The sequence below is a fragment of the Sylvia atricapilla genome, chromosome 3, assembly GCF_009819655.1.
Source record: "Sylvia atricapilla isolate bSylAtr1 chromosome 3, bSylAtr1.pri, whole genome shotgun sequence".
Taxonomy (NCBI): Eukaryota; Metazoa; Chordata; class Aves; order Passeriformes; family Sylviidae; genus Sylvia; species Sylvia atricapilla.
Window position 1 is genome coordinate 1,679,186 of NC_089142.1, and position 119,602 is coordinate 1,798,787.

The 119,602-nt window shown below is 49.4% G+C and overlaps 1 protein-coding gene across 4 annotated transcripts; it reads left to right on the plus strand.

The window, feature by feature from the left end:
- Nucleotides 1-835: 835 nt before the first annotated feature.
- Nucleotides 836-114,938, plus strand: EXTL3 (exostosin like glycosyltransferase 3). Of its 4 annotated transcripts, XM_066314585.1 has the most exons (8): nucleotides 836-1,070; nucleotides 24,152-24,226; nucleotides 66,666-66,768; nucleotides 88,000-90,631; nucleotides 108,596-108,723; nucleotides 112,767-112,911; nucleotides 113,361-113,489; nucleotides 114,091-114,938. In XM_066314585.1, exons 4-8 carry the CDS (start codon nucleotides 88,484-88,486, stop codon nucleotides 114,298-114,300), a joined length of 2,760 nt encoding a protein of 919 aa, XP_066170682.1. In that variant the 5' UTR covers nucleotides 836-1,070; nucleotides 24,152-24,226; nucleotides 66,666-66,768; nucleotides 88,000-88,483; the 3' UTR covers nucleotides 114,301-114,938. The 4 variants fall into 4 exon arrangements, with proteins under 4 accessions (XP_066170682.1, XP_066170683.1, XP_066170684.1 ...); XM_066314586.1 differs by lacking the exon at nucleotides 66,666-66,768; XM_066314587.1 differs by lacking the exons at nucleotides 836-1,070; nucleotides 24,152-24,226 and adding an exon at nucleotides 50,749-50,839.
- The last annotated feature ends 4,664 nt before the right edge of the window (nucleotides 114,939-119,602 follow it).

The window sequence follows — 119,602 nt, forward strand, 5'->3', positions numbered from 1 at the left end:
GATGATCACAGGGTCTTTTTATGTACAAAAGTGTTGAATACCCAAAACACAAATGCATATTCATGACTCTGGTCCATCCCATTCCCCGCTTCGTATGGTAATTAGCCAAAAAGCAATTAAGCATGCGTAGTTTCTTCTTTGAAATGGGTCGGTGGTCCTTTTTAGGGGGTGGGGTCTCAAAATGATGAAGTAAGATGCGTCTTCCTCGCTTTGACTTTTTCACCATTTAGTGTTGGTGACACCAGGATCCTGTTTTCTCAAGACTATCTGATTTATGATCACATTGTGTCCTTGGAGTCTGTTGATTAAGTTGACAGGTCTCCTGATTTATCGGTTCCTTACATCTGGCTTATGTTAAAAAAAAGGGAGTTTACCTCAGCAACGTCTAGTTAGTAAAAGGGGAGTCTACGTGCTAAAGTCTTTTATTCTTCAAAATGTAAAGGGAAGTCTACGTCAGCAAGTCCACGTCTACTTTAACTAAAGTCCTTAATTCCTTAAAATTAATATCTCACTTTATAACACCCACACAGCCGGGCTGCGGCTGCCCCTTCGAGGCACCATCGGACACCGGCAAGATGGCGGCCCCTCCGTGAGGGGAGCGGAGGGCGCGAGGCACGGCGGGCGCGCGCCTTCCTTTTAGGCGGGAAAACGCGGCCGCGCGCGTGCGCAGTGGCGAGACCCGAGCTGGGAGCAGCTTCGGCTGTTCCCGGCAGGTTCCGGAGGCGAGAGTCTCGCTGCTCCCCGCCCTTAACCCTTCGGGTATCTCCGCCCCCGCTTCGCCTATCTCCGACCCCGCTTCGGCTATCTCCGCCTCTCTTCGTTAAGTTCCGCCGCCACTTCGGTAACTTCCGCCGGTTCGGTCGGAAATGGCCGAAGACGTGCGAGACCCAGCGGTTTAAGGGGAGAGGATCGGCCGGCTTCTCGGAATAAACCAACTGTGTCCGGCCCGTGGGGGGGCGCGGGGGGGGAGCAGGGGAAGGCGGACGGAGCGGGAAGACGAGGCAGCGGCTATGGCTCCCCCCCCAGCCACTCGCGGCTCCGCCGGGAGGGCGAAGTGAGGGCGCCGAGAGGTAGGAGCGGAGCGTACCATGCACGGGGAGAGGGGGAGGAAGGTGGGAGAGCGGTAACACACCCCCCCGCAGGAACCCCCCCCCGCGGCAGGCTGTGGGGCTGGGTAAGACGGGAATGGTACAGTCCGGGGGAAGCCCCCTGCAGCGGCGGTGTGGGGGGAGCTCGGCTGGGGCGTCCCTGAGGGGCAGGAGGGGGGCGCGGGTTTCCTGAGGGCCGGCGGAGCTCTAAGAGGGGTCCCTCAGGGCTGGGGGGCTGCCATAGAGGTCCCTCAGGGTTGGGGGGATCTGATGGAGGTCCCTCAGGGCTGGGAGAGCTGTGAGTGGGGGTCCCTCAGGGATGGCGGCACGGTGGGGAGAGGTTCCTGAGGGCTCTGTGAGTGGGGGTCCCTCAGGGATGGCGGCACGGTGGGGAGAGGTTCCTGAGGGGTCTCTGTGAGTGGGGGTCCCTCAGGGATGGCGGCACGGTGGGGAGAGGTTCCTGAGGGCTCTGTGAGTGGGGGTCCCTCAGGGATGGCGGCACGGTGGGGAGAGGTTCCTGAGGGGTCTCTGTGAGGGGTCTCTGTGAGTGGGGGTCCCTCAGGGATGGCGGCACGGTGGGGAAAGGATCCTGAGGGGTCTCTGTGAGTGGGGGTCCCTCAGGGATGGCGGCACGGTGAGGAGAGGTTCCTGAGGGGTCTCTGTGAGTGGGGGTCCCTCAGGGATGGCGGCACGGTGAGGAGAGGTTCCTCAGGGCTCTGTGAGTGGGGGTCCCTCAGGGATGGCGGCACGGTGGGGAGAGGTTCCTGAGGGCTCTCTGTGAGTGGGGGTCCCTCAGGGATGGCGGCACGGTGGGGAGAGGTTCCTGAGGGGTCTCTGTGAGTGGGGGTCCCTCAGGGATGGCGGCATGGTGGGGAGAGGTTCCTGAGGGGTCTCTGTGAGTGGGGGTCCCTCAGGGATGGCGGCACGGTGGGGAGAGGTTCCTGAGGGGTCTCTGTGAGTGGGGCTCCCTCAGGGATGGCGGCACGGTGGGGAGAGGTTCCTGAGGGGTCTCTGTGAGGGGTCTCTGTGAGTGGGGGTCCCTCAGGGATGGCGGCACGGTGGGGAGAGGTCGCTGAGGGCTCTGTGAGGGGTCTCTGTGAGTGGGGGTCCCTCAGGGATGGCGGCACGGTGGGGAGAGGTTCCTGAGGGGTCTCTGTGAGGGGTCTCTGTGAGTGGGGGTCCCTCAGGGATGGCGGCACGGTGGGGAGACGTTCCTGAGGGGTCTCTGTGAGTGGGGGTCCCTCAGGGATGGCGGCACGGTGGGGAGAGGTCGCTGAGGGCTCTGTGAGGGGTCTCTGTGAGTGGGGGTCCCTCAGGGATGGCGGCACGGTGGGGAGAGGTTCCTGAGGGGTCTCTGTGAGTGGGGGTCCCTCAGGGATGGCGGCACGGTGGGGAGAGGTTCCTGAGGGGTCTCTGTGAGTGGGGGTCCCTCAGGGATGGCGGCACGGTGGGGAGAGGTTCCTGAAGGGTCTCTGTGAGTGGGGGTCCCTCAGCGATGGCGGCACGGTGGGGAGAGGTTCCTGAGGGGTCTCTGAGGGGTCTCTGTGAGTGGGGGTCCCTCAGCGATGGCGGCACGGTGGGGAGAGGTTCCTGAGGGGTCTCTGAGGGGTCTCTGTGAGTGGGGGTCCCTCAGGGATGGCGGCACGGTGGGGAGAGGTTCCTGAGGGCTCTGTGAGTGGGGGTCCCTCAGGGATGGCGGCACGGTGGGGAAAGGATCCTGAGGGGTCTCTGTGAGTGGGGGTCCCTCAGGGATGGCGGCACGGTGGGGAGAGGTTCCTGAGGGCTCTGTGAGTGGGGGTCCCTCAGGGATGGCGGCACGGTGGGGAGAGGTCGCTGAGGGCTCTGTGAGGGGTCTCTGTGAGTGGGGGTCCCTCAGGGATGGCGGCACGGTGGGGAGAGGTTCCTGAGGGGTCTCTGTGAGTGGGGGTCCCTCAGGGATGGCGGCACGGTGGGGAGAGGTTCCTGAGGGGTCTCTGTGAGTGGGGGTCCCTCAGGGATGGCAGCACGGTGGGGAGAGGTTCCTGAGGGCTCTGTGAGGGGTTCGCTCAGGGCTGGGGACACAGTGAGGGAGCTCCTTCAGGGCTGGTTGTTCCCTCAGGGCTGGTGAGGCTGTAAAGGGAGTCCCTCACCTCACAGCCTGGGAGGCACTGTGGGGATGTCACACTGCAAAGCGGGACCCCCACAAGGCTGCGAGAGCCCCTCAGGGCTGTGAGAGAATCCCTGACAGCATGAGGGGAGTTGTGGGGGTCTCACAGAGCGAGGGGCACCGTGGAGGGGTCCCCACAAACCTAGGGACCCTGGTGGCAGATGGTGCCCAGGTGCTGCTGGCAGGCTCCAGCCTTGTTGCCTGTCCTCCCTCCTGCATCCAGCAAGGATCCTTGTCCTGCCTGTGGATCCTCAGCGTTTAAGAGATCGTCGCATCCACCCTCACCAGTGCAGCCCCATTTCTCCCGCTTTGAGGCAGAGCCTGACTCGTAGTCCTTGTGGTTCTTGCTGGGGTTCTGCCTTGTGAAGTGGTGAGGACAGCAAGGACGAGGCTGCCTTGCTCTGGGCTTCTTATTGCTGGTGTTGCGCTCCTGTGAGTTAATTGCTAAAGTTGAGATCTGTGTTGTTCTTTTTTTCCCAGCTGTTTTCCCCACATGAGGTCTCTTCCTGCTCAAGGACAGAGGTGTCTTTACCAAAAATTTTACCTGTGTGGTGATAATAATAACTTAATGCCAACAGGCTAATGCCCCGTTACGCTGGTCCAAACCCAAACGATTTGGAGCGTGAAGGGGCTGGAAATGCTTCAAGTGGTATTAAGGATTCATAGGGATGCTGAGAAGCACTTTAGATAAGCTGTTCTGTTGCTGTGTGTGTGTTTTAAAATCCAAACATTGACCAGTTTCTGACCTCTTGTTGCTTTTCCTTGAGTCCGATAGAACGTGTGTGTTGATACCATAATATGATAACTTCCCTTTAAAGTCCCTGGTGGTTTTTTTTTTTTTTTTTTTTTGTGCTGCGAGTCTCGTGTGTGTGTGTGAAGAAGATTAAGTAACTTTGTTTCCTGAGAGGAGTGTCACATGCAGGTGATTATCTTAGATATTTCTGTTCTCCTGGAGAAATCTATAATATCCGAGATAGTAACATCTTGGAACGTGGGTTGGCGGGTTTTATCAAGTACTGAGTAATCTTGAACTCGTTTCTATGCAGAAATAGCATCAGGAATGAAGCACAGTCTGATTATGTGATGATGGGGAGAGAGATTCATCTCCCCCTGACAAATCCCTTAACTTCACCTACCATCAGTTGTTATCATGCAGTGTTATCTGTTCCCACTCAGGCCTTTGGGATGCCTCTGCTTTTCCATTTCTCCTTCCAGAAATGGGAGTTTGCATGGGTTCAGCTCGGTGTTCAGGGATTCTGGAGCCTGCCTTCATTGAGCAAAATTTTCCAGCAGCTCAGCTGTGGTACAGACAGTTCTTGAACTTCTTGAATGTCGTGTTGCAGAGGGGAAGTCCAGAGCAGTTTTCTGGAATTCTCTGATTTTTCAAGTGGGGGCCGTTAGCTCTCGTGTTTGTTTACACGTGACGATGGGTTTTTGGCAGATGTCAAGTCAGAGCAAAAGCAGCAAATGCTGGGAACAAGGAAAAGATGATTGTTGAGTTGCCTTCACTGAGGCTGGGTCTCAGTATGTGGTAAAATCGGAGGGTTGTTTGTGTGCTGTTCAGATGGGCTGGGAAAGATCATCATCATCTTCTTCTTCTTCTTCCCTTGAATATCTGTGGATCTCTGGGGCTGTTTAGCCGATGAGTTGGATGATGTTGATGCATTCCCAAGTTTTGTTTGCTTATGGGAAGCCAGAGCCCTTCCTGGGCTTGCTTCCCATGACATTAATTCCCATTAATCCTTGAAATGCCGTGACACCTTCAGCTTAAGTTTTTAGTTTGTCTCTCTCCTTCTGGCTGTGTATATTTTGTGTGTATTTGTTTTTTTGTTTTTCTCCTTACCCTTTGACTGCAATCACCTCTCCCAGCTGCCTTGCCTGTTTTCCCAGGGCATTCCTCGTGCTGCCCACAGTAATGTTTTCACCAGGCTGGGAATTGCAGCTAACCACAGATGTTACCTGTTTGATGCCAAGATCACGGCAGCCCTTTGTGAATTGCTTCGTGTCCAGAGACGATTTTTCTGCTTTGGAGATCTCAGAGAAACAGTGAACTGGAAAGGGACCTCGTGCTCATTGGCTCCTGTCTCATCACCAGAGATTTTTCCTGTGATCTGCCCTAAATACCTTTATTTTTTTTTTTTTTTTTGAGAAGGAGCAGACTGTGAACATTTTGCAGCAGCTCCTGACTCTGGGATTTTAACTCGGGGTAGAATATTTGGTGTTACTCCTAATGAAGGAAACCCAGAGCGGGATTCCTGTGTCTTAACCTCCCAACAAGCAAAATATTGGGGTTTTTTTTTTTTTTTTTTGTTTTTTTTTTTTTTTTTTTTTTTTTTTTTTTTTTTTTTTTTCACGTGAAAAAGACAAATGTAACTCATGGGCTTGTTTAGATACGCCACTGAAAAGACAAAAAAATCTGTCTGCTGCTGCATGGCTTGGCAGTGGGGAGAGCATTCCCATGGGATTTGGGGGGATGCAGCTGAGACCTCCAGTTGTCTCCCACAACCCGTGCTGGCCGGGCTAAAGCTAGCACGGGTTTGAGCTGGACTCGTGGGGCTGCAATCCCCAAAAGCAGAGTTTTTGGTCTCTAAGAACCTTTGAAAGTGCTGTTCGCTGGGGCTTGTCGTGGTTGGGTTTGTCTCTTGCAGCTGCTGGGCACAATGCAAATCGTGGTGCTGCTTGAGGAGAGGTGCAAAGCCAGCTTGAGGTTTTGGGGTTTGTTGGGGAAGGATAAAGACACAGGCATTTGCAGCTCATCGATCCCCGGGGCCCCACCAGGTAAATCGATGTTATTATAGGGCCAGTTTTGAAGTGCAAATTGAAACCCCGTTCCTGTGGAGTCATTGCTGTTTGTTAATTGATGCCTGTTACCGGTCTGACTAAGCCGTCTGCGATGAAAGAGGGCAGGTTTAGGTTAGGTTTTAGGAATTCTTTGCTGGGAGGGTGGTGAGGCCCTGGCACAGGGTGCACAGAGAAGCTGTGGCTGCTCCTGGATCCCTGAAGGTGTCCAAGACCAGGCTGGAGCAACCTGGGAGAGTGGAAGGTGTCCCCTGCTCATGTCAGGGATGGAATGGGATGAGCTTCAAGGCTCCTCCTAACCCAAACCATTCTGGGATTTGACGATCTGTCCCTGCTAATTGGTGGTAAATGGATAATGGTTTCTCAGGGCTGTGTTGACATAACCAATAACGCTACAGAGTGATCTGTTGCTCAAGGGTAAAATCGAGTGAAATACAGAAAATTGAGAGTTAGAAATCAATCAAATCAATCCTGTAGGTTGTTTTTTTGGGGGGGGACAGAACCCTGAACCTCCAAACCAGCATCTGCTACTGATCTGTAGCCACTAATAGACATAAGGACTATTTTAAAGCACATATTCTTAACGAGTCTCAGAATTTCTGCTCTTACACTCAGCTTCTTAAATGATTGGAATCTTGTTGCCTGGAGTCCGGGTGTGTTTTCTCTCTACTATCCTCTGCCCTCCCCTTTATCTGAGTTTTGGTGCCTTAAGAAAATGTACCACTTTTCTAATGCAAACGCCTGCCTGAGAGCGGTATCAGAACGTGGGATTAACCCACAGATTCTGAGAAACACTTTCAAGTTTCTTCGAATAGAAAACGTTCAGAGCATTTCCCAGTGCGGAAGTAACGTTTTAATTCCCCTACTTTGCACGGTGCCCAGCTGCTTGGGTTTTTACCTGTCTGGTCTCATAAAATGCTTTCTTTTATGGTTCAAAGTACTTCCGAGGTGTCTTCTCATCTGACTTAAATCTTAGGGACAGTGACAGTGCAGGTAGCCTGAGGTTTGTTTTCCTTCCTGTTGTGTTTTTGCCTGAAGTGTGGGTTCCGACATCTGCCTCTGGATGAGCTGTTTTCCTGTTCAGTGTAACAAAGTCATCTCCAGTCTGTGCCGGGGTATTTGGCATCGATGGATTCATCTGGGAGCGAGTTCTGTTTGTTAAAGGCACACAGTGCCACGGAGCAGGAAGTGCACTGCTCTGCCCATGCATTGCCTTCCTCAGGGAACTCTTCTTGACAGGCTGGGTGCTTTGTAAATGCAGGCAAAGAGAGGATGAAGTCGTGGGCACTTAATTTGTGCACACTTAATTAATTGTGGGGACAATTCGTGGAAATTGTCTTCTCTGCTTGTAAAAACAACACAATTAAAACCACCCAACATCCTCCATTACGACACACCTCCACTCCCAATGTGAGGAGAAACTTTCCTTTCCTCTATCCCATACACACCCCACCTTCTGAGGCTGGGATTGATGGAATTGAGCACATCACTGAAGGTGGGGAAAGGCTTCTTCTTTTCCACACGTGATCCACGCCGGAGCACGTCGGGCTGGGACACTTGGACACGCCTTTCAGCGCTTCTGTTACGGGCACGAGGAAGTCATTACGCTGCAGGTCTGCTCTGTGTGGGCTCTCAGTGGGAAGTGATGTGTTCTGGATTGTGTTGGAGTGGAGGATCTGCTGGGGAGTTGCTGCTGACACGCAGATGATGCCTGGAAAAGGTTGGCGTGGAAGCGTTGGAGCTTGTGACAAGGAGAAGCTGCCAAACGAGCGGGGAGCCTCGGAGGTGAGAGCAGAGCCTGGATATTTAGAGCAGTGCTGTGAGCCTCTTCCTAAGGCTCAGACTTTCTCAGACTCTGCTTAGACTTTCCTAAGGGGTCTGGAAAGTCTAAGCAGAGCACTCCTGGATTCCCTACCAGAGCCTTTCTGTCTGCAGGGAAACTTGTGAGGGTCTGAAAGTAAAACAGGTCAGAAACTTTTGGTATAAGTGCAGTAGTGACATCAGAGCTGTGATGTGTGGCCAGCAGGTGGACAGAAGTCAGGACAGTATGATCTTGTCTTCCTCATTTAGAGGTAATTTGCTGGCCATGTGATACAGGAGCCCACAGACTCCCAGAAATGCATTGTACATCAAATAATAAATGTCGCAGAATAGGTTTAGCATCCTTCTCAGATAATTAATAAAGATAGCACTTCCATAGCAAATAGGAAGGAAAAAAAACCAACAACCAATGCATTGTTTAGCTAGGATATTTCTTTCCTTAGGCATCTCTCCTGGGAAGACCTTGGTGCTTGTCAATGAATCTGCCACCTACCTAGTGTACCTTCATTTTAATGTGGGCATTGAGGAGGAGCCAGCAATCGGAAAAGCAGCCAGAGATGGATGCCTTGGAAAGGTGCCACTAATTGGCGTCTGACAATTAGCTGTTAAGCCTTTCCTCGCAAAGTTCTCAGCGGTGCATCCCAGAAGGAAAACAAGGACGTGGAGAAAGGGGAGAGCAGTTCTTGTAGTGATGTTGTAGGGTGGTTGTTAAAAGCAGAAGGTGGAGCTGATCCTCAGGTGGTGAGATTTGATGGACTCAGAAGCATTTGGGTGTTTTTGCTGCTGGGTTCTGTTGTAGTCTGCAAACTCCTTACACTCCTTTACCTTTAAAACACGTTTGAGGCTGCCGTTCTTCACGGGGGAAAGCTGTAAATCAGTAACGTCTGCAAAGTGTCGTCGTTGATGTCAATCTGAGCATTTTTAACAAAAACCAAAACGTCATAAAAAAAAGAGCCAAAGAAATCTTGCAGTTGGATTCTTGCGTTTACCCCGGGGTCTCCTGACTCTGTTTTCACTTTGTGGCAATGATGAATAGCACCAAGGCTTTTCCCAGCGTCTCAAGGGTGTAGTTAGTTAGGAGTAAGGATTGAGCTGGAGCTGCCAGGTGTCTGAGGTTTTTGTACACAAGCTGATCTCCCTACACCCCTCAGGGATCAGACCTGCTTTTTCTCTGGAAGTGACTTTTACGTTGTGGGGACAGTGCTGATTTTGATTAGAAAGGCCAAGCTGCGGGATTGTTTCTCCCTCGTCAAACGAGATGTTGGAGAAGATGTTTCTTGCGCGCACCGAGCGTTTCGCTGAGTTTGTGTTTCGGGTGACATTGCTCAGGCAGCAGAGCCGGGAGCATCTCCGTGGGTAGTTTACACCAGCACGACCCAGGCTTTGCTCTGACTTGTGTCTCTGTGTAATTCCACTGCCTTGGGAGGAGTGACCTGGAATCTGCAGGCGGATCTGGCGCCCGTTTCCCGGTGCGTCTCTGATCTCCGCTGCGTGCGCCGACACGCGAGCCTCGGGTTCCAGCAGCTCTCCCCGGGACACGGAGTGGCAGCCGTTTGACAAATGCACTGCAGCAAGTGTTACAAAAAGAGCCGAAGTGAGTTTCCTCTCCTCGAAGCTGCTTAAAGCAGGAGCAGTATTGGGAATGTTTCTTGTGAGCAGGGGAGTCTCACTTGGACACTTTGCTGTCCTTGTACCTATTCTTAGCCTGTTTACCAGAAGCTGTTGTATGTGCATCGAGAGATCTCCCTTTTCAGGCTGTTTGTGTGTTTATGTGGAGTCTTTTGAGGAGAGAGGCGACTATATCCAAGCTTTTCTCTCACCTCCTCCTGCTTCTGTGCTTTTTAACTGCTCAGGAAATACAGGTTAACGTTTCCATAGTATCTGAGTGTATTGCAGTGTCTGTGAGGCAGGGAAGTACTGCCTGCTACTTGTTGACACTGACCCTCGAATTTGAGATTGGTGACATGGTTGAACTGATTTCACAGCCTGCTGCTGGAAGGGGTGGCCTTGGTCCCTCTCCCTCTCTCAGCTCTGCAGTCCCTGTCTTTCAGATGATGCCTCAGTGAAGTGATTCAGTTTGAAAATCCAAGAGCAAACTGCTGGAGGGATTTTTAGTTGGAGATGTGGAATCCCCTTAGTGGCAGGAAGCACCAAGGGAAGGGCTGGTGCCCTGGGAGGTTTCATGCTGGAGTGTCCTTGGAGGCAGATCAGAGAATAGTTTAGGCTGGAAAAGCACTTGGAGATCATGGAGTCCAACCATCCCTCAGCACTGCCAAGGCCACCACTGCCCCGTGTCCCCAAGTGCCACATCCACACTGCTTTTAAATCCCTCCAGGGATGGAGACTCCACCACTGCCCTGGGCAGCTGTGCCAGGGATGGACTACCCTTGAAGGGAAGAAATTCCTCCTGTTATCCAGCCTGAACCTCCCCTGGCACAGCTCGAGGCTGTTCCTCTCATCCTGTGCCTGTTCCCTGGGAGCACAGCCTGATCCCACCTGGCTGCCCTCTCCTGTCAGCAAATTCCAGAGAGGAAAAATTCTCCCTTGAAACTCCTTTTCTGCAGGCTGGGCTCCTTTCCCAGTTCCCTCCCAGTTCCCTCAGTGCTCCAGACTTCTCCCCAGCTCCCTTCCCTGGACACACTCCAGCCCCTCAGTGCACTTCTTGTCCCAGAAGTGTCCCCAGCACTGGGGGTGTCCCAGCAGAGGCAGCACAGGGGACAGGCACTGCCCTGGCCCTGCTGCCACCCCAGAGAGGGAAAAGTTCTCCCTTGAAACCTCTTGAGCCCCTTTCCCAGCTCCCTGAGCCTCTCCTGGTGCTCCAGCCCCTTCCCCAGCTCTGTTCCCTTCCCTGGATTCACTCCAGCCCCTCAATGTCATCCTTGTCCCAGAAGCGTCCCCAGCACTGGGGGTGTCCCCAGCAGATCCAGCACAGGGGACAGGCACTGCCCTGGCCCTGCTGTCACCCCAGAGAGGGAAAAGTTCTCCCTTGAAGCCTCTTTTCCCCAGGCTGAGCTCCTTTCCCAGCTCCCTGAGCCTCTCCTGGTGCTCCAGCCCCTTCCCCAGCTCCATTCCTTTCCCTGGATTCACTCCAGCCCCTCAATGTCATCCTTGTCCCAGAAGTGTCCCCAGCACAGGGGACAGGCACTGCCCTGGCCCTGCTGCCACCCCAGAGCTGTGACAACCCAGGTGCCACCAGCCTCTCTGGAGCAGCTGGCCTTGGGCAGGTGAGCAGTGTGACAGTGGCACAGCCGCTTTGCCGTGTCAGGGAGCTGCCCCAGCACCTTTTTCTCCTCCCTGCAGCCCCAGAGCGTGCTCAGGAGCCAGGAGGGTGATTTAATGAAGGGACTCGTGCTGCACGAACACGCTGAATGGACAGGAATGGTTGGCTGTTGTATGTGGCTATGAAGGTCACCAGAATCAGATGCTCATTTTTCAGCTCCTCGTTGCTGCTGGGTGCAGCAGAGCTTTTGTGCTGACACAGGCAGTTCCTGTCAGGAGTGGCGCTGAGAGAAGAAAATGCCACGTTTTGGAGGGTTCTTGGTAGCGGGCCGACTGGAAAAATGCGTGTTGGGTACAAAATTTTCAGATTTTTGGGCTTCTTTTTATTGCCTGACTTTTTATTCTGACGTCTCCTTGCTATGAATTCTGCTTTTCTGTTTTGAGAAGTGAAATTAATAATCTCCCTTACTTCCTGTCCAGTGGGAAGGAATGTCTTCATCCTGGCCCAAGCTGAGCTGCAGATGAGACCTGTTTTGGGGAACTGTTACGCAAAAGCAGAGGAAAAAGAAACAAACAGTTCTCAATTCTCTTTGAAATGCAGTTTTTAAGGGTTCCTTGGTAATTCATGCAATTATTTTATCAGCTGCACAATCCCTGGGATTATTATTCTTTCCAGGTAATAACTGGAGCAATAAAGGTACCTTGTAAATTGGAAAAAAAAAATAAAAATAAAAGAATTGGCATATGTTGTTTGCAGTGCTGCCTTTTAGTAATTGTTTGAAATGACCTTTTGCAATCTCGGAGAGAAAATTTGTTTGCTTGACTTTCTCCCAGATCAGCTTCTGGCAATCTTGATATAGAGTGAAATTGAGTTGTTTTGGGTTTTTTAATTACATCCTGACAGCAAAACCCATTTTTCTCTGTGCATTACTGGGTTTTGCTTTTTTAAAGGTTAAGCTCTATTTGACGAGACTTCCACAGATGAAGTTTTTGAAACTTTTTGCTGTGGTTGTTTGCTTAGAATTTTTTTTTTTTTAAGCCAGAATTGCTTATCCTGGGTATTAGTACAAAATAAACATTTATTTATTTAAGGAGAAAATTCTCCCTGTATTTTTGAATGTCTAGAGGTGGGATGATGAAAGGTCTGTGGGTTTTTTTTGTTGGTTTTATTTGTAGCTTTGCTTTGGTTTTGTGTTATTTCATTTTGGGTTTTTTTTATTTGCTTTTTTATCTTTTTTAGCTTTAGAGGTTGTAATGTGATGAGATCATAGAACCTTGCCAGGTTTAGGTAAAGGAAAAAAAAAAAGAACTCTTTTTTTTTTTTTTTTTTTTTTTTTTAAAAAAATTTTTAGCAGAGCTCTTGTGAAATCTGGTTCCTCAGTGTCATTGGGTTGTGGTCAGAGCCCACTGTGGGTTTGGTTTTGATACTGGAAAATGTCCAATATCTGAGGGCCTTTCTCCAGCCCAGCACTGTGTGAAACCTGCTCTTCTCAGGGATGAGACCAATGGCCCTTCCTTTTTCCCTTTTGAAAATTCTGGCGTTTCTCCACTGCAAAATCTGACAACCCTGGAGAGCGAAGGGTCAGAAAAACACGTCGTGTGAAGAGGTCTCTCAGCATTCCAGTTTCCACGTGAGAGCCCCATTGCTCTGGGTGTTTTCTGGAGCTGCACTTGTTGAGGCTGTGAGAGCCTGGCCCAAAAACAGGGCAGAGAAAACTCGGTGAGAGCCGTGCCAAGGGGCAGGTGCTGCAAAATTCAGCTCCTGCCAGCTTGGGAGAAAATTGTCCTGATGGAGATCAGCGTCTCTCAAAGGAGACACTCCAAAACGAGTGTCCAAGCTGTAACAGGACAACAGATGCCAGAAATACGTCTCCAGTAGCTCAGTTTGGAGTTTCCCCTCCTCTCAGGCTGATCCCTCAAGGCAGTGTGGTGTCCCTGGAGTTGTTTCCACAGGGGACAGAAATAACCAGAAGAATGAAATGGGACTCTGCCACAATGATCTGGAGCTGAGTGAGCAGCAGCCTGTGTGATTTCAGCCTCCTCATCAGGCTGGTTTTGCACATCCCGACTTGAAAAAGTAGGTTTTTCATCCTTGGATGTGAATAGACAAACCTGAGGGGCTCCATATTTCCTGCTAAACTCCAGATAAAAATCTTTCACTGTTTGAACTTGCAAAGCAGATTAGGTGTGTGCTTCCCTGCTCGCAGGGTTCCTGCAAAAGGCTTGATCCACCCCTTCATTTAGTCGAGTCTGTTTGGAATGAACAATGTTCCTCAAGCTGTGAATGCAAGAATGGTTTAGCTTTAAAAAAAAAAACCCCAACAAACCAAAAACAGATGATGTAATGCCCGAGCTCCATGTTTAAACAGTAGCTAATTTGCCAGGGGATAAACCAGGGTGAAATCTGTCAGGCTTTCTAATTTCCCACATTCACCAGAGCTTTGTTCTTTTTGCTTTCAAACGCAGGGTACGTTTGTGTGTCCACGCTGTGTGGTTTCCTTCAGCTCCTGCAGCCAAAGAGTTTGTCCAGGGGCAAGAGAAAATGTTGCTGGAAACCTTTCTCGTTGCTATAAACCTTGATATGCATCTTTTTGGTTTCAAGTTTTACTTTGTGACTGAATTAAACTGCTGAGCCATGCCTTTGATGAGCTGCAGCACGAGGTTTGTTCTGAGTTTGGATCTCGTCTCGATGCTTTGGCCAAGCAAGATTCACTCCCTGGGGTGCTGCTGGGTGGGAGACTCCTTGTTCTGCAGCTGGTTTGGGCTGCCTGTGGATTGTTTACTTGGTTGTTTGGACTCTCCTCTCCCAGCCAGTTTTGTACAAAACAAGAGACACTTAGTTTTCGCACGTTAAAAAAATAATAAAAAAAGAAAAATTACATGAGCAGCTTTCTCTGCTGGTGGCAGCTCTGGTCTGTGTAGTGCTTTGTGTCTGCTGACAGGAGGGGACTTTGGATCAACACTCCCCTCCTCCTCCTCCTCCTCCCTGGCATGGTCTGTTTATTGGAAATTTTTACTGACCTATTCCTTTAATCCTCAGTTTTGGCACCGTTTCCCAGGGCTCGTGTAAGCACAGGACTTTGCCAGCCAGCAGGAGGAACCAGGCACACAACAGGGTTAGAGACATCCAGGAGCTGCAGAAGCTGCCTGTGCTGATGGAGGAGGGAAGAGGAGACACGAGAAATTGAAGTGGCAGTTAAAGGAATTGCTTCCGTCTTCTACGGAAAAGCCAAAAAATGCCCGTCTTTGAACTCGGAGCAGCTTCATCTTAAAATGTGCCCCAGCCTTGGGGTGAGCCTGTTTCTTGGGGGTGTCATTAATTCCCCCTGAGTGCCTACACAGAGCATTCTTGGGGCTGTCATTCCCCAGCCTGGGGTGGCCTCAGCAGTTTTTTCTTCCCCTGAGCAGCGCTGGCACAAAGCTCTGAGGGTACCTCATTCTGACACTGCGCTGGGGCTGTTGTCTGGAAAACAGCACTTGGGGAGAGATGACATCTGTGAGAGCTGACTCACAGCATCGAGATCTGCTGGGGTGTGCTGCTTTCCAGCAGCTGGATTTCAGGATTTCACAGAAAAATCGTGTGAGGGGTGGGAAGCTGAGGGGCTGTCCTGCAGCTGATGGTTTATTTTTTTCCGTGGTTGAAAACTCAAGAGTAGTGAGCCACTTGCAGTTTATGGTGGATCTCTTCTGTTTATTATGATTTTATTCCCCACGCTCTGCTCTTGCTGGTTTGACTCCTTCCTCTTTGGCATTGTTCTCACATGAATCCTTCCCCTCAGAATTTCCCTGCTCCCTGCCAGCTGTGGAGCAGCTGGGAAGGTACAGGAAAACACGACCTGCTCTGAAGGGCTGCTCACAAGGGCACGGCTTGGATTTCGCTGGATTTAGCTGGAGCTCCTTGGATGGGCTGCACCACCCCATCTCCAGCAGTGGTGGGGATGTGTTGAGGAGCTGTGGGCTGCAGACAAGGAGCCTTTTGTTTGCTTGCCTTAGCAACCCTGCCTCTCTGAAAGCTGAGATGTTCTCACTCCCGCAGTTCCCGGGAATGCTGGTTGTTTCTCGGGAAGCAGGCCTCCTTTGGAGGGCAGGAAACTGGGTCTTTGTATCCCTAAACCCCATTTTTCTATCCCTCAACCCCTGGTCTTTCTACCCCTAAACCTCCAGCCAGAAGAAGTCTGGTTATCTGGTGTTTTTTCCCCCAAGAAGCAAGTCCTGCTGACTCTGATCTCTGCTGTATCCGTTCTGGTGGGCACCATGTGCTGAATTTCAATAAATTGTAGTCTTTGCTAAATATCTGTCAAATATTGACTTAGTCTGTAGGGTGAGCTGACTAAGCTGAAATTAATGGTGTAATTCCAGCTTGTTTGGCACGGGTGTGGAGGCAGTTTCATTGCAGATGGTAGAGGAAATTAAGATCTTACCTTGACTACAGCTCAAGGGGAGGAAAGAGAAGCCTTGGGCTTATATGGCAGTAAGGAAAGACTTGGTGGAGACAGACAGGGAAGTGTTTGTAAAGATATTGAGGGTGATAAAAACTCTTCCCAATGAGTGAGGTCATAAGACAAAAATTGAGGTGGCGGTGTTAACTGTGTGCTCTTAGAGATGTCACGAAATGATCTTCTGCATTCTGGTCCCTTGCCATACCCCTGGGATAATTTTCCTAAATCTACTGAAAATGAGATCCAAGAAAAAAAAGAAGAGACAATCTGGCTGCTTGAGGTTTTGGCACAGATCAGCAGCCTCGATATCTGGTGCTGGTATCTGCTGGCTTTGTGTGTTCACCTCTTCAGGTGAGCAACTCCACGTGTTCCTGAGGTGCTGCTGCACGATGACAAAGCCCTGACACCTCCAAGCAGGCAAAGAAAAGGAGATGCAGGGAGGTGTCTGAAGGGATCCAAGTGATCCAAACAGGCTGATGGCAGAACTGGAGCTAAACCACGCAGCTTCCCTCATGTTTCAGAGCCTGTCCTTCAAACTGCTGGGAAGCTTGTGGGTTTTTAAAGGTTATTTTTGAAAAGTTTGTTGCTGGCACAAATGAATCTTGGAATTCAGAGCGATAAAGATGAAGCTTCAGGGCCAGTCCTGCCTGAGTGGCTGGAGGGATCTCAGGGCTGGTGCAGTGAATCTGATGGAAGTTTACCTAAATGGAGAGCTCATGAGTTGGTTTGGGGTTTTTTTTAATCACCTTTTTTCTCTTCACCTCTTAACTCTTTGCTGCAGGTAGTAAGACTTCCATTGTAACATTGTAACTTCGGTTTTATGGGACCTTTGTGCCCTCAATCGATTGGTTCCTGGCTGATCTTCAAGACCCCAGAGAGCAAATGTAATGCAGAAAATTCATTATATGCTAAAATATTTATTGTGTTACTGCAAAGGTCACTGATGGCAGTGGAGGCTCGGTGAGACACACTCCTGAATCTTTCCAAAGATGGGATCTGTCACCACTCTCTTGTGAGAGAAATGTCATAAAAAGTACCTGGAATAACTTATCCTCAGCCCATGCTTTTGGAGGTACGTGTTTGGACCTTGTGTAGGTTAATAAATGACTGGTGCTGCATCTGAAAGTGAACAGCTGTATTTAATTTTGTCGTGTGTACTCTCACAGCCGGATGTGGAGGGCAGAGCAAGAAAGGAATCTTAGTTTAACCTTGCCTCTTTTTGCTTGATTTAAATAATTTGCAGAGCTGTATAATAAAATCTCCCTGATCTGATTTCTATTCCGGTTGTAGCGATCTGGAATTGTCGGTAATGCCCAAGGGCATTTTTGCTCCTGCCTGTGTAGGAGTGAATTACTTGTTGCCTGACATCACCTGCAAAGGTGGCAATGAAAAGGCTTCCTGGCAATGAGGTGGGCTGTGACTTCCCCCAAACCACAGAATGAAGTATTTAGCAAATGGATTTGGGGCTGGGAGGAACCTCTCAAACCCTTTCCACAGGCGCAGGAGTGGTGGTGTGTGACTCTTCCCCACCGCAGGGCCCTGCATGGTGTGGGGACACATTACTGACCTATTTGCTGGTAGTTTTAGCGTCTGGCTGGGATCGGTTCAGCCAGCTGATCCCCAGCTCCATGCTGTGATGGTGTGTCTTTAAGCACAGGTTAGATGATTGGATGCCGAGGAGCATTTTGGGGTCTGGCCTTGCCAATACAGCTTGTTAATTGGAGCTGTGCTCGCTTGGCAAAGCTGCCTTTTAAAGTTCTGCTGTGTGTTTCTATCCTCCCCACGATCCTCCAGCCCCTCTCTGGTTTCTCATTGACTGCAGCCTGCCTGATCCTCCCTCTCTGCCTGCAGCTCCTCTGCCAAGCAGTGGCTGCTGGCTGCACATTTGTCACCTGTGGCCACTCCTGTGGCCCTGAGGGGCTCTTTCCTCATCACTCCGAGAGTTTTCCTAATTGGGAGCGAGCTCTGAAGGGGCTGTGTCCCTCGTTCGAGCTCTTTGCCTCAGTGTGCGTTTCAGGCAGCTGCAGTGAGCTTCAACAGCTCCGTCTGTCGTGATCAGACAGCTCTGGATAATCCAGCAAATCTCTTGATTGCGAGGGTGGAAGATAATGTGCTGTGATTTACAGATGTTGCTGCCACAGATGTGCTCCTGTGAGTTCTCTGAATGGCAGTATCTGGCTACCTTTGGCATCCTCAGCCTTCGAGTGCATCCATTTCCCAAACATATCCTGGATTCCTGCACACTTGTCTGCACACAGACATGGACAGCTGTTTGACACACAAGCAGACAATTATTTATTTTTTCAGTAGCATTTTGAGCCAAGTTCAGGGATTCCATTGGGTTAAGGGGCCTTGAAGTTTACAGTAAAAATACAAAAGGTGGTGGAGGCTTTGGTTGCCTTATGGCCCATTATAGCCAGCTTGAAAACAGCAACGGGGACAAAGCGTATTTTTCATTAATCCTCAAAACATCTTTTTCTTTCCTCCAGGAAGCTGCAGACAAACTTGAAAGCGTTTTCTAGTGTCTGTACCGTTCTGAGCAGGATCTCTGATGCAGCAGATCTCACTGGCCTCTGGTGCCAGAGGTGTGGAGCTGCACCAACAGGAGCACTGCAGGTGTTTATGGAGGGGTTTGAAGTATTTTCTCCTTTTGGGCACAGGAGCTCTCTTGGTTGTGGACTGGCTGACAGATCTGCAGAAGATTAGGAAGTGTTTTCACGGCCCCTGGAGGTTGTGGTAAGCTGGAAGAAAGAGCTCCTGTGGTCTCTCCTGGCTGTGGGGCAGAGCACTTTGGGAAGTGCTGAGGTTGAATCTAAGCTCAGTTCTTGTTTGGAGGTTTAGTTGTAATCTTGGTTTTCTCTGCAGCCGCGCTGTGCTTTCAGCGGGACAGGGAAGAGGGGAGATGGTGGGAGGACAGAAATGCGCTTGTTTTGGGTGGAAGAGCTCCTGAATTTATGGTGTTAGCTGCTTTTCTGCTGAAGGTGAGGACAGCATTCGTGTGGGAGACATTTAGGTTGGGACATTTTTCTACAGATCTGGTTGTTTATCAAGTTATTTCTGTTTTTGGGTTTGTTTTGTTTTTTTTTTTTTTTTTTGTTGTCCTCTTTTCTCAAGATCTGCTTTATAACCAGCAGAGAAAACCACCCCTTTCCGTAGCACAGTTCATCCTGTCCTGAGCAGACACCTTGAACCAACGTGATTTTCTGTGCTCCAGCAGTGCCTGCTGCTCACACTGGCTCAGGTGTGCTGGGAGTCGCTCGTGGCCAGCATTACTGAGTGAAAATGGGCATTGGCAAGGCCAAACCTTGGCTGCTGGCTGGGTTTGGAGACTGCACCAGCTCCTCGTAGTTGTAACTTCCTCCTGCTTGGAAGGAAAGAAGAGCTGATCTTCTGGATCTGATTGTACCCCGTGGTAGCAGGTCTGAGGTTAGAAGGGTAAATCTCTGGCCGTTTTAGTGAGAGGCATTTTGAAGTGGTTCAGGTATCAGTGAGGAAAAGCTGAAAGGTTTTGTTTCACTCTCCTGACCCTGGGAATGTTGGCCGGTTTGAGCTGGGATCCATCCACAAGGGAAAGATCCAGCTGGCTGAGGTGATGTCCTGGTAGCAAAGGAGGGAATGAGGCAGTGCACGGCTCCTTTTCACGGTGATTTTTGTACCTCTGATCGTCTGATCAGACGCATTGGTGGAGGAAATCACACTGAAAACCGAGCTTTCTGTTTTAACTCCCTAACTTGAGCCTGGATCGTACAAAGCAAAACCCTCCCGAGCCTGTGAAGGGGGTTTTGTGCAGGAATAAAGCTCATTGTCAGCTGCCGTGTTCAGACCCTTGGGAAATTGTGACCATTGTCTGGGCTATTATTGCTTAATAAAAGCTTTGCATTTCCTCATTCAGGGCCTTGAAAATCTGGTTCTGTGCTTTTAAAAATAACTCGGCGAGCCACAATTGGGAGCATTCACAGAGGAAATTCTTCAGCCATTTAAAACAAAGTGAAGGGAGGGGGCAAAAAAAAAAAAAGTGCTTTTACTTATGCTCGAAGAGTGAGTCCTCTATCCGGATGGAGCACAGAGACTCTGCTCCTGTTTGCTTCCAGGATTTTGGGTCCACTGCTCTCCCAGCTGGGGAACCCGGGCTGGGCATCCTCTTGGGATGTTGTACTTCTTGTGGATGAGCACCTCTGGGCAGGTGGGACCAGCAGTCACCCGTGGGGTTGATTCTCTTTGTGCTCGATGCAAAAAAAAGGCAAGAAAATGGTTTTCTTTCTGTCTGTACCAAAGGCCACACCAGAGAGGGTCATTTCAGGCAAAATGAAACGTGAAGGGTGGTTTTTGGGCACCCACTCTGCAGGCAGAGGAGGGGATGCTGTGGGATCTGAGGTGTTCCTCACCGCAAAGTTGGCTTCCCTGTACTTTTCACTCTCCTGATTTGTGCTGGGAAATTACAGCCCGGCACAGGAGCCCTGAACTGTTTTGCAGATCTGCTTTGGAGGCTTGTTTCTTTCCCTCTGTGTGTTCTTGGGTTTATTTTCCTTGCGGTGTGGAAATAATTATGTTGCTTGTTTCTTATGTTCTGGCTCCGACTAAGAGGAGGAATGTACTCGGGTTTTTTTTATGTTGTGGTGATGTGTTTTTGTTGGGTTTTTCTTTTTTTCCAGTGCAGTTTTCTGCTGTTGAAGTATTCCGGACAGCCGTTGCTGCCCACGTAGAGCACAGAAATGTGTGTTTAGTGGTTACAAGACGTGCTTGCTCTGGGTGTGCCTCGTTGTTTTCTTCAGTGCCACTCTCTGCCCATATGATTTGCCATCGTTTATCATTGCCATCAAGCTGGGGAGAGATCATTTGCATCAGTAATTAGTGCTTTGTGCAGGCCAGAATTAGCTGTGCTGGCTCTTGGTTTGGAAATAAGTTTTCTCTTGGAGCTGTGTTTTGTCAGAATAGAGACCAGGGTGTGAGGGAGGAGGGCTACAGCAGTGCTGCCAAAGACACTTGGTGGTGAAGAAGCCGATGGCTGGGAAGTTGTCCGGGTTTTATTTGTGATAGGAAATGAATTATAGCAGAAAATGCCTCTTCCATGCCTCAGTTTCTCCACTGAATGCAGCATGGCTTGGCTGAGTGTGTCCATGAGCAGGAATTACTCTCCTCCCTGTCTCCTGGAGCAGCTGTGCTGTGCTCAGGGATGTGTGGTGATGCAGGGACAAGACACAGCTCTGCAGGAGCTCAGTTCTGTCACACCACTGTGCAGGTGGGTGTTACCTAAAATTTTATAGGTCATGTGCACCATTAAAGTGATTTCTATGCCTATGTTTGGAGAATCTGCTGTGCCTACTTTCCACGTGACTGATCCATCCACGTGTTAACAATATAACTGCTTTTAATTTAATTTTTTTTAAGCCGTTAGTGTCTAAATATATCTAACAAAAATGCAGACTGGAGCTCTTTAATGAGGCGAAAGTCAGTCCTGGCTGTCTTTTTTTTTTTTATAAGACAAAACCACCTCACACACACTGGCTTCTTTTTGTACGGACTTCTGCTTTGCATTTAGACACATTCATCATAGCATGAAGCCTCTGACAAAAGGAAATAAGAAAAGACTGTTTAAAGAGACTGTTTTGCTGTGCACAAACCTGAACCTTGCAAAGGGAAAACCCCGGGCTTCAGCAAGTGAAGCCATGGGCTGTGTGATGACAAGAAAGGAGAAGTGAAAATTACAGTGCTGAGTAAGTTTAGTGTCGTTTGTGAATTGCACAGCAAAGAACAGGAGCTCCTAGGATGGGAAATATTTCCGGTTTTGTTCCTCACCTTTGCAAAATCTCGATGTTCAAGTGATGGTGGGAAGTTTTTTGCCACCAGGAATCTTCATTTTGCTGGCACCCAACTTGCTGGCTGAGCCCAGTGGTCGAGGCTGTGAGCAGCAGCATTTGTTTGGAGGCTGGGGACGTGTGGCTTTCTCTGATTTTGGGGCCTTTGGGAGGAAGTGGCTGCAGGAGCAGCTCAGCTCTGCAGGCACGTTGCTGCTCACGACGGTCCCGTGGCTGTGGTTTGACAGCTGAACTCAGAGCACGACTGTGAAATCAGACTCTGCTCACACGTGGCTGTGGCTGGATGTGAAATCCTGAGTGGTTCTGGCAGCGACAGCGCTGGGCCTCGCACAGCAGGTCCAGGGGGGAGAGAAAAAAAGGAGATCTGCTTGTTTTGGAAAGGCCTGATCCATTTCTCATTGCTCAGGGGTTGATCCTGTGTGGTCAGTGTGGTGACAAGACTCAGGCTGGGGTCTCAGTCTCCTTTTGCTAGAGGGGAGCCAAAACTTCCCTCACCAGGTTTATGGAGGAAGGGAAGGAGGAGAAGGGAGCCTTGGCAACTCTGAGTTGTCTTCCAGGACTGAAAACCAGAGGTTTTGTGTATAGAACAACACATCTGTGAGACAGAGCAGATGAAGTTGGTGAGTTTTCTGAAATGCTGGCCCACAAGAAAAGTTTCTGAGGGAAGGTAGTCAGGGCTGTGGTTTTTAATTTGCCGACCTCTTTGCACAGGCAATCAAACTTTCAGATTCAGCAAGGCTCTGCGTGACAGGAGGGGCTTTGTTCGCAGGCTGCACATTCACTTAGTAGACACGGGAGCACAATGATAAATTATTTAATTATAGACACCCAAAGAAGCGAACCAGGCGCCTGCTGCGCTGTGTTGTCCCTCTGGTTTCCCACTCTGCACGGTTTCTTGCTGGCTGATTCCCAAAATCCAGCCCTTTGCAGCAGTGGTCTCGCAGTTATTAATGCTAATTAGCAAGGTTCTGCTCTGTGAGTGTTCCTGCAGCACACACACACACAGTGCTCAGCTCCTCACCCCTGTAACGAGGTGTACTCAGCCCCATGGTTAATTAGCAGCATCCCTCCGAGGATTTGTGCTCCTCTTGGGGAGGGGAAGTTTGGTGTGGTAGTCAGTCCTCACCGAGACTCCTGTGCAGACTCTGCCCAAGTTGGGTTGTCAGCTTTTTGCCTTTTTTTTTCAATCTCAGTTTCTCTGTGCGTTCTCCTCGCTAAGCAGCACCTCGTTTCAGTCAGTGCTGACAAAGTCCTGGCTGGATCTGTGCTCCAGGTAGGGGTGGGATTTAAGTGCTCTTCAAAAAGAGCACTTTTTGAGCACTTTCATGCTGCAGGAACGTGGTGCTCCTTGTAGTGACAGCAGTTCTGTGTCTCTGCCTCTTAATAACCATCCTGTAGTAACACCTTCTTCCTTGATTTGCAAAACAACTCCATTCCGGGAAGAACATTTCCTCCTGAAAAGGTGGAAGTGCAGTTTGTTCTTGGTAAATCCGACTGGGGTTTTATTATGGCTCTGATTTAATATTCTTGCTGATGGAATGCTTCTGTTGGAGGGAAACATCTCCGAGAGGTGATTCTCTCTACAGAAGAACATTCCCCCTTTTTTTTTTTTCTAACACTGAAGGCAATAGAAGGGAAGAAGCTGGTAAATAATATAACTGTAAATGAGAACCAAATTATACTTATAATTTTTATGTATGTGAGCAATGTGAGATCAGGAGGTCTTCCCAGAAGAGGAGGGTTGGTATTAAATATCTCTGCTTTGTCCCTAGTTTTATGTGTTCAGTATCATCCAGAAAACTCTTGGTTTTGCTTTTGATTGTAATTTGCATTTAGATTGGCTGCCTGAAGGGAGTCTCTTGCAAAGGGAGATGGGGCTATGTGGCTCCAGTCTCTTGCAGATCTGGCTGAAAGTAATGGCATTTACATAAAAACCATTAGCTCTGTTATTGATAAACATGAAAGGCATCCATTTCATTTAATTTTTTGATGAAGAGCTTTTAATATAAGCACACAATAGCACTGAGGTAGTAGCATTCCTGCCCCGCATCCCTCCTTACTGACCTCTTGTTTTTAAGGGCAGGCTTTGATTGGGATTTTGTTGCTGCAGAGATGGGAAGTTATTTCTATTCCAATTTACTGGAGTAGCCAGTTGTCTTGCTACGTTGTGGGGAATTATTTAATGCTCATTTTAAGAGGTGCCTCTATTAATTGAAGGGGGATTTAATGTCTCCCTGAAGCACAGTTGGTCTGTGTGTGATGTACACCAACACGTACGGCTGGCAATTCTATGGATAATCTTTTCCTTAATCAAAATGGGTTTAAGCAGAACTTCAGTGGCGCCTCATTAAGGGGATAAAGTGTGTAGAAACAACAAATGTGTTAAAGGGAAACTTCTTTGGTGCACTCCAGATCAGAGCCCGTGCATAAACATTTGTTCCCCCGCGTGTGTAATGGTGCTCTGGGGATCAGGACGTGTCACAAAGAGCTGTGAGTCACCGTCTCTGGAGTACACTGGCTCTGGGAAGCTGTTGCTGCTGCTCTCCTGTATAAATACCTTGCTTTTCTCTCCTGGGCTGCATCAGGTCTGACCTCAACAGCCTCCAGAGGCAGCCAGTGCTGTAGTTGTTTTCAAGCATCACAGAATTTACTTGAGAGACCTTGTTGAGAGCTTTGCAGGTGCTTTGAGTTCTTGACCTCAGAGCTGGGGAGGTGAGCGTGTGTTTTGCATTGATTACCTGGCCTGCTTCTTGATATTAAAAAATGGTTGAAATTGTTTTGGTCACTTTATGTATATTTACAGCTCTTTTCCCTCTCTTACAGGCTCCAGACAGATGAGTAGAGAGCTGGCTGCAGGAGAGGGACAGATCCCAGCCTGCCAGCTGATCACTGTGTGCAGTGAGTACCTTCATATTTCAGGAGTAAAACTTTCTTTAGTGCCTGATGTCAGCCTCAAATTGCCTCCACTGGGGCACAGCATTAAGTCTGCAAGCTTGGACAGTGTTTTCCCTAAAAGTACAAGCTTCCTTGGCTTAACTCTTGTTTTGGGAGAAGTGTGCTCCAGCTGCTTTTATCTGAAGTGGTAAATTGTGTCCTCACCACGCTTCCAGTAGTGGCAGAGCAGGGGCCTGCTCAGGGCTGTGGGGAATCAACACTAAAGCTCTAAAGGTGTCACCTGAGGCTTCCTGTGCTGCAGGGTCAGCAGGGGAAATGCTCCCCAGAGCTGTTCCAGCCTTGTTGGAGGTGTTGGAACCCAGTGAGGAGGGTGGATGAGAGACCTGCACGGGGTTACTCATAAAGGAGTGCTGTGAAATCAGCCAAATGAGGCTTGACTTGACTGGTGGGCGGAAAAGAGCAGGATAAAAAAAACACTGGAAAGCGTTGTCCAGTTCATGGTAAAGGATGGCAGGTCTGCCCTGAAAGTGGAGGAGAAAATCTTTATTTCATGGGGAATTTTTACACATTAAAATTTCTTGCACGCGTGTTAATGGGCTGTAATAACAAGCCCGTGCTTTATGAGGTGTCTGCAAACATCTTAGAACTCGCTACTGTGAGGGAGTAAATTTATTTACTCAGCTAGTAAATCAGTATTTACTCCAGCTAGTAAATTCTGATTAATTGGAATGTCTTGGCCCATGTGGTGCAGTGGTGTGGCCAGACTGAAAAAAGGGAATTGCCTGATACAGGCGTCTGAAAGCCAGGAGGATGCTGTAGGATGAGCTGTAAAACTCAGGGGAGTGTGAGAGCTGCAGCAATTGAGTTTATTGTGGCAGCCCTAGCAGGTGATTCCTAAGGATAATGTGTGATGATGAATCTTGAAAGTGTTCATTAACAAAAGTCAAGGATGAAATAATGAATTTAGAGACTGAGTGGTGTCATCAGGTTGGTGTGGCTGCATCCAGGGAGCAGGGCAGAGAATTCCTGTGCTTCTGGGAAAGAAGGGGAAGAGAGGCAAACTCACTTGTGCTGTAGGATGGGCTGTAAAACTCAGGGGAGTGTGGGAGCTGCAGCAATTGAGTTTATTGTGGCAGCCCTAGCAGGTGATTCGGAAGGATAATGTGGGATGATGAATCTTGAAACTGAAAGTGTTCATTAACAAAAGTCAAGGATGAAATAACGAATTTAGAGACTGAGTGGTGTCATCAGGTTGGTGTGGCTGCATCCAGGGAGCAGGGCAGAGAATTCCTGTGCTTCTGGGAAAGAAGGGAAAGAGAGGCAAGCTCACTTGTGGCTTCCTCATTCCTAACTTCTGGTGAAAACCTCCTCAGTTGTGCCATCTCTCTTTGGAGCAGCGAGGGTTTTGTTGTTTAATTTTTTTTTTTTCATTCCTCATACTGGTACGCATTTTGTTTGTTAAATAAATAGTTTTTCCCACTTTTCTCTGAAAATTCTTTTCCCAGGCCGGCTGGGGGTGGAGCCGTTTGAGTTTACTCCCCCAAAAAAAACCCATTCAGAAGTTTCCTCCCAGGTGGAGCAGAGCTCCGGTGAAAAACTCAGCAGTGAATAACAAAACTGGGAGTGGCAGCTTGGGGCGGGTGAAGGACAAACGCTGCTGGTCAATGCCAAGGCTCTCATCGACAGCTCTAATCCCACTGTGTGCTCTGAGCCAGATCTGCTGACTTCAGGAGCTGGGATCGCTCAATACCATTGAATTCTCCTCCTCTCTGCATATCTTAAGGAGGAGGAAGTCTCAGGCTGACAGCTGTGCAGCCTGCACAAGGCCAAGGGCTGCACAGGCTTCCCCCAGGACATCATTTGGACTGAACAATGTTTTTTACACTGCCGTGGTGTGCAGCAGCTTCAGCATTGACCTTCAGGAGCCCTTCTGTGTTCGTGGACCTGGAGGGATGAATGTAGGAGACAAGGATTTCAGGTCTGGAGTCCTTTTTAGGCTGGAAGGCTGTGATTAAAGCGAGGAGTGTGAATTTAGGTCAGTAGGAGATGGCTGAGGGAAGAGTTGTTCTTGGCAGGGAGCTGGAATAGAGGAGATGCTGGAAAACAGTCTGTGATTGCCACGGAGCAGAATGGGAAAATAACCTGTTCCAAGGGACTCCTTAACAAGTCATTCTTATGCAAGACTCCCTCCCTGACACTAAATATCTAAATAACTGGGTTGGGCCTGGAATCTAAAAAAAAAATACTTTCAGGAGGCTCATCTTTGAACACCTCCTGAGGCTTCCTGGCTCGGCAGCAAAGCCAGGCTCTGCAGGAGTTTTGTGGCAGGTCCCTTCCTGTGAGGATGTGGCACCATCCACACGATCACGAGCGTGGGTCTGGTGCTTCCTGTGCTTCACACGGGCTGCCGTGGTCTTTGCTGACAGCTGCGAGGAGGAAGGAAGGGCTGGGGGAGAGCACTCGGGTATGGCAGGGAGGGTTTGTGCTGCCTGTGCCTCCTGCGGTTCTCCCGAGGAACGCTGGGATGGGAGGGACTGGAATTCCTGCTTCTTGCTGCTGTTCCCCTCAGAAGATGCTGGAGGCTTTTGTCTGCTTCTGAAAAACTCGGAGCAAACACCTGAGCTGTAGGAGGCTGGGTCTGTCCTGTCTCCAGCCATGGCCAGTAGCAATGTCCTTCATCTCCCATCAGTTTATTCATTTCTTAGTTGAAGCCCTGCGTGCTTTCAGCCTCTGTCCAGGCATTTCAAAGTTTGGCTGTGTGTGATGGACCACTTCCTTTTGGTAACTGCACCTACTGCCAGCTCTGTGTGCTGTAATAAGCTCATCTTTGGGGAACTGTCATTTGCATAAAATTCTGTAAATCCCTACTGTGTCCCCTGTCAGAGGCCTCTCTTCCAGACTAAAATGTTCTAATTGATTCAGTGGTCCTTACAGAGATGCTTCATGTTTTTAACCATCTTCATTATTTAAAATTTCTGGTCATTTTTTTCTCCTCCTCAGTGTTCTTACTAGAAGATGGAAAGAACCTTTGAGTTTCTGAGGCCCTGTCCTTTTGCTGCAGTTCTCTGTATGTTTAGCCATAGAAAAGAAACGAGGAATTTCGATGCTCCATGTAATAACAAGCCTTAGCATTTTATTATTTTTTTTTCTAAAAACCAGAGATTTGTGTGTCTAATCTAAAAACTCTATCAGAAAAGCTATGAATAAACCCAATAGCATTCCGGTGCACTGAGTCACTAGAACAATGCATTGTTAACAAGGAGCCCTGGCAGAGTTGTGTGGCTTTGTGCTAAAGGATGTATCTTTGTATCCTGCGGCAATTTGGTGAAACTAAAATTACTGCATCTTCTGAATGAGGACAAGAAATAACTCTGGGTGATAAACCCTCTTCCCCTCTGCGTTGGTTAAGAAATGATATCAAAATAGAGAATTGGCCTTATTTAGATAAATATAAATCAGAGTCATCAAACAGGTTCTGGTTCTGCAAGGGCAGGGCCTGGCTCTGCATCTCCTCTGCTTTGCCTAAACGATATTTATGTTATTAGTGGCTTCCAAAAAGTAGAACTGGAATATGATGTGATTGAAGTGTTAACTCCAGGGTTGCAGTCCCGGGGGTGCAGACTGCCGGTGCCTGAGGCTGACAAGTCTGTGGTTTTGTCTCTCTGCCCTGCCTCAGATCTGTGGCTTTTGTGCTGCCCTAAGGTGAGTCAGGGCTCCCCCAGGGGCGATTAAAGCCCTGCCCTGTGGGCAGCCCGGGAAACTTGGGCCTCTCTTCAGCTAAGGACTCTTGGATGTTTTCCTCAGCGCTGAATCACAGCTCCGTGGACCATCCAGAGCAGTTTTTTCAGGCGTTGAGGTTTATCTTCCACGCCTCCGCTGCTATTTCCACCAGTGTGCTTTTGTTCTTTCCTCTCTGCTGCCTTCCCCAGTGCTTCCTTCCTGCCTTTAACCTCCCGGTGCTCCTCTGGTGGCTTGTGTCCTGCACAGGGACCAAATCCTTGTGGCAGTCCTCTCCCAAAGCAGCCAATTCGTGCAGCACAATCAGTTCATTGCACAGATTTGTCCAAAGGCTCCCCAAAGCTTCACCTGGCCTGCCCAGGTGTGTCACCTGTGCCTCAGCCAGTCCTGACCTCACCTGGGGAGTCCTGGACAGGGGACACCACAAGGAGGAGAGAGGGAAAGAAATACATCCAGAAACTAAAAGTTGATTTTTCTATCAGCTCCTCAGGGTGTCCCAGCTCATTGGTGAAGAATGAAGGTTTTTTAGTATTCCTTCCCTTCATATATATATATATAAATAAAATACATAAATTAATATTTATGGTTCTTTCTCATTTCTTCTTTTACTCTCGTGTATGTGAAGTTGCACACAGCCAGGCTGCCAGCCCAAAGCCAGCCTACTATAATAATTTCAGCTGCAGTTTAGGAAGGTAGTAAATTGAGAGTAATTTTTAATCTGCCTGGGAGAAAAAACAGCTTAATTGGCTGTTTCTCCTGGTGGTTCCAGCATTATTTTTGGCCTTGGAGGGTGTAAATGCAGCAGACATTGATCTCCCTGAATGAGGGGTCAGCTCCTCCTGGACAGCACTGGAACACTGCATCCATTTATTTAGATTTTACCTTTTTATAGTACGTTGCCTGAATAATACAGGCAGTGTGGAAAGGGCTTGTAAACTGCTGAGCTGCGTGCTGGAATTTTGCTCTGCCCAAGTCAATCTCTTGGGATGAGAACCTCCATGGAGGGGAGATCTCCTGGGTTAGCTGGGAGGGAGGAAAGGTTTGGAGACTTCCCTGGGATCCCTGCGGTGATCCAGCCGCGCTGGGGAGATGGAACTGGGAGAATCCAGCTCGTGCCATCACCCAGGGGACTTTTCCATTTAATGCAGCCATTGAAACTGGGAGCAGAGGCAGTGTGGGACAATGTGTGACGAGGGAGCTGGAACAGGCTGCCTTTGTGGCACACCACAAAGCCAGCAGTATGTGCTGGAGTGCTCCTGCTTGCTGAGCCTGGGATGTCAGCCTGGGTTCTGTTCTCCCCCCTTCCAGCCAGGAGCTGCTTTGGGGAGAATAAGTCACTGTTGGTGTGTTTATTTCTGCTCACAGATCTTCTTGGATCCCACGGAGGGTTAGAGGGAAAGAGCTCGAGTGAGGTGAAGGTGAGATCCTCTGTGTGTGTTAGTGCAGGGCTGCAGTTCTCATCCTGCTCCACAGAACTCCCTGACAGGAGGTTTTGGGGAGGTGGAGGTCAGGCCTTCTCCCTGGTGAGCGACAGGATAAGAGGAAACAGCCTCAAGGTGTGCCAGGGGAGGTTAAGGTTGGATATCAGGAAAAATTGCTTCATGGAAAGGGTTGTCAAACACTGGAATGGGCTGCCCAGGGCAGTGGTGGGATCACCATCCCTGGAAGTGTTCAAAAAAATGTGTGTACGTGGCAGCTGAGGGCCTGGTGTGGTGGTGAACGTGGTGGTGCTGGGCTGATGGTTGGATTTTTGTGATTTTCCAATTCCCTGATTCTTCCCTTGGTCTCGCTGGGTTTTTTCATTGTTAAATAACAAAGCTCAGCCACTCCTGGAACAGGATGAGCTTTGAGGTCCTTTCCGACCCAACCCACTCTATGAATTTGAACTTCATTTATCCACAGCAGGTACTGACAGCCCTCTCTGGAACTAATTTCAGTTTATCTGAGCTCAGACACCTGGGGAGGGAACAATGCTGGGACAAGAACCCTGCAAGGAACAAATTCTGGGAGCAGATAAAAACTTCTGTGTCACATGAAAATTGTTTAGTATAATGAAACTATTTCAACGTGGTGAAAAATGATTAAAAGGACCCTCCAGGAGGTTTGCATTACTGTAGCAGTGATGGGGAAGTGAGAAACAATGGCAGTAGCACGAGTTTGATTCTGTGAGTGAACTCTAGAGCTGGGTGTAAATAATGTTCTAGATCTCCTCAGGCTTGATAAAAACTTGGGAACTTCTGCTGTGGATAAAAGTGCATTAGCTCACCTTGTCAGGTGAAGCTTTTCCTACACTGAAGGTTCACCTGGCAGCTCAGAGGGAGCCCCTTGGGAATAATTGTGGGAGGCACAAGTGAAATCCTCCTTCCTTTTGTGGGAGTGAGGAAGTTCCCAGCACAACTCCGTCACAGAGGGCCCCGATATGAGAAGGATTTGCTTTGTGAATTGTTCTGTCATCACTCAGCAGGATAATTGACTTCTGATTAGGGAGAAAAACCTAGCTGCAGGTCGGTGTTTGAGGTTCTGAAGTCCTCTTGAAAAGACAGAACTCTTCCTCAAACACAGTGATGGCTCTCCCGAGAGCAGGATGCTGGAGACTCCATTATACCAGCATTGATGGAACAGCTGTTCCTGTTTGAACAACTTTATTTCTTCCTCCTTCTGTTGCAAATCAAAGGAAGAGTGGGAATCGGTGTTGTTGTTTGTTCAGAATTGATGACAAGGTTATTAAATTTTTCGCTGCTGGAGATGTTTTTGTCACGTGCTTCCTGCACTCGGCGGCTCTCAGACCTGCTGCTCTCTGGGTGTTTTTAGCTGGTGATGCTGATGACTGAAGGATTCTTACTCCTTCTGTTCCCAGCTCCCAAGTGACTCAGGAGCTAAAAGCAAGCCAAGATCTGTGCCTCCCACAGGCAGCAGAAAGGCTGATGTGGAAGTCACAGGCATCTTGCTGTGAAGACGATGCTTAAAATTGTAGAAGAGGAATTTTTCTTGGTCCAGAGTAGTGAGCAAGGGGGGGCAGCTTTCATTTCTGGTTTCATTTCTGCCTCTGAGGCAAGCTTCAGCCTGGACCTCCACTAGGTAGTGCTGCTAAAAAAAAATCTACCAGGAATTTAAGAATATCCTGAGTTGGAAGGAACTCACAAGGATCTTCCAGTCCAACTCCTGGCCCTGCAGACACCCCAGCAATGCCACCCTGTGCCTGAGAGCTCTGTCCAAATGCTCCCAGAGCTCTGGCAGCCCTGGGGCCGTGGCCGTTCCCTAGAAAAGTGAGATTTAAACCTCTGTTATTAATTTGTGAAGAGTCAGATTAATGTTTTGTGTGTTAGTATTTACACCGTTGAAAAGAGAGGGGGAAGGTTTTGGGTGCTGAGTGGGGCTGGGTCTGTAATGAGGTCAGAGATCAGCCCTCTGTACCAGTGGCCGGCAAAAGCATTTTAGAGGAGAGATTTAACCCGAGAGGAGTGGAAGGGGATTGCAGTGCACTGAAACTGCCTCTAAGGAAAGGAGGATTCACTTCTTCCCTTTTCCCTTCCCTTCTCCTGTGTGGAGCTGCCTGAACTCCCAGCTTCATCCTGCTGATCCAGCTGCTGCCTTTCCCTGTGGACAGATTTAGAGTCCTTTGAATTCCGCCTGGAGTGCTCACCGTGAGGCACGGCAGAGCTGCTGCCTTTGAGGAGGGAAGGGAGCCTTTGTCAGCTCTCCGGGGAGCTAATTTACACAGATCCTCTTGGCTTCACTGGCCGAGTGTGTCTTTGTTTCCATGTGCTTTTGCCTCTGAGATGGAATCCTAAAGAGCAAGGCCAAGTGTCAGGCTGCTGCTGGTGATCGGGCTGCAGCTGCACAGCTCATCCTTTAAGGAGGGAAAACTGCCAAAAATCTTTGGGCTGAATTGGCTGTCTCAGCTTTTCTGGTCAAAGTTGGCTTTTGTTGTTCCGAAGTTGTGGATTTTGTCAACCTTTGACCTTTAGAACTAAAGCGCTTTTTAATAATGAGTTTGTTTTAGCAGAGATATAAGCGGGAGATTAGAAGGTGTGTGGGAAAAGAATGATCTTGCCCTTGCCAGCTCTGATTGGTATCATTGGTATATTACTGTCTGGTGGATTTTATTTCTGTACAGTAAAAAACCCATGAATGTTTAAAGAAGCTGTATTTTTTTCAAGCCACGATTACAAAAGATTAGAAAATTGAGGCAGAAATTGACTGCTTGCTGTTGAACAGTGAGCTTTGCCTAATAACCAAAATTTAAAAAAAAGTTTTATAGATGTCTGCCTTGAACAATCTCTCCAGAACCTTCTTAAGAGTGGAGTGAGTGGGAAAGCTTTTAAAAAAAATCTGTTGGAAATCCCAAATCAGCAGGGGGTAGATGGAAATATCAACAGGAGAAAACATCTTCTGCACAGCCCGAGTTTGTTTTCGGAGCCGTTTTCCCTTCTGTGGGGAAAAGGAGGAAATGCAGAGTGACAGAGAAGTGACTGGTGAAACCCAGTGCCACTGCTGGGTCTCCCGATGGTTTTTCCTGCCCAAATGAAGGCCTCTGGTTTCTTTTTTTTTTTTTTTTCCCTTTGCCTCTGTTGGTTTTATTCAGAGTAAGTGTTCCCATTATCCGGTGCGTGTGAAAGGCTCCTGGCCGCTGCCTGAGCTGGATAATAAGGGAGTAAGCCAAGAGCAGCCTAATTTATAACTTGTGAAGTGATTCTCTTCCCAGCACTAATGAGCAGTGACCCAAGCACAGGTAAATTATCTGTAGGGGTTTCTTTTCCCCCCTTTCCTCTTAAATCTCTGATCATTTCCCTCCCCAGGCAACCTGTCTTTCACCACCATTAGCGTTGTCTCAGTTTTTGTCTACATTCCAAAGCTGAACCACTTTATCCACAATTGATGTGTGCTCCTGTAGGGTGAAGAGCACAGTGCTGGTATAAAAGCATTTATAATAGTACGGCTCATTCTTGTGTTGGAGAGGAATAATGGATGTGGGATACAGCTTTAGAGTTAGAAAGCTCTCTAAATTTAGAGTGTGGCTGTGCATTGTAGCTGAACTGATCTCACGGCAAGCTGGTGCTGCAAGGAAAGGTTTTGCTCTCAGCCTTGTGCTCTTTTTGCAGTGATACACATCCAGTTCCTTCCCTCTCAGTCCAGAAACTTCCCTTCCATCCTAACTCCCTGACTCAGGCTTGGAGACTGGGGAGGAGATCCCTCTTTTCAGCAGGCCACGAGATCAGCTGAGCATCACTGCAAACCCACGCCCTGAACAAAGCCTCTCACGGCAGGGAGCTTGTGTCGCTGTCTGAAAGGTGTTCCCAGTCTCTCTGCCCTCTCCCTGTTGGCACTGTGGGGCAAAAGGCAGGGTTTTCCTACTGCTTGGTTATCCCGAGTGAAGTTACTCCTCCTGGGAGTAGCTGTCCTTGCTGTCAGTGCCCAAAAAAATGCAGAGAATTGGGGGCAAGGCCATTCATATGGCACATGCTCTGTGATGTTCTGTGTGCTACAGCCAGCTTGGAAAATAATTAAAACCCCAATTTTAAATTTTTTTTTTTTCTGTGTGTTTTTGGATACTTAATGAAACTCGCTGGCAGTGAACCCTCCTTCCCTGGGGATCTTTCCAGAGTCACTAAATCTGCTGAGGGATGATCTGGAATAGTCTGCTGTTTGTCTGGAGCCTTTGGTGGACATGGGAGCTGCTGAAAGAGGCCCTGAGCAGCTGCAGGGTGGTAACAGAGGTGAAGGGCCAGCAGAGGGGTTCCTGAAAACATTAATTACAGATGGTGTCTGATTGTGTAAATAAGAAATACAGATGGTGCCATGGTGGGGAAAAAACCCCCAACCTTTAAGGACAGCGTTGATCCCCCAAAGGAAAATTATAAAAGGCCACAAGCAGCGACTGAGAGTTTTGTAACTCAGTGGCTTCTAGGCAGAGATGTGCAGATTCCAAAGCATTAGTTTGGGTGGGAAAAAACAGGAATTAGTTCAACAGCTGCTGGGCTCTTTCTGAGCCATTTCAGAGGGGGCTTTGAGCTGGTGACTGCAGCAGGTTGTACTTGATGTAGGAGGTTTTTGAGCTTGTTTAGACCCAGTGTCAAATTCCAGGCTACCCGGAGATGCTTGTTTTGTGTGGTGTTTGCTCTCCCAGGAGAGGGTGAGCACAGGTGGGGACATTGATCTCCAGAAGGTCATGACAAACAGCTGCAAGGTGGCCTTTGCAAAATGGTTCACATGCAAAGGGATGTGCTGCAAAAATTCTCTGCTTTCTGCTCAGTTGGGGCTTTCTTTTGCAAGGCATTCACTTTCAAGGGGGATTTAAATGCGATTTCCAGATGTTAATGTGATAGTGGGTTTAATGCTGTATTTTGAGGGAGCAGCCTTTGCTGAATGTAACCTTGGGCAAAGTTTAAAGCAAGCAACCAAAAAAGCCAAAAGGGAAGTGATAAAGAGCTGGCAGCCATACAAATATGGATTTGTGTGGGAAGGCCAAAAAAAATGTGCTGGGTCTCTTACTGGAAAGGGTGGAATAACAAGGCCTGGCCCCTGCCCCTTGCTTGGAGATCCCTGCTCCTCCTGCAGCCCCGAGTGCTGAGCCTCACACCTCTCCTTGGAGTTTGCTCACCTGGCAGAGTGGCAGCAGATCCAGAACCAGTCCAAACCCTTCAAATGTTTGTGGGAAAATCCCCAGACCAGCAGCCAGGAAAAGGTCAGTGCAGCGTGTGTTAAATAAAGCACAGGAATAGTTCCCAGCTGGAATTGCCCTAATTCCAGCCTTGTCATCAAGATGAAGTGGGCTGCAAATACATTTTTGGTGGGAATTGCTCACCTTTAATAATGTCTCAATATCTACCTCTGTGTGTGCAGTTTTAATATAACCAGAAGCCAAGGGCACGGATGGAATTATGAGCCAAAATACTTTGACTTGGTCGTTAAAAATGACACTGAAACATTATTTAAATGCCTGTAGTACCGTGGTCTTGAGTGAGCACGTTGGAGAGGAAACTCTGAGGTGGATGGCAAAGAATCACAGAATATGCTGAGTTGGAAGGGATTCATAAGGATCATGGAGTTCAGCCCCTGGTGAACAATCCCACCCTGAGCACCCCTGAGAGCGTTGTCCAAACTCTCCTGGAGCTCTGGCAGCTTTGGGAACCTCACCAATCCCTGGGGAGCTCTTCCAGTGCCTGACACCCTCTGGGGAAGAACCTTTTCCTGCTGTCTCTTCATGGGAAGAGCAGGAGCTGGATCTGGCTGGAGTGAGCCTGGAAAGGGTCGCAGACGGGGAAACTGTGAACACAGCAGCAAACATCTGCTGCCTCTGGCCCGAGTTTGTCTCCTGGCTGTGGCTCCCTGGGGAGGTTTCCAGGTTTTCCCTGGAGCTTCCTGTGGATTAAACCTTGGATTAGCAGTGAGAAAATGGTGGCACCTGTGTGGGGCAGTGACAAAGCTGACTTAGTGGTGGTGGCTCCTTGTCCTGTGGCACGGATCAGCTTGGTTTTGCAAGCCAGACCCTTGCAGCTCCTAAAGTTCCTGTGATCATGCAAGCTCCCAAAAAAAAACCAGCTGAGGCACTGGATTAGCCCAGGAAAAGCTTTTCAGCTCCTGTGCTTGCTCTGAATGCAGCCTGCAGCTCTTGACAGTCTCCTGAGCTGATGGGTGGTGGATTGTGTGCTGTGCCCTGTGGGTTACACTGTGAATAAATGGAATAAAAGGCACAGATCTATAAAAACATTGTCACACTGTGTGTGTAATCAGTGTTTGCCTTTGGGTGTGAGCTCTGCGAGGGACCCTGTCCCACAGAGTTTCTGCAGCATGGGGATGTGCCACAGTCTTTGAAAGTGCTCCACTTTCTTTTAGGTTTCCTTTCCAACTGCATCCTTAAATGTATTTCCAACTGAAATATATCCTAAATCAGCTGCTTCAGGGTTAGTTAGTGTTTTTAGTTGTTCTAATTTTTTTTTGAACAGGAAGGAACTCCAAATCTGCTTATTTTCATGGTGGGATCACAGACATCGGCCACCACTGTGTGTTCTGATGTTTTAGTTCACATGTGTGTTTATGCATTTTTCTCCTGACCTTGCAGATGTTCTCAGCTCTACTCCTTTATAGATCCAACAAACTGCCCCTTCCCCTCTTAAATACCAAATGTTCCGTGTCAATTTAGCAAATAATGGAGTGGTTTTCTTCTGAGGAAAAACTCTTTTTTTTCCAGGACACAGCGGTACACCTGCCCTGCCAGTGTAGGGGCCTCAAATACTTTGTGCCTCTTTTGTCTTTTTTTGGGAATGATTTTGCTGCTCCTTTTCATTTTCACTGGTTCTGCCTGCTTTGAACTCACTGCTTTGGCTTAAATTGGCACTACTGCTGTTCCATCCTGTTGGAGGATGGTGATTTATGGATTAGGAAGCTTGTTTGGAATGGTAGGAATAGCTACAAGGAGGGGCTGAGGTCGCTGGATTTGTCCAGCCTGGAGAAGAGGAGGCTGAAGGGAGCCTCACTGGGGGCTGCAGCTTCTTCCTGAGGTTCAGCTCCAGTTTCTGCTCCCTGTGAGCAGGGACAGGGCCCAGGGAATGGCTGGAGCTGTGTCAGGTTTAGGCTGGACATCAGGAAAAGGCTCTTCCCCAGAGGATGCTGGGACACCTCCCCAGGGAGTGGTGACATTCCCAAAGGTGCCAGAGCTCCAGGAGCATTGGGACAACACTCTCAGGGGGGATTATTGGGGTGTCTGTGCAGGGCCAGGGACTGGATCAATGATCCTTATGAATCTCTTCCAGCTCAGGATATTCCATGATTTTAAGCCCTGGAAAAGCTCTCACCTTTGAAGGGCAAAACCAAAGGAGAAGCAGTTGAATTAGTTTGGGTTTTTATTTCTTTTCCAGCTCACCAAGGGTCAGTATTATTTTAAAGCTGATTTGTGGTGCCCATATTCATGTCAGAGTTTGGTTTTTCTGCAGAGTAAAGGCTTCTGTTGGGGCAGGAGTCAGAGAGAAGTGAGAGGGATCAGCTCCATCCTGGCTGTGCTGGACTGGGAAGGTTAATTTGTGTTTTTAATGATTTATCTGTGGGGCACTTCCTAAGTACAAAGAGCAGATTTAACCTTAAGTTAAAAGTGCCTGAGATATTCATTCCCCTCTCTGCAAAATACGGATAAATACTTCTTGATCTGCCAGAAAGGGGCTGTGTGGGTTTAATTAACATTTGCAAAGTGCTTGTGGATAACATCTTTCATCTGAGTCTCTGAAGCAAAATATTCTCGGCATCCTCGCTCAGCATCGCAATTATTCCTCCAGCTGTCGTGAGCTGTGCCAACAAAAACTACTCTGCTGTCATCAAGGGATCGTTGATGCCTTGTGACTTGTTTTGATTTTGATACTCTCTTCCCCCTACTCCTTCTCCCCATACAATTGCTGTAAAAAATACAGTGTATTTTATGCATTTTTTACTCCGGATTTGGGGGAGAGAATAAACCTGTTCCTTTGCTTCACAAACTTATTTGTATCTCGTGTTATGTTCTTGTTTGTGGCTCCTTTTTTTTCGTCTATGCCCTTGGAGTAAAACTGTCTTTTTTCGGGGTTTTGTGGGTTTTTTTTGGTATCTATTCTTAAAATACTTTTGGTCTTTTTGTTGTTGTTGTTTGTCTTGGGTTTTTTTTTTTTTTTTTTTTTTTTAATCTCTTTTTAAAACACTGCCATAATTTATTAAATACCAGTCACTCCAGAGAGGCCTGCCAGCCCATGCATTGTCATGTCTTATTTCCAGGTGGATGTGAAATATCAGATTAATTCCTTCAATTGCCTGGACTCGGGCTCTCCCAAGTTCCCACTCACAGCATTTGGGGAGTTAAAACTTCCAGCTTTGTTCTCCCGAGTGCTGCATTTATTGCTAACAGCGCTTTGTGAAATCCTCTTAAAAATCAATATTTCTCAAATCTACTTTTAAAGGAAGGCTTGGATGTGTCTAGTCTCCAAGGCAATAATGCTACTCCTAAGAATTTATAAATTAAACAGTTCCAGGTCCTAGCCAGGTTGAGGTTTAACCTTTCTGCAAAACCAGGAGCACATCTGAGCCTTCCCCAAGTTCATCACTCAGGCAACTGTGGCCATTACTGTTACCTCTGTGAGGATTCATTTATCTTAAAAAGCGTACGAGATTTAAAACTTTATTTTTTAATACATATACTTGAAGGAAGCAGAAACCATAATTTGAAGTCTTGGAACCTCTCAGCTCATAATTATCTGCGGGGATGGAGACTACAAAGAGAAGACTTCAAGAGCAGCTGCGTACAGCCTCTTTCATCAACCTGTGTGTTAAAGCTGGCTCTGTTTGCTTTAGCACTTAAACCCTTGCTCCTGTTTGCCCTTCACATGGAATAATGCTGTGGGAGAAGGAGCTGGGCTCTGTCCCACCATGTGCTGCTCCTTTGGGAAGGGAGCTGGTCCTTAGTGACATTCTGTTCTTATTGGCAGGGGGTTTTAGAGGGTTTTAGGACTCCTCTTCCCCTCTTGAAATTCCAGGTCGTAAATCGCAGAGCGCACAGCAAAATGCGGGTTTTTCTCTGCCCTGGTGATTTTGGCTTGAGGGGTTTGATGCTCCAAAGTGAAATTCATAGCCCTGGCTCCCACTGAGGGTGGGGAGAGCTGTGACTTCCCAAAGATTTGTGTCTGGCGGTGTGAACTCCATTATGGGAGAAGGGATGTCTGACTCCCACGTCAAATGTAGCGAGTTTCATCTTCCCAGATGAGAGCCCTGAATTCTGCCAAGTGTGTCAATGACGGTTTTAAAAATAATAAATCTGACCACGGTGCATGCAGTTCCCTCCTTCCCAGGGACTGGGATGTGGTGGGTGAGTACAGCAGGAGCTGGGATGAGATCCACCACTGCCTCCCTGTGCTTTGGGCTTGAGGGGGAATGGAAAATCATCCCAAAATCTCTGAGTGAGTGACGACTTAATCAACAGCTTTGGGTAAAAACTGAGATGAGCCCATCTGAGCACCTTGATAAACATCTGCTCTTTATGGGGCTGCTGAGGTGTGAGCTTATGGCAGCAGCTTTCCTGCTGTGTCCTTTGGGAATGGTGTCCAAGAGGGGCATTCCCAGGGCTGCCCTCAGCTGGGGGAGGTTTCCTAGTTACCTTTTTGGCTAAAAAAAGCTTGAGAAATGCCAGGAAATGTTGCCTGACATTTGGAAATCAGTTTTGCTGCCCTGTCTGTTTTGGAAGGGTTGGGTTTTCCATTCTCTTTCCTATCTGATGCCTGGGGCCCTGCAGGTTTCTCCTGAGGCAACTTGGTTTTTCATACCCAGCAACTCTGGGTGGGGGAATCAGAGAAAGATGGAATAGTTTGGGTTGGAAGGTCTTGGGTTTGTTTTTTTTATTTCTTCCATGCCCAAGCAGTGCCCACCCAGGGATGAAATTCTCAGGATTTTTTTTCCTTTGCTCACCCCAGATTAAGGTGGTTTACAGTCTTTTGCCTCTGAAGACCCTGAGCCAGATGCAAGAATGAAACAGAGTCTTCAAGGTGTTGTTTTTTCTTGGTTTCTTGTTGTTTATTAATTCTTATCTTACAATGTTCTCTGTGCTGGGCTGAGGTGTTCTGCTGCTCAGACACAGGACAACTCCCCTTCGATGGGAGGTCACAGCCTCTTTATACAGATAATTACAGGTCTCTTATTTACATTTATGTGCCAATACCTGTCACCTGTCCTAACAGGGTCACCTCTACTCTGACCCAGTCCCCTTAAACTGCTTTGTGCCACCATCACAGCAGGGGAGAAGAAGAAGAACCCAGGGCACCACCCTAAATCCTCCATCTTGTCCCCCCTCCCTGTACCTATATTCTAAAAACCCAAAACGACAAAATTTTCCACCCTGTGATAAACTACAGTACTATTTTCACACCTTTGTGGCTTGTAATTCTTCTCTCAGTGTTGGAAGTTTTTTCCATGGGCTGAAGTCAAAGACTGTGGCTCTGTGCCAGGAAACCCCCCTGGCCAGGATTCACACCCTCCTGTTCGGGTCCCAGTCCTCTCTGCTGAGGTCTGTGACCTTCCAGAGGAATGCCCTGGACTCCCACAGGAAGGGACCTTAAAGCCCATCCAGTGCCACCTCCTGCCACGGGCAGGGACACCTCCAGCTATCCCAGGCTGCTCCAAGCCTCATCCAGCCTGGCCTTGGACACTTCCAGGGATCCAGGGGCTTCTCTGAAGACAAGTGAGGCTGTGAGGAGAGACCTAGAAAACAAAGCAAATAGAACAAGGTTGTTGCTGTAACCCTGAGCTCTGGTTAAGAGCAGCTCTGTGCCCTGAGGACCCTCGTGGCTACGGAGGAGTGGAGCAGGATGAGCAGCATCCAGGGAAGTCAGAATTGTGCCCCTGGACTGGGAGCCAAGCTGCTTCTCCAGCGAGTGTCATCCTGTGGTTTTATTGCTGAAAGATGGGGCTCCTACTCCCTCTCTTAAGGGACTTTTTGGTGTTCCAGTAGTGCCTCATCACCTGAAGAAAGTTCAGAATTACACCCGTGAAATCGTAATGGTGTCACAGAAGCACAGCCTTGTGTGTCATTGTCAGATATTTCCTCTCTCTCCAAATACCGGGAGCCATCAGCACACCTTCCTTTTTTAGCTGCTCTTCACTCTGGGGCTCTTCTGTTCCTGCAGCAGAGGTGATCAACTAAGTGAGTTTGTTATTGTTTTTTCCTTACATATTCCTTAATTACAGCACTTGAGAGGAGGGATTTTTTTCCTCTCTCTCCCTCTCCTTCAGCTTGTCTCATCCTAAGCCTTTTTCGGGGCTGGATTGAACTGGTGTCAGGAAGTTCAGCTGGTGTTCAGCCATCCCTCACTTTAAAAATCAGGTGGAAATCCATTCCTAAGATTCCAGGTTTAAGAACCTTAAACCTCTTTACTGTCTGCCTGCCCCAGTGGCCTTTTCTCCCCCCCTTTTTTTTTTTTTTTTGAGCAAACTGGCATTTCTGAATGAGTTATTCCCCCCCTCACCTCTGGGCCGTGTTTTCCCTAAGCTGCTGTGATTGATTCCATCCACTCCCTTTAAGCAGCCCTTTTCACTTAGCAGAGTCAACACAGTTAAACGAACTTGGAAAACAGATTTGTTATCCCTTAATATTTCAAACTCCCCAGCCTCCCATTTTTACTTTATTTTAACAGAAGCCTCCTGTGGAAACCTTTTGTTGGAGGTTTTTTATCTCCACGTTTGATGGCTGGCTCTGGGCTCCAGCACTCAACACGCATTTAATGGCCTTAAGCATCGTGTAATGCTTCCCATTCCCAGGATCTGTGAGCCTTAGACACCTCAGCATTCACAGCTCTGGAAATTCAGCCATTTGAGAGGTGGAAAAATGATTATTGAAAGGAAGAGCAGAGTCACACTTTGGTCTGGAAGCAGAAATTTGGGCCGAGGGTGCTGGGAGGTTCATGGCTCATCTGCATTTGGATACACAGGCAAATTAATCCCAATTCAGCTTCTCAGCTTCCGTTGTTTGAAGTTTATGAAATTTCAGTTCTTGCTCTGAATGAAACTTGCCTGAAGGTTTGTCTTATTTTACTTCCAGAGTTAAAATTAAGGTAATTGGAAAGAAGGTCACTTCTGCAAAGAGAGGTTTCGTACGGTTGGACTAATTGACTTGGATTAATACCCTTTTAGTTAAAAATACAGTCATTTTTACTAAGCGAAGTCAGGGCTGGGGTAGGACCAAAGGATTCTTGCTGTTTTCAAAGGGCTTCTGATATACTTTGATTTATTCCCTCTTTCTGTGGTGGCTGGACCCTGAGTGTTTGTGTCACTGACTGTGGGCTCGTGTGTGTTGTGCACAGCAAATCCACCTCCCCACCGAGGAAAATCTGTGAAATAAAATGCCTTGAGTCTTGCAGAGCAGTTTTAATTGAAGATGTATTTTAAAGCACACAGTGGTTTTTTTTCTGGCACAGTTAAGTAGTAAAGAGGAAAAAAAAATCTCTGGATGCTTGTAGGAAATTTCAGTTTTTTTGTTTTTAATTTTCTTCTTTCTGAAATCCACAATGAAAACAACATTTCTGTGCAATTTAAAGGTTTTAAAGACGGTCCAAATGAAAGCTTGGGCAGCTCATGGATCAGTTTTCCTATGGAGAATGCTTCTTCCCTGTGGATGTAGTAAAGGCTGAAAAATCCTGCTTACAGCCTGATTCTCAGATTCCAGTGCAAGTCTGCTTTAAACCTCTTGAATCTACACACATAATTCATCCTTCCTGGCAAAAGCTCCGGTGCTGATTTTCCTTGTAAAATCAATAAACAGGGATAAAGAAGGAAAACCAAGTGCTGGGATCTTTAAATGAAGGGGTGTGCTGCTGCTTTTGCAGGTACTTGGGAGGAATGAAATTTCAGGCAATTTCCTCATCTCAAGCTGCTGTTCTTTTTGTGGTGACTTTTAAATCTTGTTCCTTCTCCAGTTGCTGCGAGGAGAGGAACACTTTGCACTGAGCTGAACTCGAGCAGATGGTGTTGGAAAAGTGTGAGCAGGAGAGAGGGACCTGCCACTGCTCTCAAGCACAGATTAAACACAATTTCTCTCTGTAGAAGCCACTCTTGACATTAGACCTTGGCTATTTTACCTGGAGTATCATCCTTTCCACTTGAATTACAGTACTGCAGCTTAATTGTAATAAATTACCGAGTTGAAATGCGGTGACTGTTTCAAAAGCTCGGATCTTGCCTGCCTGATGTTTGGATATGGATAGCTCTGATTGGCATCAGGAATTACTGTCTTGGCATTGGATTCTGCACGGTGGATAATCATAAAATCCCAGACTGGATGGGACTGGAAGGAATCTTAAAGTCCATCCCAGTCCACCTTCCACTATCCCAGGGTGATCCAAGCCCCATTCACCCTGGCCTTGGACCCTTCCAGGGATCCAGGGGCAGCCACAGCTTCTCTGGTGCCAGGGCCTCAGCACCCTCACAGGGAACAATTCCTTCCCAATATCCCATTGAGATTTCCCCCTTGTCCTGTCACTCCATGCCTTTTCCAGCTCTCCTGGAAGGGCCCCTTGGTTATCTGTACTGAGAAGGGATGGACATGGTGCTGGTTCTCAGCACTTCTTCAGTCTTGTGTTGGTTTCAGAGAGGTTTGGGGAAAAGGAAAAGCATTTGCTTTCTCTCTCTCTTTCTCTCTTTCTCTCTTTCTCTCTTTCTCCCTTTCTCCCTTTCTCCCTTTCTCCCTTTCTCCCTTTCTCCCTTTCTCCCTTTCTCCCTTTTTCCCTTTTTCCCTTTCTCCCTTTCTCCCTTTCTCCCTTTCTCCCTTTCTCCCTTTCTCCCTTTCTCCCTTTCTCCCTTTCTCTCTTTCTTCCTCTCTTCCTCTCTTTCCTCTCTTTCCTCTCTTTCCTTCTTTCTTCTCTTTTTCTCTTTCTTTCTTTCCTTCCTCTCTTTCTCTCATTCTGCCTGGAGGTTTTTTTTTCCCTCGCTAGAAGCCCAGAGCTGCTTCCCTTGGAGCTGAGGTGTCTCAGGGTGATGCAGTGCAGAGGGAGCCTGGAGTGTCTCCAGAAGTGCTCAAAGGAAGAGATCTCTCAGATCTTTTCCTGTACGAAGTGTTTTAGTCACTGATGGTGGCTCTTGGCAGGACCTTTGCCGTGGGGGCTCTTCTCTTCTTGTGGTGGGATCAGAGTGTGACAGGCAGTGCCTGGAGTCAGTCTGATCCCGTGGAGAGCAAGTGCTGCTCTCAGGGGAGGATGTGAAGCCACTTTGTGTCCTCTCTTCTGCAGGGTTGGTGTGTTCCTGTTCAGAATTCCATGAGCAAGGGCACTGGAGCGTTTTCCCTACAGAAACACTGACCTGCTCATTGTCTCCTCCACATCCACCCCCAGGCCCTTCCCTGGAGTCTGTCTGGGAGCAGCTCTGGCTCTGGGATGTCGCTGGTGACCACTGTCAGTCAAGCTGTGACATTCCTGCCCTGTCCCCTGGCCTCAGCTCACCTGGCCCAGCCTGGAGAGGATCCCACGGTTAAACTTCCAAAATCAGGACAGCTTGGTCCCAGCCCCCTTCCAGAACATTCCCCAGCCTGTGCCATTTCCTGATCCTTATCTTGGACTGTTTGGGTCCACCCTGGCTTGGTTTAACTCACTGTTATAGGTTCAGCCACTTGTCTCTGTCATTTGACATCTGTTTTTTCCTTGTGTCACCTCTCTCTGTGTGGGGACTGCGCCCTTCCAGGTGAGGGACACTTTTTCCAGGAAAAGTTTCCTGGACTGTGTTCTTGGGGCCATCTCTGTTCACACTAATATTGGCATTAAATTTCCTGAAAATAATTGGTCTTCCCATGGCAGGGTTGTCCCTTTTCTAATTTTTCTTGTCTGACTTGACTATAAAAGTGTTAAAGTCTGAGGCTCTGTAGTCCTGTCTGGAGCCTCAAAACTTTAATTTTGTCACAACACAGAACCTTTCTCTATTTGGTCTTTATCCTAACATTGGTGTCATCGTGCCAAATTCCTTCCTCTGCCAATGTGCCCAGGCCTTAATATGAAATTAAACCATGGAAAATCCAAACTACTTCAGCAAAAATCTCCCAGCTTCTGGTCACGAGGTGGCTCAGGGTGGCTGGGGAAGCAGTGCTGATGGAAATCTGCACCGTCCAAGGGCTCCCTCAGCACAGAATGCTAAAATCAGCACCAAAAGAGAGATAATTTGCCGTATATTTCTCAGTTCACGTGGTTTTAATCCATTAAATCATTTACAAAATGCAATCCCGCATGATTTAAGGTTTATGGGGAGAAGAGAGAATGAGGCTGTTTTCTCTTGGTGAGCAAAGAGTTCAAAAGCAATAGATTGCCTTAGGTGATGCCTCACTAACTCCATTTCTTCATCCCGTGGCTGCAGCTTTAGGCTTTACAAAAACTGGATTTGTTGTTGTGTTTGTTTTTGGGGAACACAAGACAAATATTGAAACTTCTGAGGTATTCATACTTGGGGCATATCAAACATCTCATTGTTGGCAGAACTAGGCACAGTTGAGGCTAATACATAAAAAAAGTGTAATAAAATATTTTCCTCATGTGGCTGTTACTATAAAATTCCCATTTCAGTTTCCTTTTCTGAACAAAATGTTATTTTTTTTAATGAATCCAGATCTGTAAGGGATGCTGAGCTTTCAAGTTCATGCGCACCTTTCCTGGGTGGGATGTCTCGTTCTGTCGATGTGGGACTCTGTGGACTGTGACAAGTGGAAGCAAGGAACTGGTTTTGTTCTCTTCACAGTTTCTGCAGGCTGGAAGTGCCTCCTTCTAGAAGGGACATAAAATCAAAAGGAGATCTGAGGTTTTTTTCGGTGTTGTGGATCTTCTCTTTGCACAGCTGCTGCTTCTCGGAGATGCCTCAGATGGGAAGTGAAACCCCCCAGCTTTATCTGTGGAGCACTGTGTGTTGATTGCTTGAAGTATTGCAGACTCCTAAGCAGTTAAGTGAAATTTCCAGGAAATTACCATTATTTAGGTCAGCTAAGTGCCTTTGAGTTGCCTTCTGTGTGTGTCTGTTTCTTGTTGCAGCCATAGTTCAGAAAAAAAAAAAAAAAAGCAGCTGAAAGAGCAAACTGCTTTGTTTGTGACAGAATCACGGGATGGTTTGGGTGGGAAGGGACCTCAAAGATCTCATTTCAGCCCCTCTGCCATGGGCAGGGACACCTCCCACTGTCCCAGGTTGATCCAAGCCCTGTCCAACCTGGCCTTGGACACTTCCAAGGATCCAGGGGCAGCCACAGCTTCTCTGGGAATTCTATTCCAGGGCCTCACCACCTTCACAGGAACAATTCCTTCCCTGCCCTCTGGCAGTGGGAAGCCATTCCCTGTGTCCTGTCCCTCCATCCCTTGTCCCAGGTCCCCTCTCCAGCTCTCCTGGAGCCCCTTTAGGCTCTGGAAGGAGCTCTGAGGTCTCTCTGGAGCCTTCTCCAGGTGAGCACCTCCAGCCAATCCAATTCCCACCATCCTCAAAACAACTGCCTCTTTTATGTGAAGTTTCCCGGGTTATGTTTTAATGCAAGGGCAGTGGCCTCAAGTTGCACCAGGGGCTCTTTAGGTTAGATTTGGTGGAGGGGGGAAAAAAAAAAATCACGAGAAGGGTCATAAAACCCTGGAACAGCTGCTCAGGGCGGTGCTGGAGTCACTAAAAACGTGTGGATGTGACATGGATTAGTGGTGACCACGGTGATGGTTGGACTTGATGATCTCGGAGAACTTTTCCAACCTTAACGATCCTGGGAGTGTGTGGGGATCCAGCAGAGCCTTTGGAGAAGCTGTGTGAAGTGCGAGGCACGAGATGAAAGCAGACAGAGGAGCTCCCCCCGTGTCGCCGGCGATGGAGCAGTTTAATTGAAGGCAGCGGGGCGCGGCGTTAATGACACGCAGCCGCCTGTCCCTGCCCGCCTTGGTGGCACCTCGGAGCACTTCCCTGCCAGACATCATCAGAGTGTCACATCTTCAGGAGACCTTCAGGGAGGGAGGCTCTGGCAGCTCCGAGGGGTTTATTCCATGAGCGCTGTCTGTAGTGCTGCTGGGGTAAGGGACAAGGGTTTGGAAGAGTCCAGGATTTGATGCCTTGGGAAGGCTGACCTGGAGCAGAGACTGGACACAGCTAAGAGAATAAAGTAGATTTTTATTAAACGGCCTTAAAGGTTACACCTTGGGCAGCACAAGAGCCTGGCCAGGGCTACACCCAGGGTGGACACAAAATGGTCTTAAAATTGATGACCAATCACAAAATCTCACCCTTTTTTAAGTTTTGGTCCATTTGCATCTGGGATTTAATTATCCAATTACATCTCCAGGTTATGAAGTCCCATCCTTCTTGTTTTCTCTCTTCAGTCCACTGTTGGTTTTGCTTTTGGGCTTCAAAACTTGTAACCCTCGCTCTCTGTCTCCAGCAGGAAAAGGATTTGTTTTGTCTCCCTGCTCTGTGAAGAGAGCTCACTAACACTGAAGGTGAGGCTCAGAACCACACACCTGGGCAGCACAGAACCTGAAAAACACGAAAGATAAAACTTCAGGCATCAAACTGAGTGAAGCTCTCAGGGTTCCAGTTCTGCCTCCTTGGCTTGGAGTGTCCCCCAGGAGCCACCAAGGCCTGGCTCGGTGTCCCCCAGGAGCCACCAAGGCCTGGCTCAGTGTCCCCCAGGAGCCACCAAGGCCTGGCCTCGCTGCCGAGTGGCAGATCCATGCAGGATCAAGGAACCAGGCTTATGTGGCTGCTGTGTGTGTGAAGGCTGAACAAATGGCTGATTTGCATGGTGGGTTCACGTGTTTGCAGAGCCTGTTTCGGGCCATAAAGCGCTCGGCTTCACTTTGTGACGAGCAGGTGTTTGGCAAGGGAAGAGCCATCACACCATCAGCTGGGAGAGAGGAGGAATCTGCTCCCGGAGTGTTGATTCAGAAGTCGTGGCTGCTGTTCAGGAAACTTTTATTGGAAGAGTTTTCTGAAGTTCTTTCCTTGGAAATGAAACTAGAGACCTGCTGGGCTTCCACTCCTGTGCTTGTAACTCCGTTGTTCCCTGGGAGAAATCCTGACCCCCCCTGGCTGTCCCCTCCTGTCAGGGAGTTGTGCAGAGCCACAAGGTCCCTCCTGAGCCTCCTTTTCTCCAGGCTGAGCCCCTTTCCCAGCTCCCTGAGCCTCTCCTGGTGCTCCAGCCCCTTCCCCAGCTCTGTTCCCTTCCCTGGACACACTCCAACCCCTCAGTGTCCTCCTTGTCCCAGAAGTGTCCCCAGCACTGGAGGTGTCTCAGCAGTGCCAGGCACAGAGGGCCCATCAGTGCTCTGTCCTGCTGGCTGCTCTATTCAATTAATTAATTTAATTTGTCAGTGTTTGTCTCTGTTACTGTGGCGTTCTCATTTATCTTTTTGCTGTTTGCAAGGTTTCCTTTAGGACTGAACTTCTGAACATGACCCGAAATAAAGCCACAGCTCCAGATTTGGTTCAGACCTCACCACGTGCCCCGAAGGGATTGCTGGGCTCTGTGGTGACTTTTGCTCATCCTGGTATCCTGTGTCTGGTGTGTTCCTGAGTTGCCAAATAGATGAGCTTAGGCTCTTTTGCTCTTTTTTTTTCCTGACTCCTGGATCCCTGAGGTGATGGCTCTGGCTGGAGCTGTGGGAGCTGTGTGGGCTTTTCCTCCTCGGCATTCCCACATCCTTGTCTGTGGCTTTGTGTTCCGATTGAATGATCATTTCTTGAAACACTCCTGCAGCTCTGCGAGCTTTCAATCCTGAAAAAATGCAGCCTGTCTGCGCTTCCCTCCTGGAATGATTACAGAAGGGTTTTAGCTTTAGGGAGATTATTGGACAGAAGTTGCTGTTGGAAGGCAGAGGTGCAAATGGGATTTCCTAAACACAGCCTTGCTCCGGCTCTGCCCTTGTGTAACACAGTGGCAAAAATAGCAGCTCTTTCTGGGAAAACTGGAGCAGTCTTGGAAGGTCCCACCTGTTCTATGTTCCTTTTAGTGCATTTTCCAGAGATTTCAGCACCGTGGGAGCCGGGCACAGCAGCAGCCATGGAGCTGGGGCTGTTGCCCGTTTCTGTGGCCCTTTTGTGGGGATAAGTAGGTCAGTGGCACCAGTGCTGCTCTTGACACTTCCCCTGAAAGCAGAGCAGAGCTCTGGGGCTGTTTCCTGGCCTCTTGCTTTATTCAGGGTGACGTGTTTGGCCTTCAAACTGGCACAGGGTGACTTCAGTCTGCTGCCTGTCTTCTGAGGCTCTGAGCCACTCACCCCACAGCACAAACTGAGGGACTCGTGGGATCCCTGTGCTGCTGCTGGGTCTGGATATGGAAAGGTGATGGGAGAAAATGCTGCCAAGGGGTTCCCATTTTTGCCACAACCTTTTATTCCAGATTAGCCCCGCGTTGTTTCTCTGGTGTTGAAGCCCCTGTGAGGGGTTAAAACGTTGTCTCAGCAATTCAGAGGTGATGTGAAGTGAGAGTTTTGGACTGGACGTTTCTGTCATTAATTTGTTTTGGCCTTTGTTTGGAGGACCTCAGAGCATTTTACAAAGAGCTACCTTTGCCCCGGAAAACCATTCCTGGGTAATGGAATATGTTTTCTTCTAAAAAACCCCCAAACTTCAGAGCTGCAGCACTGAAGGGTCAGCAATAAGCATCTTTTCCTCCTTCCTTTCATTCTTTTATTATGTTTAACTTGTGAGTGGTTCAATCCCATTTTAAATTTTTTTTTTTAAGCTTCAAGTTCGAGTTTTTGTATGTTCCTGGCAATTCTTGCTCCCATGCTCAGATTTTATTCCAGAATCAGAGCTATGAAGTAGTTGAAGCCAGACCAGCACAAGATGATTAATTTTTCCTGTCTCCCAAGATCATCTTTTGAGACTATCAAGACATATGTCCTCAAATAGATTCCGTGGCAGCATGGGGGTTATGGGAATGGCTCAGCAAGGCTGTGCCCTTTCCTTCCTGTACAACTGATGGATGGATGGGAAGATGCCAATCAGTCAGTTTTGGGTCGTATTTACATCTTCTGGTCGCCTTACAAATTTGTATGACACTTGACATCCTGCAAAAGAACAGGAAGTAGCTTTTGATTTTATTTCTCCTCTCGGCTGCTATTTGTGACCCACGAGCTCCCTGGTGAATTCCCAAGGAATGCTGCGAGCCGGGGAAGCGGAGCAGAATTCCCTGAGGTTGCTCAGAAGGGTCTGAGGGCACCAGCTGGGAATCAAACCCCAGTCACCCAGCCTTAACTTGCCTTAACTACTGTACAAAAATTTCCTCCTACTGTGCCTCTTAATAGAAACTCGCAGGGCCAAATGAAGTGGGCAGATTGTAATCACTGCTGCTGAGTTATCCCAGCCGTGGAATTACTGCAGCCCTCTGCTTCTCCCTGCTGATTCGGAAAGTTTGCTGCCTCTTCTTCCCCCCTCTTTCCCAGAGCTCCACCTTGCCACATTCCAGGCTCTGCCTTGTGGGAAAAGGAGCCCGAATGACCATAAAGAGCCCAGATGTTGTGGCTGGGGGCAGGAAGCACGAGTCAGCTCTCTCTCCCTGATTTGTGAAGCTAAAAATAGTGAGAGCATTAATAGGAATCTCTGCCTTCAGCTGGGCAGGGCAGCCCGGCCTCTCCAGAGGCATCTTCCTTGTGGGAGATGTGTGACACAGGGAGCAGGCAGCCAGCTCCTTAGATTAATTCCTCAGTGGTTTGGTTCCCTGTTTTATTGGGATTACAGGAGTGCCTGCAGGCCTGAGTGCAGCTTAGACCCCCAGACAGGCATGGCACAGAGCCCTGCCTGAGCCTAAGGATGCTCTGGATGGATTTCAGAGTGAGGAGATGCAGTGAGTGACAGGGAGGGGACAGAACCTGCAGCAATAAACCTGCGGTGAGTTGTTTGTTTTGTGATACCAGCTACAGTGAATGTCTTCAGCTCTTCCCCAGCCCAGTCTGCTGTCTCAGGCTCCTCACTGGGAGCTGTGGGAATGGCTCGGGTGGATCACCGGGAAAACCAGGCACTGTCCCCTTCCTGAAGCAGCACAGCAGCCTGCTGGTTGCTTGGGATGGTCTGTCTGCACGGTGAATGTCTTGCACAGCCTTCCAGAGTCACTCTAAATCCTCTTCTCAGTCATTTCATGTCAGGGGCAGCCAGTGGGAGAGCACCTTTGGGCGACTGGGGAGTGTCTGGACAGCATTTTCCAGCCTTATGGGTGGGGTGGGGAGGGTGGGAACGACGTGATCAGATTTTGTTCCCTGCAAGCATAGATTATAGTAATGTTGCTATGGCCACAAATCTCCCTCAAATTGCTGCAGACAATTCATGAATTTCCTTTTTTTCTGTTGCATCCTAACACTGAAAACCAGCGAGGCTGCCAGAAACCTCTCCCAGGGAAATCTGTAACCACTGGAGATGTCAGGAGCTGCAGGAGGGGTTGGAATGCAGGTACTGAGTGTGAGTATTGTTGTGCTGGGGGATGCTCTAAAGGGAATCTCTTGTTGCTGGAACTTTGAGATGCTTTTGAGGTGAAAGAATTAAATTAACCCAAAATATCTAGCTGCTCGCTCTGATCCCATGACTCCTGATTAATTAGTTATTCCCATCTCCAGCGTAATTGGAGTATCAGGATATGCCTGAGTCATAGGCAGTGGAGCCCTGGAAGCTTTATCCTGTTTTCCTTTCCCAAGGAAACTGCGTGGTCAGGAGAGCCTCACCTGGCACAGCAGTGGGCTTCCTGAGGTCGGGCTGGGAGATCCCTGCCTGGGAGATCCTGGGCAGTGCTTCCTGCTGCTGAAGCACGTGGAAAATTGTGGTTTTTCCCTCCTATTTGTAGCTTTACTCGTTCACAAAGGAGCATGGAACCTTCAGCAGCGTTTCAGGTGCCCTGAGCATTGGGGGTGAGGGATTTGTGATTGGTTTCTTTCTGGTTTAAGTCAGGCTGTACATCTTGTGTGAAATCACTCATCAAAAAGTCTTGTCTTTGTGGGCAGAGAGGGAGAGAGGGAGAGGCTGCAGTGCAGCTTTCTCATCCCACAGCCCTCTGTGAATTTGTCTTGTGGGGGTTCTCTTAGGGCTTGGGGAGCAGGGCTGTGAACAAGACTCCTAAACACCTTGGTCACTGCATTCTGTGGCCCTGGGCAAGTCATTTTGTCTTGTCTTAATTGGCCTAATTACTGCCTTCAAGGCATCTCAAAAGTTCTGGTAGTTGGTGCTTCTGGTTGTACACTAAGGCAGTGACCAAGAGCCCTGGGCATGGTTCCTTGTTAGTCTGTAGCCAAATAAACATCAAAATTCCTGTTTGCTGTTTGATGTGGCAGCTTGGGGGTGATGATTGAGCTTAAAATCCCAGATGGTTTGGGTTGGAAGGACCTTCAAGCTCATCTCATTCCAGCCCCTGCCATGAGCAGGGGACACCTTCCACTGTCCCAGGTTGCTCCAACCTGGCCTGGGACACTTCCAGCTTAACCTAAAGTGTAGCTGTGGCCATTTTAAAATTTAAAATTATTTAAAAGTACACCCAGATTGTACTGCTGTGACCTCGCTGTCTGAAAATCAAACCTCACGTTATTTTCATCAGTTTGTTAATTTGATCCTCATTGCAACCCATCCTTGGTCCTTGTCCTCTTCTGGATCACGGGATAGATTTTTTTGGTTCCATGGGACAGAGCACGAGCTTTAAACTCTTCGTTTCACAAGCTTAGACTCACATTTTGTGTGTCTGCAGTTTGTATGATTTGAGGAACTGCGAGATTGATGGTTATTTAATGTGATGGAACCTTTCTGCCCAAGAGTATAAATCACAGAAACACAAGATTTGGGTTTTCAGGAACTCTAAAAATGTAGTTTCAACCCCCTCCCATGGGTGGGTTGTGCCCTTCTGGGTAAAACCCAGCCAGTGTTTTGGATCTTTCATGTTTATGGTTTGTTCTTCTTGGGGTTTTGTGGGTATTGTGGGTGTCTTGTGTAGTGCTTCAGCAAGGATCAGCATTTTGGGGTGCCTCTACACAAAGTTTAGTAAGAAATCCTGATGCATTTACTGGAGCCTCCTGGGGCACTTCTGTGATGAGACAGGGAAGGACAAATGTGTAGGAGCTGAGAAATGGAGTGAGGATTGTGGTGGAGTTGGAAGCAAAGGAGGGAAGTGTCCTGGATGAGGAATGGGGGATGAGGAGACACGTTCAGTTTGTAGGCAGAGGCCATACACCCTGATTTCATTCTTTGTTTTTTCTCCTACGGTTTTGTCGTTTGCACTCACCATACCCACACTTTTAGTTAATTTCTAAGAAGAGGGGGAAAAAAAATAATACTGAAACCGTTTGGGCAGCTTCAAAAGCAGGAAATTCCCGTTACTGTGGTGTGGCTTTATCAGGGCTGATAAATCATAAATTCTCATGCTGATGGCCTCAGCTTTGCCACCCTCAAGACCCCTCAAGTCATAAATAAGCTCTTTCCCCAGCACTTAGTGTGCTAAATGCTAGTGTGATGTTTTTCTTCCTCCAGAACTGGAATGCTTGGCCCAGGAAGGATGTGGATCTGTCAGAGTGGGTCCAGAGGAGACTGTCTCCAAGAATTGGAGCCCCTCTGCTCTGGAGCCAGGCTGGGAGAGCTGGGAGTGCTCACCTGGAGAAGAGAAGGCTCCAGGGAGAGCACAGAGCCCCTTCCAGAGCCTAAAGGGGCTCCAGGAGAGCTGGAGAGGGACTGGGGACAAGGGATGGAGGGACAGGACACAGGGAATGGCTTCCCACTGCCAAAGGGTGGGGTATAGATGGGATATTGGGAAGGAATTGTCCCTGTAAGGGTGATGAGGCCCTGGAATAGAATTCCCAGAGAAGCTGTGGCTGCCCCTGGATCCTTGGAAGTGTTGGACAGAGCTTGGAACAACCTGGGATAGTAGAAGGTGGCAGGAAATCGATTTTTAAGAGTCTTTGACAGATGGTCTTTCAGGTGCCTTCAGCCCAGACCATTCTGTGATGATTGGAAGTGTCACAAATGTCTGGAGTGTGGATCCTTTGTAGTCTCTGCGGCCACATTTTGCATGGAGCAAACAGCACACGTGTGCTCCCTGTGAGAGGGATGGATCTGTTCCTCTGCAGGGAGTTCTCTGTCATGCAGCAGGTGGAATGTGCTGCTTCTCAGCCAGAACTTGCTGATTTTTTTCCTTTCCTTGTTTTCCTCTGAATTCTCGGCTGCCAAGCTTGGGTGGGCTCAGGAGCTTTGTCATCAAAAGCTTCCTGCTCTAATCCCTCAGTGTGCCATCAAAATACAGATTAAAAAATACTACAGGTCCTCCTTGATGTGTGTGTGTGTGTGTGTGGAGACAGGGAAGGGCTGGGAGGTGGATTTTTGGAGGAAGGACTGTGTGGAAATCTTTCCCAATTCTGCTCCTGTAATCAGTGCTTAACGTTCTTGTTCTGCGCTTCAGCCCCTCACCTTTAACTGGAGTGCTCTGAGATTGCTTATCTGAAAGAGACAGAGGTTCGTTATGTTAATTGGCTCCGAAATGACTGCATCAAATCTCAGTAATTGGCATTATTATTCTGCTCTTGTTGCGTCCTCGGGTTTTCAGGGAGCAGAAATTAATATGGGAACCTGCACTTTGTGGCTGGCGAAGGAACCTCAGGTGAGGTTGGGGCTTCAAGAGTGATTCTGGTAGCAAAGGGTGGGACTGGTGACAGGCAGAGGGGAGAGATCCCTGCTCAGAGATGTCTGTGTTTAATCCCAGCTCCAGGGAGAGCTCCCTCTGAGGGGAGTCAGAACTGTGAGCACAGCACAGACACGGCCACTTGGCAGATGAACTATGGGTGTGCGGCTGGAAAATTGATTTTAGGAGGGAGCAAGCGTGGAATTGAGCTGGTGTTGCCACTCCTGACTGCGCTGCCTGAAACTGTTTGGAGAAGGGATAACTCCTTCTGGCATGGTGTGTCTGGCTGCTGCTGACAGCACTATTTCTACCCAGTTATGAGATCGTTTTTCAATCAAAACTCTTCCCTCCCAGCCCTTCAGTTTGTCCAGAATGGTTTTGTCCCTCATGAGGCAGAGTGGAGCTTTCCTGACGGCACTGGCAGGAGTGAGCTGGGCCATAACTCGATCCTCTCTAAGCTGCAAAGCAGAGCAACGTTCTGCTAATTTGCTGTAACGGGATCTCTGTGCTCAGCAGAATTTGTAGTGTAGGCTGGGATTTGATGTGGATGGGAGGACGTCAGAAAGAAGGGATGGAGGCTGGATAATTCCTCCTGAGGGGCAACAGTGGGGCAGCTCTGATCTCTCTGTAAGCAGGAACAGCACCCAGGCAGCTGTGTCAGGAAGGTTTAGGTTGGATCTCAGGAAAAGATTCCTCCCCCAGAAGGTGTCAGGCACTGGAACAGCTCCCCAGGGAATGGGCACACACCCCAAGGCTGCCAAACCTCCAGGAGAGTTTGGACAACGCTCTCAGGGATGCACAGGGTGGGATTGTTGGGGTGTCTGTGCAGGACCAGGGGCTGGATTGAGATCCTCGTGGGTCCAGCTCTGGATATTCCATGATTCTACAATGGATGGGGAGTTGGAAAAGGTTGGGGTAGAAGCCAGAAGCTGGAATAAGGACAGCATTAGCAGGTGGGAGATTGGGTCCACAGAGAGGAAATGCCAGTAAAGGAAATGTGAATCTGCTTTTAGTTCCTCCCAAGCATTTTTTTCTCAGCACATCTATTTGTTCCTGCCCTGTTCCCTGGTGATCCCTAGGGGTCTGGCTGTGGCAGGGGGCTGGAGGGTGACATGCTGAGGAGTGCTGGGCTGCTGTTGATCCATGGATAGCCATGGTTTCTGGACTGGGATAAGGCCAGGACACCCAGGAGGTGTTTGGGAGAGGCGTGTGGCCGTCCTGATTGAGGGGAGAGTAAGACCAAGCTCAGTGTGTAGGGCACAGGAGTTATTCCTTCTGCACTGTGGAAGAGCAGATGTTTGTAATGATTTCCCCTCCTATCCCTTCTGTCCTGTAGCAGCCAGGCTGGAAGTTGCCAAGGGAGTTGCTTTTTCCATCCCTGGGGTGCTGTAATCAAACCCCTCCTACGTCTGTCCATCCAGACCAAATCACAAATCCGTGGGAGTTGTAAATCAGGCCAGGGGCTGATTGCACTTTTACCCTCATCTCCAGCTCCAATCATGCTGGTTTCATCTGCTGCTCCCTGCTTTTCCAAGTATTAGTTTGCTTGGCAAAACCAGAGGGATCTGCATCACCTGTCCAGCGCTGGAATCAGAGGTGAGCTGGACCATCGTTGCTGATGCTCATGAAAAGCTGAGTTCCAGCTTTTAGGTGCTGTGAGTTGGGAAGAGTGTTAAAGCCATGGTACAGCTATATGGGATTATTAAAAATAATGGAATAGATTGATTTGCAGAAAGCTGCTTGGAGGCAGTGGGTGACAACACAGTGGGCAAGGGAATCCTTCCTTTTCTCCAGCTGCCTCGTGGGTGCCTGGGGCTTTCTAAAGAAATTTGCCACAGTCTGATGCACTCATTGTGGAATTAAGGACAAACCTTGATGATAGTGTTTTAGGACTGTTTCCTTATTATTTGAATCTTTGCTCAGAAAAAAAGTCTCAAGGTTTTGTTTTTTTTTTTCACCATGTGCCTGAGTCCTCTCTGAGCAGCACAAGACACTGTTGGCCTTTCAGCAGACTCAGATTTTCACCTCTTTTTTTTTTTTTTTTAATTTTTTTATTTTTTAAAATAAAGTATTCCTGAGATTGAAGTTGGAATGACACAGCTTCCATCTGGGAACTATTTTAGATTTAATTTGAAAAAACAGACTGTAAAACACACACTCGTAAAAGCAGTTTGTCCTTTCCAATGTACTAGAAAATGATTCTCTGCAGCCTCTTAATGCCCTCTGCCCGCCTGTATTTAAGCTCCATGACATGCTCAGAGACACAGTTACAGTGGATTTTAATACTGAGTCGTACATAAATTCCCAGGATGGATCATTTGGGGAAGATTAATATGGAGAATATGTTAATAGCAAAGAATTTGAAGTCGCTGCAGATTTTGCAGCACTGAGTGTGCACGAGGAACTCGGTGACTGTAAAGTTGCTGTCCGGTTTGGCTTGAAAATGAGATTACTCCAAAAAAAAAAAGTGCTTTTAACTTTGGAAATGATGTGCCTGTGCACAGATACTCCTGCCTTAGAACCATGGAGTCCCAGAATGGTTTGGGTTGGAAGGAACTTCAGGGATCATCTCATCCCACCCCCTGCCACGAGCAGGGACACGTTTCACTATCCCAGGGTGCTCCAAACCCCATCCAACCTGACCTTGGACACTTCCAGGGATCCAGGAGCATCCACAGCTTCTCTGTGCCAGGGCCTCCCACCCTCCCAGCCAAGAGTTCCTTCGCAGTATCCCATCTAACCCTGCCCTGTGTCCATGGGGAGCCTTTCCCCCTTGTCCTGTCCCTCATGGCACTATCCAGAACTGTGGAACAGTTTTCTGCAGACTTCTGCAACCCAGCTCCCCCACTTTTGGCTTTTTAGCATTCCTCGTGCCTCCAGCTCTAGTCAGGGCAAATTTTTTTTTTTTTGGTATGAGGCAGAAGCGAGGCATCACTTAATGGCTTAAGGATTAACCAGCTGATCCCATCAGTTTTCCATAGGGTGCCACTGATTTCCCAGGCTTTGATTTGATGCTGGTATTCATGAGCATCTCCCTCAGCCCCAGGGAGGTCCCTTGATTAAGTCATTAGTGCTCCGTGGGACCTCATGGGGAGCCCAGGCTGCCTCAAATAATGAGCTGACAAGAGTGGCAGCATCAGATGTGTCAGCATCCTGCCCCATCCCGTCCCCTTCTGATTCCTTATTATTCATGGCGGGCTTCCTTAGGGTGCCATCTGATTTTTGGGACAGGGAATTTTTTTGTTGTTGCTCGGCTGTGGAGAGATAGAATTGGGCAAGGATCGTGTAAAAACAAGTGTGTGGCCATGTTTGACCTGCCCTTCCTTTTTCCTTCATCCCCAGCTTCAGGGTTTGCTGGAGACTTTAAAAAAAAAAAAAATAAAAAGAACCTAAACCAAACATCCAATTGTTTTTGAGTAACGTGAAATCCTGATTATGGAAATGTGAACTGTGTGTATCACAACACACACATTCACGTTCTGCCTGCTCAGAAATCCTGCTGGTGGCCTGTGCGTGGGCATCTAAAGGGAATTTTTAGAAACTTGTTGGGGCAGCTGTGTGAAACCAACACCTTCGTGGCTAAAATGGATGGGTTTGGGTGCAAAGCAGCACTGATGTGCATTTTATGGACAAATAAACTGTCGAGGTCTTTTCCAAAAGACCAGGCAGCCTAAATTGGGTATTGCAGCAAAGCAAACCAGCAGAGAGGAGTGGGTGAAGAGCCCTGAGAGGGGATTGATGGATGTTCTTCATCTGGGAGAGGGCAATGGTGGCGTTCCTAAGCTCTTTCTGTGTTTAAAAATCCTGTTTTCAGTTGTTCATATCATGCCAAACTTCAGGCAAAAACATTCCAACCAGTTGCTTGCTGGTGCTTTTTGGGGAGACTGTAATGAAACCTGTTCAGCTGTTTTGGAGGATGAGACTGAGAAAATACATTTAAAATTAAATGCACAATTAAAAAGAAACACAAATAAAGGCGGGGTGACCAATTCAAGCCTCTGCACTTGGGAGCAGTGATTGGATGGTTGGCAAATACCTCCTTTGCAATTCCCATAAAAACCCACCAAAGCTGGGCCAGTTTGGATAAAGGCAGGGAATTAAGAGGGAGAGGAGGGAGAAAAGCTGTGTTTCTTAATCATCACTGAATACCACCCTCGAGCTGGATGCTCTTTCCCATGGGCTGGGCCATTTTGGGCAAGCTGCTGGAAACAATCTCTTCAGAAACTCCTCTCAGAGCACTGGTTTTGAACACCCTGGGATTTAGTTTTGCAGGGATGATGGAATTCAGTGGAATTCACTCTTCTCTGTGTGTGCCTGTATGTGAAAAGATGTGTGTATATATAGGTGTATGTGGTGAGGATGATAAAATATACCTGTGTGTAAATATGGAAGTGTTTAAGGCTGGGCTGGATGGGGTTTGGGACAACCTGGGATAGTGGGAAAAGTGGGAAATGTCTCTGCCTGTGGCAAGGGGATGTGTTGGATGAGCTTTTGGGTCCCTTTCAACCCAAATCATTCTGTGATATTTTGGAATCTGATGCGTCCCCTCATGGGCAGAAGCTGCTGGTCCTTGCCCATCCTCTGAAGCTGCTGTCCTTGTGGAAGGACAATGTTGGTGCCTTAAGAGCTTCATCCTGGGCCAAATTTGGGTTGGCACAAAAGATTTTAGGTGTAGGAAAGCAAATTGTATTTCTGTACAAACGGTATTTCTGTAACAATCCGAGCTGGAGGTGAGATGGTGCACTGGGCTCTTGGCTTGGAGTTGGGGGACAGAGGGGATAAAAGTCCTTTTCCTTTTGGTGGAGGTGGTGACCTGCATGAAAAACAAATACGGTGAGGCATTACAGAGTATTTCCTGATACAGGAATTTTTCCTCGCACAGTGGCTGAGGTGACCACACATCTCCCCCACGCTCAGCTAACCCAGCAGGAATCAGTGCAGGAGATGTTCCTGTGCAGCAAACCAAACCAGCAAACAGCCTGCTGGACTTTGGGATGGATGGAGCCTGGGACAAAATGCAGCAGAGCTCTGCACTTCACAGCCTTCTAATACAGCTTTTGCACCTCTTGAGATCAGAGAATTAAATTAATTGTGCTGGTGGCACCAGCCATCGTTCCTGTGGTGACAAAGGCCTGCAGGAGTTCCAGGCAGCAGGAGGAAAAAGTGAGGATCACTGCAGGATGATTTGTCCTATTTGCTGGGCAAACACTTAGATTTGCCACTTTTCCAGGTTATTTTTGTTTGGTAGAGAGCAGATGAGCAGATTCACTTTTTTTTAAGGACCGCTTCTGGTGCTTAATCAGTTTTCTCTTGTCCACAGTGAAAAGAAGTTGAGTGTAAAATTAGTGCTTTTTGGGGAGGAGTGGGTTCTCTGTGAGCTGCTCTGAACAAATCCATCTTTGTGTGACCAGGCAGCATCAGAGCTGTCTAGAAGATCGTGTGAGCCCCCTGTTTCTGCTCTTTTTTCATCAGCATAGGATATAAAAGTCATGGAAAGGCCGTGACAAAGCTGTAAGTGTGATCATGGGAGTTCTTAGGAATAGCTGCATCCTGGCCTTCGTGATTTCCATCCAGTACAGAGAACAAGGAAATCTGTGGAGTTCACAACACCAGTGGGGTAAGAAATTGTTCCAAGAGTATGATAAACGACTTGGAGCAGTGCAGATGATTTTTAAACTGGAGGATGGAGTGAGCAGAGTGAGCTGTGCCTGGGGCAGAGGGCTCAGCCCCTCCAGGGGCAGCTGCTGTGCAAAGGTACTTGTGCTTGGACTGAGAAGCCAAATCTGCTTCAGTTCCCAGAATAAGAACTGTTTAATGCCATCTATGGACGTGTGAGCTGGGAAATAGGAACAAAGGATGTTTTTACTGCAGAAACTGAATTCCTGAAAGTGCTGTTCAAGTAGCTTATTTAGCTCCGACATCCGTATGTTAAAATAGATGTGGGAAAAGCTGGAGCTGGGCAGCTTTTGGGTCAGGGTGAAAATATCCAGAGTGGAACTTTATAAACTCTCCCACTGTATTTTTTGGGTCAGGAGAGAGACCCAAACTTGAGTCCCTTCTCTGGGGAGAGGGTGCTGGGTGCTGCCCAGTCCCAGAGAGGGTGGGGAGAAGCTTGAAAGGTAGACGTGAACTGGGATTAATCACTGGAGCAAACTCCCAGGAAGGGATGGATTTGATTCCTCTGAATTTATCTTTGGAGGTTGAACTTGCTTTTTCTTTACCTGTAGGAATGCTGAGATGCAGAGAGGGTGGCACCAGTTTGGAAGCAGTGAGCAAAGGAAGTTTCCACTGCCTTTCTTGAAGACAAAATCTCAAGGCACCTTTTCTGCTGTGAAAGCAAAAATGCAGTCGTGGAACAGAGGGTGGCTTTGCACCATAAAATCCTGGAAGTTCTTTCTTGGACCAGTTCCTCTAGAACAAATCTTGGCAGTGGGCTGGGAGCTTAGGACAATTTTCTGGAAGGGGATTGTTGCCACTTCTATGTGTTCTTCCTGCTGGAGAAGGGAGAACTGTGCCAAGACAGATTCTGATGTGCCTGGAGTTATTCTTTGCAGCAGTTCATTTGCCCCTGCTGAGCATCCCTCACTTCCATGCTAATTCTCTGTGCCACTCAGCTGGTTTGAGGTGAAAAGGATTTGTAATATCCCCAGCTGCTGGTTCAGGTGAAGAGGAACCTTAATTGGAAGGTCCAGTTTTTATCCCTGAAAGTCTTGAGCCTCTGAAGTGTGTGCCAAGTGATTTCTTTAATAAATTTTTTCTGAGTGAAATAAGGGGAGGGGGAAAAATCCTTTCCTCTCAAAAATAACTCCTAATCTTGGAATCATTTAGGTTGGAAACTCCTCTAAGATTATTGAGTCCAACTGTTCGCCCAGCACTGCCCCATGCCCCCAAATGCCACATGAATTCAGCTTCTAAATCCCTCCAGGGATGGGAAACCACCACTGCCCTGGGCTGGACAACTCTTTTGGGGAAGAAACCAAATTTTTGATTGGCAGTGGCACCTCTGGCAGTGGGGGAAAATAATGGTGGTGCAGGCAGGTGAGGGAAAGAAAAATCTCTGGATAAGAGCCGTAAAAGAAGAGAAAATAGGGAAGCAAGTGGAGATAATTGTCAGGGAAGAGTGAGATGGAAGCAAATTGGGATGTTTTTGTGACCAGGAGGAAAGGAAAAAGCTTTTTGGTGAGCGCTGTGAGGATGAACAGTGAGGAAAATGGACAAATTTCTCTGGCTGGCGAAGAGATGAGGTCAGAAAAGAAAAGTTAAATATAAAAGAGAGCCTTAAATATCCCAAGATGCCATTTAGTGCTGTGTGTTCCTTGCCCAGCCCCCACGAACAGGGATTGCTCTGGACCACCTGGGGCTGCAGATTCTTCATCCCTGTTTCCTGTGGGGCAGGAGGAGATCTGTGTACATATCTGAGGGGCTGGCTTTCATTTCCAGGAGGATGTAGGTCCAATTTGTTTATGTTGGAGCAGGAGAGGCCAGGAGGAGGCCATGTGTGTAAGAGCAGGGCTGGATTTCCCCATGGAATCCAGAGGAGCCTTCCTGGGCATCTCTGCACAGCTGCTCTCTGCATCAGGCATGGAAAAAAAAAAAAAAAAAAACCCACCAAAAAGCAATTTAAAAATTCTTTTAAAAAAGATAACAACAGCAAAGTTCTGTTTCAGAGGATGGAAGGCTCCTTATCCACTAAATACATGCCATCACACAGATTCCTGTGATCTCCAGAGATGTTTAGGAGCTGTAGATCAACACATCAAAGGAGAGTCCGTGGGGCTTGGAGTACAAACTGGAATATTCAGGTGCCATAGGGGGTTCACAAGGCTCTGGGTCCGTGCCCAGGGAACTGATATTCCCAGACACCATCTGACAGCCTTCCCCCTTCCAGACAACTCTGCATCAAAGGTGACCTGAAAAACTTTTTTTAATGCATTAAAACTTGTCCCAAACTTTAAAAAAAAAAAAAATTACTATACTGCCAAAGTCCGGGTTTAAGAACTTTGCCTCTGCTTAAAAAGATGTCTCTTTGCAAAGTAGTTGCTTGTCCTCAAAGCAAAGTTTTGCATGTCCTCACTGATTTTAAGGTCTGGGGACCATGGACCTCTCCTGGCACAGCATCTGCATGTGCTGAAGGGGACATGAAGGGACCCACAGCAAGGGACAGCTGGGAATGATCCCCACTCCCATAATGGTGTGGCATGATCTGATAATCTGCTGGCTTCCTTTGGGGTTGGGGTTTTGCCCTTGAGATTTGGGTGGTTTAGAGTTTTTTGCTTTTGGAAGGCTTTGAGCTCCTCCCACAGTGGGATGTCTCTGCTTTTTCATACAGATAATTGTGTGTATATTATTTAGTTATGTGCCAATACTTATTACTTACACTAACAGGGTCATCTCCACTCTGACTCAATCTCCTTAAACTACTTTGTGCCACTATCAGAAGATGGATGCCAGGGGGAAAGAAGAAGAACCCAAGGCACTGCTCTAAATCCTCTATTTTGTTTCCTGTTCACCTCCATACTAAGAACTTAAAACTACAAAATTTTCCTACCCCGTGATACACTACACTACTGTCTTCACACTTTTGTGACTTGTAATTCTTCTCTTAGTGTTAGAAGCTTTTTTTTAGAAGCTGTTTAAAATCGAAGGCTGTGTCTCTGTGCCAAGGTCTACAATCCCCCTGTGGAAATGCAAACCCACTGTACAGATCTCAAACTCTTGCTCGGGTCTCAGACCTCTCTGCCGAGGTCTGTGACCTTCCAAGTGTCCAGAGGAATTCCCTGGACTCCCAACAGCTTCCCACTGCCAGAGGGCAGGGCTGGATGGGATATTGGGAAGGAATTGTTCCCTGTGAGGGCAGTGAGGAGCTGGCACGGGTTTCCCAGAGAAGCTGTGGAGATCCTGGCAGCGTCCAAGGAGTGAGGATGGGGATTTCTCTCCTCTGCCCATGGCACAGAGTGACAGGGTCCAGCAGTGTCCCCTCTGTGCTGAGTCAGGATCAGTGCAGGTGACCCCACGGCCCTGGGAGCCCTTCTGTTGCCCTGAACGAAGTTAAAACACAAACTAACAAGGAGTCAGTTTATGTCGTGCTTTATTCGGGGCCCGGGGTCCTGGGGACCAACGTCCCAAATCAGGATTCCCAAAGACCCTCATCAAGACTCAGGTTTTTATACCTTTTTACAAAGATTACTTCATCATACTACGTGACAAACAGAAAAATTCTTTGATAAAGCAATGACGTTCATCTACTAGGTAACAGACTTCTAAAGTAATAAATTCTACATGCTTGTCTTATTTAAAACTATAGGTTAATTACCAAAATTTACTTTTCCCCGTCACTAGACCCCCCTCCTAGTAATATTTCAAACTTTATCTTTAAGACGGTTTTCCCTTTCGGCATGTTCTTCATGCTTTGCTAATCCCTTTGATTATTGTTTCCACAGACCCAGCATATTCCCAGGCTACCTTCCCAAGGCCTAGTGCCCTAATGCTAGCCAAGAAGCCTTAGCATAACTACTGCTGTACGATTTTCTGGTATTTTGGTAACACTTCCAGGGTTGTCAGCCTTGGATCTCCCTCTCTGCAATCACCCCAGGAGGTGGGATGAGGTGACCCACCTCATGTGTGTGTTCTGTGACTTGCTGTTTGAGGGTGGGAGATGGGGACCTGAGGAAAGCTCAGCTCCCTGGGGACACCTCAGTCACACCCTTTGCCTGCTGCCCAGAGTACCGCAGGGCTTTGACCAGGAATGGTTCCACCCTCCCACAAAGTAACCTTTCCCTGTTTTTCTGGGATAGTTTCCCTAATGGCATCTGGAATGGGCCAGGCAAGCAGCCAGCAGACATCTCAGCAGCGGGATGTTCTTCCCCTCCAGCCCTGCAGTGGCCAGCTGGATGGGGATGAAAACCAACATCTCCCACCAGCTTGGCGTGGTGAGGAGAAGGGGCTGGTCCCTGAGCTCGAGGAATTACTCTGCTTTTTGATCGTCCGTCAGGAAGAATCCAGCAGAACCCCGGGGTGCTGCTGGGATGGAAAAGCAGGCGCCCGCTGTCTCAGAAATCTTCAAAACATTTCTCCTCTGGCCAGCACTGCTGGAGGTTTTCCTGGGTTGGGTCTGTGCCAGCCTCGTTGTGCTCCTGTCCCCCAGCTCGTCACCTGCCTTGCTGTGTCCCCGCAGATGTGACAGAGCCCTGCTGGCTCCTGTGGTTTGGCAGAAATCAGCATTTCCCCCCGTTGGATGGATCCCCCTCCCCTCCTGCCAAATGGGAATAGCGCTGCACAAAGTGCCTGTCCCCGTGAGGGAACAATTTGGTGGCATTCAGGAGTTGCTGAGTCTTGAACAGCTTCTGCTGGTCCAGCCAGTTCTTTCAAAGTTGGAGTTTCTGGGTACTTTTTTTTTTTTTTTTTGTTCAAATAGCAGCTTGCGGCGGACCAGAAACTGTTGTGACAGTGCCTCTAAAATCCTTAAGCTGCTTGAATCACTCCGAGGAGCCAGGCAATAAAAGAGCTGGAATAAAATGTATCCCACAATGTCCTTCACTTCTGCTGACAACTGCAGTTTAAATTACTGGTGCAACCTTTTAGCATAGCTGGCTTGTAAAAGCTAATAAAATATAAAATGAAGTTGGAGCAGCGACTTGCCACCTCTTCTGTGGTGGAGAGTAGGGAGAAAACACCCTTTTTTTGGGGTGAGCCTGTGCTGGGATGCTGTTACTGCTTTAATGACAGTGATCAGAATGAGATATTAATATATGCTGGAATTTTTACATTATTTTAATTATATAGTGTTTATTAGACATGGGCTTTCACCTTAATCATAAAGTGGCATTTATTCTATGAAGAACCTGATGCTTTCCAGAGCTTACATTAATATTAGGCTTTAAAAAAAAACCTCTTAAGCTCTCTTCTAGTCGAAGGTGTCCCTGCCCATGGCAGGGAGATGAAATGAGATGATTTGAGGTTCCTTCTAACCCAGACAATTCTGTGACTCTCAGGAGAGTGATTTGTTTGACTGATAAGATTTGGGCATCCCATTGCAGGATGCTCTCGATTCCTTGGCTCCTTTGCCCCAAGTGGCCGGAGTTTCAGGGACTCAAAATAATTGGTGGCTTTGAAGGGAAAAAAAAAAAAAAAATTAAAAATGCAGTTTTTAATTTCATAAACTGTCAGCATTCCAGGCTTGCCATGAAACATCTCCAGACCTGGGAAGAGGCAGCGAGGGCTGTGCAGATGCCGGGCTCCTGCAGCTCGTGGGTGAGGTTCCAAGCGGATATTTCACAGGTCACGTTGAAATGAAACCCTCAGCCCTGGCTCTTGAGTAACATCTTCACTGGTGATTTCTGGAGAACTCCGGGAAGAACTTTGCAATCAGGGAAGGAAGGAGAGGGCAGAAGGGTCGTGGAGTGTCCTTGTTTCTGCAAACATTTCGTGGCTGTGTGGGGATGGGAGCGTGCCAGGACCCGCAGCCTGCCAGGAGAATGAGCTCCCATCGCGATGTGTTTCCTTCTTTGTATCCCCAAGATGTGGGCACCGGGGAAGTGTTTTGCCAGCTGAAGTGGAAGGGATGGCAGCAGCCTTTATAAGCAGCACCAGCCTCCAAGGACCAGCCCTGACTCCCTGCCGGGAGCTGGGACTGGGCAGAGGCTGCGAGTGTGGAACACATTAGTGAGAGTCAGCGTGGGGAGAGCGAGGTTGAGAGGCTCTGCTGTCCCAGAGGCTGTGTAGGAGGATGAAGGCAGGATGTCGATGGTCCTATTTTGTTTTAAAACAAAGGGAAATACCACTGACAGCCAAGGCGTCGCCTGCCTGCTGAAGGATAATCCTGGAGCCTCGGGCTTTTCTTAACAAAAGGTATTTTATTTTTCTTTTAATTTTTTTATCTGTTTGTCTGCTGAGATCAGACGGGTTGTTTGCAGCAGAGGCGTGGCTGAGAGAGGATTTGAGCTAGGGAAAAAGCTGGATGAAGAATCGGTGGGAATTGCTGGGCTTGAGGCTGGACTTGGGTGGTGTGTCCCAGAGCAGGTTGGGCAGGGTGGCTGGCAGTGATCCTCTTGGACTGGACTTTGGCACTTATGGAACAACAGAGGTAATGATTTTATTGAATATTATTGTGGGAAACGATCTCATGGATGTAACCTGAGAGCTGTCAATTACCAGGTGTTGTACAGGAAGAATTTTGTGTGGAGTGAGCTGAGAAAGCTGAGAATGCCTGGAAGCGAGCTCAGAGCTGATGGAGCACGGAGCTGAGGACCCACATCTGATCCCTTTTAGATTTGCAGTATCCCTTCTCCAGGTGCTCTCATTTGTGCCTGATTCCCTCTTTAGTGTCCTTCAACTTCCCTTACCCCCCAGCAGCTCAAATTGTCAGACCTGGGGGAGCCTCCAGGCTTAAGACCATGTCATAAATCACAAAATCCCAGGATGGTTTGGGAGGGAAGAGACCTTAAAGCTCACCTCATTCCATGCCCTGCTATGGGCACAGCCACCTTCCACTCTCCCAAGTTGCTCAGTCCCTGTTTGGAGAGGTCCAGAGGGACCTTTGTGTCAGTCCCTCTCTTGCACCATGCCTCGAGGCCATGCATAACTTGTTTCTTGAGTCCATGTGGTTTTGCCTGTGTTTTTTGTGTTAAACAGGAGGGAAACCCTTGAGATCAGCGCCGGGAGAAAGAAGAGAGGTGGTGAAGGAATCGATGTGAGATGTGGGACAGGTCTGAGCCAAGGAGCTGAGGGACAACAGGTAAAGCACAAAGGAGCACTGCAGTGCCAGGCTGCCCCGTGCATGGGGTTAAACTACTTCTTCTCTGGCTGGATTTTACCATAATTTACCAAAACATCTCACACCCTTCTAACAACACTCTCCTCCTCCCCATGGTCCAGCTGAAATAATGGCAAGATGAGGAAAGCTTGTAAAAATAGGGCAGGGCCAGCACAGTGTCACCCCCAGAGCTTTAATCAAGCCCCTTATATATTTTTTGGCCATCAGCTCTTTCATTTAATCATCCTTTAATTGCTGAAAGTTTTAGCCAAGTTCATTTGGCAGAACTGCAGGCGAAGAAGCAGCATTTCACAATCTTCTGGTTTCAGCAGTTTTCCGTTCTGATTTTGAATGTCACTAATGGTCTGAGCTCAGTGTCTGGGTGCCTCGGGATCCAAATCCCTGCACACAGCTCAGGGGGAAGCTGGGCTCTGAACATTCCTCTTCTTTAGCATCATTCTCTGGGCAGATCCTTGTCCCCAAACTCTTTGTGATCGAGGTGTGAGGATTAGTCCATGGGTGCTGCTCGCAGCTCTTGTGGGAGTGTGTGGCTGCCTGGGAGCCTTCCAATCTCACTGCAGAGGCTGGAATTGCTGCCAGCAGCACATTTCTCCTTCCTCAGTTTTCTTCTCACCCCTGCAAGGAAGCCAGAGGATGAGATTTTGTGCCCTGTGCTGAGCTCCTTCAGGCAAACTCGTGGCCTGGAGTATTGTCAAGACTGCTGATGAGTTTGGGCTCCAGCAAAGGTGTCAGGAGTGAAGCAAAGGAGTCACTCCTGCCTATTCCAGGGAATGGCACATCCTGGCACGGGGACACAAGGACACCACGAGGCAGTAGCATCCTGCACAAAGCTACTCTGTCAGCCCAGCTTTTGGAGTGGAAGCAGCACGTGGATTGTGACTGGGAGCCACCAGAGTTGCTCAAGTCTGGTTGCTAAATCCAGCTCCTGCTGTGAGGAAAGCTTGGGTGGAGTGTGAGGGGCTGTGGTACAGCTCAAAGCACATTCGGTGCTCTCAGGGTCCCTTTTGGCCATGAGCTCTGCTCCTCTGTGACGAGATCACAGCTGCACCTCCAGTGACACAGGGCCACTTCAAGGCCCTGTTCTGACTCCCTGTCACAGGATTTCTCCAGGAGCATCTGCTCCGTGTCTTCTTGGGCTGAACTGCTTCCAGCAGCCTTAGTGACTGTGCTTTCCTGCAGGAAATCCAACCATGCAGGATGGTGTTTAGCTTATGGGACTGTGGCTATCCAACCATCATGGCATTCTGAAGTTGCCTTTTTTTATTATTTTCTTTAAACCTGTTAGCTGTTTCCCCAACCCCATATCTGTGTATCTGTGGAACTGGTTTTTTTTTGTTGTTTTTTTTTTTTCCACCTGCTTTATTCAAGTGAAAGAGTAAATCCTTTTTGATTTATTCCAGAGCAGCCCTCGAGCTCAGCTCTTGTGAGAGCCTGCTGACTTGGAGTTCAAAAGATCTCACATCTTTGAGGCCAGGCTGTGGTCTTCCATCTTGCCTCAAAGTTAAACTGAAGGAGAAAATTCCTTTTCTTCTTACAGAGAAAAATCATCATGCTGTGTAAGGGAATCAGACTTACCTGGAGCAGCAGAGAATTCTGCCAACATGCACAATTCCAGGTTAAAATCTGGTTGTTCAGCAAGGCTTTATTTTCAAGCACTGAGCACGTTGTTTAGGAAGTGTTTTGTGGAGATAAATACTCCTTTAAAAGCAGTGCTGTTGTCTGGCTGGGATCCAGCCTGTGATCCTACATTAAAGCATTTTTGGGGTGTTTAAACCACTACATTACCACAGTGGCTAGAAGTGGTAGTTCTTATCCTTAACTTCCTGTGGATCTGCAGGGTTAGACGAGACATTAGGAAGAAATTCTTTACTGTAAGGGTGGTGGTGAGGCCCTGGAATGGAATTCCCAGAGAAGCTGTCTTGGATCCCTGGAAGTGTCCAAGGCCAGGTGAAACAAGGTTTGGAGCACCCTGGGAGAGTGGAAGGTGTCCCTGCCCATGGCAGGGGGTGGAATGGGACAATCTTTAAAGTCCTCTCCAGCCCAAATCATTCCATGATTCAATGAGGCGCAGACATATCTGGCATATACATGTGTGTGTGTGATTTATACACGTACACAGAGCAAAATAAACCTGGGAGAACTATTTATATCCTATTTCACTTCCACAGGGCCCTGCTTAGTCCAGATTTATGCAGTTGTGGCTGCAGCTGTGAGCTTGGAAGGGCAGAGGTAATGGATGGAAGACTTTTAATAACTGTAGGGACCCTCCTTTTAAAATCCAGCTCCTCTGAGCAAGGTGACCTTGGTTCTGATTTGGGAATCCTTGGGAAGGATATGCTGATCCATGGAGCAAAGGCTTGAGCTGGTGGAGTTTTCAGCACTCCTGAGGTTGTCAGGCTTGCAGCTGAAACACTGGGTGCTCTCCCAGATTGGAATTTACACCTGGGAATGGTGTATCTCTGTTTTTTAAAGAGCTCCTGCTATGGCATGCTGGGGAGAGAACCAGCTTTTTTACCTGCCTCCGAGCAGCACAAAGGACTGGCAGCATAAGTGAGAGCTCAGGTAGACCTCAAAGGTGTGAGGAAAACCCCAGGTGGTGTTTTGCCAGCCCTTCTCAGCAGAAGTCTTCCAGAAATCCTTTCTTTCGAGGTTTTTGGGCCTGTGGAGAACGTGCATGGGAACACCTTGGTGTTTTATCCCACTTCCAGGGGAAAAAAAAATGCGTGGAAAGCTGAAACTGCAATAATTCTGTGGCATGTGTTGGGTACAATAAAGCCACACAGCTCAGGTGACAGTAAAGGACAGGTAGGAGACTGCTCTTCTGCTGTTCTGTCCCCACTCTTCCTGCTCTTTCCTGTGCAGGGAAAACCCACATCCCAACCTTCTCCCGTGTTCTGAGCCAGCAGTAAAGTAGGAAAATGTTTTTTCCCCAAATCTAATTTGAAACATGATGACTGGACCGTTCTTAAACAGCTTCCAACTTAACAATAAAGAAGCAGAGTGCTTGGCAGGAGCCTCTGTACATAATTTAGATCATAATCAGATGCATTAACACATTTTATATGGATCTCATGGGGGCCAGGAAGACGAGGTGTGCTGGGTAATTTCTTTCCAGATTTCTTTACCTGATTGTTTATTACTCTTGGGGACTTCATTCGTGGTCCAAATGTCACCAGCAGAATCCTGCTGCTTCATGTGCCTGCATTCAGAGTAGCTGAATTCCTTAATCTTTGTGTTCCCCTCAGTCTTTCCATCTGTGGTTGTCAAAGGGAGGATGGGGAGGGAGAGAGGGAAAGGGGACAAAAGCAAAGAACCCAAAATCGTGCAAATTACTGAGCCTGGAGCTCGATGGGAGGGAAGGTGCTGAGATTGCTCCGTGTTCCCCACTGAGTACAATCAGGAGCTGCTGCTGCTGGAGAGCTGTGTGGGGGAAAGACTTCCTCTGCCTCCCCTTCCCTTCGAGATGTTCAACATGAGCAGCTCTAATTTTATAAATCTGAAAGCTTTTCAGCGCTCAGAGAAGAGAAATGATCGCGTGTCTCTCGCGTCGCTTGATTGTTTTGCCATGAATCCACCCATTCCCAAGACATCCTTGTGAAATCTCTCCTTTGACAGAAAAATCCGTTGCTGCTTTGAAAAGTGGTGTTTTGGATGTCTTTCTGCTCTGCTGGTTTGTATTATCATCCCCACAGAAGGTGGGAAGTTCCCTGTCACTTCCACATCTCCTTTACACATGCAGGAGTAATAACCCTCCCCAGGTTCATGGGATTTATTTGTTACTGAACTCCGTGGAGTAGTGTTAAATTGAGATTCCCAATCCTTCCCCAGCCAGGGGCCAGGCTCTGCTCCCAGATGCGTGCACAGCTCAGGTTTGGGACATGAGGGGCTGCTCTCTTCACTCATCCAGGCTGGAACCACCCAGTGGTGGCCTCAGCCAGCTGCCACTGATCCAGAATTTGGCACAACCAGGAATCAAACCTCCGAGGCAGGTCAGATGTGGCAGGTGAGAAAGCTCAAGAGCCTGAAAGTGGCTGGCTTACACCTCTGGATTTGGGCTACAGAACAGGCCTTGGGACCACAGCAGCCCAGACCAAAACCACAGAGCTCCTTCTTCCTGTTTTTCACTGATAATGGCGCTGAAAACCACCCCAGGCCAGAGGAGAGGCATGGGTTTCTTTGCCTCTTTTTTTTTTTTTTTTTTCCTCTTTAATAATTGTTTATCAACATCAAGTAGTGATGCAACAGCATCCCAGATGAGCTGAGCTTGTAAAGTGGCTTTTACCACAGAGCATAATGATGATGGAGAAATGAGTATCCTTAAAAATCAGCGTTGATGGGGTTGATGAACTTCCATTTCCTGTACTGAGCGAATCCCTGTGTCTCACCCTCCAGTGCCTTGTGCTGCTGAAATGTCCACAGGGAGAGGGTGAAGAGCTGAGCTGGGGCCTCTCCCCCAAACTCCTGCCTTTCCCTGGGTTTTCCAGCTGAGTACTGAGGAATGGTGTTACTTGCAGGATATTCTCCCTCAAGATATAATAAAAGTTAAGGTTGTTTTGCTCTCCTGAGCAAACCCTTCCGTGTCCATCTCGTGACTCAAAATTGTCAGGAGAGCATCAGAGCAGCCTGATCCAGGCTCTGAAGGGTTTGTGTGAGCAGGACAGGCAGGAGTACACGAGAAGGAGAAAATATCCCCCGTCCCTTTGGTATTTATATATATTTTCCTTGCTCCCAGTGCCCAAGTTTCCAGCTGGGACTGATGAATTCTCCTTTGGTCAGTGGCACACACAGTTTGGACAAGCTCTGTGGCTTCTGGGCCTGGCTGCCAGAACTGCTGCTGAACAGGAGAGATGAGGAATTCAGGTTCTCTTTAGCATGGGAATCTACTGTGCTACTTTAAACTGACACAGAGCAGAGTTAGATTGGATTTTAGAGAGAAATTCTTCACTCAGAAAGTGGTGAGACCCTGGCACAGGTTTTCCAGAGAAGCTGTGGCTACCCCTGGATCCCTGGAAGTGTCCAAGGCCAGGCTGGATGAGACTTGAAGCAACCTGGGATAGTGGAAGGTGTCCCTGCCCATGGCAGGGGGTAGAACTGGATGATTTTTAAGGTCCTTTCCAAGCCAAACCATTCCATAATTCCGTGATTCTGCATGGGGGATGCTCTTTACATATCACAAGGAAGGGAATAGATGTAAATAAGGCAGAATGGGAAAGATGGAACGACTCTTCTGGTGGTTGGGAATGGGAATAAAGTGCTTTTTTCTGTACCAGGCAGAAGGATGCTGCCTGTTGAGAATATGTGTGGTTGCCCTCCTCTGGTTGAAAATAGAACAACCTCCCAAGCCCAGGGGCTTTTTTTGGGGGGCAGGATTGTTGTGTTTCCTCAGAGTGACTTGGAAAAGAGTCAGGAGCACTTTAGATGCTGGGAATTGGATCAGTGCAACGTCTCACCCTTCATCTGCCCCACTGGGGCAAAGGGGCAGAGCCAAGGGATGCACCAAAGCAAAAACGTGTCACTGAACCATGGAGAAACTCTGGGTGCAGGGTGGGCAGGGCTTGGAGAGGCTGCCAAAACGCAGCTTGGCTGCAAGATGTGGCTCTGAGGAATCTGTCACCGAGGCCTGGTGACCCCAAGAGCCCTGTCACACCTGAGAACAGGCAGCTGAGCCCTGCCTGCCATTCCTCTCAGTGGAGCTGGCTTGAGTTATGCATCAGCCTGAGATTTACGTGACAGATTTAATTAGCAAATCATTTGCTGCTGACCTTCCCTTTTATGAAAATAGGCTGAAAGTGAGTTTATCAGCAGTTAGCTGTTCCAGCAGAGAAGCAGAGGCTTAGAGGATTTAAGGGAAGCTGCATCCAGCACTGGTGATTTCCACTCGGGTGTGTTAGACCATGTCCTTGAAGGCTGCTGATACTAAGTCAGGTAATCCTGGTCAGCAGAAAAACTGGCTTGTGCTTTGGGTTGTTTTTTTTTTTTTTTCCATCTGGATCAGGACTAGCAAAGTCAGGGAGATAGCTGTGTGCCTTGGAAGAGCGCCTTAAAGGTGAAACCTCTGTTCTGCATTTGGAGCCGTTTCAAAATGTGAATCCTAGGAACTATAGATTTTGTCTTCGATGGATTTTGGCAAGACAGTTGTTGGAGCAGCTGGAAGGGAGATGAACCTGAGAGGACCTTTTGACTTTGGTGTGAAACTCAATAGTTACTTTCCAGTAACAGGGAGACATTTAAAAAATGCTGAACCTGGTGACATCTGCAATTCACAGAGTGTCTAATCCATGCTTTTTTTTTTCTCCCACTACGGCAACCAGACAGGACCCAGGGTGGGATGTGCACACCTTGTGTGTCTCTCTGCATGTTGGATACGTGGAAGGATTTGGGGAAAGGATTGTGTAGGGGTTGAGCAGAGCTGGTCCTTAACAGGCTGTCCCTTAAACACCAGCCCAACCCATTTAATCTCACAGCATTGCACTCATGAATGTTTTATCACCTCCTACAAGCATTGAGTCCTACAACGCCACTAAAACACCTTGAATTTCAGTGTGAAAGTGGTGAAAGTGTCTGAACCGACGAGATTCCCATGTCCAGAGGTAAATATTGGAGAGAGGGAAGCACAGTGTGCTGGGAGTCTCCTCGCTGCCACCACCTCATACATCCAATGAGAAGCTTACAGAGAGTTATTTTTATTATCCATTACAGCTTTATCCAGTTCAGATACCTCCAGGAAAGGCTTCCACCTTCTCTCTGGCATTTCTTTGCACTGTAGAACTGACAAGTTTGGAAGGGACCATTGGAAGTCTTTAATTCAATGTCCTGCTTAGGGCAAAGGTAAATGAGATTGCTGGAGGCTTTGTCCAGCTGAGGTTTTGCTGTGCTGGGCTGGAGGGTTCAGCAGCTCTCCAGGCTCCTGTTCCAGTCATTGGTTTTCCTACTGAATATCCACACACAAACCTTGCTGCTGTCAAGGTAATCAACATCTGCCAAGGATGGTTTCAGAAGATAAATCCGTGAGGTTCCGTTTGCTCACAGCACATCTTCTTACCCTTCGTGGCCATGGGATTGGATTCCAGGAGGATTTGCTCCGTCCATCCCTGCCCACAGACTTCAGCTGGCAGCGAGGTGTTGCTGTCCCCTTTATTCCAGGGACAAACCCTCTGCAGAGTGAGTTTGTGCTGTCAGAAAGTTAATACTCAGAAAGTGAAGTGCAGGTAACCTTGGCTTCCTCTCGACTTGGCTGCTCACAAGCTTTTCATTGCCTTCTCTAATAAAGCCTTTACAATTGCTCGGAGACACTTAAAGTTGTTAATGTTTAAATAAAGGGATTAATTTCAGGCCTCCTGCTGCTAAACTTGTACGTTTGGATTTTGAGGAAGTGCCTTTTCCCTGCGAGGTGTGAACGGGCTCGGCAAAGTGGCTCCCTTTGATCAGCTAAATGGAGTGGAACTCGTCATGAGGAGCCACTGAACTCCTCAGCATCGATCTGCACTTGCCAGGCAATGGGAAAAATTCAAATGGCTCCGTGAGGAGTAAACAGAGGGATCTTAGGGCGTGGATAGAGGCAGGTGCCTCAGGAACTCCTGCCTTTTAAACCTGTTCCTGCCCTCGATTTTATTGATGATTGAATTGGTTTTTTGACATTTCTGTGCCTTGGCTTCCCCACCTATAAATTACTTGTGCCTTCCTTTTGGGTTATTGAGCTTGGCTGACACATATAAAAATTGTCAAGGTAGGGTGCCAAGCGCACACAAACAGTTTTATTTTTAGTGTCTTTTGAAATCTTGGACTTTTTGTTCTCGCTTTTATCTGTCTCTTCCTTTTTAATCACACCAAATGGAAATAAATTCAATCACAGCTGGTGCTGGAGAAGAATCATTAGGCCCATCCAGCTGGCTGTCTTGGGGCCAGAGTGGGATTGTTCCCTATGCTGCATTTCCAAAGTATTTTATCTCCTTTAGTCCTGTGTTTGTGGAGTGATGAGCTCCTTTCACTTCTGTCGGCTCCCGCCATCGATCCCAACGGGAAGGGCTATTTTTAGGTGGCTGTAAGTAAATGGACATCAGGCACTGTGGAAAGGGGACTGGGTTATTTTTGGAAACCCATCAGCCGCCGTTCTGGCAGGTCCTGCTGAGGGATTTGTCTTCGGCTGGGTTGTCTCAGGCTGTGGTATCGCAAAGGAGGTTGTGAACCTGGTTTCGTGGATGTGATCTACACTCCGAATGTGGAATTAGCAGCTGCTGGGGATTATGTTGGTGGCATCGGTTTCTGGGATTGAATTCCCCCTTGGCCAGGTTGGATGGGGCCCTGAGAAACCTGATCTAGTGAGTGGCATCCCCACCCGTGGCAGGGGCTGGAACGAGATGAGCCTTAAGGTCCTTTCCAACCCAAACCAGTCTGGGATTCTGGGATTCTAAACCAGCCTGGCTGGGAGGGATGCAAGGCAGGGGTTGAGCTGAAGATTTTGGGGCAGAAGATGAGGTTGACTCACGGGAAACGTGGAAAAGGCCCCTGAAGTGGAACCAAACCATGGAGATGATGTCGCAGTTGGAGCCCCTGATGAATGTGCAGATTTGGCATCTGTCAGCAGCCACACAGCAGGTTTTGGGGTGCACACTTGGGAGTTTGGGATTGTTCTGCTTCAGTGGACTGCAGGAGGATGATGTTTTCTTGGTTTTGCTTAGTCCTTGTAAAGAATTTTTTCGTGTGGGGACATGGCTTAAGGGTGGGCTTGGCAGCACTGGGTTGTTAGTTGGACTCAGTGATCCCAGAGGGCTTTTCCAGCCTGAATGATTCTGCCATTCCAGGATTCCATCAGCATTCTGGGACAGCTGTGCCACAGTTTTTGCGTGGAGCTGATGTTGCTTGGAGCCCCTGGGCTCTCCAGAATGTGAATGTGCAGGTTGGAATCTGGGGACAGTGACCAAATCAACGCCATCACCTCGGAGAGCTCGGGGAGCCTGAGCAGAAAACCTCCTGTGGGGGATTTAGCTGCGCATTATCTTCTCTTTCTGCCTCAGCAAAGACCCAAATCTAATTTCAAAGGTCAGAGCATGCTCTCACCTGGGTGTTCCCAGCCTTTTATAGAGTGGTTGAAGGCCATTTCCTAAAATTAGCTGCTGCAGGGGAAAGCTGATACTGGCTGCATATCAGACCCTTTCCAAAGCTCTGGGTGACCATTTACTTGATGGGCTCCTATTGAAACTCATGGCTAAAAGGTAGAGAATGGAAGAAAACCAGAACCCGATGCCGCTTCCTAGCTGAGAATTAAAATCATGTGGGTTTTGGGGCAGAATTCCTCTTCTTGGTTGTTTTTGGAGGCGTTCTTTTGTTTTCCTGATGCCTGCCTTTTTACAATGAGACTTATTTTTGTTTTCCTCCAAACTTCCTGGTGATCCAAACATGCTGGGGAGCTCTGGGAAAGGGGAACATGTGACTCTGAAGGAGGCTGAAATGGTAAAGCACAGATCTGCTAAGCAACAGCATTGACACGTTTAAATAAATCTGCTGTTGACTAATATAGAGTGACATATTGAGAGCAATTAAAAAAAAAAAAAAAAACACAACAAGGAAACTAGGCACAAATTTGGGAAATGAGTGGAATGGGAACAGAACAAAGATGTTAGAGAGGACGCTGGATAAAAGAGAGGGAGGGCTGCTCCACAAAAGGAGTTTGCTGGAGGACCAGGGTGTCCATCAGGACAGGGGGAGACAATAGCAGAAGTGCAGATTTGTGCTGAAATTATCCCTTGGCAGAAGGATCTTTTTATTTCTGCTTCCCTGCCAGCTCTGCTGGCTGCCAGGATTGAAAGGATTTGTACTGCCTGGCGCAGAGAGGAGCACGTGGTGGGATGTCAGCTTAGAGAAGGTAAGGTGGCACTTCTTGTTCCCGTGGTGGCTTTGGGACTATTGTTCCTTTGGATCTGCTGTCATCTGGGTGTGAGTCCTGTCATTCCCATCCCTCTGGATGTGTGTAATGCTGGAGAAGGGAGCAGGGACTGAATCAGGAGGGGTTGGGTTTGAAGAGCTGGTGAAAGGAAATACCTTAAAATCACAGAATGGTTTGTGTGGGAAAGAACCTTAAAGCTCATCCCATTCCACTTCCTGCCATGGGCAGGGACACTTCCCACTATCCCAGGCTGCTCCAAGCCCTGTCCAGCCTGGCCTTGGACACTTCCAGGGATCCAGGGGCAGCCACAGCTTCTCTGGGAAACTTGCAGAGCTCATCTGTGGAACTTGCTGCTGCAGGAAGCTGTGAAACTGAGTGCTTGGTGTGTTTTTCCTTTCCTTTTTCCCTCTCCTTTTTTTGAACTGTTCTGTAGACTCTGTACTATTGAGAATGTCTGTGACTGATTGCTGCAAAAAAAGGTATTTTGGTGGACAGCTACTGTTCTTCAAGGGCTCCTATAATTCCTGTTTGTTAATGGATCAGGGCGATAAATTGTCTTGAATAAACTGTTCCATGACTGTGAAGTATGGTTATTTTACACCGAAAATTACTGGAAGTTAGTGAGGGGCTGAAGTGAACAGATCATTGGCTTGATCTAACACAACCATCCTAGTGCTTCCTTAATTTATTTTTTTTTTTTTTGGATTCTCTACTGAGGCCAAATTGAGTTGTGAATTTTGTGCCCATCTCAATGACTTTGTTCCAGGCCGGTGCCCTCGTGCCCATCCATGTGGCACGTTCACAGTGGAGCTGTGTTTGCCAGCAGCTTTCCCAGCCTCTGGGAATGGCTTCCCTTTTCCTGGCTGGCCATCAGGTGATTCCTCAGAACAGAAAACTCACACACTGTCCAGCCTGGGGTGGTGTGAGGCTGAAAGGGAGAGAGCTCTGCTGTCCCTCAGGGAAATTTTGTGCAATCAGAACCATCCGTGGCTCCAGCCACTGAGATGAGAGTGAGATGGCACAGCTCGAGATGCTGGGGCTGGCTCTTGTGTCCATAATAACTGCTGTGAGTGGCCAGAAGAGGCGTTTGTGGATTGCTCATCCATTAGCACCTCTCAGCATCTATTTTCCAAACAGTCCCTGAAGTGAGCTGGAACAGGTTCCGAGAGTTGGAGCCAGTCTGATCTTTGGGACGATGGCTGGGAGGCAGCAGCTTGTGTTGGAAGCAGTTCCTTCATCTGCATGAGCCTTGTGCTGGCACTGTGGCCCATTTTTCGAGCTGCTCCGAGGACATTTGGCCCCTCATCCCTACAGAAATAGGCTGCTGTGTGTCAGAGATTCCTGCCTGGAGGATTTGGGAGCCAGAGGAGCTCCAGCCTTCCCAAACGTGTCCTCTCTGCTGGCATTTGGATTCCCTCCACGCTGTGCCGTGGGCAGGCGAGGAGGGATTGCCTGCTGAGGGTTATTGGGGTGATCCCTGGAGTGCAGGCTGTACCCACAACATCCACGGTTTCTCTGGGGATTTTCCCTCCTGGCCATTTGTGATGTGAACGATTCAAAGCCCTACGAACAAGCTCTGTCCTGAACATCCTGCTGCCAGTCCAGGGAAGCTGTTAAACCATTAACTCCGCAGAAACTTGGCTGCTTTGAGGTGCTCAGTGACAGCACCAGTCTCACCCCTCATGGCTGAAGCGTTTGGACTCGGTGTGATTGCAGCAGACGGATTGTCTCAAAGCCACAAGGTGTTCGTTGGCTTTCATGTTTGATGACAGTTAATAAAAATTTCCTTTAAAAGACACATTGCTTAGCATTAGAGGCTCTTTAATAGTTGTCAGAGGGTTCTGATAAAACAGGGCTTTTGGCATCTGCTCTTACCTCTTAGTCCTCCAATAACTGTTGAATCCATCAGCTGTTTGCACTCAGATTTGAGAGATGGAGCTCACCAGAGCAGTAGCTGTATAAATGATCTGAAAATAGGGAACTGAGGCTCTCCATGGGGTGCTGGAGAACCCCATGGAAAACTGAAGGAATCAAACAGTAAGAATTCAGCTTCATTTGTGCTGCTGTTCCCAGAACTCATGGGGGCACGTTGGCACCACAGATACTTTTCTCAAAACATCGTGCTGAGCATTGCAGGGCCACTACAAGCACTTGACTAAATTAATAATCATTCCAGCTCTTTCTCCAGCTAAGAGGACACCATTAGTTTTGGGAGAGCAGCTGGGAAGTGCATTTGGACCAGGCTTTAAGTTGGGCAGGTTTTGGGTTTCAAAGGCATTTTAAAAACGCTCCCCCAGCTCTCACATGGAGTCATGCTTTGCTGCCTTGGCCTGGAAGGCAGCGTGGAAGCTAAAAAATCTATTAGCAAGTTTCAATTTACTCAGGATAAATCCTTCCCTGAGGATTGCTCTTGTTCTCTGGAATTACAGGGTTTGGCATGATAACTTTTTTTTTTTTTCTCCTTAATTTGTCCCTTTTGCACTTCCTTGGTGCGAGCAGGGAAAGCAGCAGCAAAACTCAGGCAGGAGAGAGCTCGAGGGTTCTTTTGGACTAGGAGATGTGTGGAGGGTGCAGAGGGAACAGTGAGGCAGCAGAGCTGTGGGAGAGGGAGGACAGGAGAGACCCAAACGGGTGGAAATGGGATTTGGACAGCAGGGAAAAGCTGGTGAGAAGAGCGGGGCAAAGAAAACGATCTCAGCAGCTGCGTTTTGTGCGGCCACTCCTGTATCCTGCAGCTGTTCATTAGAAATTCTGTTTATGCCATAGGGAGTTTTGGAGTTTCTGAAGCTGACACAGTTTTAATAGACAAAGACATTTTGAGTGCAGCACATCTGCTCTGGGATGCTAAGGAAGAGGCTCCATGCAGTAGTGCCATTGGTTGAAGCATTTCATCCTGCTTTTTTTTTTTTTTTTTTTTTTTTTAAATTTTAAGGCCTCTCTTTTATCCTAAAAAGTAATTTTTGAGGTCAAAAGAAGTGCTGTGTTTGCTCATTAAGTCTGCAGCCCTTAAACTGAGAGTCCTGCTGTATTCTCCATAATATCCCTGAGTTCCCAGCCCTGGGAGCAGGCAGAATCACCTCTGACTTGGAAGGATCCTAAAGCATTTCCCAGAAGTGGCCATCACAGAGGTGTGAAGCACAGGTACAGGCCTGGGGCAGGAGGATGCTGCTCCAGAGCAGAGACCTCCTTTGGTCAATGCTGCATTACTGACTATTTGGTGAGTGGGTCTTAAATTGATCAATTTATTTCTCAGCAGGCTCAGTCTAACCCCGAGCTTAACTTTTATAACCCGTGGTTTTCCAAAACTCGCTCGGTGATCGAATCCACCTTGTGCAGCTGGAAAGTTAATTCCTTCCTTCGCCTCCAGCTCTGGTCAAGTTCCTTGGATCCCTCCTTGCCTGACCTCTCTCTTATCCCTCCAATAAACAGGACAGTGTCACTTTGCCCTTCCTAACTGCTGTTATTGCTGTACGTGCCCTGCAGCATCTTCTGGATATTTTCTACCTTCCCGTTTTGGCAGGAGCATTCTCCACGCTGGATGCATGTGCTGGGTGGAGTTTACCCATGTCCCCTCCTGCCTTTTCCAAGGACTGGCTGTTTCTGGACCAGCCAGAAACAGCTTGACAAGAGCTCTGTTGGTTGTGTTTCTGATCTCTTGGAAGGGAAGCACTGGGCACCATGGAATTACCGTGGAATTGTGCTGCTGCTTGTCTCCTGTCATCCGCTCTGCTGCTGGTTCAGGACTTCATTAGGCACACACACAGACCTCATGCTCAGTGTTCTCGGTGTGTTTGGAAGTGTTTGGCCACATCTGCAAGTCCTGGGGAGTGGAGTGTCCTGCAGGGACCTTTGTTGGGTTTTATAGAATCCCAGAGTGGTTTGGGTGGGAAGGACCTTAAAGCCCATCTCGTCCCGCTCCCTGCCATGGAATTCCACTGTCCCAGGCTGCTCCAAGGTCTGATTCACCTTTGCTCAGGAGGGAGAAATGGAGATACACAGAGGTACTCCAAGGGCTGGAGCCCCTGGAGCCAGGCTGGGAGAGCTGGGAGTGCTCACCTGGAGAAGAGAAGGATCCAGGGAGAGCTCAGAGCCTTTTCCAGAGCCTAAAGGGGCTCCAGGAGAGCTGGAGAGGGACTGGGGACAAGGGATGGAGGGACAGGACACAGGGAATGGCTTCCCACTGCCAGAGGGCAGGGATAGATGGGATATTGGGAAGGAATTCCTGGCTGGGAGGGTGGTGAGGCCCTGGCAGAGGTTTCCCAGAGAAGCTGTGGCTGCCCCTGGATCCTTGGAAGTGTCCAAGGCCAGGCTGGACAGAGCCTGGATCAACCTGGGATAGTGGAAGGTGTCCCTGCCCATGGCAGGAAGTGGAATGGGATGAGCTTTCAGGTCCCTTCCAGCCCAAACCATTCTGGGATTTGAATTTCCAGCTGGCTTTGCAATAAACTCTATGGGATAAAAAACCCACCTGCTGTATAAATATAAATACTATATACTATACTATCCTTTTATATCCTTATACTATACACTATACTGTATAAATATAATATAAATACTATCCTTATACTATTCTAACACGTCAGGTAATTGAATTTTTTTGGTGTGATCGATCAGGCAGTCTGGAACAGAACTGCTCCCGTTTAAGTGGTGATGAAGCATCTCCAAAAAGTGCAGGAGGACCTCAGCTTGAGGCTGTGGGTAGATGCCCACCCCGTGCATCCAAGAGAGGAGGGAGGAGCTGGAGTTGGACACAGCAGCAGGGATAACACGGGAGCAGGTGAAGGAGGGAGCTTCATTTGGAGTCGGTTCATTTGGCCATGTGGCACTGAGGGATGTCACTGAACCTTGCTCAGATGCAGCAGCCCTGGGCTCCCAGGTTTCTGCTGAAATTCCTGGTGTCCCTGGGTTGTGAGGACTCAGGGCTGAGCTGCTTCCTTGCCCCCTGAGGTGCACCAGAAGCCATCTGTGTGATTTTGTGTTTGTTAGAGGCCTCTCAGTGGACGTGCTCAGTCTCCAGAACTGGTTTATTCCCTGTGAGCAAGAAAGGGGCAAACTTTCCATAAACCCCACACAGATGGATTATTTTCCACACCCTGCTGAGGGAGATGCTGTTAAACACTCTCTGTGTTTCTGTGCTTTTCAAGCAGTATTTCCTTCTCCTTATAACTTACCCAGGACAATGAAACTTTTACATTTGTGCTTAATTACGACCTGAAGCTTCTGTCAGAGAGCAGGAGCCTGAACTTGCCACGTGGTTATTTCCTGCTGTGGAAGCAGCAACGAGAGGTTTTTAGGGAGGTGAGAGAGGCTTGTGGTTTTGCCTTGGGGAAAATAACGTGCCTGAGCTATGTGGAAACCACAAAGAATACCAGGGATTTGAGCTGTCTCATGGAGTCAGTGTTTGGGAAACGAGCCTGGAGTTGACCTCCTCATGCTTCTCTCGTGTGACGGGGAGCGCCCGGCTCTTGGCTGTGGTTTAACCTCAGGAGAGTTCTTGCTCATTAATTACTTCAGGGTAAAAGCAGAGAGAGGCTTTGCTTCCTCCCACACCTAATTTATCCCTTTTAGAAGCGAGCAAAAGCTTGTGCCACTGCATCCTGGAGCATCCTTGGTTTGCTTCCCACATCCCGAAATATCTTCAGCACTTTGTACCGGGGAATGTGGTGAGCACTACAACATCAGCCACGGTGGTTGTAGGGATTTTCCAGCTTTCTTGGAAAACTCTGCCCTGTGGTCCGTTGCTCTGAGCTAAGAGGAGAGGGGTGAACTTTGCATCCAGGATTTTCTGCCGCTCCATCCCACAGGACACAGAAGGATTTGCTCCTAAGCCGCAATGTTCCTTTGAGCAGAGAAGTGCTTGTGTACGGCCTGGAAGAATAAATAAAACACTCTGACTGGTTTATTACCAGAAAACAACACTAAATAATAAATTCGAGAGCTAAAAGCTCTATATGTAAAGTAGATTTCACAATGCATTATGCAAAAAGAAGAAAGGCGCTGGAGAAGGAAACCACTGGAAGAAGGCAAGATGGATGATCTTGCGGACAGGACGAGGAGATGTGGACTGAATCCCAAGCTGGCACGGCTTCTCAAGTGACCTTGAGCGAGTTGTTTCTCCACACCTCCATTACCTGCTCTCTAAAGAACAGGATGTGGTTTTCCCGTCTCCGGGATTTCATCAGAATAAATGAGTGTTTGTGAAGCACTGGGCTGAGCTCGGCCGAGGAGCGGGGACAGCCCGTGAGCCTTTGGCAGAGGGCAGAGCTCAGGGCAGAGCTCAGGTTTCTGTGTTTACCTGTGAGCACCTGAGGGAGAGGTTTCTGTGTTTTCTCAGCACTGAGCATCTCCTGGAGCACAGCCTTGTCTCGGTGCCCAGGTGAGAACACAAAGCTGAGAGCCAGACTCAGTGTTTCACTCATCTGCCTTGAAGCTTTTGAGGTCACTTTTGCTTTGTGGAGAGAGAGATGGAGGCCTGGGGGGTGCCGGATTTCCCCTGGCTGCTGGAGAGAGGCAGTGCTGGAGCTGAGGGCAGGCCCAGAACATCTTAACTCCAGGTTTCTCCTCAATTGCTGAGTTGCTCCCACCTGGGAGCCTGGACACTGAGCATAGGGAGCTCAGGATGTCTCTGAACCTGGGCATTGTCCAGCAAGTTTTAGGTATCTGTTGGCCTCTTATATCCTCCTTCAAATCCTATCTAAAGCTCTTTCCCTGAGCCCTCTTATCAGCAGGATGATCCTTTTCTCCCTCTGAAACAGCCGAACCCTGTCTGTTGCCACCAGACCTGGTGGGGTGTAAACCAATCCATGACCCAAAGCTCCAAAATTCTACCTGCTCAGAGCCAGGTGTTGATCTGTTGGCTCTTCCTGCTTTTCCCCTCATCATTCCCTGCAGCTGGGAGGACAGAGGAGATCATCACTTGTGTGCTGTGGTGACAAGAGCGAGCACCCTTCTCCCCCAAGAACTTGGGGTGGGAAACTCAAAGTTCCTCAAATGCCACTTCGGAAGTCACTGCCTTCTTCAGCACTTGTGGTTTCCTGCTTTTCCAGAGTGGGCACATGGAGGGGCTCTTGGAGTATTTTTTCCAGGATCCCTTTATCCCACACACACCCACATGGATGAGGAACGGGGCTGGCAGCAGGTTTGGCTTTGCATGGAGCTGCAAACGCACAAAATGTTCCTTGGTTTGGATAAAGCTCCCTAAAGCCAGGGATGCAGTTTATCCCTGGAATTTCCAGATTACAGGACCTTTTTACCTGTGCATATAGCAGCATTGATCTCAGCCTGGGAGAATTGCTCCTCTGAGCTCTGGAGATGGTACAAATCCCTCGGGATGATCCCGAAGGCTGCTGCATGCCAAGCGTTTCAGAGTGAATTTTCCATCTGCTCCTTTGAAGGATCTGCTCCCAACCAAGTGTACCTTAAAGCACACACCTGATAGATTTATTCTCCTTGTTCAACTGTTCCTGTTCCCAAAGTGATGGGGAGATTTGGGATGTAATCCTTCCCTTTGAGAGCATTAGGAAGCAGAAAGCTGTCATTGCTGAAGGGTTGTTTGGAGTTCATTTTCTTTCACTACAGCCTGTTCTGAAGGGGAGAACACCCTGTATTTTTATTTTTTTCTCTCTGATTTCACTCCTAGTGCTGATAAAAGAGATAATTGGCAATAGAAGGTGTCTCTCCAAGCCCAGATAAAGCACGGGAGCCACTTTCACACTCCCTGAGGTCCATTTGCCAGGAGGGAGCTGGTGTGGCAGAGGTGGGCTTGTTCTCCATGGAGAGCAGCACAATAGAACTTGGTGGATAATAACACTGTAGTATTTAATAAGGAAGGAGAGTAAGGACGAGGATGGATGCATTCAGGGAGAGTTTGGGAACTCTGATTTAGCAGGTGCAGGAGGATCCCTGTGGATTTTCCTCCCCACAGTGCAGTCTGTGCCACCAGAGTTGTGCTCTGCTGAGCTCTGAAAGACCCTAAGTTTAAACTTTCCAGGCTCTGTTCACAAATATGCTGAGAAAGGAGCAGTATTTCCCTAATTTTATAGGGAGATGGATAACAGAGGTGTAAGCAGGGAGGAGTAGGTGTGCTCAAGTCTTTGAACATTTGCAGAATAACGAGTCCACAAACACTCACAGATCAGAGCAGCCAGGTTATTTCTAGAAAAATGAGGGAGAACCTCAGGTATTCCCATAGCTTCACTGGCACAGGGAGTGCCTGCTGTGGAGCTGAGGAAAGCTGGGAATGCAGCCCGAGCTTTGACAATGTGCTCTGAGTTTCGTGTGCAAACTGAGAATTCAGTCAGCTTGGCATTTGGGAAGAGGCTCTGGTGATTATTGATCTCCTGATCTCCTCAGAGCTCTTCCTGCCTCTTTCTGTGTGTGTGTAATTAGCTCCATCAGGCAGCAACGTTGTGCTATAACATCAACAAGAGTTTTCAGCGTGGAGCTTGGTAAGTTTAAAGAGCTGAATAGTCCTTGGGAGTGAGAGGGATGAGTTGGCTGGAAAGCCCAGCAGCTATCCTGCTTCTCCTCCTCCCAAATTTCTTTTTGGGAGCGATGAGAGTCAGCAGCCGTTTTCCTCAGGGCTGATAAACACAGCTCTGAAGTCTCTCTCGATAAAACCACCGATTGGGTTTTTTACTTTGTCTTTTTTATTTTATAAGTCCTAATGGCAATGTGTGACAACCTCAGGCTCTATTGAGTTGATGAGGAATAAAGTCTTAATAGTGAAGAAGAGTCCAGGAGTGTGTCTAAAGTGCTCGTTTTATCACCAGCACATATTTCATACTGACAGTCCATACTTTTAACTAATCCCAAGCCACGTGTGGTGCATTTTAAATCCCTCCTCAGCCTCCTCTGGTCTTTCCCATGTGGTGTTTTCCAGGAGAGCAACGGAGCTACATTGGCAACCTCAGACTTCTGAGCATACGGATATTTTTAATTCACAACCCACAATTTTGGGGTGAGGAGGATGGATTTGGTTCTGTGTCAAGGAAGGGAAGGAGCAGAGGAGCCACTGGAAGCTTTAGGTGGCAGAACAGCTGCTGAGGATGAAGTGTGGCGTGATTTGGCTTTTCAAGGACCCCAGTTGCCATTTTAGGGAGTCCAGTTTGCCATTTCATTACCATTTATGGTTCATAAATGGGCGAGGTAACCACAAAGCAATAAAATTTTGGTGCAGTCTGCAGTTTTTTCTGACCAGCCCAAAGCAACGTGTCCACGTGTGCACATTTATGATCCCTCATTTCTGTGTTGCCCCAACACCCTGCAGCATTTGACCCTACTTACTCCCAAACAAAACAAAACAAAAAAAAACCAGCAAAGTTTGTTTTCCCTATGTGTGTCTTGCCTGGAAGTTTAGCTGATTTTTAGATTCTGTGGTGTTCAAGTGAGTGTGTGCTTTGGCATTTCCCTCAGGAAAAGCATTATTAGGGCAGCTCATCTCCTGGCCAGCTGTTTGCAGAAAACTGGTGGCAACTGGAGGATCTTTGCAGCCCCCGTGGGACCAGGTTGAAATAGCAGGGACTGATACACACAGAGCATGAACTTCACTTCCTGCAGAGTCCGAAAGGGGAGGGCAGAAAGGAAGAAAAATAAAAAACTTTTTAAAAATTAATACTATTAGTATTTTTGCCTTCAGTTGCGTGTTGGTGCCTGCTAAAATCCTGCTGCTGGGCAGAGCAATCCCAGAGGCTGGAGCCTCCCATCTGCCCACAGCCGTGTGCTGCCAAGATCCAAGAAAGCTGATTTAGCCTTTTGCTGACTTTTCAGCCCCTTTATCCTGCTGGCTTCCCGAGATTTACGCCACTGCTGTTTGCCAGTGTCATGAATTTAAAATCTGCCTTAGTATTAAGTGTTCATTCTGCTGTGCCACTGCGTTGTGGGGCACATTTGTGGGGGGGATGGAAATCCCATTTAATCATGGGGTGTTAAGTTGGCGACAACAAATGACTGTGTAACAATAGGCCTGGGGATTGTGCTTTATTACCCCACATATTTCCCCTCTTCGTGATGAGTTTTCATGGTTAGAATCAAATTTCCCCTTTATTTTCTCTGACGTGCACTTGAGTGCAACACTGAAAATTCCTCTTGGCTTCTCTTTCCTGCTTTAAGGTGAACTTTTTTTTGCTTTGGCCCATTTCCAGATCTCTGTTTCAGCTGAGATTTGCTTCCTCGCCTTCTTTCTGGGAATTCTTGATGAGTAGATGAGAAGGGCATTAAATAGATTAAGTGAAAAATGACCGTCACCAGCGTGGATGACTTTTTTCTAATTAAAAATTGAAACGGAAATGAATGAGCTTCTCTTGAGGCTGTGCAGGAGCTGTTGCTAAGCCCAGCTCTATATTCATCAGTGATGTGGGAAGTCCAGTGTATGAAAAAATATCCCAGAAACTTCAGTACCTTGGAGGATGCCAATAAAAGAGGAGATTTTCTAGTGACAGCATATTGATGTGGCCTGGATTTAAATCTGTTGGCCTAGAGCTGAGCGAGAGCTGAATTTAATAAAATCTCAGAATGGTTTGGGTGGAAGGAGACCTTAAAACTCATCCAGTTCCACCTGCCATGGACAGGGACACCTTCCACTGTCCCAGGTTGTTCCAAGCCCCATCCAGCCTGGCCTGGGACACTCGCAGGGATCTGGGGACAGCCACAGCTTCTCTGGGCATCCTGTGCCAGGGCTTCCCCACCCTCCCAGGGAATTTCTCCCAGCAGATCCTAACCTTCAGCATCTTCGCTTTGATGTACGGTGTAGACTTTTCCAGTGTTGCCCAGAAAATCCCTCATACGCAGCGAGCCAGTTAATCGTAACCAACACAAGTGCGTCCCCTTTAAACTTTCTCATGCAGTGAATCAAAATTTTCCAGCAGGAAATGAAAGCAAAACACTTCATCTAAAAATTCCTCATCAGCTCTAGTCACCAGAGCAGAACAATGGCGATTACACTCGGTTATGCAGTCCAAATTCCCAGCGCTGCTGTGTCCTGGGATCACAGCAGGGCGGGCAGGGAGAGCAGGTGTATGTCAGCACCTCTGGTTTGGATGTGAGGAGAAACAGGGTGGGAAAAACAGGGATCCAGGTCCAGGGGTGAGGAGCTTGTGTGGTCTGGAGCAACCCTACACAACCCTAAAGGAGAGCAGAGTGCCTGGAGAAAGCTGTGTGTCCACATCTCTTGGATCCCATCGCTTTCTCAGGTGACACCCGGGAGGTTGTTCTTTTGAGAGAGGACAATTGCTGTTAAATCTAACCATGTCTTAGGTCACTGATGGGTCGTTTCGGTTGTGTTTCCTGACTCTGTGATCGTTCTCTTGCAGGAATGGCAGAGCTTCACCTTCCCAGCAGCGATGAGAGAGACTGACAGTGCTACGAGTCCCTTCTGGCTCCTTCCGCACCACGGCTGCTGCCTCTGCATATTCATGGGATGGTAATGCAGGATGTCGGCAGCAGCGGTAGGGTTTGGCTCGGTCCCACCGCGTTTTCCTTCTGCCGGTTGCGACTCCGCATCGCCATGACAACGCTGTGACACTTCCAGCAGAGGTTCCAGCCTGCGGACCAAGGGTGGGCCGGGGGTGGGCGAGGAGGTCAATGATCGAGCCTCACGGGATCAGAAGTTGCGCCTGCAGCGAAACGACCGTGGAAGAGCTGCTGGCGCGGCGAGAAGATGAAATTCCCCTTCCGCTGGCTTCTCGTTGAGCAGGCACAATAACATTTCCCTTCTTGAGGCTCGCTGTAAAAAACTCCTTTGGTTATGGCTACTGATCCGACGTGACTGCGCGCGCGGCGGCGGCTTTGGAACTCATGACTGGCTATACGATGTTGCGCAATGGGGGAGTGGGGAACGGAGGCCAGCCCTGGGTGCTGAGGTGGTCCAGTCGGATCCGGCTCACCTGGCTTAGCTTCACCCTCTTCGTCATCCTCGTTTTCTTCCCCCTCATTGCCCACTATTACCTGACCACCATCGACGACGCGGACGATGCTGGCAAACGCATCTTCGGGCCCCGCACCGGCAACGAGCTGTGCGAGGTGAAGCACGTGCAGGACCTGTGCCGCATCCGTGAGTCGGTCAGCGAGGAGCTGCTCCAGCTGGAGGCCAAGCGGCAGGAGCTCAACAGCGAGATCGCCAAGCTCAACTTGAAGATCGAGGCCTGCAAGAAGAGCATTGAGAATGCCAAGCAGGACCTGCTGCAGCTGAAGAACGTCATCAGTCAGACTGAGCATTCCTACAAGGAGCTGATGGCTCAGAACCAGCCCAAGCTCTCCTTGCCCATCCGGCTGCTGCCAGACAAGGACGATGCGACCTTCCCCCTGCCGAAATCCAACAGGAACTGCAGGCTGCACAACTGCTTTGACTACTCGCGCTGCCCGCTGACGTCTGGCTTTCCAGTCTACGTCTACAACAGTGACGATTACCCTTTTGGTAGTTCCTTAGACCCTTTGATTAAACAGGCCTTTGAGGCGACTGTCAGAACTAATGTTTATGTTACTGAAAATGCAAATATTGCTTGTGTGTATATAATTTTAGTGGGGGAAATGCAAGAGCCCGTAATGCCAAAACCTACTGAACTAGAGCAACAGTTGCACTCTTTGCCGTATTGGAGGACTGATGGACACAACCATCTCATCATCAACCTGTCGAGGAAGTCGGAAACTCAGAACTTCGTTTACAACATCAGCACGGGGCGCGCCATGATCGCCCAGTCCACCTTCTACGACGCCCAGTATCGACCGGGGTTTGACATCGTGGTATCGCCTCTGGTCCACGCCATGTCCGAGCCCAACTTCCTAGAAATCCCGCCCCAGGTGCCGGTCAAGCGTAAGTACCTGTTCAGTTTCCAGGGGGAGAAGATCGAGTCTCTCCGCTCCAGCTTGCAGGAGGTTCGCTCCTTCGAAGAGGAGATCGAAGGCAACGCCCCGGCCGACTACGACGACCGGATCATCACCACCTTGAAGGCTGTTCAGGACAGCAAGCTGGACTTTGTTCTGGTGGAGTTCACGTGTAAGAACCAGCCTAAGGCGAGTCTGCCCACTGAGTGGGCTCTGTGTGGAGAAAGGGACGACAGACTAGAGCTACTGAAGCTTTCTACTTTTGCACTGATCATCACCCCCGGGGACACCCGTTTAGTGATCTCCGCAGGGTGTACCATGAGACTGTTTGAGGCTCTGGAAGTTGGGGCCATCCCGGTGGTTCTCGGAGAGCAAGTTCAGCTACCCTACAACGATGTGATCCGGTGGAACGAGGCAGCCTTAATCATACCAAAGCCACGTATCACAGAAGTGCACTTTCTTCTGAGAAGCATTTCTGACAACGATCTCCTTGCCATGAGGAGGCAGGGCCGCTTCTTGTGGGAGACCTACTTCTCCACCTCCGACAACGTCTTCAGCACAGTCTTAGCTATCATAAGGACTCGAATCCAAATCCCGGCGGCTCCTATCCGAGAAGAACCCGCCGTGGAGATCCCCCACCGCTCTGGCAAAGCTGCTGGCACGGACCCCAATATGGCAGACAATGGTGACCTGGACTTGGGGCCTGTGGAAACAGAACCACCCTACGCCTCTCCCAAATATCTCCGCAATTTCACCCTCACCGCGATGGATATCTACAGGAATTGGAATTCTGCCCCGGGGCCTTTCCACCTCTTCCCCTACACGCCCTTTGACCCCGTTTTACCATCAGAAGCAAAATTTTTGGGGTCTGGGACTGGATTTCGACCGATTGGCGGAGGAGCAGGTGGCTCTGGGAAGGAGTTCCAGGCTGCTTTGGGTGGCAACGTCCCACGGGAGCAGTTCACGGTGGTCATGTTGACTTACGAGCGGGAGGAAGTGTTGATGAACTCCCTAGAGAGGCTCAATGGTCTCCCCTACTTAAATAAAGTGGTGGTGGTGTGGAACTCTCCCAAGCTTCCCTCCGAGGATCTCTTGTGGCCAGACATTGGCGTCCCAATCATGGTAAGACAGATGTAGCTGCAATAGGCTTCTTCCTGGTGGGGTTTGCATGTTGGAGTCATCGGTGTCAGCTCAGCTTCAGTCCTGGGGGATGGTTGGAGGTGTCTGTACCTCATTTGGAGACTTCTTTCAGTGGAGAAAAAACAAGAGGTGCCGGGTATTTAACGCTCATAGAACGCGAATTGCTTTTGAGGGGCCTAATGTGAGTTTTGGTGCTTAAAGCTAAAGATCGTTGCTCCTTGGAAATCTTTGCTGAGGCTCTTTAAGTGCCTCAGCAGTTGAGGACAGTTGACACCTTATAAATACCTAAGCAGTAACTGTTTCTGCACTCTGCCAGATGAATTTTTTATTAAGACAAAAGAGGGACCCGCTGAATTAGTGTCGACTGCAAAGACCTCAAAACTCATCTCTCACTTTATATTACAAGCCAAGGCTGATGTGACCGTGAGAGCTTCCATGTTCCCAAGGTCGTAGCTGACTTTTCCGTGTATTTGGGTTGATTTTTTTTTTTTTAACCCAGCCAAACTGAAGAAGTGACACCTTCAAAAGCCAACATTCATTTTCAGACCCGTGAAAATGTACTCACTTGGACATTGACTTGTAAGGAGTGAATTCGACCCAGTTTTTTGCTTATTTTAGGACTTCCTTGTCATCCCAGCATAACTTTCTTCACTGGCCATTGTTAACGATCTAAATTAAATATAAATCTCCCCTCATAAAGAGAGCAGGGGCACAGAGCCACTAACAAGAACTAACACTGAGTGCTCTGAATCTGGTTGTGTTTAGAGGACAAATGGAAGGATAATGCCTTACAAATTAGGGAAGGGAAAAATAAAAGAGGGAGATGGTACTTAAGTACACAAACTGCGTGTGGTTTATGTGACAGGACGCTACTGAGCTTAATAGCAATGCGAGCTTTATGCTGCATGCAAAGAGATTCATTGATTTAATATTTCGTTTTATTATTATTGTGATGAATAAATCCTTCTGCTCACATTTAAAAACCCTTATGGTCCGGGAACAATGAGGAGAGAAAATTGCTCGGATAATTGCGAAATAATCTTTCACATTAGTCCTTTTGAACCTGCGAATTCTACCAAAAAAAAAAAAAAAAAAAATCTTTGCATTGTGTGTGCCAAAAAACGGCGTCCTCCTTCGGAGCGGGGATTGTTCTCCTTGGAGCTGCTAATGGGTGTTATTTGTGAAAGAAAAAATGCGTTTCTGTTGATGGAAGATAATGGCTTTTTTGTACCTGGCTCTCATCTGCACATCTGTTGTGTTGGAGCCGTGCTGGTTTTTTGGAGACTTGACACACAGGAGTTGGTTTGTGTCACCCTCGAGCCGCGCGCCGCGAGGGGATGTGCTGGGGGGAATGTTGGGAACCGTGTGGTTCCAGAGGAGGGAATTGTCCTGTGCCTGCTCTGGGATGGTGGATGGTGACACTGTGGGGTGGTCGGATCGCAGAGAGCTTCTGCCAGCTCCTTTCTGAAGGGACATCTTGGTCTGATAATAGCTCTGCTTTCTTCCCGTTTTTCCAAATCCCGGTTGTTAAAAGAACCCAAGCCTGAGATTTCTCCCAGGAGGGTTAACCCTGAGCAGCCTCCAGGCATCCCTGACGTGCCTGTTGCTAAGCCCATCCACAGACTGGGTGTTCAATCCTGTTGGGAGTTTGTTCCGTTCATCTGCAAGGATGGTTTGGTGTGGCAGTGATGGAAAACTTCCCTGGGCTTCATCAGGCAGTGAGAAGTCCCAAGGTTTGCTCTGGAAAAGGGTCACAGGAACACTGGGAGCAGAGGTGAAGCTCTGAGCTGAGATATGGGATGTGCTGGCCGGGGGAAGAGGGAAGTGAAGGTGTGGGATTGGTAGGAGAAGACACAAGCCAGTGTGTGTGCCAGTGTCAAAAACAAACTGAGGAGCTGTGATTCTGATTCCCTTATGAGGAAAAAAAAGAACTCTTTTGATGGGGAATATCCAATTCTCTCAGATCTGGCAGTGCTGCTGCATCTCTGTGTAACAAATACGTTCCCAGTAACTTTGGGATGCAAGGAATTGCTCCACGTTCAGGTCCCAAAGCACAGAGCTTTGTGGGGAAACTCGAGGGCAGAAGAGAAGGGGATGAGGGTGGATTTGGGCTGTGATTGAAGTGGGTCCAGGCACCCAAGGAGCAGCACAGCAGCAGCACGTGTGTGCCAGCATGATCCAGGATCAAAGCACCTGAAGCCAGAAGGTTTTGGAAGAGAATCCAGCATCAGAAGGATGAGGACCTGTTGCAGTGAGCCCAGAGGAGGCCACAGAGCTGCTCCAAGGGCTGGAGCCAGGCTGGGAGAGCTGGGGGTGTTCACCTGGAGAAGAGAAGACTCCAGGGAGTCTTCCAGAGCCCAAAGGGGCTCCAGGAGAGCTGGAGAGGGACTGGGGACAAGGGATGGAGGGACAGGACACAGGGAATGGCTTCCCACTGCCAGAGGACAGGGATAGATGGGACATTGGGAAGAAATTATTGCTGTCAGGGTGGTGAGGCCCTGGAATAGAATTCCCAGAGAAGCTGTGGTTGCCCCTGGATCCCTGCAAGTGTCCAAGGCTGGACAGAGCTTGGAGCACCCTGGGACAGTGGAAAGTGTCCCTGCCCATGGCAGGGGTTGGCATGAGATGATGTTTCAGGTCCCTTCCCACCCAAACCATTTTATCATTTTATGTAAATCACAAGCTAAAGAGACAAAGCAACGTGTGTAGCCTGTCAAAGAGCCTTTGGAAGCAAAATAGAGTCCTGAATCCCACCAGGGCCTGCTGGTGGTGAGAGATGTGTGGCTCTGTGCTGGCAGAATTCCCCAGAGGAGAGTTGGACTTCTCCTTGCTCCGTGTGTTGACCCTATTTATTGATGAGTTCCCTGCAAACTGCGCTGCTTGGCTGTGATTTGGGGCTTGTCCTCCCAAGCAGATTTCTTTTCCCTGGTGGGCTGGGAATTAATCAAGAGCCAAGCTCAAAGCTGCATTGGAACTTCGAATATTTCACGGGTAACGAGATAAACAGGGCTACAGAATATATTTGGATTTAAAAAAACCCTTCCTTTGACTTAAATATAGATGGCATAATTTACTAAAACATCAGTAAGATTCGTAAGCGTCACAGGAGCCTGATCAAATATTCTGTCCCTGTCCCCAGCCTGAAGGGAGTAGGTGGGAATCCAACGTAATGTGAAGTTGTTTGTAGTCACTCAGGGCTGCCCCTGGAACAGATGTAGGCACTTTCCCCTCGCATTTAAAGCTCTAAAAACTCTTCCCACCTCACGTTAGTCAGTATTGCAGCAAAACCCAAAGGCTGTGAATGAGAAACCTTGTTTGTGCAAGCTCAAAACGTCACTTTTTCCTAAGCGTTTGTATCTCCAGCACTTAGGAGAACTCCCCAGGATAGGAGTGTGTGACTGTTCCAGCTCCAGCAGCCACATCACAGCCACTGCTGAACTTCTTTATTATCCAGAGAAGCTGTGGCTGCCCCATCCCTGGAAATGCTCCAGGCCAGGCTGGACAGGGTTTGGAGCAGCCTGGGATAGTGGAAGGTGTCCTTGCCCATGGATTGGGTGAGCTTTAAGGTCTTTTCTCACCCAAACCGTTCTGGGATTTTGTGATTTTGGGCTAAACATCATTCAACCCAAAGCATTATTTTCACAACCTCTGCTCACATTCTAAGAAGTGACAGCCAGAACTTGCAGCTCCTCTCCCTCTGCTGCATTTGTGAGGGCCCTCAGTGGCTGGAACAGCCCTGCAGCGATTTGGTTTCTCCTCCTGCTCGGGGCTGAGGTGGGCTGGGAATGCTGGAGGTGTCTCTGAGCACTTAGGCTGGGTTCAGTGCCAGCTCCTGTGGCTGCCAGCAGTGACTAATCCCTTCCTCCAGCTTTGTTCCAGAATAAGTCTCTGCCTTTGATCCCTGCAGCCACTTCCAGTGGCGTAAGGTCCTTTACTGCTGGCCTGGTGGCTGCCTGAGAGGGCTCATTCCATTCAGCTGCTTGTTTAAAAAGGAATAATCTGTGGGAAATGGCAAATCCGGAAGCGCTGCCGGGTCTGCAGACCCCTTTGGCTGCACACAGGCCCCTTGACCTGGCGTTTATTAATCAGGAGGTGGCTGGGCAGGGAATGCTGTCCCGACTTTGCCTTCTCTTTGCGCTGTGTGGATGTGCTGTGCTGAGCTGGCTCTGAAGCTCGGATGCCTGAGGTTTGCACGTCCTTTCCAGCAGAAGGACTCAAAGGGGGTTTTGTGTCTCCGTTTTAAGGAGCAGAGCAGGATCTGTAGGTGAAGCTTCTGGCTAAGAGGAGGAGGAGGAGGAGGACAGAACCTGGTGGCCGTGGTGGCAGAATGAGCTTCTCTGCTTGTCCTTCAGCAGCACCAACCTTCCAAACTAACCAGCAGCTCCAGAGATAAGCTGCAGTGGTGTGTGTGATCCAGAGATCATCACGCTGCCCATGCTGATCAGCACCACCATTTCCATCGGTCCTTTTCCTTCCTGGGAGCTTTCCCTAAATCCCAGCTCAGGGTCTGGTTCGGCTTGGTAATTCAGCATTTACCAAATTCTCGCTTGGTGATGTGACTTGTGCTTTTCTGGGCCAGCTCACCTGCAGAAACTCTTTGGTGAGTCTCAGCTTTATCCTGCCTTTCCCTGTGAGTCAAAGTAATTTGACTCACAGCTCTTGTGTTCCAAATCAGGAAAAACCCAACTGTGCTCTGAGGTCCTGGATGGCATATGGGAGTGGGGAGCTCCAGGTTTACTTCCAGAAGGAACAATTCTCACAAAACCAGCTGAGAAAAATCCCCGTTTCTTATCACTGACTCACTTCCCACGGGAGATTTGCCCCATCCCTGGGTCGAACAGCCCGTTTTCAGTGCACCAGCGTTACCAGCAGTGTACCCCAGCTTTGTGAGCTCAGTTTCTCCACCAGAGCAGTTGCAGAAGGCAGGGAGATGTTCCCCACGAGTGCCTGGGTGCTGCTGTCGGGTTTGCAGCACCACCTGCTGCCCGCGGAGCCTGTGCGGCAGCCGAGTCCTGAAATCCCCGGGAGTTTTGCCACCTCCATATGTGTTTCTTCTGTTGTGTAGCAGCGGAGGAAGGAACAAATTTGCTGCTTAGTTTACCTGCGAATCCTGAAACCCAGATGCTTGTCACTGCGGGGCCCGAGCAAAGGGGCAGCGATGCGTGAACAGCGGGCTGATAATGGAACAAGCAGCGCCGACTCCTCGGAATTTGCGCTCGGAATATTAACTCCAACACGCTCTTATTCCTCACTGCCTAGACCCAGCTTTTCATTCTCCCCTGCGCCACGTGCTGGTTTGTGGTGCCTTTTCCACAGACAAAACTTTCCTGTAGCCCCAGCTCTCCGAATCCCCTTGGCTCGGGATGCAGCGAATGGGGTCGGTGAGCAGAAGGAATTGTGTTTGGGGCGTTGGAAAGGAAAATCAAGGGAGGGAAGCGTCCTTGCTTGCTGCTGGGCACGTAACTGGGTGGGTTTTGTCACATGTGAAAGCCTGAAGGTGTCCCAGGGGCCAGTCCCCTGTGCTGAAGCCTTTAAACATCACCAGGAAAGCTGCCTGTGCATCTCAAACACTCCCTGTTTGGAGCAGGCTCTGTCACGGCTGCTGGGGGACAAAAGCAGCACGAGAGGACTTGGCACCAGGGGCAGGGCAGCAGCGAAACCCACACTGATGCTCCAGGGCTGCATTCCTGCTACCTTTAGGGTTAATATTGTGACTTTTTTAAATACCAGATGTCCCCAAATTATTCCATGCACTGGAACGAGCATGGGGGGAGTGGAGTGTGTGGGTGCGTTTTTCTCTCTTTTTCCCTTTTGTTTTCACCCACTTTTCATCCTCTGCAACTTTGTTATGATGGAACTGAGTGCTGACATCCACTTCACTGCCAGCTACTCCCTTCTTCCCATCGAGTCCCAGAGCCTGGATATCTGCATTCCCTTTCTTCCCAGGCTTTTATCTGTCCTGGTGGAGCAGTTGTGCTGTGCAAAGCCCTTTGATTGTGCATTCTGCGCAGGCTGCCTTTATTTGTGGAGACAGCCTTGTCTCCCAGAGTGGCCATAACTTGATGCTGTGCCACAAGACACGGATGGATCCCCTGGCACAGGTGGGCAGGAGTGAGCAGGACTGGCCGAGGTCAGGGATTTGGGTGTTAAATAGATGGGGAAAACAAGAAAAATCTGTTTGCCAGAACAGGAGGGACCTCGTGGGGCGTTGGGACATCAAAGAGGCAGCTCCCAGGGACATGAGGAGGTTACAAAGAGGAAGGTTCCTCTTGGATATGAGGTTAGAGCAAGAGATGAGAAGCAGGAGAGAGGTTTTAATCACTGCTCGTTGCTGCGTGTCTGGTGCAGCTCCCAGGTGCCTCCCCAAGCTCCGTGGATCGATCAGCAAAGACCTTGCAGCTCTCAAGGAGAAGGTGACGATTTACTCCCAAGTTTTGGGGTGGGCTGGCAGCAGCAGCCACCCCCTGGACAGTCTCCTTTCCCTTTTTCCCCTTTCCCTTCCCCTTTCCTCACCTCTGTCTGGTGAGGAAGCAGATGCTGCTCTCTTATCAAACTCATGGATGCCTTTTTTTCCCATTTTCATAAAATCCAGCTGTGGTTGGTGATAAAGCCTGATGGATCTCCCTGCCCTGCTGGGCATATGGAGCTCTCCCCTCTCCAAAAAACAGCTTTTCCTGGGCTTTTGGGAAAGGTTCATCTCCTGTGAAAAGCCACTGACCACAGGTGATGGAGCGGCTGGATTCAGAACCAAGGGCTGCAGTGTGTTTTCCCCTTGTCCTGTCTCCAGAATCCCTGGAATCAGTTATTTCACTGATTCCCAGAAAAAAGCTCCCAGAAAGGATGGAGCTTTTTCTCCTGATGACAGTGGAGGGGATGTCATTTTAGAGCCTGTGAGAAAATCAGGGGAAAAATCAGTACTTTCCAGACACTTCCATTTATTTAAAGCCTTTGTTGATGAATGAAAATGAAAGTTGATGAATGAAAATCTATGTTAGTCCTGTTAAGAAAAGTGAGGATCTTTTTCCTTCTCCTGAAATTGGCCAAAGGACCATCAGCAAGGAGCTGAGGGCACTAGAGGGAAATAGAGGCACTGAGAAAGCCACACTGGTCACCGAAACATCCACTTTTATGTTTCCTTATAAGTTCACAGAAATGCTGTTTTCACCTATTCCCAGATTTTCCTAACAGCAGAAAGATGGGAAATCTGCTGAAGCTTCTGCCTTCCCAGATAACAAATTCAGATCCAAATAGTTCAGCAAAGTCTTCAGCTTTCCTGGATGCTCTTTTGCACTGAACTCTGAGGGGTTTGAGCTTCGTGGAGGGAAGAGGAATGGGTTTTGTTCTCGACATTGAAAGCTCCATTTCCAGCCTGATCATGGCTTGGAGCTGCCCAGAGCCTGGCTTGTCTCTGTGACAAGGGACAGCCCCACCTTGGGCTGTGACAGGAGGGAGCTGAGAGGGAATAAGCTTCAGAACAGCCATAAACTGGATAATTCTTTCCAACAGGGCTCACCTTCCTCTTGCTCTGAATGAAGGTGACAACGCAAATTGGTTTCAAAACACCGATATTAATTAGGTTTATTTTATTTTATTTTATTCCTTTTCTGAAAGGAATTGTTTTGAATTGTGGGACTCGTTGATGTGATCTCCGTAATTTCTAACACATGCTGGTCCTTAATTCCCAGCCCATACTGGGGCTTGTGGGAGGTGGTTCTGGGAGTCTGGATTCATCCCAGCCACGAGTTGGGCAGTAATTATTAACTGCCTCTTGAAGGAAGCGTTTATTCCTCCTGGATTTCGTTGAACCAAGTGTGAAAAGCCTTGGGATAAATCAAGCTTTGAAGGACACAGCTTGAGTTTTCTGCAGGTAAAATAGGATTTAGCCAAGGATTCCAGCAATGAGGACCCAGAAACTGAAGTCTATGAGCAAAGGGAAATTCCTTAGAAACCCTCGTATCCAGGTTTGTCACTGGCTGGCTCTGCCACCTGGAGGGGAAATTTTGGGGAAGATGTCTCTCCCTTTATTTTAAATACCACATTCAGGAGGACATCCCAGCCCCGTCCTCTGCTCTTGGAGCTGATGGAAACTGCAGTTCTCAATGAATTGTGCTCCTGGAACAACAGGAGCAACGAGGGATAAAATGCCAATTTTAGGATCTTGGGGTGGGTACTGGGACAGTTCTTTTCTTCTAACGTTCCATAAAGGAGCTCTCATCCCTCCGTGATGGATTTGAGGGCAGCAAGCTGTCTTCATTTCCCCCAGGACTTCCCCAGTGAGATCTCAGCCTCCTCATCTCAGAGGAAGGCTTCTGGTCTGGAATCAACCTGGAAGCCAAAAGTGAGTTTATGTGCCTGAGTGCTTTATGGTTGCTGCTCCCAGCCACATAAACATTAATAAATCCACTGTCCTCTTCCCATCAAAACAATAACCTGCCTGCAAACTTGATGGCTCCTTGGCTCTGCTTGTATCAGAGTTTATATCCGAGGTTTTTTAGTAGCTGCTCAGTGAGTTATAGTCTGACTCCAATTCCTTCCTCCCTTGGCTGGGCTGTGGTGTTCATCTGGATGCCCTCAGACACAAATGTTTGCACTGAAGCTCTTGTAGGATGGGTCAGAGCAGCTTTTAAACGCTGGTACCATCTCTGAGCAGCATCCTTGAGTGTGATGCGTTCCAAAGAGTGAGATGCACCAATGTGAACAAACTCACAAATAATGGCACCTGCTCTGCCAGGTGTTTTGTTTTCCTGCTGTGGTGGAAATCCTGTCTGACAGATCCCGAGGAGGAACCTGCTGAAGAAGTAATTGCACAACAATACAGAGGATTTGCACTGACAAAAGCCTCTGGTAATTAAAGCAGCCGGGCTATCAGCCAAAGAGCAAAGTGTGGAAAGATAAGCTCTGCTTCACTTAGTGAGCAGAAAGGAGGTATTTCCAATAATCCCCTGGGATCACAGCCCTTGGATTTCCAGCACTCTGCTCCTCTCTGCCTCTCTGCTGTGCATTTCTGTGTCCCCAGGATGGAAGCTGCTGCGTTTCCTCCCGTGCCATGACCTGGAGCTGCACGGCTGCAGGCTTGGCAAAGGGAGGAGACCTCAGGGGTTCTCCTGAGCCCCCTCCTGACTCTTCCATCTCCTGTCTCACAGATGAGATGTGACAGCCCCTCTCAGATCCACCCCTGAGCTCCCAGTCCATTTGCTGCCAGACTTCTCAGCACGGGTCAGAGGACTGGCAATGTGCCTTTTCCAGGGAAATCAGAAGCGCAGGAATTAGCTGGTGATGGGCTGAGGGAGATCTGGGCTTTCATACTTCAGAAGTTTTGGAGTTTTGCTTGTTTATTGAAATCAGGGAGTTGCAGTCTGTGAGTGGTTCTTGGGCTCTTGTGTGGCTGTTCTGGGCTCTCGTTTGGCTCTTCCAGGGATAACAAGGAGCTTGTATCTGGCCTGACAGCTCGGAGTGCTCCACTGGGAGCACAGCTGGGAAGGTGAAGGAGGCAGGCAAACTGAGGATTTTTGCCAAAACCAGGCCAGGATTTCCCGGTCAGTTCCTTGTGCAGCTCTGCCCGGTGCCTGGTGCAGTGACAGCTTCCCTGCAATTCCCAGAACAGATCCAGGAGATGGGAGCCAGTTCAGAGCCGTGGTCACTCCAACCTGATGTGCTCCTCAGGCTCTCTGTGCTCCAGGGATCTGCCAGCCAAACTCCTGCTGGATCCCAGGGGAGGGTGGGATCTGTTCACTGACTGCACCCATCCATTCCTGAGCTGTTGGTGTTTACCAGTCTGGGAAGTTTTTTGTGTTTTACCTGATATTACAAAGTGGGTTTGGTACAGGCAGTGTGAGCAAGGTGTCCCCATTTCATCAGAACAACCTTTGTGATTGTCGAAATGGCCACTAAAGCAGCCAAGGGGTGTTTGGAGAGGAAGAAGACGGGCAGAAGATGAAGTTCAGAGTTGACAAATAACAGTGTAATCCATGCTGGGGACACTCCTGCTGCCATCCACTGTCTCCATGGGGTGTTTCAGCTCTGGCACCTGGGACTGTGTCTAGGCTGGGCAGAATTCCACTGGGATTTTCAGGCCTTGAATACCCAGACAAGGTTTTCCAAGTGGAAAACAGGTTCACCCAGCTGCACCTTGAGAGAGCATTGATAAAAAACCGTGACATCTGTCAGGACACCACATGTGGCACTGCTGAGGCACCTCCAATTCCGGGTTCAGTTTGGGGCTCCTTGTGGCAAGAGGGACATTGAGGGGCTGGAGCATGTCCAGGGAAGGGAACAGAGCTGGGGAAGGGGCTGGAGCACCAGGAGAGGCTGAGGGAGCTGGGAAAGGGGCTCATCCTGGAGAAAACGAGGCTCAGGGGGGACCTTGTGGCTCTGCACAACTCCCTGACAGGAGGGGACAGCCAGGGGATGTTGGGCTCTGCTCCCAGGGAACAGGGACAGGAGGAGAGGGAACAGCCTCAAACTGTGCCAGGGTTGGTTCAGGTTGGACATCAGGAGGGATTTCTCCATGGAAAGGGTGGTCAGGCATTGATTGGAACTGCCCAGGGCAGTGCTGGAGTCCCCATCCCTGGAGGTGTTTTTAAAACATGGATGTGCCGGGTGTGGATCGTGGGTTAATGATTGGATTTGATCACCTTTGATCTCTCCAGCCTTAACGATTCTGCGGTTCCATGATCACACCTTGGGAATTGCCTGCTCTACTGCAAAAAAACCCCCCATCAAACTAAAAATCTGGGCTATCAGTATCAAAACTCTCAAAAGAGCGAGCTCTTTCTTCTTGAAATGACTTTTCTTGGCTTCACAGCAAACAGCAGCTCATAAATCTGGCTCGTGATCCCAGCCCTGCCAGTGGAAGTTGGATCATGAGCTTTGCACTCCGCAGTTTTTCCCCGCGAGCTTTCATGGAAAGCACACACAGGAATTTCAGGGAGTTGAGAAGGGAATGAGCTGCAGCAGTGGAAGTATTGGAACATGACAGCGTGTTATCTCAGGGACCTTCTCTGAGCCAAATAATTACAACTAATTGTAAAATAAATCTAATTGGACAACCAGCTCCGTGTGCATCTCTAATTGCACAGCCACTAACACAACAACACACAGAGAATAAAAATAAGTCTCTGCATCCCTTTAATGTTAAAACGAGCATCCTTCTCCTTTCGTTTCTCCGGGACGATGCGACAGCTGCTCCTGTATGAAAATGAATAAATAATCAGTTTTATTTGTATCTCAAGCTGTTTTCTCCTCTCAGAGACGAGCCATCCACTGATCTCAGCTGAGGAGTTTAAAGGGAGACCAAGTGTTTGCACGTTTTCTGTGCGTGGACACAGCATCAGTTTAAAAAAAGCTTTTCCGTGGTGTCTTCCTGTGTGGTTTTGTTCTCAGCAGGGGATAATTTATGCCCGGGTTTTATGTTGCATTATTTAATTACACGTATTTTTAAAATGCATCTGTTTTGCCAATTTATATTCAGCGTGCGCTGCCTTTTGGATGGCTTTGGAGCTAAATACCCTTCTCATACCTCTGGAGATGAGTCTTAAAATAGTCTATAAATCCTTTTAATTCAGATTTTGAAAATGCTTCAAGTTGGACGTAGCAAAGCTGGAGGTTCAGGGCATAAAGGAGGGGCTGTGGCTGTTTCAAGGTGAAGAGAGAGGAGCAGGGAATAATTAATACACCAGAAAGGGAATAACAGCAACTTCCTGATCCATCTTTACAAGGGAGGATTAAAGGGAAAACAAGAAGGTGAAGAATTGCCAGGGGAAACCACTGTGCAAACCAGGGACAGCTCCTCAGGCAATGCATGACAGAGGAAACATCCTGCTAAAAGTGTCAGGTTTGGGGTGGGTGCTCAGATAAATTGGATATTTTTGGTGCCGTCAAATCAAACAAGGGAAGCAGATTCCTGAGGATTTCTATGGGATGGGTGAGGACTGATCCATCCCAGCACATCCTGGGACTCATCCAGCCCTGGATCAAAGCGGGGAGCCAGCTGTGAATGCTGAGGATGGTTGGTGGGGAGAGACCAGTCATGAGAGGAGCACATCCCCTGGATGCAGGAGGATCCAGGCATCTCCCTCAGGATGGCCCTGGATGTGGTAACAGGGCTGCTTTGGAAGCTGAGGTCCCAGCCATTCCCATTTATGGAGATACCAGGATCCGAGGGTGTTAACCCCAGGGAAACACCCAAATATCACTGTCCTAACAAACACTTGGAAGCTGAGGTCGCAGCCATTCCCATTTATGGATATATCAGGATCCGAGGGTGTTAACCCCAGGGAAACACCCAAATATCACTGTCCTAATAACCACCTCAAAGCTGCTTTTTGTGCGTCTGCCGTTTCGCCTCTGCGTCCCGAGTTTTGTTAAACATCCGTTATCACAAACACGGCCAAAAGAACATCTTATTTTTTAATTTTTTTTTTTTTAACAAGCTGCCAGCCTGCTCAGATCTGGCAGCGTGTCTGGGAGGAGCTTTGACACCCTGCTCACACACAGTGTCAAAGTGCAGGGCAGCAATTCCTGCTGGATTTGCGGCTCATCGGGAGCTGCCACAAACGCCCCGGAGTCCCGCCTTGTGCCAGACTCATTTCCTTGAGTTTTTGGGTCCGTGTTGGGAAAAAGAGCATGGTTTTGGGGAGGAAAGGCATCCTCCCTGGGGCTTGGCTCTGGTGGAAATGCCATGCTGGCATCCCATCCCCTCCCTCCCCATGCAGCTCTGGCAACGCGTCGTATCGAGTGAGGCCAGATTATTTCAGTTCCCATGCAGTGAAGAACTCCTGGCTGAGCCAAAGGCCTGCATCTGTGCTCTTGGCTTTGGAAAGCAGGATGCTGGCCAGTAGGAGCTGGATGGATTTGTGTCCTCCTGAGGGTTTTCTCGTGGTGGGAGTTCAGGTTGGCAGGAGGGAAAAGGTTCTGCGTGGGCAGGGCGGAACACCAGCGCCGCTGGGTGTGAGGCTGCTCTTGGAAATCTTCAATAAGCACCACCGTGGTTGTCCTTGGTAGGGGCAGCCAAGCAGTTTTGAGGTCTGGGCTGAGAGCCACGGTGATCCTGCCAGATTTTGTGGAGCAGCTCAGCTTGCCCAGAACAGGTAGTGATAAAACACTGAGAAAATCGAGTTTAAAATGTGGTCGTGGTTAGACTCGTGGGATTTACTCCAATGTCATCTCGCTGGGAATGTGCTGCAGAGATTTTGGGTGATGACAGCAGCTCCTTCGGCTTCTCCTTGGCACCTGTCCTGGCAGAGAGCTTGGCTGCTTGTCACAGCCCAGGATCGGCCTCTTCTCTCCTTCCGTGAAAATGAGGCAGAGCTCAGAGACATCAGGATCAAAGTCATCTTTAGCAAAGGGAACCTCAGGTCTGAAGTCTCCATATGGAGCCTTACCCAGTGCCAGAATTCCTGCTGTAGCCAGGATGTTGAGAGAATCACAGAACCCATTCAGGCTGGAAAAGTCCTTCAGGGCCGTCGAGTCCAACCTGTGACCGATCCCCACCTTGTCACCAGCCCAGGGCTCTGAGTGCCACATCCAGTCATTCCTTGGACACCTCCAGGGATGGGGGGATCCAAACCTCCCTGGGCAGCCCCTTCCAGTGCCCAGCCACCCTTTCCATGAAGAAATTCCTCCTCTTTGCCCAGCCGGAGGCTGTGTGGTTTGTCTCTGTCTGACAGCCCACATTCATTGTTCAGCTCGGTGCAAACTCCTTCTGACAGCTTCACTTCCAAAAAATCACCCAGCTCCCAGGAGGATGCTGTTTGGTGGGACCAGGCAGAGTTGGTGTCTTCCTCGTGCCCATCTCTGGGTGCTTCTGCAGAGCAGCGAGTGCCAGTCTGATCTCACACCTTGGAGCGGCAATGGAGTCGGCCGTGGTAATAAAGGATGGGATTTATTCTGTTTATGGATCTTTCCTCCTTCCGGGGTGTCTTGTAAATAATCCCAGCACTTGTGCACGATGTGTAGAGGGAAGGGACCCTCAGTGGAAGGTGGTTCTCAGTCTGGGGGTCTCAAGTGCTGATCCGGGCAACTTTCCTAATCAAAAGATGTCTGGATTTGGCCAAACCAGGAGTTGAAATTAAATGTGTTGTGACAGGGAGGCTTCAGGGATACTTGGAACTCATTGTTCCCTTTTCCTAGAGTTTGCCATCTCCCAGAGTCCTCCAACAGAGCCCTCCCTGACCTCTATTAAGCCTAGATAGGTTAGTTTTTAATTGATTCCTTTCCCGCACGTGCACTTGGGAGAGCTGGAGAGGCCCTGGGTTCCTGTGTGCTGCAGAAAGGAGGATGGGAGGTGCTCAGCTGGGAACGAGGATGTGGGCAGGGTGGACATCATCACCTCCCAGATGTGGCAGTCCTGGAGGGCTGGGGACAATGGTGGCACCTCTGCAGCCAAGTTCCAAGGCTGGGCTGGTCAGACTGGTCCCTCCCATGATCTGGGAGATGCGTTTTCCCTTTCCTGCAGGGAGAGGATCTGAGTCCTGCCTGTTCATCAGCAAAGCAAAAGGAACATGCGGTGTCTCCACCCCACCCTGCTCTCCTCCCCCAGCACATTTGGGTAGAATTTCTCATCTTTGGCAACGGTGGAAACAGATCCTTTTCCTGAGAGCTCCTTCTGTGCCCCCAGATTATCCAGCTCTCCTAAGGGCATCCTTCAGCCTTTTTTCCCCTCACTGATGTGAGCAGTGAGGCACCCGGGTTCTTGCAGAGTTTGCTCTTTGCCCAGGAATCAATCCAGTTCACTTAAGTTGAGCTGTCAAAACTTCTCCAAGGGCACAGGCATTCCTCATGTTCTCACCATCAAAATTACACGTGACACTTCATTTAAAGCTTAAGCGTGAAGCCTCACTAGCGAGGAGATTGCTGGAAGGTATTGATTTCGCTGTGGGGTTTTTTTGTGTTTATGTATAAAAACGCATTTTAAAGTATTGGTAAAAGGAGGTTATTTCTGGGCAGGCTCTGGATTTATGCCCTGGTTTAGTTTTCTCTCGGGTTTTTTAAGATCCATTTGTCCAGTGAGTGACAAAACGCTGGGAGGAAATGGACATTGTGGAGTTGTGGGGTTTTATGTTCCTTGAGTCAAACAAATCCCATGTTGTGGCACTGAATCACCTGGAACTGATTTTCCAAAAGGAGAAGAAGCTTCTGCTGTGGTCTGTTGGGTGCTTGGAGGCGTTTTAGGCGGCTCCAAACTTTGCAAACTCCCAGGACGTTCACGGTTTTGAGCTCTGGGCCATTCAGCTCATGGCAAAGGGTTTTAAAGAGAATTACTCCCAACCAAAAGTCAAAAATAACCATAATAAGGCAAGCGGGGCACAGTCTGGGCTGATTTTGAGTCTGGACCCACCACTGGTGCTCTGCTGGGTCTTTGGAGCCCTCATTGTGAGGGGTGGTGGGTTTTTGGTGAGGGGCTGGGGTCTCTCTTGTTCTCTGGCTGATTTTGTGTCCTCCTCACTGTTTGAATCTCCTCGGGATGGAGAACTGCTGGCTCCTCATTCTGCCAGAGCCTTTCAGCTTTGCTGAGGGGGCAACACCTTTCCTTGGGTTTTGACAGGGACTCCTCCTGGCTGGAGACCATTAAGGAGCAAAGCTATGGCAGAAATGGTCATTAAAGTGATGGAAGGGTGGGAGAGACATTGAGACCTCAGTGTCTGAGAAAGGACAGAGAGAGGGCTGTCCTCTGGTTGTGGCACCTCTGGGCTCCTCTGAGGGGTGAGACCCACCCAGGGCAGGGCGTGGGAGATGAAGGGAGATGATTCCTGAGGAGTTGATGATTCCTGAGTCCAGGGCTGATGTTGGAGAGGGAACATGGCAGAGGAAAGGGGGATTCTCCCAGGTGGAGACAGGATCTCCTGCCACAGATCTCCCAGTGACAGCTCCACTGCCCTGCAGCACACAGGAGGCTCATGCTGAGGATTCCAGAATGGTTTGGGTGGGAAGGAACCTTAAAGCCCATCCTGTTCCACCTCCTGCCATGGGCAGGGACATCTCCATCTGTCCCAGGCTGCTCCCAGCCCTGTCCAGCCTGGCCTTGGACACTTCCAGGGATCCAGGAGCAGCCACAGCTTCTCTGGGAATTCTATTCCAGAGCCTCACCACCCTGACAGCAATAATTTCTTCCCAATATCCCATCTATCTCTGCCCTCTGGCAGTGGGAAGCCATTCCCTGTGTCCTGTCCCTCCATCCCTTGTCCCCAGTCCCTCTCCAGCTCTCCTGGAGCCCCTTTAGGCTCTGGAAGGGGCTCTGGGCTCTCCCTGGAGCCTTCCCTTCTCCAGGCTGGACTCACTCCAGCAGATCCATGTCCCTCCTGTGCCGAGGACCCCAGAGCTGAACACAGAGTGTGGAGTCGCCTCCTCCTGCTTCCCTCCTCACCCCATTCCCACCCCCATTCCTGCATCCTCTTTTCCAGCACTTCCCAGGCAGAGAAGAACGCCCTGGGAGCATCTGCTGGCTCTGGACAACCCTTCAGCCAGGCCAAACACTCAGCTGAGTTTTGTGATGCTTCCCCACCTTGGGAAGGAGCGGGATCAGAAATTCCTGTGCCGACATTGTCCCTGCGTTTTTCCACGTCCTAATGAAACCACAGAGCTCCCAGAGGTGGGAATGCTGCCAGCTTTTCCATAGCCCAGAGCTGCCCAGTTTGCCCACCTGCAGTAAATTGTTGGTGATTTTGATGGCTCTTCAGTGAGACATTCAAGTGTTCCTGCCGAATATTCCATTCCCCTGGAGCTATGGGCAGATGAAAGCTCCAAAGGCTGGATTTCCATGGGAATTGAATCATCCCAGCTGCCACGCAGATCCTGATACAAATATTTCCACTGTTAATGGTTTCAGCGTGGCCTTTTTTTGGTGGGATCAAATGTAATCTTATTTAATGGAGTTCTATTGCCTCGATGCTTTGGTCTTTTCACCAGGCTGGGCTTAATTTCCAACTGGAGGCTGCTCAGAGCAGAGGCAGGGAAACGGCTGGAGGGGATTGAGTGGGGTGGGAAATGTGGGATGGACGGAGTGACTTTGGATCAGCCAGGAGAGGCTGGAAGTGCCAGAGCAGGGGAAAGGATCCAGGGTGGATGAAGCTGTCAGGAATGGTGTGAAACTGTGCCAAGGAGGGTTAGGCTGGATATCAGGGAAAGGTTCTTCCCCAGAGGGTGTCAGGCACTGGAACAGCTCCCCAGGGAATGGTGACATTCCCGAGGCTGCCAGAGCTCCAGGAGCGTTTGGACGACAGGGTGGGATTGTTGGGGTGTGTCTGTGCAGGGCCAGGGCTTGGATGGGACGATCCTGGTGTGTTCCTTCCACCTTGTTGTGGTTTGAAAACAAACCAAGTGAGAGGCTCTAAGTCAGAAAATACAATTTAATGAGACGAAAATGAAAATAAAATAAAATAAAATAAAATAAATGCAACAATACAAAAAGAAAAACCACCAACAGAGTCAGAACACACCCTGATCAGAGTGATGGAAGCAGTCTCCAGGTGAGGTGCTCTTCCTGAAGCAGTGATCCCATAGAAAGGTCTGGTAGCTCCGGTCCTCTGGGAATCCAGTGGGTGAGGGCTGCTTCTACTGTCCCAAATCCCAGTTTATATCCAGGTGAGAATGCTTGGCTCCTCCCCATGGGCGGAGCATCTCCCAATGGGATGATGAGTCACACAGGAGCTCCTTGATGGCCCATTAAAGAGAGATAACACCCGGAGGGAGTTGTCTGTAAGGCATTGATGGGCCATGAACTGAAGATGGTGATAGAATACATCCTAAACCACAACCCAGGACACAGCTCCACGATTCTATTCCGTGATTCTTGGAAGAGGGAGAAAATCCAGTAGGATTTTACCGCCTGGGGCCGAGGGGAATTGCTGGAGCGAGGCCGACTCTTTGTGCCTTCAGGGGCACCACAGCTGGCCCCCAAACCCCCAGCCCGGGCCCCACAGCCCCACAAAGGTCTCTCCCACCCCGCAGGTCGTGCGCACGGAGAAGAACAGCCTCAACAACCGTTTCCTGCCCTGGGACGAGATCGAGACCGAGGCCATCCTGTCCATCGACGACGACGCGCACCTGCGCCACGACGAGATCATGTTCGGCTTCCGGTGAGCTCCTGCCCACGGGCTGCTCCTCCCCACGGCCAGGGGCACAGTTAGGGCTGGCACGTCCCTTCCCTGGCCTTCCCAGCCCCGTTTCTGGGAGAAACACTCATGGCTGGGGTGAGGAACCTGATCCCGGGTTTTGCAGGGAATCCCATTTCCCCACGCTTGTTAACCCAGCTCCTTCGGCTTCTGCTGTGCTGAGAATGGTCCCTGGATGGTTTTAAGGCTCGTGGCTTCCTAGGGTGGGCAGAGCCTGGAGGACAAATCCAAGAGGCCGTTGCACTCCATCCATGAGCCAGAGGGAAGGAAGGGTGACGCTCACTTGGTGGTGGTGGTGGCTGTCACCCTCTGCCCCGTGTGACATTGGGGTGTGACACCTCTCCGGGCGTTTTCTCCTGCAGGGCAGGCGAAGGCAGATGTCACCCAGCAAAGGCAGGTGCTGGCTGCTCTCACTCCCACCCCCTCTCTGCTCCAGCACCCAGTTTTCCCTTGGCTTTTCCCTGCCAGAAGCTCCCTGATCACGGGAATGAGGGGGCTCCTGCTGGAGGAGGTTTGTGCCAGCTGCTCCTGCAGCTCCTGCAGCCAAAGCTCCCTCCCTGCTGGGGAGTGAGAGCGGCACAAGGAGCAGGGACTGCGATTCCCAGTTGGAGAACATCCAGCAGCCGGCCAGGGATGGGAGATGGGGACCAAAACCTGCTTGGGAGGAGGATTAAAAGGCACAGAACGCCTGGGAACCCACCAGGCTCCCTCAGAGAGATGAGAAACGAGGTGTGCGAGGGATTAAAGTGCAGGAGGAGGCGTCAGGATTCCTGGCTTCTCTTCCCTGCCCCATTCCAGGCTCTTTATCCGAACTGGGCGGTTTTCTCCCCTTTTTTGGTCTCTGTTTTCTTTTGCCTGGCCCAGGTTTTGCTGATCAGCCCTGGAGAGCATCAGCCAAAGGTTCTAAGTGCCCTGTGTTATTCTCACTCATGTCCCTGCTTACAGACACCCTGTTCCCACAAAGCCTCCCTGTGTTAACACATTCCCAGGAACCGCTGGAGTCTTGGCACTGCAGCGAACCTCTGCCCACAGCAACTGTGCTTTGTCAAAACTTTGCTCCAGGCTTTGATTCTTGGGGCCAAAAGTGTCACTTTTCCCTGTTTGCCACTCCAGGAGGGAGCTGCAGGCAGCTCTGTGGGCACCCCAGAACGATTCTGCAGAGACATCCTGATTTTTGGGGCTGAGCTGGGAAGGAAAAAGCTCAGTCACATTCGTAGGAAAGCGAAGATGTGGGAGAAGTGAAAGGGAATAACTGATTTTGACTTTCAGCTTCCCTAAACAATTTACAGGAGCTGCAGCAAACAAGTGCTGGGGGGAGGATAGAGCCAGGGAAGCTGCTGGTGGTGTTAATTCCTCGGGATTATCCTGGGAGTTTCGTTAATTGGAGTGGAGGACTGAGCAACAAACACGTCTGTGCTCCATGAGGAAACTCAGGGAATCTCAGGGTCTCCTCAGCTGCTCTCCTCCTGTAGCTCTCCAGAACAGAGCTTGTGGGAGAAACTCACATCCAAATGGGAGGATAAAAACTCCCAAAATGGCACTTTCTGCCCAGTTTTGTGGCTGGGAAGAAGGGAAAACCCTTCTGTGTGCACAGGGAGTTCTCTCCTGCAGTCTGGAGTCACAGCTTGGGCACTGAGCAGCAGGGAGGGGGGACTGAACGATCCAAAGGAAGCCAGCACCCCTGCCTGTGGAAGCTGGATTTGTTTCCCAGCTGAGGCATCAGGCACTGACTTTTCCCTTAATTATTCCTGCCAGTGTTGCAGCTCTCCTGGGGGATTTCTCCGGAGGAGCGTGAGCTGCAGATGAGAGCAGAACATTAAGCAATCCCACGCTCCGCATGCAAAATTCAGGATTTCATTCCCCAGGCTGGACTGTGAACACGTGTCAGGGTGAGGGAGGCACTCAGAGGGCCCTGGAGGATTTTCCTGTATGGCCAGAGCCCAGGAAACTGCAGTTTGGGATGAGGAGCCGCAATTTGGGATGAGGAGCTGCAGTTTGGGATGAGGAGCCGAAATTTAGGATGAGGAGACGCAGTTTGGGATGAGGAGCTGCAGTTTGGGATGAGGAGCTGCAGTTTGGGATGAGGAGCTGCAGTTTGGGATGAGGAGCCGCAGTTTGGGATGAGGAGACGCAGAATTTGGGATGAGGAGCTGCACAGTTCGGGATGAGGAGCCGAAATTTAGGATGAGGAGACGCAGTTTGGGATGAGGAGCTGCAGTTTGGGATGAGGAGCTGCAGTTTGGGATGAGGAGCTGCAGTTTGGGATGAGGAGCTGCACAGTTCGGGATGAGGAGCTGCACAGTTTGGGATGAGGAGCCGAAATTTAGGATGAGGAGACGCAGTTTGGGATGAGGAGCTGCAGAATTTGGGATGAGGAGCTGCACAGTTTGGGATGAGGAGCTGCAGAATTTGGGATGAGGAGCTGCAGAATTCGGAATGAGGAGCCGAAATTTAGGATGAGGAGACGCAGTTTGGGATGAGGAGCTGCAGAATTTGGGATGAGGAGGTGCAGTTGGGGATGAGGAGCTGCAGTTTGGGATGAGAGGCTGCACAGTTTGGGATGAGGAGCTGCAGTTTGGGATGAGGAGCCGCAGAATTTGGGATGAGGAGCTGCACAGTTCGGGATGAGGAGCCGAAATTTAGGATGAGGAGACGCAGTTTGGGATGAGGAGCTGCACAGTTTGGGATGAGGGGCTGCACATTTTGGGATGAGGAGCTGCAGAATTTGGGATGAGGAGCTGCACAGTTTGGGATGAGGAGCTGCAGAATTTGGGATGAGGAGCTGCAGAATTCGGAATGAGGAGCCGAAATTTAGGATGAGGAGACGCAGTTTGGGATGAGGAGACGCAGTTTGGGATGAGGAGCTGCAGTTTGGGATGAGGAGCTGCACAGTTTGGGATGAGGGGCTGCACATTTTGGGATGAGGAGCTGCAGAATTTGGGATGAGGAGCTGCAGTTGGGGATGAGGAGCTGCAGTTTGGGATGAGGAGCTGCAGTTTGGGATGAGGAGCTGCAGTTTGGGATGAGGAGCTGCACAGTTTGGGATGAGGAGCTGCACAGTTTGGGATGAGGAGCCGCAGTTTGGGATGAGGAGCTGCAGTTTGGGATGAGGAGCCGCAATTTGGGATGAGGAGCCGCAGTTTGGGATGAGGAGCTGCAGTTTGGGATGAGGAGCTGCACAGTTTGGGATGAGGAGCTGCACAGTTTGGGATGAGGAGCCGCAGTTTGGGATGAGGAGCTGCAGTTTGGGATGAGGAGCCGCAATTTGGGATGAGGAGCCGCAGTTTGGGATGAGGAGCTGCAGTTTGGGATGAGGAGCTGCAGTTTGGGATGAGGAGCTGCAGTTTGGGATGAGGAGCTGCAGTTTGGGATGAGGAGCTGCACAGTTCGGGATGAGGAGCCGAAATTTGGGATGAGGTGCCACAGTTTGGGATGAGGAGCCGCAGTTTGGGATGAGGAGCTGCACAATTTGGCAATCCAGGTCTTCCTCGGGGGACACCAGGGCCTTCAGCATCTCAGCAGCTTCTCACAGAATTATGGAATTACGGAATTTCCAGAGTCCTGGAGTGGTTTGGGTGGGAAGGGACCTCACAGCTCATCCAGTCCCACATTCCACTGCCCCAGGGTGCTCCAAGCCCCATCCAACCTGGTTGTGAAGCTTTCCTTAAGAGAGGTTGATGTTATCTTGGCTTTACTGAGCTGCTGGGAGATGGAAAGTCCCAGGGATTTGGGGAAAAGGCCAGATGATGTCGGGCTCCTCCCAGGCTGAGCCTGGGCTGCTCTGGCCTTAGTTTTCTTTCAAACCTCCAGAACAGCCCTAATGAGCTACAAAACCCCTAATTTATGGATCAGGAGCCCTTTCCCTGTGCACAGGCAGCTCGGTTGTGCTCTAGGACAGAGTTTTCCTGTTTGTCCTTCGGGCATTCCTTGGATTAGCAGCTGCCAAACTCCTTTATGCACAGACCCCTCCCTCCAGGTCTGTGTCTCACGGAGCTCTTTGTTTGCAGGGTGTGGAGGGAGGCCAGGGATCGCATCGTGGGATTCCCGGGGCGATACCACGCCTGGGACATCCCCCACCAGTCCTGGCTCTACAACTCCAACTACTCCTGCGAGCTCTCCATGGTGCTCACTGGTGCTGCCTTCTTCCACAAGGTGAGACCTCCCCGGGGCTGCTCCTGCCCACAGCCACCTCAGCTGCAGCTCTGGGGGTCGTGGTTGTTCAAGGACAAACAGGGGAGGTCTCTCTGCCCCTTTCCCCCTCACTGTCTCCAAGCACGGCCAGAACCTGCTCCTGAGTGTGTCGGGAAGGGTGTCCAGTGGCTGTTCCTGCTGGGCTGACCCCACAGCAGCAGAGAGCAGGGTCTGAGGGGCTGGATCCCCCATTCCTCAGTTTCTGAGGTTCCAGGAGAGGGTGGTGGCTGGGGGGGATTTGCTGCTGCTGTGGCCACAGCGGATCTTGGAGCGGGATTAACTCCGTTATGGGAAACATCCCCACTGGGATCCTTGAGTTTTGAGTCAGACACATCCCAAACGTGTCCCTGTGTGCCATCCCAAATGTCACCCGTGGAGCCCCTGGAGAACCTGTGCCTGTCCCCCTGCAGTACTACGCCTACCTGTACTCCTACGTGATGCCCCAGGCCATCCGGGACATGGTGGACGAGTACATCAACTGCGAGGACATCGCCATGAACTTCCTGGTGTCCCACCTGACCAGGAAACCTCCCATCAAGGTAAAGACAGCGGCTTGTCCCAGGAGAAGCTGTGCTTGGGAAGTGAGAGGTGTCTGCTCCGGGGAAATCCGGCTTCAGTGGGAAAGCTCGGCCTTTGGAATCAGCCAAATCCCTGCCACGGAGCAGGAGAACTGAGATTTGACACTACAGGGCTCCATCAGGCTGAATTCCCTGTCTGGTGAAAGGTTGGGAGAGTTGGGGACATTCACCTGGAGAAGGGAAGGCTCCAGGGAGAGCTCAGAGCTCCTTCCAGAGCCTAAAGGGGCTCCAGGAGAGCTGGAGAGGGACTGAGGACAAGGGATGGAGGGACACAGGGAATGGCTTCCCACTGTCAGAGGGCGGGGATAGATGGGATATTGGGAAGGAATTGTTGGCTATGAGGATGGGGAGATCCTGGAATAGAATTCCCAGAGAAGCTGTGGCTGCCCCTGGATCCCTGGCAGTGTCCAAGGCCAGGCTGGATCAACCTGGGACAGTGGAAGATGTCCCTGCCCGTGGCAGGAGTGATGAGCTTTGAGCTGCCTTCCAGCTCGATCCGTGCTGAGATTCCCCCGGCAGTGCCCCGGGCTGTGTGGCACTGACCCCTCTGTCCCCCCGGCAGGTGACCTCGCGCTGGACCTTCCGCTGCCCCGGCTGCCCCCAGGCGCTTTCCCACGACGATTCCCACTTCCACGAGCGGCACAAGTGCATCAACTTCTTTGTGAAGGTGTACGGGTACATGCCCCTGCTCTACACCCAGTTCCGCGTCGACTCGGTCCTCTTCAAGACCCGCCTGCCCCACGACAAGACCAAATGCTTCAAGTTCATCTAGGAATGGCAGCAGCTGGACATTCCCGGCTCCCAGCTGCGGCCGGAGGCGGGAGAGGCCGGCACGGGGCTGGTTTGTTGGGGCTGTGAGTGCAAAAGGCCGTTTGCCGTGGACTCCGGCCCTGCTCCTGCCGAAAACGGGACAGCCTGGATTGGGATGGGCACTTCCCTCCTTCCCTGTGCTCCCACAGCGGCTCACAGGGAATGGGATCCCGTGTAAGGACTCACCCAGACAGGGAATGGGATCCTGTGAGGACTCACCCAGACAGGGAATGGGATCCCGTGTAAGGACTCACCCAGACAGGGAATGGGATCCTGTGAGGACTCACCCAGACAGGGAATGGGATCCCGTGTAAGGACTCACCCAGACAGGGAATGGGATCCTGTGTAAGGACTCACCTGGACAGGGAATGGGATCCCATGGCTCCTTTGTAAGGACTCACCCAGACAGGGAATGGGATCCCGTGTAAGGACTCACCCAGACAGGGAATGGGATCCCATGGCTCCTGGAAGGACACTCCCCCGGATCGTACACTGAGGAATGGCTCGCTGGCCTCTGGCTCTGCCCCTTCGCTAGCCAAGGGCAGCCGTTCTTTTTAATTATAATTATTGTTATTTAAAATGAAAGTGTTTTAGATTTGCCGCGTGAGGCACTTTTTTTGTTTTCTTTTCCCTCTCCCCACCCCGTTTCCCCTCTGGACCCTTCAGCCCATCCCAGGGGACTGTAGCAAGGCCAGGCTGGAGGTGTCTGGGCACAGCTTGTCACCACTGCTGTCCCCATCCTTCCTGCCATGGCACAGCCCTTCCCACCCGGCTTCTCTTGCCCCGTGGCTGCTACTGAGGCCTCTCAGGTGTCCCCTGGTGAGGAGCCCTTTGCTCTGCTCCCCACGCTGAGCCCCTGGGGAGGGGCAGGGTTGGCCTGGATTTGGTTCCAGGCTCCAGTTCTGGCCCTGCTCTCTTCCCCTGCTGCAGCCCCGGGGGTTCAGCTGCTGTCTCAGTGTCTTTTCCCACCTCGTCCTGCTGATCCCCTGAAGCCAGGCAGCGTGTTTGGGGCTTAGGGGAGATCCACCTCAGCACAGCCAGGGCTGGGGGAGCTCCAGGCTCTGGAGGCTCTGACCCTGCTCACTTGGGTGAGTGCTCAGCCCAGCCTGGGGGTGCCAGAGCTGCAATCCCAGAGCTGCAATCCCAGAGCTGCAATTCCAGTTCCTGCTCTGCCCCATCCCAGAGCACACCCGTGTCTGTTTGCTGTGGGCCTCAGCTGCCTTAACCCCAGCCCATCCTCACGCCCTGGCTTTGGGCTGTGTCCATTAATCCCAGCAGGAGCTTCCCGGTGTGTGATCCCAATGAGGGATCACATTGACAGCGTGGGTTTGGAGCTGTTCCTCTCCCCCAGAGCAAAATGCTGTCACAGCCGTGGGCACCCACAGGAGGGAAGGGCACAGCCTGGCCCTCATGTGGTGTTCTCCCTCAGCACATCCCAGATGTTTGTGAGCAGCCTGGAGAAGCTCTTGCTGTGTAAGTGGGAAGGTGACACTTGTGCGGTCACCTCGATGTCCCTGGTTTTCCTGGATGTCACCCCTGGTGTGTGGGATGTCACAGGGATGGTCCAGCAGCAGCTCCTGGGCTCATTCCCAAGGTCAGCCCTGTCCATGTTCCTCCTGCATCACATTTTGGGGCCTCTCCAGACTCCTCTCCCCAGCTTTTCCTGTCAGCACTGACACTTCCTCCGTGGGAACGGGAGGGAAGGAGCAGCCTGTTCCCAGCAGAGCCCGTGGCCCGTGCCTTCACCAGCACCACTGAGCACAGCAAAACACGGATCAAGGAATCTTCTCCTGTGTTTTTGTTCCCCTTTCCATTCCCTTCTTGTGTCGACATCAGATGCCCAAAAAGCAGCACACAAAGTCTCACAGTCTACTTAGAAATGCCATGGAAGGTTCTGCGAGGCCCTGAACACCTGGAAGGATTCTCTGCCCCTGCCCAGAGTGGAAACGTGGCACTTCCCAGGAGCTGTGTCAGCCCCTGCCTTCCCCAGGGGCCTGGGCTCCTCTACCAGGGCTTTAATTGCACCCTCATTAGCGGGGTTCGTTAGCAGCGATGGCTCAGGTACAGCCCAGGCTGGGGTCAGCTCTGCCTTCCCAGGAGCACGGGGTGATGTGGGCAGGGACTGCACTTCATCCAAACCCAGCAGCCTTCAGGCTCTCCAAGATCCAAAGGGAAATGTTATTCCGGTGAGAGCCTGGGGGACACGGATGGCATGGGAAGTGTTGGCCCTGCTGAGTGAATTGTGGGGCTCAGGACACTCCCAGGCTGGGAATTCTGCTTCCCCTTGCTGTGTTTCCATTCCAGTTGAGATCAGGGATCAGCAGAGCAAATCCAACAGTTTTTCCTCCCGGGCTCTTTGGCCTTTTTCCCAAGCTGGTTTTGTTTTATTGGGAGGATCCCCGTGTCCGTTGTGCTGGAGCAGGGACAGGGTGTGCAGTGGGATCTCTCTGGGGTGTCCTGGGATGGATTTCTCCTTGCTGAGCACCCCTAAAGGGAAAGGATTTGGGGGTGAAGGGATAAAGAGGCTGCTCCTGGGAGATACCTGGGCAGCAGCAGTTGGGAAGGATGGAATTCTGTGAGGGAATGAAATGGCAGCAGGAACATCCTCCCCACCCACAGGGCTGCTGCAGCCCTTTCCCAAATCATCCCAAACACCACCGAACCCCCTGGAGAACAGGACTGGGATCCACAGCCCAGCTTTCTGCTCCTGAAAGACTCCAGCAGGGAGGAGAGGGGCTGTTCCAGAGTGTTCCCACCCCTGCCACCATCCCAAACATCCTTCCTTGCTACCACCCATCGTTCTCCCGGGATTTTCAGGGCATCCCAGGGTCACTCCGAAGCTCAGGTTTGGTTGTACGACCCATCCCAGCTCCTGGGGCACGCCAGGGCCTCCAGCACCCAGCCCTGAGGAGACGGGAAGGGCTCTTGGCAGCTGCACCTTTTTTCCCCATTGCGGTTTCTGCTGCTTCCCCCGGGCACGGAGCGAGGCCTTTCCCGCTGTAAATAGCACCGAGCGAGGCGACACCCGTGTCACACGGCCCCGCCCGTGTCACACGGCCCCTGCCCTCCCCTTGTGCCCACGGTGAGCACCAGGATGTCAAACCCAACAGCAACTGAGAGACAAAACTCCTCCTCCGACACGAGCACAATGTTGATTTTTTTTTTTTTTTTTTTTTTTTTTTTTTTTTTTTTTTTTTTTGTAAAAGGTTCCAATAAATGGAGAGTTTAACTTGGGAGCGTCTCGGTGCCTCTTTGTGGGGCTGGGCAGAGGGGCTGGACCAGGACGGGGCTGTTGCTGCTGCTCCTGGGATACCCCAAAATCAGGGATCTGACCCCAAAATCAGGGATCTCCTGGGCTTCTTCCCCACGGGGCAGGTGAGCGGGTCTGGAATGCTGGGAACTCCTCAGGGATGGCAGCGCCTGGAGCTAAACCCCGTTTGTCCCCGGTGAGCTCATGGCTGGGCCAGGAGAGCCCCCGGGAGGGGCTGGACCCTGAGAGGCCTCCAGGGACATCCCATCCATCCCAGCTCTGGGGCTGCTGCTGCTGGTGTGGTGTTTGTAGGCAATGAGAGCAGCAGCTGGGCCAGCGCTGGGATCACAAACCTGCCCATCCCTTCCCTGGGATCCAGAGCCAAGGGACTTCAGGGGACAGTTCCCACGGCACTGCTGCCTCAGGAGGCTCCTGGTCCCTCTCCTGTGCAGGAGGTGGAGAAACCAAACACGTCCACGAGGTTTGTAAGCAGATTCCCAGCTTCAAACCTGCAGGGAGGAGCAGAGGGGAGGAATGGAGCCATGGGATCCCCTCCACACTGGGCTGGGGATCTCCCAGGATTTCCTGCACGTGGCTGGATTTCCTCTCTTCCTTCCTGTTGCCTTTGGTTTTCTGCCCTCCCTCCTGAGCAGCTGCTTCCTCCGTGGTCACTTTTTATCATCTCTGTTGTCACTTTTCACTTCTGTGTCTCCTGCCCTTGCTGCTGCTCCCACTGGGAATTGTGTCCTTTCTTTTCTCCGTGGGAGTGAGGCTTGGTTTGCACTTGGGTTTAGTTTCCAGGAGAGGTTTCAGGGAAACCCCAAAGGATTTTAGGGAGGAGGTGGATGCTCAGCCTCCCAAATGCCTGTGATCTCACCCCAGAATGTTGCAGGGAGGCAGGGAAGGAAGGGCACAGAATTCCTCACTCCAGGATCCCGGCCTGGCAGCAGCAGTGGGATGCTGGTTTGGGATCTGGCTCCCAAACGAGCCCAGCAGCATCTTGGGCAAGGACTCAGCTGGAGCTGATTTTCTCCCGAGGCTTTTCCTGAGATAAAAAATCTCCTGAGATAAAAAATCAATGATTTTTCCTGCATTAAGTGCTGTGTTTGGGGAGAGGAGCCACAGCTCCGGTTCCATGTCCCCGTTTCCCTGTTGTGAGGGTTTGTACCCTGGGATGAGGAAACAGAGGCGAAAAATCCCATTAATAATTCATTCCCTGCTCCCAGGAGGAGGGCAGGGTGAAGTGCTTTACACTCCACTCCTCTGCACTACAAACTGCCCTCGATTTTCTCTTCTGGATGATGCGCTCCTTGATAAAAAGCAATTTCACTGGAATTGCTCCAGTTCTGCCCAGCAGTGCCAGAAAAGCCACCAGCTCCTCCTGGAGCCCGGGAAAGGAGCCGCTGCCACCCCTTCCCTGGTGATCAGCCCCAGGGGATGGGGCCTGCAGGGAGGACCTGTCCCTTTCATGGTCCTCAAGGGATGGGGTCACACTTCATGGATCCTTGAAAGATTGGGTCACAGTCCTGGATCCTTCAGGAATGAGTTCATTGTTCATGGATCCTTGAGGGATGGAGATCACAGTCTGTGGATCCTTCAGGGACTGGGTCACAATTAATGGATCCTTTAGGGATTGGGTCACAGTCCATGGATCCTTCAGGAATTGGGTCACAGTCCTGGATCCTTTAGGAATGAGTTCATTGTTCATGGATCCTTGAGGGATGGAGGTCACAGTCCATGGATCCTTGAAGGATTGGGTCACAGTCTGTGGATCCTTCAGGGACTGGGTCACAATTAATGGATCCTCAAGGGATTGGGTCACAGTCCATGGATCCTTGGAGGATTGGGTCACAGTCCATGGATCCTTGAAGGACTGGGTCACAATCTGTGGATCCTTAAAGGATTGGGTCACAATTAATGGATCCTTTAGGGATTGGGTCACAGTCCATGGATCCTTCAGGAATTGGGTCACAGTCTGTGGATCCTTCAGGGATTGGGTCACAATTAATGGATC

Coding starts and splice junctions, on each gene's coding strand:
- EXTL3 (XM_066314585.1), top strand. CDS start 88,484: ATGACTGGCTATACGATGTTGCGCAATGGGGGAGTGGGGAACGGAGGC. Junction 112,912..113,360: donor GTGCTGCCTTCTTCCACAAG/GTGAGACCTCCC, acceptor GTCCCCCTGCAG/TACTACGCCTACCTGTACTC. Junction 113,490..114,090: donor CCAGGAAACCTCCCATCAAG/GTAAAGACAGCG, acceptor TCCCCCCGGCAG/GTGACCTCGCGCTGGACCTT.